Source organism: Arachis hypogaea, chromosome 5 (assembly GCF_003086295.3).
Source record: "Arachis hypogaea cultivar Tifrunner chromosome 5, arahy.Tifrunner.gnm2.J5K5, whole genome shotgun sequence".
NCBI classification, from domain to species: Eukaryota; Viridiplantae; Streptophyta; class Magnoliopsida; order Fabales; family Fabaceae; genus Arachis; species Arachis hypogaea.
In genome coordinates, this window is record NC_092040.1 from 36,166,687 (window position 1) to 36,310,865 (window position 144,179).

Genomic DNA, 144,179 nt, shown 5'->3' on the forward strand with positions numbered 1-144,179 from the left:
TCTAACTACAATTATTGCAAAGAATTAATCAACAATAATCAAGGAAAATCACAATTATCATGAATTACCTCAAATTGCATTATTGAAAGGAAATAAAGGCACAACAATCTATCCAAAACAAAATGAAGAATTACAATTATTAAAACACGTAACTAGAAAGAGGAAGAGAAGAAGATTGAGAATTGATAAAGGAAAATTAAATCAAAGCATGAATTAAACCTAGATCTAAGAAGAGAGATTAACCTAAACCTAATCCTAATTCTAACTCTAGAGAGAAGTGAGAGCTTCTCTCTCTAGAAACTAAAACTAACTAATTCTAGTGAGTGTGTGTCTATTAATGAATGAGTTGTTAATCCCCTTCAATCCTTGGCTCTTATATGCATTTTGGCGCCAAAGTTGGTTGCTGAAACCTTCCAAAATCGCCAGGCACGTGTTGCTTTAGTGAGGTCATGTGCCATCATCGGCGCGTGCGCGCATGGTATGCGTGCGCGTCCTTGGCCTGTTTTGCAATGTGCGCGCGAGCGCCTTGTGCGCATACGCGTGCTTGGCCTAGATCAACTCTTTGGCTTTTTGTTCTTCTCTCCGCTTGCATGCTTCCTCCTTTGCATCCTTTGATCCATGCCTAGCCTATTTCAATCCTGTAATTACTAGCAAACACATCAAGGCATCTTATGGAATCAAAGAGAAATTAGAATTCATCAAAATAAGGATTGAAAAGCATGTTTTTACACTTAAGCACAAATATGGGAGGGATAACAAAACCATGCTAATTCATAGGCTAAATGTGACAAAAGGTTATCAAAATACTCTAAATTCAATACACAACAAACCGCCAAATTGGAGTTTGTCAACCTACCCACACTTAAGCCTTAGCATGTCCTCATGCTAAATTAAGAAGGAACTAAGGGTTATGACATTTATTGAATGCATCTAAACTATATGAATCCTATCTAAATGCAACTACCTAAAATAGATGCCAATGCTTAATTCAAACATATCAAATTGCCAAGAGAGCATGTGTAAGCACAAGGGCTAGACAATAGGAATTAATTCCAAACCACAATTGTATTGAATTATCAAAAAGAATTTAAACTTGCAAGAATATAGATAATATGGGTGAACACATGTAATTGAACTTTTGAACCCTCACCGGATGTGTATCCGCTCTATTCACTCAAGTGTTTAAGGGTCAATTCACTCAATTCTCTTCTAATCAAGCCTTCCAAAATTTGATTTTCTTCTAACAATCAACCTTTATTCAATGCATGCATACATTCATCATGAGGTCTTTCATTTAGGTTGTAATGGGGTTAGGGTCAAGGTAGGCTCATTTATGGTTAAGTGGGCTAGAATTTGAATCTTTGATTAGCATAGACTTCCCCACCTAACTATACAATGACCTATACAAGTTCAAACTATTCTAACTACCCATTCTTCATTTTTTTCTTACATATTCATGCATTTCCTATTTGATTCATAACACCTATGCATTGATTCCTTTTTATTGACTTCACTTTGGGGCAATTTGTCCCCTTTTTATTATTTTCTTTCTTTTGTCTTTCTTTTTCTATTCTTTTTTTTCTTTTCTTTTCATCATTTTTTTTCTTTTCATTTCTTTTTCTTTTGTCAAACTATATACAAGAACATCAATGCATAAGGTCTATTCATTTAATCAATACATGAGTATGTACCCAATTCCTAAACATGAAAGTGCACTACCCCTTTTATCCCATCCAATGTTCCCAAGCCTCACCAACTTTGAATAATAAACACTCTCACTAGCCTAGGCTAATCAAAGATCCAAACAAGGACTTTTATTGGTTTTCCGCCTTAGGCTTGTAATGAGCTAAATTGAGAACAAGTTGGTTAAGCATAGGCTCAAAATTGGCTAACAATGGAGAATAAAAGGTTGGCTATTTGGGTAGTTGGCTAATGAAGTAATGGCCTCAATCATATAAATGCATAAATACAAGAAATAAATGGACATATAGAATCAAGCAAATCAAGGATCACAATCATAGAAAGAGAGCAATTTCACACAAGAATGGAAAATAAGTGGCTATAAAATGTAACCACATCAATAGGCTCAAGTCTCACAAGCTTGTGTTCTTAATTCAATACATGCTTCACAAAATATGAAATTCAAGAAAGTTTCACCAAAAATTTTCTTTCAATCAATTGATTCAATGCCCTACATTTAAACTTCTTGGAAACCTTCAATGTTTGACTAAGCATTGTTGTGATTGAAAAATTCAAAAATTCTTTTCTCTTAGTTCACCCTTTCCTTTTTCACTTAAAACCAATATATTATGCAAAAAGGGTGACTGAATATTTGCAATCCAAAGTATAATTTCTAATCACAACCATAACTAAAAGACAAAGATAAACAAAATGTATAAAGAAAAAAAAATCCAACTAAAAGTACGAAATCTATCATCCAAAACATCTAAAAATATCCAAAAGCATCAAAATATCTAAAATCCAAAATAAGCAATAAAAGTATCTAAAGCAAACTAAAAATGCATCAAAATATATACAAAATGTGCAAAATAAGGTAACTAGGCTGAAAAGTTCACCGGTTCCCAAATAATGCTACCGGTGCCCTCCCCACACTTAAAACCAAGCATCGTCCTCGATGCTAAACCGGAGGATCAGTGGGAGGTACAACGATAGGCTCTGGCTCGGGATGTGGGACCGGCTGAGGCTCCTGTGGCTGAGGTGGTACCGTAGTGTCATGGGAATCCTGCTGAACTGGTGCCTCCGCATCCTCCTCCTGATGATCCTGCTCATCGGAGGCCGGAGAATCGGGAAGCGGGGGCAGCTCAAGGCCCTGGGCCACAAACATCTGGTCAATCCGATCCAAACGGCGTCTGATATGGCGTTTCTCACGCTCCAAGAACCAGAAATGACGCTGGACAAGGAGATAAGTAGGCTCAGGGGCTGCTGGTGGATCAGTAGAGGATGAAGGAGCAGCGGCTGTAGAGGATGATGGGGCAGCTGTAGGGGCTGATGGTGAAGGTGTCCCCACGACAGCTCTGGCCCGAGAACGGCGTCTGGCAAGTGGCCTCTCGTGCACCCAACCACCCCAGGGAATAGTAACCTCCCTGTCATCATCATCAGGGGGCGGTGGTCGCACATCATCATCCAACCATGGAACCTCAGCTAGGGCCGCCATACTCGTGACCAATGTAGGAAATGGAAGTAGGCCACGAATATGCGCCCGCCACATACACTGTCGGATCAGTCTAGGGAAAGAGACCTCCTTCCCTTCCATAACACACCCAATCAGTAGAAGCATCTCCATAGGAATCTCAGAGAAGTGGGTGGTGGGAAGGACATAGCAAGCAAAGATCATCTGCCAAGTCTTGGCCTCCCTAGTCAAATGAGTAAACAACATCCCTTTCGGCTTGGTGTTGTTGGCATCCATAACCCAAGTAGCCTCTGGTAACCCAATAACAGTCCTGAGCGCCTCATAATTAAAGGTCATACTGTGAATGGCTAACTCAGCCTGCTGATGGGCACACAGCTCATCAGGGACATGCGGGCACTGTAGCGCCTCCTCAATGGCAGTCTCAGTGATCATAATCTCTCTACCCCTCACCTGAACCGAATCCAATGTCGGACGGAAGAAGTTGCAGTAAAATTCCTTCACCCAAGACACATTAATATCCCCCAAATCCCGGTCAACAAAGTTGATACCTAACTCAAGGATCCGACCGTCAATGGACCGTCTCACATCAGTAGGGAGAAGCAGCTTCTTCTCAATGTTCAACTTTGTAGTCCGATATTTAGAAAACCGGAGCTCACAGTAGAGATTAGGGAATTTGTCTGGATTGGTAGAAGGCAATAACTGGTTTTCCTTGTCCACATCATTCAGTGGATTCTTGGCATAATTCTTATATGTGGAAGGAAGAGAAGGGGTAGAGTGTTTTCTCTTTTTGGAGGTAGTGGCTATAGCTTTGCCTTTGTCCGACATCCTGAAAAATATGATAGAATATATAGAACATTTAGCATGTAGCAAAGAAAGCATGTTCAGGAGACAAATGCTCAAGAAACAATCATGATGTTGCAATGAATATGCAAAAGTGAACCAATAAACCAAGAAAGCAAGTTTCATTAAAATTAACAACTCATATTCAAAATGCACTAATATCATCATATTTTGAAAGAATTGTTAAAGGAGGTTAAAGGTAAGCAGAAGTTAGATGGTTAAAGAAATTAATGAGGGCAGAAAAGTGGATTAGTGATATGATGATATTTATGCATAGTGAAAAGAAAAGTTGTGGCTCATGGTCACAAATATAGTGCAAATCCGGAAAGTCAAAAAGGAAAATGGAAAGTTGCCCAAAGTTAAAATGAAGACCAAAAGAAACTAACTTCCTTGAAAATCGGGCAGCATTCCGGCTTAAAATTGGACATTCCCGGATAGTAGAGTGTCACAATTAGCACAGAAAACAGCATCAATTAGGCAAAGTGACAGTGGTATAGCATTCAGGCAACATGAAATGCGCAAAATCAGTCCAAAAATCAGCATACAACATCCAAATAAGCATACAACATATTATGCACGAACGGAGCACTTATCAGGCCTAGAATCCTCTATCCAGCCCTAGCTACCTAACCGCAATTATTTCTATCGAACCTAGCATACAAAATTTGAATTTAAACTAACTAACATACAATTATACTAACTAACAGAAATTAAACAGTAAAAGGAAAACAGAAAAAGAATTTGAGTGGAACCTGGGAGCAGAGGAACTGAGTGTGGAAGAGAAATGGGGAGTGGGGTATAGTGGTGAATAGAGGCAGCAGTTGCGCCGCCGTGGGCGGTGGCGGTGAAGACTGCCGGTGCGGTGGTTTGGCTAGAAAATGAGAAACCGAGGGGCGGCGGGACAGTGATGATGAACGCGGAGAAGGAGAGAGGAATGAGCGGGAAGGGAAGAGCGGTGGTGAGTCGCCGACAGAGGTAACGGCGGGGTTGGTCACGGCGATGTGGCCGAAGGTGGAGGAAGAGAGGTTAGCGGAGGAGAGGGGGAAGATGAGGCGAATGGATGAGGGTGGATAAGGTTGAGGTGGTGAATCAGGGCGGTCGCGGTGGTGGCCGGCGGAGCAGTGGTTGAGGGAGAAAGGAAACAGAAATGGAGGTTGGGGAGGTGGGGTGCGCGACTGTGCAGTATGCGTCGCGCATTAGGGTTATTCCAATTTTTGAATCGACGCGCGTGCGCCACTTGCGCGTCCGCGTCCCTTGACGAAACGTGGGACCTACGCGTGCGCGTACAACGCGCTTGAGAGTGGATGAGGAAAATAGGAAAGGACGCGTGCGCGTACAGCGCGCGCACGCGTGCATGGAGTTGGGCTAGGGGCTTAGAGTTGGCCCAACTCAGGCCTAACTCTCTGGAAAATGGCCTGGAAGTCGCGCAATCAGATCGGCGCGCACGCGGCATGTACGCGTTCGCGCGCAATGAGAAGAATTGGAGGTCCACGCGTGAGCGTGCAGTGCGCTCTGGCGTGGGTGGCAGAATAGGTATAGACGCGTGCGCGTAGAGTGCGCGCACGCGTACCTTAGATTGGGCCTGAGGCTTAGAGTAGGCTTGAGGCACGCCCAACTCTCGGGTCCGTGGCCTAGAGTGGTGGCAGCACGCATGGACGCGCGCGCGGCAGGTGCGCGTCCGCGTATATTGCTAAGTTATGAAACCGCGCGTTGGCGCGATGTGTGCACTCGCGTAGGGTGAGTTGGGCCTGGGGCCTAAAGCTAGCCCAGAGCCAGCTCAACTCTCTGGAGTTTGGCTCAAAAACCTGCAGCAGCGAATCGGCGCGGACGCGGCATGTTCGCGTCCGCGTGAACATCCATGTTCTTAAAAACGGCGCGCACGCACGTTGTGCGCGTCCGCGTGGATCGAGTTGGGCTCAAAGCATAATGTTTGCCCAAGGGAGGCCCAACTCTCGGGAGTGTGGCTCGTGGTGCATCCATACAGGGACGCGTGCGCGTACATGGTGCGCATGCGTCCATCCCCCCTGACTTCTTCTTCTTTTTTTCTTTTTTTCTTTTCTATTTATTTTTTTTCAGAAAGCAAATTGCTGGTTTCTCCCCTTAGTGTTCACAACTCTTATTCACTCAACCATCATACAATTCACAAAAATGCAATTTGATATTATTCCTCTACTACTAAACACAACATGCATATGACTAAGCTAACAATTAAATTGTACAAACAAATTTGTATGACACATCTACCTACAATGGTAACTCAAATCACTTATTAAGTAAATGTAAAAGATTGGAAAGAGTTTACCACGGTGGGGTGTCTCCCACCTAGCAGTTTTAGTTTAAGTCCTTAAGTTGGACATTTGAGAGCTTGTTGTCATGGTGGCTTATGTTTGTACTCATCCTTGAATCTCCAAGGATCTTTGCTCCTCAATTGGTTGACAGAATTTCCAACCATTTTTATTAAGCTTGGGCAGATTTCTACCCAAAATACGAGTCCCCATATCCGGTCTTCACATAGCGAACTGGGATCCCATATCTTATTTTCGCATCCATCCGTTAGTTGAGTTCCATGATTTCGTCGGATAGGCGGTTGACATGAACGTGGTGGACACACAGAATTCTCGTTACTCCACCAATAATTCCTTTTAGATCCATACAAGGTGATCCTTGTCCCAACATTATCCCTATACCGTGAGGCCTTGTCCTTAATGAGCGTAACACCTACTTTCCAACCACTACACAACTCATTCTTACTTTTAATTCCACAAAGAGTTCTAAGTTGACCATCATTTTCAATCAAACCATATTTAGGTGAGAAATTAAAGCTTAGAGATAGAGATTTTACCCACTTAATTGTTGTGTTAGATGGTAACTTGGGAAGGAAGGCTTCCCCACACTTAGACAATGCAAGATCTACCTCCTTGTGCTTCTCTTTGGTTATTTCCACCTCTTCACACGCTTCTTCAATTTCAACCTTTCCCCTTTTGTTACATGGCTTGGTGTTGACATTTTGTTTAATGGGAGGTGATTCAACTTTGGATAGGAATTCATTGATGAATGAATTCATCTCTTGATCAACCTCTTCGTATTCTTCAATCTCAATATACACCATGCCATTTTCGTTATCCTCGGAAGGTTGTACACACTCTTCTATAACTTCAACTTCATGTCCAATGGGAGAGGATTCGATTGTAGAGAGGAATTCATCCATGATTGAATCCATCTCTTGATAAGCTTCTTCCAAGTCTTCAATGATGATATGCTTTGGAGGTTGCGCACCCTCCTCAACATCAATATCAAGCTTCTTGGGAAAGTGCTCCATGATGCTACATTCCCATGGACTTTCAACATCTCCTAGATCTTCAACCACTTCTTCCCTTTCTTCAATGATCATAGGCTCCTCCAATTGTTCCAACACAAAATTTAACTCCTCCTTTTCCACCGGATTTTCCAATTTCTCCTTCATGCTTTGCTCTTCTTTTGACTTTTCACATGGGATCATGGAAGTACCTTGAGCATTCAAACATTGGTAGGCTAAGGTGGACACTACCTTGGTCAAGTTGGTCACAAACTCAAGTGTATCCCGTTTCATGGCTTCTTGTCCTTGAAGTAACAAAGTGAGAGAATCGTCTATTGGGGCTTGTGGTGGGTAGGAAGGTTCATCATTTTGGAGAGAGGGTTCATAATAGGAAGGTGATTCTTCTTGGTAAGGGTATGGAGATGGTGAGTATTGAGGTGGTTCATGGTAGTAATCATGATAGGGTTGTGGTGGTTCTATAGGTTCTTGCTCATAAAGGTCATAAGAATATGGTATGGGTGATTGGTCAAATGATGGATATGGATTATGGGAAGGTGCTTGGTATGGAGGGGCTTGTGAGTATGGTTGAGGTTCATGTTGAGGATAAGATTCATAGGCATATGGTGGTGGTTCTTGAAAGTCACAAGGTGATTCACCATAGCCATTGGGTTGATGTGCATTATAGGATGGCTCTTCTTCATAGTGCATTGGTGGGGGTTGTTGCCATGAAGATTGATCATATGCACATGGCTCCTCCCACCTTTGGTTGTTCCATCCTTGATACACATCCTCATTGGAGCTCCCAATACCTACAACATAATTAGAACCAAACTCATAGCCAAAGTGAGAATTCATGGTGGAAAGAGAAAATAAAATTCTACACTAGCAAATGAAGCAAAAAGCAAGATATTTACACTATTCACATATGTACAATAACCAATAACATAACACCATTGCAAATCCCCGGCAACGGCGCCATTTTGACGATTGGATTTTTGATGGTATAGAATTTCACAAATGAATTCTCGTTGAAAGTATAGTTTCTAAACCAACAATAATCCTTTCATACAAAAGATTGTTTGTCACAAGTAACAAACCCCTAATTTTATAAACCGAAGTATTTAAACCTCGGGTCGTTCTCCCTAGGATTTACAATAAAGTGTCTTGTTATTAGTTGTGAGTTATAATTGGGGTTTTTAAGATTTTAGACAAGAAATATAAATGGCAATGAAAGTAAACTAGCAACTATAAAAGGCTCTTGGCAAGGTATGAGAACTAGAAGTTCTATCCTAGCTATCCTTCTCAATTGTGATGAGAATTATCCATTACTCCCACTTAGTCAACCTCTAACCATGGAGGAAAGTCAAGTGGATGAATCAATTTGATTCCTCAAGTCCTAATCAACTCCTAAAGGAAAGACTAGCTTTAGAGATATTCAAATCAATTAGCAACTTCTAATTATCAGTCAACAAAGGAATTAGATAACTCAAGAGTCACTAATTACTCTACCTAGGCCAAGAGGAACAAAACCTACACTAAAATCCAACCAAGCATTTCATCAAACACTTGGAAGGCATAAAAGAAAAGCATGGTAAATTGGCAACAAGAATAGAATCTAACTACAATTATTGCAAAGAATTAATCAACAATAATCAAGGAAAATCACAATTATCATGAATTACCTCAAATTGCATTATTGAAAGGAAATAAAGGCACAACAATCTATCCAAAACAAAATGAAGAATTACAATTATTAAAACACGTAACTAGAAAGAGGAAGAGAAGAAGATTGAGAATTGATAAAGGAAAATTAAATCAAAGCATGAATTAAACCTAGATCTAAGAAGAGAGATTAACCTAAACCTAATCCTAATTCTAACTCTAGAGAGAAGTGAGAGCTTCTCTCTCTAGAAACTAAAACTAACTAATTCTAGTGAGTGTGTGTCTATTGATGAATGAGTTGTTAATCCCCTTCAATCCTTGGCTCTTATATGCATTTTGGCGCCAAAGTTGGTTGCTGAAACCTTCCAAAATCACCAGGCACGTGTTGCTTTAGTGAGGTCATGTGCCATCATCGGCGCGTGCGCGCATGGTACGCGTGCGCGTCCTTGGCCTGTTTCGCAATGTGCGTGCGAGCGCCTTGTGCGCGTACGCGTGCTTGGCCTAGATCAACTCTTTGGCTTTTTGTTCTTCTCTCCGCTTGCATGCTTCCTCCTTTGCATCCTTTGATCCATGCCTAGCCTATTTCAATCCTGTAATTACTCGCAAACACATCAAGGCATCTTATGGAATCAAAGAGAAATTAGAATTCATCAAAATAAGGATTGAAAAGCATGTTTTTACACTTAAGCACAAATATGGGAGGGATAACAAAACCATGCTAATTCATAGGTTAAATGTGACAAAAGGTTATCAAAATACTCTAAATTCAATACACAACAAACCGCCAAATTGGAGTTTGTCAGCTGCACATTAGTTTTCTAACCCAATTGGCTTTGCTCTTTCTTTTAAATAATTCAGCCACATTGCATGGAAGATTTTTTTTCACAAAGGTTGATCACATTTTCATCATTTTGGGCTTATATTGCCTTTTATCTCAACACAAAAATTCATTTTATTTTTTCTGCACACTAACAAACTCATTAACCAAACAATTGGAAGCAAATAATAAATTAACAATTTTTCTAATTAACATTTTTAATTATGTTTGATCATCATAATAATTCTAAGTTTTCCAAACTCATCAAAATTAAAACTAAATTTTTGAAAATTTCAATAATGAAACTAATTAAAATTAAAGCAAAGAACGTCTAATCTAAGCAATCAAATAATGCGCAGTTATCAATCCCCGGGAACGGCGCCAAAAACTTGGTGCGGAATTCAAAATCCACAAACTAACCGGCAAGTGCACCGGGTCATACCAAGTAATATCTCAGGTGAGTGAGAGTCGATCCCGCGAGGATTAATGGACTAAGCAACAATAGTCGAATGATTCTCTTAGTCAGACAAGCAGGAAATGGTGTTTTGGGGTTCAAAGTGCATTGAACAATAATTCAGAGATTTAGTAAGCAACCAGTGAAATTGATGTGAAAAGTATGTGAGAAAACATTTAAAGTTTTAGAGATGTTTATTTTTTCAGATTTATATTTCTTACCAACTATTTTAATCATGCAAGATTCATTTCATGGCAAACAATAATTTATTAAACCCTAATTTCTTAGTGATTTAGTCTCCTCTAACCTAATCAATCATTAATTCCTTGGTCACTTAATATAGATTAAAGGGTTAGGTTCAATTCTAGGTTATTAGCCACAAAAATCCTAATTATCCAAATATAAGAGGATTATATGTCACGTATCCCGTTAAGTCCAAGCAATTAGTGGTTTAGGAGGAGTTTACTTTCAAACTAGTATTCAAGTGGGATAACTTTTCTAAGAATCAACAAGAATTCATATAGAATAAGAGTTATTTTCTAATACACTCAAATTCATAAGATGAAGAACGAAAGTAATCCTTGAAATTAAATGAATACATTAATTAAAATAGAATGGCAATAGTATCAATCCATGAAATAAACAGAGCTCCTAATATTAACCAAGGAGGGTTAGTTGCTCATGACTCAGAGAAAAACTAGGGTTCAAAAGTGTGTAAAATGCCGAATGAGGTAGAAGAGAAGAGATCCCCGTGAAGAGCTAAATCATTTTCCTTCTATATCTAACCTAATGTGATTTCAAAATAAAATAAAATAAACTAGTAAGTACAAAACCTAGAAGATTGTGTTTGTAAATAAAAATAACCAAAACAAAATAAAACATAATAATTGAAAGCCAAATCAAACTAAAGATGTTCCTTTGGATGAGGTTGATCCATGTCATTGGCGCTAAACACCAGATTTGGCGTTTAGCGCCCCAAGTAGCAGAAAGCTCCCAATTCGTTTCTGACTTCCTGGTGCTAAACGCCAGGCTCAGCGTTTAGCGCCCTATGAGGCAGAGAGCTTGCACATGTTACAAGACACCTAACGCTAAACGCCCAGGTCCGCGTTTAGCGCCAGCTTGACAGAATGGCTGCACGCAATCCAAAGTACTTGGGCGCTAAATGCTAGATGCAGCATTTAGCGCCAACTCAACAGAATCAAAATTCTTCTCTTTTCTTTTGCATAGACACTGTCAAACTGATCCAAATTTCACCTGAAATAATCAAAACAATAAAACGACTCAAAATAGCATCCAAATAGACTTCAAACACTAAAATCTCAATAAAACTCAATAATTTCATATCTAAAATAATAAGAAAATAAGGAAAATATGCTCACGCATCAATCGTCTCCGAAGCAAGAAGAAAAAAAGAAATTTCTGGAGTTAGGGCACAATCAAGAACAAAAAGATTGTTTCTATTATCAAGCAAGAAAAGAATGAAAACGAGCTACAAAAAAGAAAAGATCTCAACCAAACAGAGAATCACAAAAGGGAGATTTCTCTATTTGTGCTTCATCAAGAAACATTAAAAAATTCAACTAGGGTACAAGCACTAAATCAGAAACTATGAAGAAATTGAAGTCAATGCTGCTCTGCTTTGAATCAACGGTCAAGAAACAAACTTGGGGCCAAAGTAAAGATTAACAGTCCGGATTCAAGATTCTTGAAGAAAAAGGTTGAGAGAGAAAGGTATGGTTGCATGTCACTACTTTTTCTCTCTCTTACCTCTGTAAACGCCGCTGCTGATTCTGATCTTGGGAGAAAAAAAAACCAACATGTCCTGAAATAAGGTTTCAAGCCTAGGAAGCTTCACTCTTCTATAATAAGGGTGAACGGCCAAGTATTACAGCAAGGAGTGAAAGCACACATTTGGGTTTCCACAGCTCTTTGAACTGTTTATTCTTGTCCTTCATGGTTTTTATGTTGTAATTCTTTTTCTCAGTTTAGTCTGTCTGAGTTTCATTGGTAAAAGTCAAACATGGTGAGGTTTATAAGAAAAAAGTCAATGAGTGGAAAAAGACAGAGAGCTAGACTTAGAGAAAAAGCCTAAGTTATTTCAGAAATTCTTTGTATATATTTTTGTTTTGTGGTCATGATCCTGAGGAGATTCCTTTGCAAGTTGGGTTAGCACTTTGCAGTTGAAAGCTAGGTTGAGTCCTAGTCAAGTTCAGGTTGGGTTAGAATTTAGACTTGTCCTAGATATGATTGGATAAATCCTAAGGAGAATTGGTGATTGTAATCTGTTAAAAAAAATAGTGAAATCCCATCATTATTGTGATAGAGACTGGATGTAGGCTATATTGCAGTGGATAGCCGAACCAAGATACATCTGTGTATCATTCTTTACTCTTTTCTCTATTTTTGGTTCTGCATTAAAGGAGACAAAAATAAAGTATCTCCTGATTTCTTTATAAAGCTTTGCTTCTTGACAACTCTCCTTATAAGTAATTCTATTCTAACTCATACTACGTTAGGAGACAAAACTAAAGTCTCTTCTGTATTCTCTCAACAGAATGTAAGGTTTTAAGGAAAGTTCAAAAAGGAAGTTAAAATTTAACCCTTTCTTTTCTTGATCATTGATTACTATCATATATTAGAATATAAATATATATTAAAAATAAATTAATTTACACATATATTTATATACAAATATATTAATAATTAATTTTGGTGTGCAAATAGTTTTTTAATGATTTTGGAAACTTTATGCACTATTATCAAGCACATATCCACGCTAAGCAAAAAATGACGGATCCGTTGTGAGTTGTCTACATCGTTGTAACTCGAGCCCGCACTTCTTTTCAGAAACTTAGTATTTCCAATTGGGCCACATTAATCTTTTTTCTTTACTTTTAGTCCTATCCTCCTTCTTTTACTCCCCTTGGGCCTTGAATTTTCTTTCTGACCCATCTTACTCCACATTATCTAACTTTATTTTAGGATTTAAATTTAAAGTTTATTTAGGAATTTATGATTTAGGATATAAAATTTAAAATTATAAAATAATTCTTACAAAATTGATTGTATCATAAAATTATCTTAAACAAATTTCACTTCCTACCATTACTATTACTTAAAAACTCTTAAGTGCATTTTATCCTCGTTGATTAATCGTTATGTATACATATTGTTTTAATTTATTTAATATATAAACTGAAAGGATGGTCAATCATCCATTCATAGGAGACATATATGAAATAATATGTGATTAACAATTGCTTCTCTTCTAGTGACATGTAAACAGAAAGAGACTGTCATATATATTCTGATTTATCTGCTCCCTCTCTATCTCTCTCTGATCTGTTTCCTTTTATAATAATATATAGTAGAAACTAGGCCTTGCAGCTTGTATTATGGTATAACAGCAGACAAAATGAGACAGCATAAAACATGCAGGGTGAAACCAGCAGCTATGTCTGAGTATATGAATTAACGACTGACATAACATATATTTCTATAGATCACAGCTAGATAAAACTTAGCTCGTTCATTCTTCCGTCCAGGCACAGGCAGGCAGAGAAATATATAATAAATGAATAAATGTATTAATTATGGTTGATGATAATGATGAGTGACAAGAAACCTTGGCAAGCCTATTTTGGAGCCAAGGGTGCGAACATCATCTCGAACTTGTTGTCTGTACTCACGAAAGTTGAATTTGCGGTAAAGAGAGGGCTTCCTGCAGCTATCTATAACAGTATCATTGGAAGGGCAAAAGAAATACGCAGTGGAGAATCTCTCCGATGTGGGATTCGCCACAACCCGATGCTGCACGCTCTTGTATAGCCCATTGCTGTATGCCTGGAATAAGTCTCCGATGTTGACAATAAGAGCTTCAGGGTTGGGTTTCACTGCTATCCACTTTCCATCTTTCACCAACTGCAACCCTCCCACCTCATGATCTTGGTATAGTATGGTCAGGAAGTCACTGTCAGTGTGCGTTATCAGTCCATTAATCTCGTGACCGCACCTCACTGGGCACGCTGGATATCGGTTCAGTCTCAGATAACAAGTGTCTGGCAAGCAATTCTCCTTCATGAAGCTTGACTTGTCACCCATTTTCTCCGCCAGTATTTCTGCTATTCTGTCTGCTAGCCTCGACACTCTGCTTGCAAACTGTTCCATTGTCGACCTGCATATATATCATGCATGTAATAATGTGCCGGAAATGGAATAAGCTAATAACTGATGGCCAAAAATAATAGATTCTAATATACCTGAGAGTGTTGGATGGAATATTATTGGAGCCAATGATATCGGTTAAGGGAATATGAAAAGCCTCAGACCAAGATAACTGTTTGATGCAAGTGGCAGTAGGGGATCCCCAGCGGTAGGCACCGGCGGAGAAGTTGTCCTCTTTGGCCTTCACATCGAAAGGTTCCTTGAAGGCCTTCTCCTGCTGCCACCTCAGCCTTTTCAGTATGTCGCCGGAGATGCCGTGCTTCACAACCTGGAAGAATCCCCACTCCTCAGAAGCCCTAGCTATCTGTGACTTGCACTCTTCCCTCGCCAACTCCTCACTCGCTTCTAAGAGGCTCAGATCTATCACCGGAAGCTCGCATTCCTCAACCACCACCACCTCATTATTATTCCTCATATCTTCTTTCTTCTCCAACAAGTTCTTGTATGCCTCCATGAACGGTGGGTCCCAAATGGATGCCATATAGTTTGCTGCACTTAGAGAAAGGTGATGAATGGGGGAGAGGGAATGTTATGTTTATATGTTCGAATTAAAGAAAGGGAAAAATAATTTCTTTGAAGAATTGAAATAACAGAGAGATATATATACGGACAAATCGACTTTTTGGTTTCTTTTTATTTCGTCTTTGATGAAAACGCTTTAGGCTTTGGAGACAAAGGTAGTTTGCATGTCTTTTTGTTCAGAAAAATTAAACGAGTGATCAGAGATGCTGCTCGCCTTTTTTAATTCTTTTTTTTTTCACACTATATATATATATATATATATATATATATATATATATATATATATATATATATGTTTAATTTTTAATTCCAACTACGACTTCTGGTGACAAAATAACATCCGATTCCTTTAACTTTGATAGATTATTCTCCAAAAATCATACGATCTTCATTACTTTTCCATGAGTTAAACTTCTCATCACTAGCTTGCTTAACTTGCTGCTATATTTAACTTTCAAGAAGTCACAGTACACCAGCAGAAAACAAATTCTACAAGTTACTAAGTACAGTAACAATGCCATAATTTTAATAATGTTATATAAACAAAAGATAGAGGGAAATAGGTACCATATAGTTGTTTAAATTTTGGGTTGAAGACTACAGTGGATGATTAGGGCCCTCAGTAACTTGGTGGTCTCCGAACCGTGTTTATTTGCTGGCTTTTTTTTTTTTTTTTTGGTATGAATTTCAATTCCACAACCTAACTAGAAAGATACAAATAATTACGGACGTTTATGTTTGTGTGCTGGCTAGCAATATGTAATATCTATGGTGCAAAATACGTATATATCTAGGAATAAATAGAGTAGATAGAGTTGCGTCTCCACCTAGGTAAAAGTTTACAAGGAAAAGAATTTCCACAAGGCACGGTAACAATAATAACAAAGTTGCATTTAATTTCTATATAGGGTCAAATAAATAGTGGCTGGACGGATTCGGATTTTTCTGTCTAGTGTGCCTAGATACTAGCCATCTTATCCGCTCATCTTGAAAACATTTATGCAAGTACACCATATAACACAGCAGGGAACCACTGTTACACTGTATTTATTTACACCGCCACTACTTTTGTTATTCTGACATGCATATATTAAAATATAGCAGAAAGCTTAATTAGTCAAATTGAAGAACATAATAAACTAGCTAAACTATATTCTTCATTTTACACTAGGAATAAAGTCATCATCACATGAATGTGTGTGCACACTGCACACATAATAATGATCAATTACCAGCAGCTATTGCTACTGATATTCCACATGTATGTTTATGTGGCTAACAGAATTTATATAAAACTATATGTATAATTAAAATTCCAGACCATAAGTTGACACATTCACATGGTCACATTTTTCTAGTTAGAATTAATGGTCAAATATTCAAACCTAGTGACTTGATCTGTTGACTTTTGAGTGAGTTTAAGAATCATATTATAAGTGCAAGTTGAAGAATTTACTTTCAAGACATTACCAGATCGATGCTAGAGTAATATTGGTTCAGCAAACAGTATTCAAGCTGTAGTCTTATTATATTATATTATTGTAGACAATTAGAGTTATTTTTAAATAAAATTGATAATTAAAAATTATAAAATAATTTAATATATTTAGTTAAATTATTATTTAACTATTTTTAGATATCAACTTGATATAAATACATGTGTACGTAAATTTCTATCTTATATTATATGCATGGATACTAACAACACTGCACACAAATCCATTGTTAGTTTAACAACAATCTTCAGCTTACCATGAATTCTTGCGGAGTGAGCACAAGCAGAAAGAGAAAGGATTTTACGTGCATGATGCTTAGAATAATAATTCAGCTATTGTTATAATAACTTAAAATAGACATTAACACTAGCAAATACGTTAGGGAAAGAATTAAATTGATTAAATAAGCACACAATATCCAGAGACTATATATTTTCATATATATGACTAACCTGCTAGAAAACGCACTTAGAGAAGAGAAAAGAAGAGAAGAGTATATAGTAGGTAGTTATACGTTTGAACACATTTCAAGTTGGGGTGCTATATGTACCATAACTAATGATTTATAGGCAGAAATACCGTAAATAATTTTGAATGCATGATACTGCAGAAAGGACATTTAGATTTTAGATGATTGAAATTTTATGCTAAGGAAAAGACCACGCGGCTCATGCTGTATCAGACAAAATATATCTAGTATAGTATTCCCCTTGGTTTTACTTCTTTAATTTTTTTCAATAATTTTTACTTGTTTTACTCTACAAATAAATCCAAAATACATACCAATCAATTTTTTTACCTCAGTCTCAAAAGTATCCAATGATTGCTCTATATATTATTCAAGGATTGATTCATTGATTAGACACAAATAAGAAATTTATTGTTTCGTCTCCAGTTTTACTTTTTGGAAAATCAGCAGCATTTGTCAATTCCTTATAATAATTAAACCAATCATGAATGTCTTTTTCATTGCATAGTGATCAGATAGAAAACTCAAGAATGATTTGCTTAAAAAAAGAGAATTATTCCATACAATGATAAGCACCTATATTTAGTTAAAAACTTATACAATAATTAAGGAAAACATTTTTTTTAGAAAAATCTCTTAATTATAATAGTATTCAGGAAGACACTAGGAGTTCATCATGACCTAATAATAGAAAAGTTCATGGTGATTAATATAAAATAATAATTTGACTGTGATGAAATTCTACTGTGATAGTATTTTTTTTTTTTGCATAAAAGATATATATATATATATATATATATATATATATATATATATATATATATATATATATATATATGGGTCAAATGAAAATAGAGGTAAGTAGAAATTTGATGTATGGTGTAGAGGAGAAAGTGATTGGTTTAATTAATTAGCAGAGGAAGAATAGATTGATAAAAATGGGGAGGCAATATTGAGGAAGTGAAAAATAGAGGGCATGTGAAAGGGTGTGGAAAACGCAGCGGGGCCATAGGGAAATGAGGGAGTCCATGTCGGCACCCAAACGTGGCTCCATCTTGGGTCACATGCACGTCAACATTTGGGGCAATGCCATGTGCGTTGCTTTTCAGTTTTCATTACCAATTCTAGAACCACGACTTCACTGCCAAGGATCCATCTCAATAACTTAATAATCAAACATATTGCATGCCCAATTCCATCACCACTCTGCAAATTATGCATACGTTGATGCGCTAACGTGGCTCGCTTCATCGCGAAGTAATTATATATTATGCCTGCGATCCACCCTGCTTACCACGTTTTCTTGGGAATAATAATTATAACAGTATTTGGCCCCAGCTCCCATCAACATAAATTAAAAACGATTTGTATGTATGTAACAACAAATAGCTAGCAAGCATAATGCCTAAGCCTAAAATATAATGAATGAACGATATTTAATTTGAGTGAGCTAGCTAGCTAGGTAGGCAGGGTACACTTAATTCCAGCGTCTTCCTAGCGTTTGCGATTGGCATGGCATGGCATCTGTTGTCATTCACACATAACTTCTCATTAGAAATGTGGACAAGATATATCACCATGCAATCAATAATTAGTAGTATTAGTGGAGTAGCAAATTAATAAAAGCTAAGCGAGAAGAATAATAGTGGTGCATATATAATTAAGCTGATATTTCCAATAAAGAGTAGGCACACTATACAGGGAATTCTATCTATATGGTACATCCATGATATGTATGCGATCATTAATCAGTGGTAAGGGGGGCAGGGTCGGTGGACGCACCAGATATGCATGCATGTAGCATGCAATATAAACACGAAATAAATAAATAAAGAAAAAGGAAAATATGTGGAAATTAGAAGATCACAATGGAAGCTATTTTAATTTTTTTGGGGGTGGTGTGGTTTCTGGCCCTCCCCTTATTAATTATTTATGGCTACACATTCGTTGGTTGTATCAAAGTCCTTTCGTGGAGACTATACGGGCATATATATGTACACGTTTTCTGTCTCAAATTTGGCCCTGGCCCCTGCCCCTGGCGAGTATGTGTTAAAGCATGTGCACGCCTCTACGTACCCCCACGCGCCCATGACCCATATTCTCTGATACTAGTACTACTCACTCGATCACTATTTTGCAATTTAACTTGTTTATTCACAAGTTACTTTCAATGAAATATGAAAAGGGACCATACATACATGCATGTTCAACAGTCACAGCAACTTGCCTATCAATGTTTGACATTATTCTGCAGTAGCTAGTGTGTGTTTCAAACACCAAAAATATCACAAGATACTATTTTCAAATTAAAATTCTCTTCATTTTTCTTTTCTGTTTGCGACGAATTATGCTACACAAACAACTATGGCAGTGAAATCTTTTTAGTTTGAACGTGTTACAAGAAGAAGGGATGGTGCAAAAATAGCCACCACATGCACTTAGCTTCTTCTTCAGCACTAGCTTAGTCTCTCGTGCCATTGGTGGGTTACGTTAATTACAAACTTGTTTCGAGATTAGTGGATTCGTGTTGAATCTTGTTGGAGTATTATCAATCAACAATAATATGAGACGACAAAATTAATAAGGAAAAGTATATGTAAATAATAAGAATACTAAACAATGTGAATAATAGATGTGTTAGATGTTCAGTTTAATAAGTATATAGATGATTATATTCATTATTTTTAATTGAATGGTTATTTCTTTTGATTTGATTTACTCATGCACCGTTAATAATAGTTGAATGTTCAATTCACTAAGTATGCAGATGGTTATCCTAATATTAAGATTTATGAGATAATTTAAAGTAGAGTGTTTTTTTATTTTATTGGATCAATTTTATAACCTATTGTTCACATTATTTACAAAAAGGAAAAGTATATAGAACCAACTCCTAATCAGTCAAGAATGGAACAACTTAATTAATTATAATTATATTAATAATTAATTTTAAATTTAAAATTTAAAAAATTTAAAACTGATTAAGTAAATCTAATTAAAACCTATAAAAACCTTCCTTTTCTCTCTCACATTAACCTACTCACCTCCAACAATCACACACACAGATCCCTCTCTCTCACCGTCAGACTCTCTCCGCCTCCCCACCGCGACCCACTCCTCTTCTGGCATCGCTCTGAATAAGAATTGAAATATCGGATTTCAACCCACAGTCAGATTTCAACTTTAGTTGACAACAACAGGACAACGTAGGAGACAGTGTAACAACTGAAATACCATTCTTCTCAACTCCATAAACATGATCACTCTCACCGCCACAGCCATGTGCGACATGGCAGCCGCAAGTGGCGCGGCGGCCGGTGCTCCAGTTTTGGCTCTGAAACTATCCTTTACGCTTCTGTTTTCTGCAGCCACGATAATGGTGGTCATCATGAACAAGATCCAGCCGTCACAGCTTGCAGAGGAGCAACACAATGCCACGAGGCTGTTCAAACAGCTTGAGGCCGAAATTGACAGCGAGGGCAAAATCGTCTTCCAAGAATGCCTCTTTGGTTTTGTTCTCAAGTTCCTTTACCATTCTTGAGACTGCAAACTACACACTTAGCCAAAAGGAGTGGTAGAGCACAAATTGTCCTTGAACAATTACAGAAATATAAAAAAATATTCATTTAATATGAAAAAATATCCTAATACTTAACAAAAGAAATATCTATTTATATTTTAACAAAAATAGTTAAATATCTATAAAATTTAAAAAAATTATGAAATTTTTAAAGAAATATAGACATTCACATTTGCAATACAAAAAAATTCGAAAAATATATAAAAGAACATCCATTTAGTATGAAAAAGAAACATTCTGATACTTAACAGAAGAAACATCTATATATAAACTTATTTTTATTAAGATGAATTTTGAAGTCCAGCCTATTAAAAAATTGGCAGCAGTTGGCTGAACCCCCTCTTGGTTCCTAACAAAATTGTTACAAAAATTATTGTGTAACTAGCAAAATTCAATTAATAATTTTCTGGTCATCTTTATATATGCCACTTTTGGATGTGGAGGGATGAACTAATAATTTTCAAATCAAAGTAAATGATGAACTATATATATATGGGTAGTTCTCTGGTGGCCAAAGTTACAATGACTAAGAATGGCCAAGATTTGACTGTCTTATAAATAGATGACATATGAAAAGGAGTATGCAGATTTTTAATGAGATTGATTATTATAAATACTAGTAATTATTGTAGGATAAAAAAAATGTCATGACCAAAATTCTGTGTACATTATATGGATTTCTTATGTAAAACAAAAAAATCCTATTAATCATTTTTGAGTGAATAATATCCAAAACTAAAAATTCATTATAATGATAGATCAACAAAATTTCTTGAATTGTTAATAAATAACGGTAATTTGAGAAAAAAACAAAATTATGGGACATTTATATAAATTCTTGCTATTAATGTATTTGTAGCATAGATTATATGAGAAAATAAATTTATAAAATGTTTAAATTTTATAACAAAATATTATTTTAATAAAAATAACTATTAAACATTATTATTATTATTATTATTATTATTATTATTATTATTATTAAAAGAGAAATTATTGGGATTAACAACTTTTAGTATTTTTGGTCATTTTTTGAGCAACATAAATATTAAATTATAGTGACTCTGACGATCAAATAAGTAATGATGTTGAGACTTCTATATTTTTAAAAGAGGCTGCATTAGCAGATACCGAATATAAAAAATAAAGTGCATAATATATATAAAATAAAGTATATATTATAATTTTTTGCTTTGAATATACCAAAATTTTCTAATCTTTAATTTAATTATATTTTATTTTTAACTTTAAAATAAATTTTAATTTGACTTTGCAATAATATCTATTTTTACAGTATATAATTATTCGATTATTTTTTTAATTGCATCTAAATAAATTACACTTAATTTTGTTACTCTAATTCTAAATATATATTTTTTAAAATTTTATTTTTAATCACATTACTTTCTTTTTAAGTACATTTAAATTCGAATAAGAATAAAATTACAAAAAAAATCAATAATTATCTATAGTAAAATAATTAACATTATTTAAGGATAAAAAAATAGTTAAATATTGAGGGGACAGAATTATGATGCTTCCATTTTTAATATAATCTAGTATTATTGATTTTTAACTAGTTTATTTAAATAAATTATCCTAGGTATGACATTATGAATTTAAGATTTACAGATACCAACTTTAGTGAATTCAAAAAGTAAAAAGATAAATATTATTAATAGAACTTATTATAAAATTTTTTATTAAAAGTAATGTTACATGGCTAATAAGTATTATCATTTTTGTCCTATATTTAATCAGTAATAATTTATACTCATATTACATAGCTTTTATACACAATAAGCATCTAATTTATACCTATGTTTATTATTTTTATTCAAATTTTTCAAAATTTATACACATGAATTAATAAAATTTATCTGTTAAATATAATTTAATATATATATATATATATATATATATATATATATATATATATATATATATATATATGTGAGTTTAGATACATAAATTGCGATTCCTTTACATGATCTACACGTGAAGTTAATGCGTGGAGGAGTAGGGGTGGCCTTGCCGACTAAGTGCCGCGAAGGGGCTGATGCTGATGGAAGTGGCCTGGCTGGGATAAGGTCATAAGAGACGTACGTTATTAGATACATATACATACATACAATTAATAAAGTACACACAGAAAGTGAGCGAAATGAATAGACATCTGAAGTGAAAGGTTTAATATTGGATTGATGCGATTAATATTGAATTGGCGGCAGCTCAATCATTATGAGGCCCTTAACAATAACTACTATATATCACTTTCCGATCCATATATTTAATATCCGACATCCCCCATTGGCCCGCCCCCTTTTATAATTCATCACTTCCTCTTCCTATTTTTCCATGTGCATTATTGTTGGCTCCTTCCTCCCCTTTCTACCCACTTGCATATCCATACTTTCAAATTTTTTATACCACTCTTACCTTTTTTGGTTTAATTTTTACTAGAAATTATTTCTATTTTTTCAATGCTTGAATGGGTGAAAATAAAGACACTGTTCAGTTTTAGTTATGCAAATTGATGTATAATGATTTAAAATAGAAACTATTCATTATTTATCCGTATATATATCTGTACTTTTAGAATCGGATTTTATCTGTAATTACGGATTCAATACATAAAGGGGATCATCGAGAGAAGCATGCATATTTTTAAACTCTCAATAGATATATGGGCAAAACACCAAAATAAACCAATGGGAGAATTTTATTACCCAAATCAGTCAAAATCAAAATTTTTTCAGCAATCCACCAACGAGCAAATATATATAATTCGAATCAACTCGATTCGAATTGCAAATGCAAGTAATTCGAAACAACTTGTTTTGAATTACCATTGAAATAAAAAGCATGTAATTTGAATCAAGTAGATTCGAATTATCCTTTATTAAATCGAATCAAGTCGATTCGAATTAGTAGCAAAATGGACCAATATGTAATTCGAATTAGGTCGACTTGAATTACTAAGGAAAACAAAGCATTAGTTAATTCGAATTCAGTTGATTCGAATTATGTGTATGTAGTTCGAATTAGGTTGTTTCGAATTAGTGTGTTCCAGGCCTGTATATATATGTGATGAACGTGAGTTGCTCTCAACATTGAGGGGTCATATGGCTGGTGAGGACAGTTTTATAGTGTTGGTTCACCACAGAGGATCGATTAAGAGGAAAACTCAGTCAGGTGTCAAGTTCACCGATAAGGATCCTTTCTGTATTATCGTGAGTTCTACGACGAGCTATGATGACCTTGCTAGGTCTGTACTGGAAAAACTTGGTCTGGAAGGTGTTAAAAGGGTAAAGAAGTTTTTCTATCGCATTCCAATCACGGTGCTCCAAGATAGCGTGAAGTATGATAGTTTCACGATCGGGAATGATGAGCACTTGCAGGTCATGTTTCTTTGTCGCCGGCAGTTTTCCGAAGTTCGGACACCGGTGCTGTTGGCAAAGCTGGTTGATGTGGTGTCCAGCTCGGGAGGTTCGAACCAGAATACCAACACTTTAGCGACGGTTGCCGGTTCTAGCTCAAGACCTGCCGTTGCATCTTCCTCAGTCCCTGCTTACGAGCCACCCACCCCGTCTGTTGTCTCCCCTTCGTTCGCTGTTGATCTCAACGGCAGTTTGGCGATGAGGTTGGAATAGCGAAACTTGTTCCTACCTCTGTACACTGTGCTGCACCGGCTGGGGCTGGAGATGGATTGTTTGATGATGTAGAGGATGATGATGTCAAGCCGGATATGATTGCTGATGATAGTGGCGATGAGATCGGAGCGAGTGAGCCTGCCGGTGCCGGTAGTGGCTCTAGCTCTTGCACGCAGCAGTACCCTCCACATTTTTCATCTTTGGACTTGGATGCCATGAGGCAGCCTGGGGTATCTGGGGAGGCTGCAGGATTTAGCGCTAGAGATGCTGAAGGGTCAGTTGGTATGACAGAGTTTCAGGTTGGTCAGCAATTTCAGGATAAGGATGATGCCCTCTTAAGTGTGAAGACTTACAGCATCCGCCGAGGTGTACAGTACAAAGTTGTGGAGTCTGATTATCGCCGTTACGTTGGCAAGTGTTCTGAGTTCGGGAATGGGTGCACATGGTTGATTCGGCTGAGTCTCTGGCAGCGCAAGGGCATATGGGAGGTCAAACGGTACAATGGACCGCACACTTGTCTCGCCAGCTCTATCTCTAGTGATCACAGGAGTTTGGATTATCATGTGATATCGGCATTCATTATGCCAATGGTTAGAGCTGATGCATCCGTTAGCATCAAGGTGCTCCTAAATGCGACTGCGTCGCACTACGGATTCAGCCCGACCTACAGGAGGGTCTGGATGGCGAAGCAGAAGGCTGTTGCGCTCATTTATGGTGATTGGGATGAGTCTTACAACGAGCTCCCACGGTGGGTGTTAGGAGTGCAGGTGACAATGCCTGGTTCTATTGCAGTTCTTCGGACTAGCCCTGTTCGAGTTGGGGGACAGCTGGACGAATCTCAGGCTTATTTTCACAGACTGTTCTGGACTTTTCCACCATGTATCGAGACATTTCGTCATTGCAAGCCGTTGGTTAGTATTGATGGGACCCATCTCTATGGCAAGTATGGGGGTACTCTGCTTGTGGCGATTGCACAGGACGGGAACTCCAACATACTCCCTGTTGCATTCGCGCTAGTTGAGGGTGAGAATGCTGAGTCTTGGTCATTCTTTTTCTCCCACCTCCGTCAGCACGTTACACCACAGCCAGGTCTGCTCGTTATCTCTGACAGGCATAACGGCATCAAGGCCACCCTTGAGGCTCCCGACGGTGGCTGGCTACCTCCGGCTGCATACCGAGCTTTCTGCATTCGGCACGTTGCAGCAAATTTTGCCCTCACCTTCAAGGGTAAAGACGCAAGGAGGCTTCTCGTGAACGCTGCCTATGCTAAGACGGAAGTCGAGTTCCATTACTGGTTTGATATTCTTCGCTTGGAAGATCTGGCGATGTGTGAATGGGCAAACCGGATTGAGTATTCATTATGGACACAGTATTGCGATGAGGGCCGAAGATTCGGTCACATGACGACAAATATATCTGAGTGTGTGAATTCAATCCTCAAGGGTGTGAGGAACCTTCCTGTATGCTCGTTGGTTAAAGCAACGTACGGTCGGTTGGCCGAACATTTTGTTCGCAAGGGGAGAGAGGCGGAGGCCCAGCTGGGTACGGGACAACAATTCAGTCAAAATCTTGTTGAATATATCGAGACCAACTTGAAGACGGTAAGGTGCTTCACAGTTACTTTGTATGACAGGGACAACTCGGAGTACACGATCGCAGAGACCACTCCTACTGGTTCTTTCTCCCTTGGTAGCTACAGGGTGTCACTCGGATCTCAGACATGTGATATGCGGATACTTCCAGGAACTGCATTTCCCTTGTCCGCACGCACTGGCATGCTGTGCTTACTCACGAGTCACTTGGCACTCCTATGTCCACCCAGTATATCGACTCAGTAACGTTTTTAGTGTTTATCAGATGGAATTCAGATCTCCAATCCCAGAGGGTTTCTGGCCCACCATATGATGGGCCGACGGTAATACCGGACCCGAACAAGAGGCGTGCAAGGGAGGGTCGTCCCAGGTCTACTCGGATTCGGACGAACATGGACGAGGCAGATCCAAACCGGCCTAAGAGATGCGGCTTATGTCGGCTCCTCGGACACACTCGTCGGAGCTGCCCACATGTCGGAGGTAGCCAGGGAGGACAGTGATAGATGGGTAGGGTTGGTTTTGCGTTGTTTGATTTACTACTATACTATGTTTTGAATTTTAGTTATGTAAGGTTAAAAAATTTCTTAGTTGCAAATGCTTTGTATGTCTGTTGTTTAAAGTAACGGAACTAATATAAATAAGTAAAGTAACAAGTAAAAGTAATTCAAATGAGCTTGGTTCCAACTCCTTATATAGGGAACTAACAAGTAATTCGAATCAACTTAATTCAAATTACCTTTCGAATCAACTTGTGAATAATTCGAATCAACATGATTCGAACTCTATTGAGTCACGTTTCCATACTAATTCGAAACGACTCAATTCGATTTAGCCACCATTAATTCGAATCTACTTGATTCAAATTACATGCTTTTTATTTCAATGGTAATTTGAAACAATTTGTTTCGAATTACTTGCATTTGCAATTCGAATCGAGTTGATTCGAATTATATATATTTGCTCGTTGGTGGATTGCTGGAAAAATTTTGGTTTTGGTTGATTTGGGTAATAAAATTCTTCCATTGGTTTATTTTGGTGTTTTGTCCTAGATATATTCATATCAAAAATGTTATTTATATATTAAATTTAATAATTAAAATTAATCATCATGTATTTATATATAAAATTAATCATCATGTATTTGCTGGACCATCGCATTTGTTTCTCGAGTGGTGGAGTCAGCATGGAAAGAGGTTCTTATCTCCGGATATGCAGTTGGGGATCCGAGAGCCGTTCCTATTCCAGTTGAGGCCTTACAGCGAGGTGCCGGGTGAGTTCCTGACATGGATCGTCCTGAGGACGTGCCTGACAGGCGCAGGGTTTAGAGGAGAGCTCGTGTGGGCACACGACAGAGCCAGCGTGAGTGGAGGTGGCTTGATGCAGCTATAGACGATGATGACCATGCTGGTGCGGCTAGAGGCGGACGAGGTGGCCAGGGAGGGAGACGGAGAGGGCGTGGTGCCGACGACGATGACGACGATTAGCATGATCCGGTGAGCGGGGATGGTGCAGGGGCTGTTGCAGTTGGTGGTGTTAGTACCCACGATGGCGGACATGGAGGAGAGTGGTATGGGTCAGGTATGGGTGATAGGGCTGAGCCTGGTGACACTGGACTTGGGCATGTGTCTCTTGGGGATTACTTCGTTGGTGTACCCGCCCATGACCAGCCTCAGCAGGAGGGTACCCCTTAGGTTATTCCGGGATCACAATGGTCAGATTTCCTTGGCTCAGATATGCTTGATGTGGGCTTCGGGGGTCCACAGTTTCTAGCGGATATTACCGCCATCATGCAGGAGGACGTGCCGGCCCGGAGGCGTGGTGAGACCTCAGGCACTCAGGCACCCTTAGACGTTGATCTGAACGAGCCTCCTACGGCATCTGTTGGTGATCATTTTGGTTTGGGAGGCACCCCACCATCCGCCTATGCTGCTGCATCAGAGTCTATTGCCGGGCCGTCTGTGGCAGCCTCCCATTTTACGCCACCTGCACAGCCTGGCCCTGATGAGGACGCGGATGATATCGAGGATGAGGAGCCGTTTATCCACAGAGGTCAGCGGGCACGGGTACCCCGTCGTTGCGGCACGGGCTCGCATCTGTTTAGATGAGTCATGTATCATGTATTTTGTTCCGTAGGGTTTATTCATGTATCACAGACATTGTACTTTTGTTGTTATTTTAGAGCGGTTTTCCTTTGTTATTTGTTCATGGAATTGTAGTTTGAAAACGGGTGTTTACCGGATTTATGAGTGACTATATATAATCATTGCATCATATAACAGTCTAATATGTTCATTTATTTATTAAATTTTGCATTTAGGGTACTTGTAGCAAGACTCAAAGTGATACACAACATATTCATTACTTAACGCAGCATGCTGAATACATTAAAGTAAAAAAAAATCATTGGCATAAAACTTAACTAAAATAAGTACTACTGCTAAGAACATGGCTACTAATGGCCCCCAGTGTGAGACGATCCACCCAACTGTGGGCAACTCCGACGTGTGTGTCCGGGTTGGCAACATAGGCCACATCTCTTTGGACGGTTTGGATCTGCCTCGTCCATATTTGTTCGTATCCTGGTGGACCTCGGACGACCCTCTCTCGCACGCCTCCTGTCAGGGTCCGGTATCACAGTGGGCCCGTCGTATGGTGGCCAGAAACCCTCTGGAATCAGAGGGGTGAATCCCATCCGATACACACTGAATACCGAACTAATCCGATACACGCTGTGAACATAAGTGGTCCAGTTTACCCGTGAGTAGGCACAACATGCAAGTGCGTGCGGACATGGGAAATAAAGCGCTTGGAAGTACCCGCAGTCACATGTCCGAGTGGCAAGCGATACTCTGTAGCTACCCAATGAGAAGGAACCAGTCGGAGTGGTTTCGGCAGCGGTAAACTCGAAATTATCCCTGTCATACAAAGTCACCGTGAAGCACTTCGCCGTCTTCAAGTTGGCCTCAATACACTTGGCCAAGTGCTGACTGAATTGTTGTCCGGTTCCCATCTGGGCCTTAGCCTCTCTCCCCTTGCGAACAAAAAGTTCCACAAGCCTTCCATATGTTGCCTTCACCAGCGAGGATACAGGTAGGTTTCTGACACCCTTCAGGATTGAGTTCACACACTTGGAGATATTCGTCGTCATGTGACCGAATCTCCGACCCTCGTCACGATGTTGAGTCCACAAGGAATAATCAATCCGGTTTGCCCACTCACACATCGCCAGGTCTTCAGACCGCAGAATATCAAATCAGTAATCAAACTCAACCTCGGTCTTGGCATACGCCACATTCACAAGAAGCCTCCGTGCGTCTTTGCCCTTGAAGGTAAGGGCAAAGTTGGCAGCTATGTGTCGAATGCAGAATGCACGATATGCAGATGGAGGTAACCAACCTCCGTCAGGAGCCTCAAGCGCAGCCTTGATGCCGTTATGCCTGTCCGATATAACTAGCAGACCCGGTTGCGGTGTCACGTGCTGACGAAGGTGGGAGAGAAAGAATGCCCAAGACTCAGCATTCTCACCCTCTACTAGTGCGAATGCAACAGGTAGCATGTTGGAGTTCCTGTCCTGTGCAATTGCGATGAGCAACGTTCCCCCGTACTTGCCATACAGATGGGTGCCGTCAATGCTGACTAGCGGCTTGCAATGACGGAATGCCTCGATGCACGGTGGAAACGTCTAGAAAAGTCTGTGAAAATAAGCTTGAGACTCGTCTACCTATCCTCCAACTCGAACGGGGCTAGTCCTTAGGACTGCAACAGTACCAGGCATCGTCAACTGGACTCCCAACACCCACCTGGGCAGCTCGTTGTATGACTCATCCCAGTCACCGTAGATGAGGGCAACAGCCTTCTGCTTCGCCATCCAGACCCTCCTGTAAGTCGGCCTAAACCCAAAGTGTGCTGCCGTGGCATTCAGGAGCACCTTGATGCTGACGGATGCATCCGCCCTAACCATTGGCATAATGAACGCAGATATCACATGGTAATCCAAACTCCTGTGGTCACTCGAGATGGAGGTGGCAAGACAAGTATGAGGTCCATTGTATCGTTTGACCTCCCAAATGTCCTTGCGCTGCTGGAGACTCAGTCGAATCAACCATGGGCACCCATTCCCAAACTCAGAACACTTGCCCACATACCGACGATAATCAGACTTGACTACCTTGTACTGTACCTCTCGCCGGATGCTGTAAGTCTTCACACTTAACAGGGCCTGATCTTTATCCTGAAATTGCTGACGGACCTGGAACTCTGTCAGACCAGCAGTCCCTTCCGCATCTCTAGCTCCGAATCCAACAGAGTGCCCAGAAACCCCCTCCTGTCTCATGGCATCCAAGTCCAAAGACGAAAAATGAGGTGGATATTGCTGTGTGCCAGAGCTAGAACCACCTACCGCCAATGCAGGCTCACTCGCTCCAATATCATCGCCGCTGTCATCGTCAATCATATCCGGCTCGACGTCATCCTCCTCTGCATCACCCAACAATCCGTCTCCAACGCCAACCGGTGCAACGCCCAGTAAAGCGTCAGGCAGATTCTCCCTTGAACCAACCTCGTCGCCTACGCTGCCGTTGAGATCAACAGCAAAAGACGGGGAGGCGACAGGTTGGACCACTGGCTGGTACACAGGGACGGAGGAAGAACCAAGGGCAGGCCGAGAACTAGAACCGGCTGCCGTGGCTAAAGTGGTGGTATTCCGATTCGAACCCCCTGAGCTGGATACCACATCAACCAGCTTTGCCAACAACTCTGGTGTCCTCACCTCCGGAAACTGCCGCCGACAAAGATACATTACTTGCAAGTCCTCGTCACAACTGATTGTGAAACAATCATACTTCATGGTATCCTGGAGGACTGTCACTGAAATGCGATAGTAAAACTTCTTAACCCGCTTCGCACCTTCCTGACCAAGTTTCATCAGCACAGATCTAACAAGGTCATCATAGCTCGTCGAAGGACTCACGACAATACAGAGAGGATCCTTATCTGTGAATTTCACACCGGAACGAGTTTTCCTCTTAATGGATCCTCTGTGGTGAACCAAAACAACAAAACTCTCATCACTAGCCATCTTACACCCTCTAATGAGAGCAACTCACGTTTACAACCATATATATACTGCTCTGTCTCCCACTAATTCGAACCAGCCTTCATCGAATTAGGGATTTTGTAATTCGAACCAGCCTGATTCGAATTACTTTGGCTGTCTTCTCTCTCTATAATTCGAACCAGCATGATTCGAATTACATGCATTCATAATTCGAACTAACCTAATTCGGTTTATTAGCAAAAGTCAACTGCTAATTCAAACTGCTCCAGTTCGAATTATTAGCAAATGCAGTTCGAACCACTATGGTTCGAATTATATAAAAATATGCTCTGACAGATTACTGAAAAACTTTTTGGTTTGACTTATATATGTAAATTCGAGATGGCATTGGCTTATTATGGTTTTTTGCCCTAAAATAAACATTACAGTATCTTTGAATTACAGGAAGGCTAATTAATTACCAAAAGGAGCATATTTTGTTTTGATGAACTTCCATGCTGTATTTGATTAGGGCTCTAATTGGACAAATTGTGCTTGGGAGTTGGGATTATCCATGTGCATGATTAATGTATTCCTCGGGCTTTTGTGAATTATTTCAATCTATTTTATATCAAAAAAGAAAAAGTACAATGAGAAAGTGAAATATACTAATAATCACGTTAGTTATGGAGAAAATGAATTGATTTGAGGACAAGGTATTACGCGTAAACCGGAGAGCGTCAATGATAAGGCACAATAATGCAACAGAAAGATGTCAAAGGAAAAATAATTATGTTCCACTGCCGTTGGGGAGCCGTGGAATGGCCCTCAACCGCCTTTATTCCTTCCCAGGAAAAGGTGCTTCCAGTAGCTCTCTGGATTCACACGAGATAATTGTTAACAATTAATAGAACAAAAAATATCACTATCTTTTTTTTTACAGTATTTTTAGTCTGTTAGACTTAGGCTATACATTAATTAACTACGGATATAAATTTAATTTTAAAATTTGTTCTTGACTAATAAATTAATAATATTTATTTAAATAGATTAATAATCTAACTACTAAACTAATTTAAATTAGTTAAATACATATCAAATTAACTACTCACATTGTAAATACAAAATATAAAAATACATGTCATCATATTATATAAAAATATTTTATATATCTCAAAAATACTTCTATATTCATTCTGTTGAAAATGAAGGCTTTTAAATAAAGCAGGGAGACTTTGCCTGATCAATTTTATTACAGCATTCATTTCTATCTATGATATGCAGGTTTTTTTTTTTTATCAAATTGGATTTGTGATAAATTGTCTTCTATGATGAGACAGTTTCTTTGGAAGGGTCAAGTTGATAACAGATATCTTTCTCTTGTTAATTAGAGGACTGTGGTCACTCCAAAAAAATTTGGTAGCTTGGGTGTTAGAAATCCTACATGTGTTAATATATCTTTACTTGATAAATTGGTTTGGCAACTTTTTCATTATCAGGACAAGCCTTGGATTGCTCTATTGAAGGCAAACAGGGGCGGAGCTAGAAATTTTTTTGGGAGGGGCGAACATAAAAAAATATAAGTTAAGAAGAGAGAAAAATTAATAACTAAAAGAGAGTTAAACTAAAAAATTGGAGGCTTGGGAGGGGCCATTGCCCTCTTTTCCATGAACGTGGCTCCGCCACTGAGGGCAAAGTATATGAGGAATGAGGGAGTTTTAGATGGTCCTGCCCTTGGAATGCTTCTCATGTTTGGAAGAGTATCTCAAAGGTTTTTGGTGCTCTTAAGGATGCTTTCTCTTGATGTGTTGAATCACTTGATTAATCTTTTTGGTTTGACAATTGGAGTATTGAGGGCTCAATTTCTCAAGATGTCCCTTTTGTACATATATCTGACTCTGATTTAACTATTAGAGACGTTTGAAAAGATGGTCAATGGAATCTCCATGATGTTTTCTCTAACATTTCAGAAGATGTCAAATAGCATTTGAATGCTTATAATCCGGATTTGAATGCTGGAGAGAGTTCGGGTTGGTCGTGGGGTGTGGCATCTTCTAGACTCTACTCAGGTAGGAGTGGGTAAAGTTGGCTAGCCAAAAGAAAGTGTGACTGGAATGAGCGTGATAATTGGTTGTGGGTATGGCAACTGCATATTCTTGAGAAGTACAAGTTCTTGATTTGGCTCAGTCTTCGTAACGCTATTCCTATGGCAGAGCTTCATTTGGGTCGTGGCTTAGCTTTATCTAGCACCTGTCATCGATGTCAGAATGATTCTGAATCCATTCTTCATTGTCTTCGGGAGTGCCCTAGTGCCAAGGAGGTCTAGAATCTTTTAGGTCTGTATTCAAATAACTCAGATTTACGTGATTGACTCTATAGAGGTGCAAGGAATGGAGATGTTTTTCTTTTCTTTTCAACCATCTGGTGGATTTGGAAAAGCAGGAATCATGACATATTTAATATAGATGACTCATGGAGTGTTAGTAAAGTGGTGAGTTTGATTCGTAGTTTAGCAAGGGAGTTCCACACTATTTTTGCTGCATCAATCTTTGTTTCCTCCTTCGCTTTGTTTGCATTGGGTTCCACCTCCAATTCATTATATTGAATTGAATTGTGATGCTAGTTATTTTGCTCCTTTTGGCTATGCTGATTTTGGTTGTATCTTTCGCAATTCTGATGGATGTTGGTTGAAAGGTTGCACTGGAAAAGTCGAAGTGTGCAGTGTTCTTTTTGCTGAATTGTATGCAATTTGGAAAGGTTTACTTCTAGTTTGGGATAGTGAATTTTGTGAAGTTATTTGTGAAACTGACTGTTTAGAAGCTCTTTTCTTGGTAAACCAAAGAATGCTTGGTAAGGATATTCCGGAATGGGATTTGGCAAAGCATATACAGGAAGTTATGAATTGGAATTGGAGAGTCTCTATTCTTTTAATTCAGAAGAATGCAAATAGTGTTACAAATTGTATGGCTAAAGGAGCTGCTTTTGGCGCGGATATTCACTCGAATTGGAGTCAACCATGGAGTGAGTTTCAACATCTAATAAATTTAGATATGAACCTAACTAATTAATTTAGTTTTGTCTCTGTTTTTTTTCTTTTCTGTTTAGTCACAAAAAAATACTTTTATATAATTTATTGAGTAAATAGTCATTTTCTGACTATAAAAAATTCGAACGCTAATAAAACTAACGATAAAAAAATAATATTATACCCATAAAAATTTAGTATTGTTTGACAAAAATACTTAATCACTAAATTTTGAGTTAACTCTATTAAAATTTTTAAAAATGTCAAAATTATCCATTTTATCTTCTCCACCTAACCCCTTCAACTCCCGTAACTCCTCACTCTCACCTCCCTCATTCTCTCTCAGGCCACTCTCGCCCAGCACAACCGCACTCACCCAATCATAATAGTAAGCTCATCTTTCAGTGACAATATTTTTTGTCACCTCCAGCTTTTCAGATCATCGTTGACAATCTCGTATCTACTCCTTCTCTCCAACATCATCATGTCATCGTGACCATTGGATTGTTTGCTACTTTGCATTGACGATAGCTCTTTGTCAAACACCTCATCACCACCAAATCTATTCCTTTTCACCCAAGTTGGTTGTCTAGTATCTACCACTAGGCTGTCTGATACTCTGATTGCTATGCTACTTTGCTGACAGCTCTTTTTCAACGTCAATCTCATCGTCACTAGAAGGAGGAGGAATGCCACCCAATTCCGAGCACGAGTATAATTTTCACTACTACGACACCACTGCTGCAACAACAAAAATCACTACGCCTCTATAACCATAACCATAACTATAACTACAATAATTTTTTAATTTTTTTTCAAATATGAATCTAAATTTAATAGAGGTGTCAACCTTGGGAAGATGTTGAAGGAAAAGCAGAGATACATGTATAAGGTTCACGACGAGGTAGAAATTGAGAGCGAGGGAGAATATTTCAGAGATAGAGCAAAACAAAAGGGTGTTTTTTTTGTTCAAGAAAGTGAAGGGTCACCATTTTTGTTTGATATTGTTACTAGTGATGTTGGTATTAAGAGTGGTGATGGAAAAGTGTTACAGAAATTTAGAGTTTTAAAAAAATATATATAAATAAATAATTTTTAATCAGTCAACTTTAGATAACTGTAATTACTAATTATAGAAAAGTGTATGGAACCAACTAATAATCAGCCAAGAATGAAACAACATAATTAATTATAATTAATTTAATTTTATTAATTTATAATTTAATTTGTTTTTTAAATTATTGTTGACAACATTCAAAACATGAGGGAAGATACGATAGTCATAGGAGAGAATCACGAAAACAGATGCGCTGAGCATTCAGTTTCACTACCCTGGGTTACCCTTTCCAACTAGCGCCGTCATTCTTTTTCTCTCCCCCAAGAAGCATAGCCACCTACCTCCTCCACCGTCTTCACCCAATCACTCAAGCTGTGTCGCCGTCGTCACTCCTCAACCGTGGGGGCCGCTTTTCATTCACTAAGAAGTCGCCATTGGTGCAAAACGTCCCCGGATGCCTTGCATGCATGTCACGTTGATCATCATCACTTGCTTGAGACCGTCCACATCAAATGATATAAACCGTGGCTCCTTCCTTGCTTTTCATCGGTGCGTGCCGCTTTTACTCTGAAAAGAAGAAGCGGCCGTGGCGGCGCAAATATTCGGGAAAAAAATTCTCCATAGAACGCTCAAATTCGGAAGGGGAACCGAATAGTACAGTGATCAATACTAGTGAAGGCAATGATGAATTAAATGACGATGGCGTTGTTAATCAAGAGGGTTCCTGATGAGCGGATAATTTATACGCTTTTTGGCATTGTTTTTAGGTAGTTTTTAGTAAGTTCAAGCTACTTTTAGGGATGTTTTCATTAGTTTTTATGTTAAATTCACATTTCTGGACTTTACTATGAGTTTGTATGTTTTTCTGCGATTTCAGGTAATTTCTGGCTGAAATTGAGGGACTTGAGCAAAACTCTAATAAGGAGGCTGACAAAGGACTGCTGATGCTGTTGGAATCTGACCTCCCTGCACTCGAAATGGATTTTCTGGAGCTACAGAACTCCAAATGGCGCGCTCTCAACAACGTTGGAAAGTAGACATCGAGAGCTTTCCAGAAATATATAATAGTCTATACTTTATTCGGGAATTGACGACGTAAACTGGTGCTTAACGCCAGTTCCATGTTGCTGTCGGAGTAAAACGCCAGAAACACATCACGACCCGGAGTTGAACGCCCAAAACACGTTACAATTTGGCGTTCAACTCCAAGAGAAGCCTCAGCTCGTGGATAGATCAAGCTCAGCCCAAACACACGCCAAGTGGGCCCCGGTAGTGGATTTATGCATCAATTACTCACTCATGTAAACCCTAGTAGCTAGTCTAGTATAAATAGGATAATTTACTATTGTATTGGACATCTTTTGATCACTTTAGATCTGAGGATCATCTTGGGACAATTAGTTCTCAGATCATGGGGCTGGCCATTCGGCTATGCCTGGACCTCTCACTTATGTATTTTCAACGGTGGAGTTTCTACACACCATAGATTAAGGGTGTGGAGCTCTGCTGTACCTCAAGTTTCAATACAATTACTATTACTTTCTATTCAATTCTCTTTATTCCTATTCTAAGATATTCGTTGCACTTCAACTTGATGAATGTGATGATCCGTGACACTCATCATCATTCTCACCTATGAACGCGCGTGACTGACAACCACTTCCGTTCTACCTTAGGCCGGGCGCATATCTCTTAGATTCCCTAACAGAATCTTCGTGGTATAAGCTAGATAGATGGCGGCATTCATGGAAATCCAGAAAGTCTAACCTTGTCTGTGGTATTCCGAGTAGGATTCCGGGAATCCGGAAATTCTAACCTTGTTTGTGGTATTCCGAGTAGGATTCTAGGATTGAATGACTGTGACGAGCTTCAAACTCCTGAAGGCTGGGCGTTAGTGACAGACGCAAAAGAATCAAGGGATTCTATTCCAACCTGATTGAGAACCGACAGATGATTAGCTGTGCTGTGACAGAGCATAGGACCATTTTCACTGAGAGGATGGGATGTAGCCATTGACAACAGTGATGCCCTACATACAGCTTGCCATGGAAAGGAGTATGAAGAATTGGATGAATGTAATATGAAAGTAGAGATTCAAGAGGAGCACAGCATCTCCATACGCCTATCTGAAATTCCCATTATTGATCTATATAAGTATTTCTATCCTATTTTATTTTCTGTTTATTATTAATTTTCGAACTTATCCATAATCAATTATTATCCGCCTGACTGAGATTTACAAGGTGACCATAGCTTGCTTCATACCAACAATCTCTGTGGGATCGACCCTTACTCACGTAAGGTATTACTTGGATGACCCAATACACTTGCTGGTTAAGTTGAACGGAGTTGTGACCACACATAGTTGTAGACCATGGTATTGGCATCATGTTTTTGGCGCCATTGCCAGGGAAAGAAAAAGCAATGAATTTTACAAAATGCAATAACATATGAATCACAATTTCGTGCACCAAATTTTTGGCGCTGTTGCCAGGGATTGTTCGAGTATGAACAACTGACGGTTCATCTTGTTGCTCAGATTAGGTAATTTTCTTTTCAAAAATCTTTTTCAAAATTTTTCTTTTCTTTTTTTCGTTTTTCCAAACTTTATTTTCGAAAAAAATTAATAAAAATCCAAAAAAAATTAATAAAATCATAAAAATCAAAAATATTTTGTGTTTATTGCTTGAGTCTTGAGTCAATTTTTAAGTTTAGTGTCAATTGCATGTTTTTAAAATTTATGCATTATTTTCAAAAATTCCATGCATTCATAGTGTTCTTCATGATCTTCAAGTTGTTCTTGACAAGTCTTCTTGTTTGATCTTGATGTTTTCTTGTTTTGTGTTGTTTGTTGTTTTTCATATGCATTTTTCGTTTGTTAGAGTCCCTGCATTAAAGATTTCTAAGTTTGGTGTCTTGCATGTCTTCTTTGCATAAAAAATTTTTCAAAAATATGTTCTTGATGTTCATCATGATCTTCAAAGTGTTCTTGGTGTTCATCTTGACATTCATAGTGTTCTTGCATGCATTCCTTGTTTTGATCCAAAAAGAAAAGAGAAAAACACAATTATGACGTTTTAATTTTAATTATTTTTCTCTCTCATAATTAAAATTTCAAAAATCAAAAAAATATCTTTTCCTTGTTTTTCTCATAATTTTCGAAAATTTGAGTTGACTTAGTCAAAAATTTTCAAAATTAGTTGTTTCTTACAAGTCAAGTCAAATTTTCAAAAATTTAAAAATCTTATCTTTTCAAAATCTTTTTCAAAAATCATATCTTTTCCAATTTTTCCTCTTTTTCGAAAAATTCAAAAAATTCTTTTTCAATTTGTTTTCAAAATCTTTTTCTTATCTTTATATCATATTTTCGAAATTATGCTAACAATTAATGTGATTGATTCAAAAATTTGAAGTTTGTTACTTTCTTGTTAAGAAAGGTTCAATCTTTAAATTCTAGAATCCTATCTTTTAGTTTCTTGTCAGCTAAGTAATTAATTTTAATTTAAAAAATTAAATCTTTTTCAAAATATCTTTTTCTTAAAAATCTTATCTAAATATCTTATCTAACTTATCTTCTTATCTTTTCAAATTTGATTTTAATATCTTTTTCAACTAACTCTTTGACTTTGTGTTTGTTTCTTATCTTTTTCAAAACCACCTAACTACGTTTCCCTCTCTAATTTTCGAAAATACCTCTCTCTTTTTCAAAAATTCTCTTTAATTGTTTAAATTTTAATTTTAATCATATCTTATCTTTAATTTTCGAAATTACTAACCCCTTTTTTAAAATTATTTTCGAAATTCTCCCTCTTTTTTCTTCTTCTATTTAATTATTTAATTACTGACACTTCTCTTCACCTCTCTTCATCTAAAAATCCGAACCCATTCTTCTTCACTCTTCCCCCTTTCTTCTTCTATTAACATAAAGGAATCTCTATACTGTGACATAGAGGATTCCTTTTCTTTTCTTGTTTTCTTCTCTTTCATATGAGCAGGAACAAGGAAAAAGGCACTCTTGTTGAAATTGATCCTGAACCTGAAAGGACTCTGAAGAGGAAACTAAGAGAAGCTAAATTACAACAATCTAAAGGTAACCTTTCAGAAACATTAGAACAAGAGAAGGAGATGGCAGCCGAACCCAACAACAATAATGCAAGAAGAATGCTTGGTGACTTCACAAAGCCAACATCCAAATTTGATGGAAGAAGCATCTCCATTCCTGCCATTGGAGCCAAAAATTTTGAGCTTAAGCCTCAACTAGTTGCTTTAATGCAACAGAACTGCAAGTTTTATGGACTTCCATCTGAAGATCCTTACCAGTTTTTAACTGAGTTCTTGCAGATTTGTGAGACTGTTAAGACGAATGGAGTTGATCCTGAAGTCTACAGACTCATGCTTTTCCCTTTTGCTGTAAGAGACAGAGCTAGAATATGGTTGGATTCACAACCTAAAGACAGCCTGGACTCCTGGGAGAAGCTGGTCACGGCCTTCTTGGATAAATTCTTTCCTCCTCAAAAGCTGAGCAAGCTTAGAGTGGATGTTCAGACCTTCAAACAAAAAGATGGTGAATCCCTCTATGAAGTTTGGGAAAGATACAAGCAGTTGACCAAAAGGTGTCCATCTGACATGTTTTCAGAATGGACCATATTAGATATATTCTATTATGGTCTATCTGAATTTTCGAAAATGTCACTGGACCATTTTGCAAGTGGATCCATTCACCTAAAGAAAACACCTGCAGAAGCTCAAGAACTTATTGACATGGTTGCAAATAACCAGTTCATGTACACTTCTGAGAGAAATTCTGTGAGTAATGGGACGCCTCAGAGGAAGGGAGTTCTTGAAATTGATGCTCTGAATGCCATATTGGCTCAGAACAAAGTGTTGACTCAGCAAGTTAACATGATTTCTCAAAGTCTGAATGGATGACAAAATGCATCCAACAGTATTAAAGAGGCAGCTTCTGAAGAAGCTTATGATCCTGAGAACCCTGCAATAGCAGAGGTAAATTATATGGGTGAACCTTATGAAAACACCTATAATTCATCATGAAGAAATCATCCAAATTTCTCATGGAAGGATCAACAAAAGCCTCAACAAGGCTTTAACAATGGTGGACGCAATAGGCTGAGCAATAGCAAGCCTTTTCCATCATCTTCTCAGCAACAGACAGAGAATTCTGAACAAAACACTTCTAATTTAGCCAATCTAGTTTCTGATCTGTCAAAGGCCACTTTCAGTTTCATGAGTGAAACAAGATCCTCCATCAGAAATCTGGAGGCACAAGTGGGCCAGCTGAGTAAGAAAGTCTTTGAAACTCCTCCCAGTATTCTCCCAAGTAATACAGAAGAGAATCCAAAAGGAGAGTGCAAGGCCATTGATATAATCAATATGGCCGAATGCACAAGGGAGGAGGAGGACGAAAATCCTAGTAAGGAAGACCTCCTGGGACGTCTCTCAAGAAAGAGGGAGTTTCCTATTAAGGATCCAAAAGAATCTGAGGCTCACATAGAGACCATAGAGATTCCATTAAATCTCCTTCTGTCATTCATGAGCTCTGAAGACTATTCTTCCTCTGAAGAGGATGAAGATGTGACTGGAGAGCAAGTTGCTCAATATTTAGGAGCTATCATGAAGCTGAATGCCAAGTTGTTTGGTAATGAGACTTGGGAAAGTGAACCTCCCTTGCTCATTGGTGAACTAGATACCTGGATTCAGAAAATTTTACCTCAAAAGAGACAAGATCCTGGCAGGTTCTTAATACCTTGTACCATAGGCACCATGACCTTTGAAAAAGCTCTATGTGATCTGGGGTCAGGGATAAATCTTATGCCACTCTCTGTAATGGAGAAGCTGAGGATCATTGAGGTACAACCTGCCTTGTTCTCATTACAATTGGCAGACAAGTCATTAAGACAAGCTTATGGAGTAGTAGAGGATGTGTTAGTAAAGGTTGAAGGCCTTTACATCCCTGCTGATTTCATAATATTAGACACTGGGAAGGAAGAGGATGAATACATCATCCTTGGAAGACCTTTCCTAGCTACAGCAGGAGCTGTGATAGATGTCAACAGAGGTGAATTAGTCCTTTAATTGAATGGGGACTACCTGGTGTTTAAGGCACATGGCCATCCCTCTGTGACAAAAGAGAGTGAGCACAAAGAGCTTCTCTCAGTTCAGAGTCAAGAAGAGCCCCCACAGTCAAACTCTAAGTTTGGTGTTGGGAGGCCACAACCAAACACTAAGTTTGGTGTTAAGACCCCATATCCAAACTCTAAGTTTGGTGTTGGGACTATACAACATTGACTTGATCACCTGTGAGGCTCCATGAGAGCCCACTGTCAAGCTAATGACATTAAAAGAGCGCTTGTTGGGAGGCAACCCAATTTTTATTTATCTAATTTTTATTTTATTGTTGTTTTGTGTTTTATTAGGTACATGATCATGTGGAGTCACGAAAAAATATAAAAATTAAAAATAGAATCAAAAACAACAAAAGAAAAATCACACCCTGGAGGAAGGACAGACTGGCATTCAACGCCAGTAAGGAGCATCTGGCTGGCGTTCAACGCCAGAACAGAGCATGAATCTGGTGCTGAATGCCAGAAACAAGCAACATTCTAGCGTTTGAACGCCAGGAATATGCCTTGAGAAAAGCTGGCGCTGAACGCCAGTAACAAGCATAGAACTGGCGTTCAACGCCAGAAACATGCTACACATGGGCGTTGAATGCCCAGAACGTGCATCACCTTGGCATTTAAATGCCAGAATGGTATGCACAGGCATTTTGCATGCCTATTTGGTGCAGGGATGTAATTCCTTGACACCTCAGGATCTGTGGACCCCACAGGATCATCTCAAGATCTGTGGATCCCACAGGATCCCCACCTAACATATTCCCACCTTACCTCCTAATCCTATAACACTCTTCCCCATGTCACACTTCCCAACAACTTCAATCTCTCTTCCCAATTACCCCCTTCACCACTCACATCCATCCACTCTTCCCCATACACCCCACCTACCTTCAAAATTCAAAAACACTTTTCCACCCAAACCCAACCTACATGGCCGAACCTACCCTCTCCCCTTTCCCTATATATACCCTTCTATTCTACTTCATTTTCACACAACACAAATCCCCTCTTCTACACCTTGGCCGAAACACCATCCCTCACTCTCATCCATATTTTCTTCTTCTTCTTCTTCTCTTCTTTCTTCTCTTGCTCGAGGGCGAGCAATATTTTAAGTTTGGTGTGGTAAAAGCATAAGCTTTTTGTTTTTCCATTACCATCAATGGCACCTAAGGCCGGAGAATCCTCTAGAAAAGGAAAGGGAAGACAAAAGCTTCCACCTCCGAGTCATGGGAGATGGAAAGATTCATCTCCAAAAGCCATCAAGACCACTTCTATGATGTTGTGGCAAAGAAGAAGGTGATCCCTGATGTCCCTTTCAAGCTCAAGAAAAATGAGTATCCGGAGATCCGACATGAGATCCGAAGGAGTGGTTGGGAAGTCCTAACCAACCCCATGCAACAAGTCGGAATCTTAATGGTTCAAGAGTTCTATGCCAATGCATGGATCACTAGGAACCATGATCAAAGTATGAACCCGAGTCCAAAGAATTATCTCACAATGGTTCGGGGGAAATACTTAGATTTTAGTCCAGAGAATGTGAGGTTGGCGTTCCACTTGCCCATGATGCAAGGAGATGTACGCCCCTACACTAGAAGGGTCAACTTTAATCAAAGGTTGGACCAAGTACTAATGGACATATATGTGGAAGGAGCTCAATGGAAAAGAGACTCCAAAGGCAAGCCAGTTCAACTAAGAAGACTGGACCTCAAGCCTGTGGCTAGAGGATGGTTGGAGTTCATTCAACGCTCCATCATTCCCACTAGCAAACGATTTGAAGTTACTGTGGATCGGGCCATCATGATTCATAACATCATGATTGGAGAGGAAGTAGAAGTTCATGAAGTCATCTCCAATGAAATCTACAAAATAGCCGAAAAGCCCTCCACCATGGCAAGGCTAGCTTTTCCTCACCTTATTTGCCATCTATGTTACTCAGCTGAAGTTATCATAGAAGGAGACATCTCCATTGAGGAGGATAAGCCCATCACCAAGAAGAGGATGGAGCAAGCAAGAGAGACCCTCCACGGATCTCAAGAGATGCATAAGGAAGCTCATCATCAAAAATCCCTGAGATGCCTCAAGGGATGCACTTTCCTCCCAACAATTATTGGGAACAACTCAACACTTCCTTAGAAGATTTGAGCTACAATGTGGAACAATTAAGGGTGGAACATCATGAGCACTCCATCATTCTCCATGAAATAAGAGAAGATCAAAGAGCAATGAGGGAGGAGCAACAAAGGCAAGGAAGGGACATAGAAGAGCTTAAGGACATTGTTGGTCCTTCAAGAAGAAGACGCCACTAAGGTGGATTCATTCCTTGTTCTTATTTCTTTCTGCTTTTCATTTTTTATGTTGTCTTCATTTATGTTTTGTGTCTCTACTTCATGATCATTAGTGTTTAGTAACTATGTCTTAAAGTTATGAATAATTCCATTAATCCTTCACCTCTCTTAAATGAAAAATATTTTTAATCAAAAGAACAAGAAGTACATGAATTTCAAATTTATCCTTGAATTTAGTTCAATTATATTGATGTGGTGACAATACTTTTTGTTTTCTGAATGAATGCTTGAACAGTGCATATTTTTGATCTTGTTGTTTATGAATGTTAAAGCTGTTGGCTCTTGAAAGAATGATGAACAAAGAGAAATGTTATTGACAATCTGAAAAATCATGAAAATTGATTCTTGAAGCAAGAAAAAGCAGTGAAAAGTAAAAAGCTTGCGAAAAAAAATGAAAAAAAATAGAAAGAAAAAGAAAAAGCAAGCAGAAAAAGCCAATAGCCCTTAAAACCAAAAGGCAAGGGTAAAAAGGATCCAAGGCTTTGAGCATCAATGGATAGAAGGGCCCAAGGAAATAAAATCCAGGCCTAAGCGGCTAAATCAAGCTGTCCCTAACCATGTGCTTGTGTCATGCAGGTCCAAGTGAAAAGTTTGAGACTGAGTGGTTAAAGTCGTGATCCAAAGCAAAAGAGTGTGCTTAAGAGCTCTGGACACCTCTAACTGGGGACTCTAGCAAAGCTGAGTCACAATCTGAAAAGGTTCACCCAGTCATGTGTCTGTGGCATTTATGTATCTGATGGTAATACTGGAAAACAAAGTGCTTAGGGCCACGGCCAAGACTCATAAAAGTAGCTGTGTTCAAGAATCAACATACTTAACTAGGAGAATCAATAACACTATCTGAAATTCTAAGTTCCTAGAGATGCCAATCATTCTAAACTTCAAAGGAAAAAGTGAGATGCCAAAACTGTTCAGAAGCAAAAAGCTACAAGTCCCGCTCATCTAATTAGAATTAATATTCATTGATATTTTGGAATTTATAGTATATTCTCTTCTTTTTATCCTATTTTATTTTCAGTTGCTTGGGGACAAGCAACAATTTAAGTTTGGTGTTGTGATGAGCGGATAATTTATACGCTTTTTGGCATTGTTTTTAGGTAGTTTTTAGTAAATTCAAGCTACTTTTAGGGATGTTTTCATTAGTTTTTATGTTAAATTCACATTTCTGGACTTTACTATGAGTTTTTGTGTTTTTCTATGATTTTAGGTAATTTCTGGCTGAAATTGAGGGACTTGAGCAAAACTCTAATAAGGAGGCTGACAAAGGACTGCTGATGCTGTTGGAATCTGACCTCCCTGCACTCGAAATGGATTTTCTGGAGCTACAGAACTCCAAATGGCGCGCTCTCAACGGCGTTGGAAAGTAGACATCCAGAGCTTTCAGCAATATATAATAGTCCATACTTTATTCGGGAATTGATGATGTAAACTGGCGCTCAACGCCAGTTCCATGTTACTGTCTGGAGTAAAACGCCAGAAACACGTCACGATCCGGAGTTGAACGCCCAAAACACGTTACAATTTGGCGTTCAACTCCAAGAGAAGCCTCAGCTCGTGGATAGATCAAGCTCAACCCAAACACATGTCAAGTGGACCCCGGTAGTGGATTTATGCATCAATTACTCACTCATGTAAACCCTAGTAGCTAGTCTAGTATAAATAGGATAATTTACTATTGTATTGGACATCTTTTGATCACTTTAGATCTGAGGATCATCTTGGGACGATTAGTTCTCAGATCATGGGGGCTGGCCATTCGGCCATGCCTGGACCTCTCACTTATGTATTTTCAACGGTGGAGTTTCTACACACCATAGATTAAGGGTGTGGAGCTCTGCTGTACCTCAAGTTTCAATACAATTACTATTACTTTCTATTCAATTCTCTTTATTCCTATTCTAAGATATTCGTTGCACTTCAACTTGATGAATGTGATGATCCGTGACACTCATCATCATTCTCACCTATGAACGCGCGTGACTGACAACCACTTCCGTTCTACCTTAGGCCGGGCGCATATCTCTTAGATTCCCCAACAGAATCTTCATGGTATAAGCTAGATAGATGGTGGCATTCATGGGAATCCGGAAAGTCTAACCTTGTCTGTGGTATTCCGAGTAGGCTTCCGGGAATCCGGAAAGTCTAACCTTGTTTGTGGTATTCCGAGTAGGATTCTAAGATTGAATGACTGTGACGAGCTTCAAACTCCTGAAGGCTGGGCGTTAGTGACAGACGCAAAAGAATCAAGGGATTCTATTCCAACCTGATTGAGAACCGACAGATGATTAGCCGTGCTGTGACAGAGCATAGGACCATTTTTACTGAGAGGATGGGATGTAGCCATTGACAACGGTGATACCCTACATACAGCTTGCCATGGAAAGGAGTAAGAAGAATTGGATAAATGTAATATGAAAGTAAAGATTCAAGAGGAGCACAGCATCTCCATACGCCTATCTGAAATTCCCACTATTGATCTACATAAGTATTTCTATCCTATTTTATTTTCTGTTTATTATTAATTTTCGAACTTATCCATAATCAATTATTATCCGCCTGACTGAGATTTACAAGGTGACCATAGCTTGCTTCATACCAATAATCTCTGTGGGATCGACCCTTACTCACGTAAGGTATTACTTGGATGACCCAGTATACTTGCTGGTTAAGTTGAATGGAGTTGTGACCACACATAGTTGTAAACCATGGTATTGGCATCATGTTTTTGGCGCCATTGCCAGGGAAAGAAAAAGAAATGAATTTTACAAAATGCAATAACATATGAATCACAATTTCGTCCACCAGTTCCTTGGTATGTTGTATGTTGTATATGTTAGTCTTAAATTGCATGATGTTATATGAGAACCTGAAGTGTGAATGTTTCTTTTCCATGTTTTTTAGATATTTCTTAAATTTATTTCTTTGAAAACATGTGGCACACCGACGTTGCTATTGGACATGTTAATAAGGTATTATTGCAATTGAATACATTGGGTTGTAAAGAAGGCTATGCTTAGCTAATGTCATTGATACTAAAAATTCCAATAGAGATAGACATAGATAGTGGATATGAAAATTAATTGGGTTGTGTGGAAGACATGTAAGATCTATGTTGGAAAAGACAAAATTATTGGTAGTTTATATTGCTCCTAAATGTGCGAATAGTCCAAGATCCATTTCAATCTCACTGTGTTGTCCGTCTATGTCATAATGCATGCAATCAATTACATGTTGTTAATGATTCATTGATTCCTAATAGAATTTTTTATTAAAATGTGTGTTGTGAAGGCTTCTTATTTATGGTAATTAGATGACTAGTTTTTGGAAAAATCTGGAGAAATAATTTGTTTAGTTGAGATAGTAATAAAGTCTGATTGAGTGCTATATGTGTTTCCATTTATTTGTTGATATGTTTTATTGGATTGCTTCATTATATAGTAATGGTCATAAGTGGATTAAAGTTTTGTCTCGATTGTCTTTAATTGAAGGTCGACGAAATCACCGACGTCATGGTGACTAGAAATGATGAGTTGGATTTAAGACACGAGGTTTGAAGTATTTCTTATTGTGTGTTAGCACGTTATAGTTACCACTTTGATACTATCTTTAATTTGTATTTGGTTCTGTGAATTGGTTTTACAGTTTCCGGATCATAGTGGGCTCAGTGAAGAGGAAATCCCAGTCATAGGAATGAGATTTGATTTGCTACATTTGGCACAGGAGTTTTATGCAAGTTATGCAAAGAAATTGGGGTTTGTAACTAAAGTCAGGAACACGAACTTTGACAAGATGCGGAAGGATGCAAAGATACCCATTAATCAATCTCTTCACTGCACTCGAGAGGGTTATTGAGAATCTCGTGTTAAGGTAGCAACTAGGTCAAACAGAATAACAGCCACGAGATGCAAAGCAAGAATGTATGTCATGCTGGACAGGGAGAAGGAATGTTGGGTTGTGTCCAGGGTGGAATTGAGGCATTCTCACCCCTGTTCGGCTGAGAAAGCTGTCCACTATCATGAGTACTGGGAGCTGACCATACATGCCAAATGCGTCATTATGGATAACGACGAGGCTGGCATAAGACCCAACAAGACGTATCTAGCACTGGCAAACAAAGTTGGTGGGTCTTCAAACCTGAGTTTCTCAGAAAAGGATGTCAGAAATTACATTACAAGCAATCTCCGATGCTCCGATGACAATGCGAACTTCAATGGGATGATGAATTATTTCGTTCGAATGAAGGAAATCAATCCCAACTTCTTTTATGCCATAGATGTTGACGATGCTAATAAATTTAGGAGCGCACTCTGGGTAGATGCAAGGTGCATGGCTTCGTATGAATATTACGAAGATGTGGTGTCATTTGACACGACGTACATGAGAAACAAGTCTGTATAATTATTGGTGAATTGCAGGAGCAGTTATCTGTTAAATTTTTCATGTTACCTTACATTTGCTTTTGATGTATTCTCAGGCATGGTCTACCGTTTGTATACTTTGTCGGTGTAAACCACCATGGGAAGTCTACTCTTCTTGGCTGTGCTTTACTTGGCAGTGAGGAGATCCCTAGTTTCGAGTGGGTGTTCACGCAATGGGTGAGATGCATTGGGACTGCGCCAAAGGAGATCATCACTGACCAGTGCAAGGCGATGGCTGGTGCTATAAGGAAGGTCCTACCTTATACTGTCCACAGATGGTGCATTTGGCACATAATGAAGAAAACACAATTCAAGCTTGGTAGCTGCACTAGGTACGGAGAGTTGAGTGCAATGATGAATCACATTGTGTATAACTCTCCTTCGAGTGAATCGTTTGAAGTTGATTGGGCTACTTTTATCAAAGAATTTGCGTTAGGTTAGAACAGATGGTTAGCAGGTTTGTGATCGTTAAATTAAATCCCGTCTGTTGGTTTCATGTTGCCTATTTATTCATTTAATTTTATTACTGCCGGGTGTTTCTGTTCTTGTGTTTTTTTCTTAAGAAATGTAACTGAATTTTCCACCTTGGTTTATGTCAGTGGATGTTCTTTTTAATACACATACTGATGTTTCTTTTCATAGTGTGTCTCGATGTTTTTTTATCTGTTTTATCGATGCTTTGTAAGCTGTCATCCTGTTGGATATAAGCGACACTCTTATGCTATTTTTTTTCCTTGTGCAGATCTTAATGCAAATCGACGTAAGTGGGTGCCAATATTCTTCAAGAGTGAATTTTGGAACGACATGAGGAGTACACAGCGGAGCGAAAGTATGCACGCATTCTACGGTAGATACCTTCATTGCAAGAGTGGGTTGGTTTAGTTCATCTATGAATACGATAACGTACTTGGAAACAAGAAGCAAAAGGAGCTTGAAGATGATGCTGCGGACTCGAAAGGAGTCATCCCATGTATAGGGAGCACAGACATTGAGCGACAGTTTCAGCAGGAATACACCAGTAATATGTTCCGGACCCTTCAGCTGGAGATAAGGAAAAAACCGATTGTGTGGTTCGATCAACTGAACAAAAGGGAGATACAATTTCTATTAAAGTGGACGAGCAGAAGGTATTTTGGGGGAAGCCTGTCTACCATACTTTCATAGTACAGTTTGACCCTTTGAGTCGAAAGAATCGGTGTGAGTGCAACAAATTTGAATTCGTTGGTATATTGTGTTGCCATATCCTTGCGGTCTGGTCATACTATAGAGTTGACACAGTACCGAGCTGCTATGTTCTTCTTCGATGGAATAAGAATGTCATCCGCAAGCACACTTACATTAAGAGTAGCCATGACGTGGCTCGGAGTAATGAAAGCCACAATTTGTTCAGGCATCTGTGTTCCGAGTTCTATAACGTTGCTCAGGAGTTTGTTGCTTGTGAAGAGGAAGCAGCCATCTTGCGAGCTGCCCTTTCGGATGCAAAGTCCAAGCTGACTGATCACTGTGCTAGCATGCGTTCCACTACTCTTGATGGGACTCAGAATACGATGCCCACACGGAGCACATGCGATGTTATTTTACATGACATACAGGGACCCTCAAGGGTGAAAACCAAAGGACGGCCGAAGGATAAGAGACTTGGAGTAGAGTTGGACAAGTCAATTAAGAAGTCAATGGAAAAAAGAAAGAGGAAATCACAACCGGTATGTGTTAGAAGTGACATTTATGTTAAATTTTTTATATGGAATAGTGTTCCTGATTCATATATGTTGTTCTCTTTATGTTGTGGATCTTGTAGGATGTTATTCATCTTCAGACAGATAATGATCGTCAAGGTTTTATAGACAACAAATTTGAGGATTCTACTATATGGAATTCATCAGATGGTGGTGGATTCATGGACCTGTTGAACTCTTTTAGGCATTTATAGTCAGGTTTCTTGGCATGAGTAATTTGTCATTCTTAGCTAGATTTTTTGGTCCTTTAGACACAACTGAATAAACTCTTCATTTTTCTGTATTGTCACTTTCATTTATCCTGTTATGAAGCATTCAGTAAAAGAATCAAAAGTACAAATGTTGTTATTGTTCCCCAATATTTGGTTGGTATGGTTTTAAAGAAATGAGGTATCACTTATTTGTTCGCAAAAAAATAAATGTATTAAATCCGGCCCGAAAACTGCCTTTAGAAAAAAATAAAAGCCATTCATATGTTAATGAAATGCACGCTGTCGTTAATGCGTAACACATGAAACATAGAAATCATATTCAAAATCATCCATTTTACAAGAAAAAGAAATATCCGTATGCCTATCGGTAGCAACATCCAATTAAAATCCTGGTTAAAGTCATCGGTGCCACCATAAACGAACCGGCCGTCTAGACGGATTACGACCGAAGGCCGTGCAAAGCTTATACTTCCAGCAACGTCACAATTTTAGCAACAGAAAATAATGATAAAAAAATAATTAACGCCTCCACTTAGTTAACACCACGCTAGTAAATCGAAAGAACTGTCACTTAAGCATATTCATGAACAAAAGGGTTATATACACCGACCAGAGTTGACGAAATAGTATAATTATGCAATGCATTCATTAATGAACTCGTGACATCCACAAATTTAAAACTAACTATTGAGGATCCTGAAATACCTAACATATGAAACCTGTTGAGGAGTATATAACAAAACACGAGCCACACACTTCTGAATGAAGTACTCACAAGTTCAAGTGACTAACATATTATAGTTGAGAAAACATATTCAGAATCATCTAACTTACAAGGAAAAGTAACATTCGTGTGCCTATAAGTAGCAACATCCAATTAAAATCCTGGTTAAAGTCACTGGTGCCACCATAAAAGAACCGGCCGTGTAGATTGATTACGAGGCCGTGCAAAGCTTAAACTGCCATCAACGTCACAATTTCAGCAATAGAAAACAGTGATAAAAAAATAAATAATGCCTCCTTTTAGTTAATACCACGCTTAGTGAATGGAAAGAACTACAACTTAAGCATAGGCATGAACAAATGTGTACTGTACACTGATCAGGGTTGACGAAATAGTATAAATATTCAGTGCATTTCTTATTGAATTATTGATATCCATAGATTGAAACTAATTTCTTGAGAATCCTGAAATACCTAACATACGAAACCTGCTGAGGAGTATCTAACAAAACACGAGCAATTCACTTCTCAATTAAGTATATACAAGTTCAAATGCCTAAAATATGATAGATCAAAAAATAAATTCAAAACCATCCAATTTACAAAGAAAAGAAACATCCTAATGCCTAGCATGAGCACCATCCATGCAGAGGATTTGTCTTGATTGTCACCATCAACTTGACAAAATCCGCAACATGAAATCATGAATCTGCAGTGAAACAGGATTTATTAGGCTCACATGAAACGAATCTAAGTCGACAAATGGGTATATGAACGCCTATAACTGTATCAGGAGGCCATGGATAGACTAAGACATGTATATTGATTTTTTCTTACCTGTGCATCTGTCTTCTTCCGTTGTCTCCCCCCTGGCTGTCTTTCTAGTGGGTAACCCCGTACGCTGCAGCATGCTCCTCGTGCTTGGTGCTGTGAAGGGTGATTTTACATCCTTAGTCTTTTTCCTTGGCTGGTTACGGCGCACAGGAGCGTTGTTCAATGCCTGCAGCGCCATCCCAATTTGTGAATTATGAGGACCCAAGACTATGTCTAGTATGATCTCATTCCTAAACTCCTGTACAACGTCCTGCATGACAATTTTGTGTGGAAGGGTAATTTTAAATCCGAGAAAGAAACTGACTAGAAAGAGCTTCAAATTAATTGTTATAATATATCTAACTTCATCTTGTCCCAATGCTGCAAGGGTTTATCTAAACTCCAAAACTGCATGAACTTGATGTCGAATACACCACAATCCCAGCTATATGTACAAAGAAAGAATATTATTCCCAATCATATTATCAATATCAAGTGAAGTACTGTTAAGAGTATTGTTAGGTGGCTTTTTAACTGACCCGTTATCTTGTCTTGGTACACTAGGATAGAAACGAGGTAGACCGTACTCCGTGTGCTCATATGCGGAAATCGTAACTTTTCTCATGTCTTCAATGAGTCTCCCCTGGAAAGCAGCAACACGTTAGCAATGATACATTTTGAGTTACCCAGGCTAAAGGTGAACTAATTGACTAAGGTATACTTACCGCATAAGCATGTATTTTTAATCTTTCATTATTAGGTTCTCCTGTATACATACTATCCAGTACCCACAGCCTTTTCTGATATATCTCAAAGGCATACAACCACCAATGACGATCAATACAGACTGGGGCAAACCACTGTGATGGAAACAGAGATATCAAAGCAATTACATGAGCAATGGACTCACCAAATTCAGATATAAGAAAAATTTCTAACACATTTAGCGTGTTGAGGAACATATAATGAAACGAAAGCCAATCATATCTTAATTAAGTACATGCAGATTCAATTGACTAAGACGTGAGAAATAAAAACCAATAACAGAACCATCCATTTGGCAATTAAGGGGAACATCCTGTTGCCTATCACAAGCAACATCCAAGTAATAAACATGATATTGTAAGCACTTAAACCAAAAAATCACCCTTCAACTAGAGCATTAACTTACCCATTTCTGCATGGAAGCTACTATCTTGTCAAAAAATATAGAATCATCACCGAAGTGAGGACCCAGCCTACATAACTAACAGTAGGAACCTCCCTGAAGGAATCCAAGTTCCTCTTGTGCAACACAGTTTCCTGTACAAAAAGTACAATTTAGGATCAGACCTCAAAGATTGATCGATAAGAAGACACAAATTCGTGCATACCAAAATTCTCAAAGGAATATAGTAAAAGTCATTCTTAAACCGCAATGATTCTGAGTCATTAAAGGTTGAACACATCCAATGAACGATCTGTATAAAAAATTTACATTGCGTTAGGGTCATCTGTTTGTGCCACGATATATATTAAGAAAAATATTCATTCTATTAATGTGTTAGAGTGATCTACTTACGTTGCTGGTGACCCAATGCCAGGGTAGCAATGAGCAGATGTCCTCTCGGATCAATGATAGATGTTGCTTTCCTTCATATACTACCACAACCTGATTCTGCTCCAACGAACGATTGGCAGCCCATCGCCGCAATCGCTCCTTATCATCCTCGTCCAGCTTTCGCCCCTTTTAGCAGTGGATGCACCTTTATAGGAGTACATTGGGTAAACATCTGTTCCGTCTGAGTCATGTCTGGTGAAATCTTCTTGCTTGGTGGGCTAGGAGTCTTGCAAGACGGAAAGGCTGGCATCACGGTCTGCAGTGGCCTCGTGTTCTGCAGTTGCTCAAAGTATTGCCATATTTGTTCACTCTCAGGGTCTAGGTTCGAAAGGAAATTGGGATTACTGCAAATAACTCAACCTATGTTAGAGAAGAGGTAGTTGTATACGGATGCAATCCCTAATTCATTAAAAAGCAAAATAGACCACAAAATAAAATAGTTTTGTCTAAGAGACTTACCCATCGAACTCCCATTCTTCATGTTGCACCAACACAACGGAGAGTGTTCCTGCATCGGGCAAGCTAGAGACAGGTGTTGCTTGGAGAGCATTATCCTTATTGAGGTTCCCTTCGGGTGGATCAGCACTTGGTTTTTGTTGGTCAACCCTTTGGTTATACAGTTGGCACATCCTCTTGGCAAGAGGCTCATTCTCCTCGTCATCATCTGTGCTAATTGGGAGATCCTTTTTCTCATATTGCTTTGGACTGGACCTACGTGATCGGTCCTTCTTAGCCCCTCCATTTTTTGCGCACCTCTCCTGCTAGGCTGTTTTCTGCATAACGATTATGTTGGGTAAAGAAACATCCAATTACATTGAAAAGAACCTAATAAACTTATGCAATGCTATTCAATATACTCACTCTCGGGCTAGTTTTTGATCCGTCGGTGTGGCGTGAAGTTCTTCTAGTTGGAGCTGGAGCTGTTGTGCGTCCACTTGGTCGTCTTTCCTATGATACCTGCCTACTCTCTCCACAAACTGAGCTCCCCTGTTTGAAGTGATAGCATGAACCAAATTAACCATCGCGAAGTAAATTTGTTAACATGATAAAGCATCGTGTTTACCCTTGGCGGCACCGATTCCTTTCGCCCATGCTTCTATGGTGCCTTTTTTCCTGTTTTCCTCCTTACAGCTTGCGGTAAACGACCTTTTATGTCCTCAACTTCACCCTGTCTAGTCAAAAGACATCCCTAATTTAAGAAACGAAGAGAATCAATGATCTTAATCGAATCCCAAGGCACCACCAAAAGAGAAACCAGAAACAAAATGATAAAACATCAAGAAACGTACTTAGAGTCAATGGAAAAAGGAAAAAATAAAAAAACATATTGACTCATCTGATAGGCATTTTTGACCTTCATTGTGGCATAACTTAACCTTTTACGAGAGTGAAATGAGTACCTCGGATATAATATACTGTGCCTTCTTTTCTAACCTCTCCGAGCTCCATGCATCGAGCCATGGCTCAGGCTCAAGACAGTTGTCGAGCAGACCGTATTGCAACCGCTGAAAATAGAGGATCTACACAGAGGACGGGCACATGTCATTTTATACATGAAGGAAAACCAAGTTGAATATACTATTAACTTGAACAGTTAGCATGAGATATGGTACAAGATTCTATAAGGCTGGCAGTCAATTGGAATATAGCAAGCGACACAGAACTAGTGACAGAAAACATTCAGATGAAATCATACACCGAAGCATCCAAAATTAGTAGACAAAGATTCAAGTAAATCATCAACATATCAGTAAACATCATACAAATAACAGTACTAGAGACTGAACTCTCCAAACTAATGTAAAGCAAATTACTATTATACAATTTATTTTGTTCACAAAACAACGGCATACTGAATTTTGGTAATGGTCATTGCGTCATACCAGCATGACGAACATGCAACCTTCACAAGTTTTGTTTCCTTTCAGCTTATACTTTTCGACTGCTTTGTCAAACCACTTCATAGTTTCCAACGGCCAATTGAATCCCCGCGGATTAGAAACATCTAACACAGCGTAGATGTGCCATGGAGAGAGAACCTGTTGAGTGGTGGGGCACAGGAATATTTTCATCACCACCAGTAGAAAGTATCTTCTGAACTCCATCCTATCTGATTCCGTGACCATTGGACAACTGATGAGCGGATAATTTATACGCTTTTTGGCATTGTTTTTAGTATGTTTTTAGTATGATCTAGTTAGTTTTTAGTATATTTTTATTAGTTTTTAGTTAAAATTCACTTTTCTAGACTTTACTATGAGTTTGTGTGTTTTTCTGTGATTTCAGGTATTTTCTCACTGAAATTGAGGGTTCTGAGCAAAAATCTGATTCAGAGACTGAAAAAGACTGCAGATGCTGTTGGATTCTGACCTTCCTTCACTCGAAGTGGATTTTCTGGAGCTACAGAAGCCCAATTGGCGCGCTCTCAACGGCGTTGGAAAGTAGACATCCTGGGCTTTCCAGCAATGTATAATAGTCCATACTTTGCCCGAGATTTGATGGCCCAAACCGGCGTGGCAAAACAGCCTCAGAAATTCCAGCGTTTAACGCTGGAACTGGCATAAAACTTGGAGTTAAACGCCCAAACTGGCATAAAAGCTGGCGTTTAACTCCAGAAAAGGTCTCTACACGAAAATGCTTCAATGCTCAGCCCAAGCACACACCAAGTGGACCCAGAAGTGGATTTTTACGTCATTTACTCATTTCTGTATACCCTAGGTTACTAGTTTACTATTAATAGGATATTTTGACATTGTATCAGTACCTCATGACACTTTACACGTTTCTTTGTGTACTTTCCACGGCATGAGTCTCTAAACCCCATGGTTGGGGGTGAGGAGCTCTGCTGTGTCTTGATGGATTAATGCAATTACTACTGTTTCTCATTCAATCATGCTTGCTTCCATTCTAAGATAATACTTGTTCTTAACCCGGATGAATGTGATGACCCGTGACAATCATCATCATTCTCAACTATGAACGCGTGCCTGACAACCACCTCCGTTTTACCTTAGATTAAGTAGTTATCTCTTGGATTCTCTAATCGGAATCTTCGTGGTATAAGCTAGAACTGATGGCGGCATTCAAGAGAATCCGGAAGGTCTAAACCTTGTCTGTGGTATTCTGAGTAGGATTCAATGATTGGATGACTGTGACGAGCTTCAAACTCCTGAAGGCGGGGCGTTAGTGACAGACGCAAAAGAATCACTGGATTCTATTCCGGTCTGATCGAGAACCGACAGATGATTAGCCATGCTGTGACAGAGCATAGGAACATTTTCACTGAGAGGATGGGAGGTAGCCATTGACAACAGTGAAACCCTACATACAGCTTGCCATGGAAGGAGCCTTGCGTGCTTGAAGAAGAAGACAGTAGGAAAGCAGAGATTCAGAAGATGGAGCATCTCCAAAACCTCAACCTATTCTCCATTACTGCAAAACAAGTAATCAGTTCATGTTCTTTTGCTTTTCATAATCAATCCTGATAATTTCTGATATCCTGACTAAGATTTACAAGATAACCATAGCTTGCTCCAAGCCGACAATCTTCGTGGGATCGACCCTTGCTCACGCAAGGTATTACTTGGACGACCCAGTGCACTTGCTGGTTAGTTGTGCGGAGTTGCAAAAGTGTGATTGCAATTTCGTGCACCAAGTTTTTGGCGCCGTTGCCGGGGATTATTTGAGTTGTGAAAAGTACTGATCACAATTTCGTGCACCAAGTTTTTGGCGCCGTTGCCGGGGATTGTTGACTTTGGACAACTGACGGCTTATCTTGTTGCTTAGATTAGGACTGTTTTATTTTTGTTGGTTTAGAGTCTTTTATTTGAGTCTAGTTTCATATTTTAAGTTTGGTGTCAATTGCATGCTTTTGTTTTCTTTTAGTTTTTCGAATTTGCATGTCCTTAGTCTCTTTTTGATCTTTAAAAATTCTAAGTTTGGTGTCCTCTTGTGTTTTTCCCTTAAAAATTTTCGAAAATTAGTGTTTGATTTTCTAAAAGTTTTAAGTTTGGTGTCATTTTGTTGTTTTTCTCTTTCCTCTTTTCAAAAATCAAATCTTTTTCATAAAAATTTTTCAATCATATCTTTTTAATTGCTCTTTTCAAAATCTTTTTAATTAACTAATTGATTCAGTTCTCAATTTGCTTTGATCTTATTTTCTTTTTGATTTTCGAATTTTTGTCTTAATTTCCTTTTATTTTATTTTATTTTTTTCGTTTAATTCAAAAAAAAAAAACAAAAAACAAAATATTTTATCTATTTGCAATCCATATCATTTCCCTTTATCCATTATGGACCTAAGTGGAATTGATCAGTCCAGAAGGACTCTGGGGTCATATGCTAACCCCATTACAGCTGCATATGGGAGTAGCATCTGTACACCTCCCATCAAAGCAAGCAGCTTTGAGTTAAATCCTCAACTCATTATCATAGTGCAGCAAAATTGCCAGTATTCCGGTCTTCCACAGGAAGAACCTACTGAGTTTCTGGCACAGTTCTTACAGATTGCTGACACAGTATATGATAAAGAGGTGGATCAGGATGTCTACAGACTATTACTGTTTCCATTTGCTGTAAAAGATCAAGCTAAAAGGTGGTTGAATAACCAACCTACAGCAAGCATAAAGACATGGAAACAGTTATCAGACAAATTCCTGAATCACTTTTACCCTCCAAAGAGGATGACACAGCTAAGGCTGGACATCCAAGGCTTTAAACAAGAGGATAATGAATCCCTTTATAATGCCTGGGAGAGGTATAGAGGTATGCTAAGAAAATGCCCCTCTGAAATGTTTTCAGAGTGGGTACAGTTAGACATCTTCTACTATGGGCTCACAGAAAAAGCTCAGATGTCTTTAGACCACTCAGCTGGTGGATCTATCCACATGAGGAAGACAATTGAAGAAGCTCAAGAACTTATAGACACTGTTGCTAGAAACCAATATTTGTACTCTAGCAATGAGTTCTCTCCAAAAGAGGAAGTCATGACAGTAGTCACTGACCCTAATCCTCAAGAACAGATGACTGAGCTTAATCAACAATTGCTCCGGATGACAGAACAGTTAGCAGAATTTAAAGAGATGCTCCATGAAACTAAAGTTGCTAACAAGAACATAGAACTGCAGTTGAATCAAGCAAAACAGCAAATATCTAAACAGATAACAGAGGAATGTCAAGCAGTTCAACTGAGGAGTGGGAAGACACTGAATAACACTGCTCAAAGTAGCAAAAAGCCAAACAATGAACAATTGACAGGGGATAACCAAACCACTGTTCAAAATCCCTCTGAGGACAGTAAGAGCCCAGAGAGGAATGCTATTGGCATTCAAACGCCAGAGAGGGAAGGAAAACTGGCGTTAAACGCCCATTCCTTGCCCAGTTCTGGCGTTCAAACGCCAGAAAAGGGGGAAAAGTTGGCGTTAAACGCCCATTTTTCACCCAATCCTGGCGTTCAGACGTCAAGGGAGGATCAGACACCTGAGAGTGCTGACAGTAATCCCTCTAAAAAGGCTTCTTCAACCACTTCTGTAAGGAATAAACCTGCAGCATCTAAGGTTGAAGAATATAAAGCCAAGATGCCTTATTCTCAAAAACTCCGCCAAGCGGAACAGGATAAGCAATTTGCCCGCTTTGCAGACTATCTAAGGACTTTTGAAATAAAGATTCCGTTTGCAGAGGCACTTGAGCAAATACCTTCTTATGCTAAGTTCATGAAAGAAATCTTAAGTCATAAGAAGGATTGGAGAGAAACTGAAAAAGTGTTTCTCACTGAAGAATGCAGTGCAGTCATTCTAAAAAGCTTACCAGAAAAGCTTCAAGATCCAGGAAGCTTTATGATACCATGCACATTAGAAGGTGCTTGCACCAAGACAGCCCTATGTGATCTTGGGGCAAGCATCAATCTAATACCTGCATCCACTATCAGGAAGCTTGGGTTGACTGGAGAAGTCAAACCAACCCGGATATGCCTCCAACTTGCTGATGGCTCCATTAAATATCCATCAGGCATAATAGAGGATATGATTGTCAAGGTTGGGCCATTCGCCTTTCCAACTGACTTTGTGGTGCTGGAAATGGAGGAGCACAAGAGTGCAACTCTCATTCTAGGAAGACCTTTCCTAGCAACTGGACGAACTCTCATTGATGTACAAAAAAGGGAATTGACCCTGAGAGTCAATGAGGATGAGTTCAAGTTGAATGCTGTAAAAGCTATGCAGCATCCAGACACACCAAATGACTGCATGGGCGCTGACATTATTGACTCTCTGGTAGAAGAGATCAATATGACTGAAAGCCTAGAATCAGAGCTTGAGGACATCTTCAAAGATGCTCAACCTGATCAAGAAGAATCAGTGAAAACAAAGGAATTTTCGAAAATTCCTCAGGAGGAGGATAAGCCTCCCAAATCTGAACTCAAACCACTACCACCATCCCTGAAGTATGCATTTCTGGGAGAGGGTGACACTTTTCCAGTGATTATAAGCTCTACTTTAAATGCACAGGAAGAGGAAGCACTGATTCAAGTGCTAAGGACACACAAGACAGCTCTTGGGTGGTTCATAAGTGATCTCAAGGGCATTAGCCCAGCTAGATGCATGCACAAGATCCTATTGGAGGATAATGCCAAGCCAGTGGTCCAACCACAGAGGAGGCTAAATCCAGCCATGAAGGAAGTGGTGCAGAAAGAGGTCACTAAATTACTAGAGGCTGGGATTATTTATCCTATTTCTGATAGCCCCTGGGTGAGCCCTGTCCAAGTTGTCCCCAAAAAGGGAGGCATGACAGTGGTTCATAATGAAAAAAATGAACTGGTTCCTACAAGAACAGTCACAGGGTGGCGCATGTGTATTGACTACAGAAGGCTCAATACAGCCACCAGAAAGGATCATTTTCCTTTACCATTCATAGACCAAATGCTAGAAAGACTAGCTGGTCATGATTACTACTGCTTTTTGGATGGCTATTTAGGATACAACCAAATTGCAGTAGATCCTCAGGACCAAGAGAAAACAGCATTTACTTGCCCTTCTGGCGTGTTTGCTTACAGAAGGATGCCTTTTGGTCTGTGTAATGCTCCTGCAACCTTTCAGAGATGCATGTTATCCATCTTCTCTGATATGGTGGAGAAATTCCTGGAAGTCTTCATGGATGACTTCTCAGTATATGGAGACTCATTCAGCTCCTGTCTTAACCACCTAGCACTTGTCCTGAAAAGGTGCCAAGAGACTAACCTGGTTTTGAACTGGGAGAAATGTCACTTCATGGTGACTGAAGGAATTGTCCTTGGGCACAAAATTTCAAGCAAGGGAATAGAGGTGGATAAGGCAAAGGTAGAGGTAATTGAAAAATTACCACCACCTGCCAATGTTAAGGCAATCAGAAGCTTTCTGGGGCATACAGGATTCTACAGAAGGTTCATAAAGGATTTTTCAAAAATTGCAAAACCTTTGAGTAACCTGCTAGCTGCTGACACACCATTTGTGTTTGACACACAGTGTCTGCAGGCGTTTGAGACCCTGAAAGCTAAGCTGGTCATAGCACCAGTTATCTCTGCACCAGATTGGGCATTGCCATTTGAATTAATGTGTGATGCCAGTGACCATGCCATTGGTGCAGTGTTGGGACAGAGGCATAACAAGCTTCTGCACGTCATTTATTATGCCAACCGTGTTCTAAATGACGCACAGAAGAATTACACAACCACAGAAAAAGAGTTACTTGCAGTGGTCTATGCCATTGACAAGTTTAGATCCTATCTAGTGGGATCCAAAGTAGTTGTGTACACTGACCATGCTGCTCTTAAATACTTACTCACAAAGCAGGATTCAAAACCCAGGCTTATCAGATGGGTGTTGCTTCTGCAAGAGTTTGATATAGAAATAAGAGCCAGAAAAGGGACAGAGAACCAAGTAGCTGATCATCTGTCCCGGATAGAACCAGTAGCTGGGGCGTCCCTCCCTTCTACTGAGATTTCTGAGACTTTCCCAGATGAGCAACTATTTGCCATTCAAGAAGCTCCATGGTTTGCAGATATTGCAAATTATAAAGCTGTGAGGTTCATACCCAAGGAGTACAGCAGCGTGCAAAGAAAGAAATTAATTTCAGATGCCAAGTACTACCTCTGGGATGAACCGTATCTCTTTAAGAGATGTGCAGACGGAGTGATCCGCAGATGTGTACCCAGAGAAGAAGCACAAAGGATCCTATGGCATTGCCATGGATCACAGTATGGAGGACATTTTGGAAGTGAGCGAACAGCCACTAAAGTCCTCCAATGTGGCTTCTACTGGCCTACTCTCTATAAAGATTCCCGAGAGTTTGTGCGTAACTGTGACAGTTGCCAAAGAGCTGGTAACTTGCCTCACGGATATGCCATGCCTCAACAAGGGATATTAGAGATAGAGTTGTTTGATGTATGGGGCATTGACTTCATGGGGCCGTTCCCACCATCATACTCAAACACTTATATTCTGATGGCAGTGGACTATGTATCTAAGTGGGTAGAAGCAATTGCCACACCCACTAATGATACCAAGACCGTGCTAAAATTCCTCCAGAAACACATCTTCAGCAGGTTTGGTGTTCCCAGAGTACTAATAAGTGACGGGGGCACCCATTTCTGCAATAGACAGCTATACTCTGCTATGGTTAAATATGGAATTAGCCACAAAGTGGCAACTCCGTATCATCCACAGACAAATGGGCAAGCTGAGGTCTCTAACAGAGAGCTAAAAAGAATCCTGGAACGGACTGTGATGGCCCGAAGAAAGGATTGGGCAAAGAGCTTGGATGATGCTCTGTGGGCATACAGAACAGCATTCAAGACTCCTATAGGAACCTCTCCATACCAACTGGTGTATGGGAAGGCCTGTCATCTGCCCGTGGAACTGGAACATAAAGCCTACTGGGCAACCAGATTCTTAAACATGGATGCTCAGTTAGCTGGTGAAAAAAGATTACTCCAGCTAAATGAGCTAGAGGAGTTCAGACTCAATGCCTTTGAAAATGCAAAAAATTATAAGGAAAAGGCAAAGAAATGGCATGACAAGAAGTTGTCAACCAGAGTCTTTGAGCCAGGACAAAAAGTTCTGCTCTTCAACTCTAGGCTCAGACTGTTTCCAGGAAAACTCAAATCCCGGTGGAGGGGTCCGTATGTGATTACAGGAGTATCACCATATGGATATGTTGAGCTTCAAGATATGGATTCTGACAAAAAGTTCATTGTTAATGGACAGAGGATCAAGCATTATCTTGAAGGCAATTTTGAGTAGGAATGCTCAAAACTGAGACTTGAGTGATTCTCAGTAAAGGTCCAGCTAAGGACAGTAAAGAAGCGCTTGCTGGGAGGCAACCCAGTCATTAGGAGGTTATATGATTTGTTCTTACAGAGGCAAGTATCAAAAATGAAGGAATTCACAGAGTTACAGAAGGATTCAGCTAAAAAAGCAGAGAAAAAGAGCTTACTGGCGAAAAAATGCCAGTAAGGGGCATTTTGGGCGTTAAACGCCAGAATGGGTACCATTCTGGGCGTTTAACGCCAGGAATGGTGCCATTTTGGGCGTTAAACGCCAGGTGTGCAGCATCCTGGGCGTTTAACGCCAGGTGTGCAGCATCCTGGGCGTTTAACGCCAGGTGTGAAGCATCCTGGGCGTTCAGAAAAACGCCCAGTGATAAAGGAATTCTGGCGTTTAACGCCAGCCAGGACACCTGGCTGGGCGTTAAACGCCCAAAGGGGGCATCAAATGGGCGTTAAACGCCAGAATGGGTGCCATTCTGGGCGTTTAACGCCAGAAAGGTGGGGGGACCACAATTTTATTTTCAAATCAAATTTTTTCAAACTTTCCTTTTCTTACCCATACTTTTCTACAAAAACACATTTCAATCTCTCATCATTCACTTTCAAATTTTCAAAAATCTAAAATCATTCTTCAAATCTCTCAAATCATTCCCAAATTTTGTTGAAAATCTCACCCTTCTCTCAATTTCTTTCCATATCTTCTCAAATCTCCTTTCAATTTTTTCTTTTTTTTCGAAATCTCCTCTCCCCCACCTTATAAATACACGTTTGGCTCCCTCTTTCCACCACACCATTCGAATTTCCTCTTCCTCTCTCTCTCTTCTTTCCTTTCTTTAGCTTGAGGACAAGCAAACCTCTAAGTTTGGTGTGCTTTTCCGTGATCACTAAGCCAAGATTCATCAAAATCATGGCTCCTAAGAGAAAACAAACCAATTTAAGAGGAAAGAAAGAGAATAATCCAAAGAATGGGTCTGAGGTCAGTGATCCCGGAAGTTAAATTTGATTTGAAAGAAGATGAATATCCAGGGATCCAAGAGCAAATTCGAAACAGAGGATGGGAAGTTCTAACCAATCCTGAAATAAAGGTTGGAAGGAACATGGTTCAGGAATTCTACTCTAATCTGTGGCTAACAGATAAGCAGAGAATGACTGGAACTGCTTACCATACCTACAGAACCATGGTCAGAGGGAAAGTTATGTACTTCCATCGGGACAAAATAAGAGAAATCTTCAAACTACCTCAACTGCAAGATGATCCTGAATCCTTTAATAGGAGGATAGTGAGAGCAGATAAAGGGTTGGATCAAGTTCTAGAGGACATATGCCTCCATGGAACTAAGTGGATAACCAATTCAAAGGGTGTCCCAAACCAACTCAAGAGGGGAGACCTCAAACCAATTGCAAGAGGTTGGCTAGACTTTATTGGGCGTTCCATATTGCCCACTAGCAACCGTTCTGAGGTCACCATCAAGAGAGCAGTGATGATTCATTGCATTATACTTGGAAAAGAAGTGGAGGTTCATCATGTGATTGCTTGTGAGATCTACACAATTGCAAATAAGAATTCCACTGAAGCCAAATTGGCTTACCCAAGCTTGATCTCCTTGCTCTGTAAAGAGGCTGGGGTGAAGATGGGAGTAGATGAGTTCATACCCATTGAACACCCAATCACCAAGAAGTCAATGGAAGGACAAATGCAAGACAACTCTATCAAGAGGAGGGCGCAGGAATTCCTCCCTGAATTCCCAAGAATTGACTACTGGACCAGCCTAGAAGCATCTATCACCAAGTTGCAAGAGACTATGGAGCAACTGAAGGAAGAACAGCAGAATCAGAACTGCATGCTCTGCAAATTGCTGAAGGAACAAGAGAAGCAGGGGCGTGAACTCCAAGAGTTGAAACGCCAAAAGCTCTCCTCTCAAGTTGAGGGAGCATCCACTTCTCAAAATCAAGGTTGTTGAGTCCTAACTCTGTGAAAACCTCTATCATTAGGAGCCTACTTTTTGCGTTTTTTTTCTTTTATTTTGTTTTCTATTTTTATTTTTATTTTTTAGTCTCATCTTATATCTATCTTTAAGTCTTGTTCTTAATTCATAATTAATAAAATTGAAATTTTATGCCTTAAAGCTATGAATGTCCTATGAATCAATCACCCCTCTTAAATGAAAAATGCTTTAATCACAAAAGAACAAGAAGTACAGGATTTCGAAATTTATCCTTGAAACTAGTTGAATTAGTTTGATGTGGTGACAATACTTTTTGTTTTCTGAATGAATGCTTGAACAGTGCATATGTCTGTTGAATTTGTTGTTTTGAGAATGTTAGAAATTGTTGGCTCTTGAAAGAATGAGGAAAAAGAGAACTGTTATTGAGGATCTGAAAAATCATCTAATTGATTCTTGAAGCAAGAAAAAGCAGTGGATACAAAAAAAAATATTTCGAAAAAAAAAGAGAGAAGAAAAAGAAAGAAATAAAGTTGTGATCCAAGGCAAAAAGAGTGTGCTTAAGAACCATGGACACCTCTAATTGGGGACTCTAGCAAAGCTGGGTCACAATCTGAAAAGGTTCACCCAATTATGTGTCTGTGGCATGTATGTATCCGGTGGTAATACTGGAAAACAGAGTGCTTTGGGCCACAGCCAAGACTCATACACTAGCTATGTTCAAGAATCATTATACTTAACTAGGAGAATCAATAACACTATCTGAGTTCTGAGTTCCTATAGATGCTAATCATTCTGAACTTCAAAGGATAGAGTGAGATGCCAAAACTGTTCGGAGGCAAAAAGCTACTAGTCCCGCTCATCTAATTGGAGCTATGTTTCCTTGATATTTTGGAGTCTATAGTATATTCTCTTCTTTTTATCCTATTTTGATTTTCAGTTGCTTGGGGACAAGCAACAATTTAAGTTTGGTGTTGTGATGAGCGGATAATTTATACGCTTTTTGGCATTGTTTTTAGTATGTTTTTAGTATGATCTAGTTAGTTTTTAGTATATTTTTATTAGTTTTTAGTTAAAATTCACTTTTCTGGACTTTACTATGAGTTTGTGTGTTTTTCTGTGATTTCAGGTATTTTCTGGCTGAAATTGAGGGTTCTGAGCAAAAATCTGATTCAGAGACTGAAAAAGACTGCAGATGCTGTTGGATTCTGACCTCCCTGCACTCGAAGTGGATTTTCTGGAGCTACAGAAGCCCAATTGGCGCGCTCTCAACGGCGTTGGAAAGTAGACATCCTGGGCTTTCCAGCAATATATAATAGTTCATACTTTGCCTAAGATTTGATGGCCCAAACCGGCGTGGCAAAACAGCCTCAGAAATTCCAGCGTTTAACGCTGGAACTGGCATAAAACTTGGAGTTAAACGCCCAAACTGGCATAAAAGCTGGCGTTTAACTCCAGAAAAGGTCTCTACACGAAAATGCTTCAATGCTCAGCCCAAGCACACACCAAGTGGACCCAGAAGTGGATTTTTACGTCATTTACTCATTTCTGTATACCCTAGGTTACTAGTTTACTATTAATAGGATATTTTGACATTGTATCAGTACCTCATGACACTTTACACGTTTCTTTGTGTACTTTCCACGGCATGAGTCTCTAAACCCCATGGTTGGGGGTGAGGAGCTCTGCTGTGTCTTGATGGATTAATGCAATTACTACTGTTTCTCATTCAATCATGCTTGCTTCCATTCTAAGATAATACTTGTTCTTAACCCGGATGAATGTGATGACCCGTGACAATCATCATCATTCTCAACTATGAACGCGTGCCTGACAACCACCTCCGTTTTACCTTAGATTAAGTAGTTATCTCTTGGATTCTCTAATCGGAATCTTCGTGGTATAAGCTAGAACTGATGGCGGCATTCAAGAGAATCCGGAAGGTCTAAACCTTGTCTGTGGTATTCTGAGTAGGATTCAATGATTGGATGACTATGACGAGCTTCAAACTCCTGAAGGCGGGGCGTTAGTGACAGACGCAAAAGAATCACTGGATTCTATTCCGGCCTGATCGAGAACCGACAGATGATTAGCCATGCTGTGACAGAGCATAGGAACATTTTCACTGAGAGGATGGGAGGTAGCCATTGACAACGGTGAAACCCTACATACAGCTTGCCATGGAAGGAGCCTTGCGTGCTTGAAGAAGAAGACAGTAGGAAAGCAGAGATTCAGAAGATGGAGCATCTCCAAAACCTCAACATATTCTCCATTACTGCAAAACAAGTAATCAGTTCATGTTCTTTTGATTTTCATAATCAATCCTGATAATTTCTGATATCCTGACTAAGATTTACAAGATAACCATAGCTTGCTCCAAGCCGACAATCTCCGTGGGATCGACCCTTGCTCACGCAAGGTATTACTTGGACGACCCAGTGCACTTGCTGGTTAGTTGTGCGGAGTTGCAAAAGTGTGATTGAAATTTCGTGCACCAACAACTGTAAACTAAATTCCGAAGCTCGGCTGTTGTCCATCTATGGAACCTTTTTTGAATGGCCACGTGGGACGGATTACTCTCATCGAGAGCTGGAAATGGATCCCCTACAACATGTTCATGTGTTATTGCATGGTAATATTTCCATGCCCAAAGATATTTATGCCAGCACACCTATGCAAGACTAGGTAATTAAGATATCGGAACTTACCTTGAGACGGAAGGCCGAAGACCTTCCCGATTAACTCAGCATTGAGGCAGATGTTGTCTATGTCGAGTATAAAAGTTCTCTGCTTTACTTGATACGACTCAGCTAGGTGAACCATGATGGCTTGCTTTACAGACCAATTTGGAACACGCCTCAAGAATCCGAATCCGATCTCATCAATGTCCACAAGCTTCTCAACGGAGTTATTTTTAGATATCGTTCTCATCATGTTATGAATGTAGCTGGGTGAGCATCGGGACTCTAACAATTTCTGTTAATTGTTACACAAACGGTAAGTCACACATACGATAATATGAATGGTAATCTGCGAATGGTAAACATCATGTTACCTTTTTTCCCATGTTGGTTGGTTTTGCTGCAAATCAATCCTGCTACGGTATCACAAAAAACAGCCCCTAAACCTTTAATAGAAACTATTGTACAAACATCATATGCAACATCAGAAGAGTTCTCAATTAAACATGATTGATGATGCAACATGCAACCCACATCAATTAATACCATATCAAACCAACATTCGAAGTAGTAATTCTAACTACAGAAACATCCATTCGCTAGTTATAGCAATTCAGCAACATCCAACAAAGTGGTTCCTGAAACTAATCATAAATTACAAAACAAAAATAAACCATTTCAAATTCTACGTTCTAGGTATCTAATAAACACCAAGAGATGTAGTAACACCACCAACAAATATTGGCGAAAAAATAAAATTTACTTGCTGGTTGTTTATAAAATCAGTTCAGACCCAATCTCAGTTGGAAAATAAATCACAATTATTGTTCTTTTAATTAGCTTGAGTGACTGATATTTCAATATACATATTCTTAATTTATTAATTGCACGTATATCTATGGAAATTGAATCCTTGCAAAGAATCGCTTACAATTCAATTTGAAAAATGCATACCATAAGAAATTTGCAGTTGTGGCTATTTCAGGTACAAATGATCAGTGCATATAAATTTAATTTCTACGATAATAATATTTGCAAATGAAAATTAAACTGTACTGAACAAATAAAATCATATTTAATATCAGTCATCACAGAACTCAGCTCGCTATATTCCACCAACATCATTCACTCACTGTATGTATAGTAAATAAAGCTCATCATCTATAATACAAGTACAAATTATTTAATCTTTATATAGGCTTAACTCTGACAATTGATGAATTGCCTAAATTATATTGGTGAAAAAATCAAATTTTTTTGCTGGTGGTTTATAAAATCAGCTCAAACCTAATTCCAGTTAAAAAATATATCACAATTATCATTGAAATACCTATCTTACCCCCGATGAATTAAAAAAAAACACTTCTTAACCAAAGATTACAAATAAACCCAAAACTCTAAAGAAGAAACACCCTTCAATAATAAAACATGTATAAATAAAGACATGATCTTCAAATATATGTTCCACTTGGTAAAGAACTACATACATCCAAAAAGAGTCAAACAGTAATAATTTTAAAAACAGCAATAGCACCATTCACGTGTTCCTCATCAGTTTCTTTGGATATCATCAAAGTTCTAATTTTATGTTTCTTGAAAACTTACAAATTCTAACAGATTTCATCTAAAATCTCGTATAAATGTTAATAAAAAAATCAAATTTTTTTTATTGGATTTTATCTATTAAGAACAGATCCAAATTCAATTAGATGAATTTTTAATTATTAATGAGAAAGAATGAAGATAGCAATAGAGACAATTTATAAATTTAACATGTTTTTTGATCTTAATGAAGTCAACTCAAAATTTAATGATTAGTATTTTTGTCAAGCAGTACTAAATTTTTGTAGAGTTAATGTTAATTTAATTTTTTGCGGCTAATTTTATTAGCGTCTGAATTTTTTATAATTAAAAATAGTTATTTATTCTAATTTATTAAAAGAGGGCATAATTCTTAGTCACTTACACTATCATTTCATATTTGTTTTTGATATAATTGTATCATAGTATATTATTTAATGAATTTATTTAAAAATACATATTTTAAAAGTATTCTTAATATAATTTTTTATAAAAATATTTATTGGATTTTCCTTTTACAATGTTTATATTTCTTTGACATCTCATAAGATATGGTAGGTTGACATTTCGCTAACACATAATTAGTTTAGGAAAACCACGTGTCATTATCATGTATCAATTTCAGACTATTTATTGTTAGCATCTCCGTTAATAACTAATGTATATCTCCGTGCATAAATATTAATTTTTTATTTATATCTAATGTTTATTTAACAAAAAAATATTATTTGATATATTTAAGTTCATATATATTTTTTTATTTATGTAAATATTAAATAAAAATATAAAAAATTCATAAAATAATTAAATTAATTAAAAAAACGTGGTATGCAATAAATTAATAATACATTCTTGCAAATAACAATATAATAAAAATAATAATAATTATAGAGAGTATTATAATGATTACGTAAAGTATTGTCAATTATAATTATAAATTTATTTAATAGTATTAATGATAGATTTGATTTGTTTTAAAATAAAAAAAAATAAAATAAATTTTTAAATTTAATGACAAATTAACAATTAAAATAATTGACAATTAATATAATTATATATTTATTATAATCATTAATTATAGCTATTAACTTAATATATTTTATGTCTATGATTGTTTTTTTATATATAAATATATATTTGTGGACAATTAAATTTTAACTTGATAAGCATTTCTTTATAGATTAATAAAATTTTTAATGCAACTATTAATATTTTATAGAATTACTTTTGTGTATTAATAATGCCATTATTTATTATTTGTTCGCAATAACTTTACATAATTGATTAAAATGTTTGTTATATTTTAAATTATTCTGTATAGATATTTATTATAACGTTAATAGATTTTTTTAGTACAACTAATAGTATTTTTTAGAATTTAGTTTTTGTTAGATTAATAATTTAAAAATACAATTTACTATTAGCAATACTTTTAACTTAATTATTGGATTTTTTCGTAGTTATATTGAGAGCTAAAATAAATTTATAAATAAAAAAACTATATTAAAAAATTTAAAAATAACATATCAAACAATAATAATCATATATATAAATTTAAGATTTTCTAAAACTAATCTAATCAAATGTTAATATCAAAACTAAACTATCTAAATAATATATTAGCTATTTTAGATTTTAGACACAAATAGATGATAGTCATTCTTGAAATCACAACTAACTAAAATAATATCATACCTTAAACATTTAGAATTGAGCAATGTTAGGAAATTAAAAGGGTATTATTCAAAAACCAGCCAAAATACCTTTGGTGAATTTAAAATCTCTACGAGTTAATATATATGAATGTTTCTTCTGCTAAGTATTATAATGTTTTTTTTCATACTAAATGGATATTTTTTATATATTTTTTGAATTTTTTTTTGTATTACAAATATGAATGTTTCTATTTCTTTATGAATTTTATATTTTTTTTAAATTTTATAAATATTTAATTATTTTTGTTAAAATATAACTGGATATTTCTTTTATTAAGTATTAAGATATTTTTTTATATTAAATGAATATTTTTTTATATTTCTATAATTATGTAGTTTGCAGTCTCTTTAATCATCAAAATGGCACCTAATATATCTAAATCGTGATTTTATAAGACTTCTTACCATAAGGTGCCATAGTGAGTTAAAGCTAGATAAATTCACCTCCAGTTTTCCCTATGATTCATGGAAAAAAGCTTGGCATCTTTACTGTGAATTTGGGACCAAGGGGGTTATTATTGAGTATCGTCGACAAGGTGGTAGTTGTCTTAAAGGAAGTACCCTGCAAGACACTGTTTCATTTAGCTGGAATGATTTATTGAGAGCTGATTCTCTAACTTCGGAAAAGAAAAATAGTCAGCATGTGAATATTGTTGCGTCAATAACCTCGCCAGTTCAAGCACCGTATTTGTTGAAATGTGTTCCTGATCGAGTAACAGATTATTCCGGAGCAATGATATCTGATGTGATTCTGAAGATGAATAGTTATCACCCGCAAGAAGGACGATGGCTGTCTTGAATAGTTCTTGATCATGCAGGAAGAGTGTCGTCTTAGGAATCGAGCTCAAGTTCAACTCCAGCAGCAACGGCGGCTCTGATAACATCTGGTTCATGAAAGGAAAGCGGTTTTTGTCGACAGTGGCGAATCCGACGAGCCAGGTGTCGGTGATAGAAGAGGAGTGGGTTGCAATGGGGAGGCGGAGAGGGCCTAATGGTTAGAGAGAGGTCTGTGTGTGTGATTGTTGGAGGTGGATAGGTTAATATAAGAGAGAAGAGGAATGTTTTTATAAGTTTTAAATTAGGTTTATTTAATCAATTTTAAATTTTTTAAATTTTGAATTTAAAAAATTTAAAATTAATTATTAATATAAATTAATGTGGTTTTGTTTAGTTTTTGGCTGGTAAGCTCTTGGTTTCATATACTTTTTCTTTAAAATTTGTATAAATTCAGACAATCCTCTTATTAAATAAGTTTTATCATTTACTATTTATGTAATACAACAAGATATAAAATAGCCACACCAAGAAACTAAATTGATCTTTATTCCTATAAATAGTATTGCATTGACGCACCAAGCAATCACAAAATATTATAAAAATATTTTGATTATGAAAAATTTAAAAGAAGAACTTTTAAACACAGTACTAATATTTGAAATTGTATTCCAAGGCTGACATAATTTTTTAAAAACTGAACCTAAATTGAGAAAATTCAACCTCATTATATACTTCACTTTAAAGATTTTCTAACAGACGTAGAAAATATGGAGGGGATAAAATTTGAACTTAACCTATAAATTAAAGTTTCTTGTAAGCATTTACTCAATAAAAAATTGAAATTTTTCTAAGAAAACTAATTTTATTCATGTTCTATTGGATTGATCATAATATATGAGTAGATCCAACAATCTTTTAATAAAATAGAATTTATTGTTCCTTCGTTAAACTTTTACATCTATGTAATTAGAACTCGGATCAGTGAATATAACCCGAAATAGTATTTGATGGATGTGGTGCATTGTAAATGATTACGGTAAAAAAAATTGTGCTGTAAGATTAGATGAAAAAGATAAGCTCGAGTAAGAAGAATAATCAAATTAGCAAAAGAATAATAGAATGGGTACATTAATAAAATATCATAAAATATTATAACTTGTACCTTAAAAGGTAATTTAATCTATCTATTCTATTATATAAAAATCAGATTTCTGACACTTAATGATGGAGCTGACGTGGCATGCTTCTGAGAGCATTTTTCGATTTATTTTTTTTAACTCATTAAATACAAGTTATTACGATAAACTAATTATATCAACTAATTGATTTGATTAGATATTTAAATATCATATAATTTATTATAATTTATATCAATTTAATTTGGTAGTATTTTCTAATTTATTTATTTTAATATTTTGTTAGTATTTTTTAATTTATTTTTTAATTTATTAAACCAAATTTATTGTGTGTACTAATTAATTAATTTAATTAATTTATTAGTCATTAAAATAATAAACCTATGAATAAAATAGGCAATTGAGATATTTTTAACTAATAATTAAATCAAATTAAATCAAATATATTGAGCTAAATTTAAATCATGTAAAATAAGGAGTAAATTAAAATAAGATAATTTCTTATTTATTCAAGTTGAGTGTAATAAATACAAATTAATTTTGTTAGATAATCATAGTTGTCTGGTTTACTATATATAGATGACCACACAAAATTATAAGAATCGTGATTTTTATCGTTCTTACTATTTCAACTCTTCTTTTCTTCTTTTTTTTTCTATATGTATGAATGTATCCAAAATGAGAAAGTACGGATGAGTATTTTATTGATTGTTTGTTTGATGAATATATCTCAATTTAGGCATTCTACTGCTGTGGATGAAAGTTGACCTGTAGCAATTCAAAGTAACCAATGTATTTTTTTATAGTATTAGATAGAAAAATATTTGTTAAAATGAATATACCCATTGTAATAATTTTTTTTTAATTGTTATATTTTTATATTAGTCATGTAAATTCTTTGAAGGCACAAGATAATAAAATATGTTGACTTTAATATCATTAGAAGCTAAATTTAATGGTTCAAATAAGCACCACTAATTATGTTAAAAAAATAATTTTGTAATAATAATGTGATTTATATATTAATTTTTTGAGTAAATTTATTTCAAAATATAGAAATTAGACTCAATTACCTTAAAAATTTAAAGGTAATATGAAATTTGACAACAAAATTAACATTCATTAAAAAAAATTATTTATGGCTATTTCCTAACTATAAATAATAACAAGATTTATGAAAAATATTAATGTCATCATTCTTATTAATTAAACCATAATATTAGGTAGTTGATGATAGTTTTATAGGCAGAAATTATTAAGTAATTATATAAAAATTAGCAACAAACAAGCAATAAGGATTTAGAACAAATCTATTATATAATATCAATTTTATAATTAAAATATATCACAATTCACATATCATATTCTCATATATTCTATTTATTATCTATTCTATTTATATAAAAATTAGGTTTTCACACTTAATGATGGAGTTGACGTGACATGATTATGAGAGTGTTTACCGATTTGTTTCTTTTAACTCATTAAATATAATTTATTATGATAAATTAACTATATCAACTAATTGATTTGATTAGATTTTTAAATATCACATAATTTATATCAATTTGATTTGGTAGTATTTTTTAATTTATTTCTTTTATTGCTTTGTTAGTATTTTTTAATTTATTTGTTTAATCATTGAAATAATAAATTTATGAATAAAATAGGTTTTCGAGATATTTTTTACTAATAATTAAATCAAATCAAATCATATATATTGAGCTAAATTTAAATTATGTGAATTAAGGACTAAATTAAAATAAGATGATTTTTTACTTACTCAAATTGAATGTAATAAATAAAATTAATTTTGTTAGATAATCATGATCTTCTGATCTTCTATATATAGATAGTCACGCAAAATTATAAGAATTACATAAAAAAATATTTTTTAAAATAAATATACCCATTGTAATTAATTTTTTTGTCAATCTGTTATCTCTTACCTAACAAATAATATCCATGTTGAATATATTATTTTCATCAGAAGCCATACATAATTGATTGATAATTCTTTATATAAAAATACTCATGTGGTAACTAAATATCATATTGTTATCTCACTAAAGTTAATTCTCCTATAATTATGCGAATGTATAGAACTATCAGATGAAAATTGATTGGATTACATTTATTTCCAACAAGGTAGGTGATCTTTTAGGCCTAATCACAGTCAGAGTTGAGGAAGGTTTGAAAAATGCTAACAATACATATACTTTTTATTTTTAATACCTAATAATAAATATATAAATTAAAACTAACATTGTTTGGTACAAAATCATAAAATGTCACTACAAAATTCTTGCTTGTTTGTGGAAGATTTTTAGTGGGGGTTATTATAAACCTCCATAATATCTTTTAATAGTGACTATTTTTAAAACCTCCCTAAATCATTACAATAACTCCCACAACCCAATCAATACTAAAAAAAAACTTCTAGCCCAAATAAATATCAGCCCAAAACAAGAAATAAAAAAAAAAGAACATTCAGAACTGGGCTTCAAGCGAGAAATAAAGAGAGAGAGAGAGAGAGGAGAGGAACCTCTGTGAAACCCTAAAATCTCCATGTCACTGCCGCCGTTCATCTCCTTGCCACCGCCATTCATCTCCTTGCCGCCGTCGTCTCCGATCCTCCGTCAAAACGTTGCCGCTGGAGTTATGAATGGAGATCGTGGAGCCTCTGAATTTTTGTTGACCTTTCAGTGACGATTTGATTCAAATTGTTGAGGTAATGGTTTAAATCTTCCGCTTCTACGTCGTCTTCCACCACGGGTTGTGCCGCTGGTTCTGCTTTTCCTCCGGCGGCTTAAAGCACTCAGAGTGCGGTTTTGGCACGGATTCGATGGTGTGGTTTGGGCGCGAATTCGGTAGTGCTAGCTGAGGAGATCAAGAAGGCGAGCTAGTGAGTCTCTGTAAGCTTCGATTGAAGATATGTTCAAAGCTATCAGATCTCGTGGACTGATTTTCATGTCGTGTCGAGTCATTACAATGAGGATTTGTTCCTAATTTTTTCTCGTTCTTTGCTTTCTTCAATTCTTCAAATTTTTTCAAAGATACTAGTTTTTGTGATAATTTGATGATATAGTTTTAGCAAAGTTATACACAAATCCTACTTCTTATGTTCTAATGTACTCTTCTCTTCTGTAAATTTTTTAGGCCAAGGCAGATGATTTGATATATATTTAGTTAAGTTGATTTGATATATTAAGTTAAGTTGATTTGATATATTATAAAGGTGAAGAGACATAAATGGAAAATCGTTATTCTCTATTAAAAATTTTGATTTTTCTTGAAGTAAAAAGGGTGTTAGGGTTCATAGTTTAGGTGATCATTAGGTTCAATTGTTTTCATTAGAGGTTATTCTCTTTTATCGATGCAGATTTGTTTTCACTAGGAATTGCTTAAAAGAATATAAATTCTTCACTTTATTACAACTGTAGTGATGAACTGATGATTGGCCTCGTTCCTAGTGAAATAAATAGCTATTGCTATTGCTTAAGATAGTTTATCCTTCTTGATTTTTTTTCCCTGTGAAAGAACTTGCAAATACCAATAAAAGTGCAAGAGCTAAATGACTAGTTGCTTTCCAGTTTCCATTATTCATATTTTTTCCTTTATAAGGTTTGAAGCTGCCTTTTGATGTGTTTTTTTCTTTCATTTCTTGTAGTAATTAGCCTCGTGCCATAAAAGAATATGCTTTATGGTTTGGTGATCTTAATGACTTGAAGATTCTACCAGATGCAGGCCAAGATCTTTATATTAGAATTTCTGCTTCAGAGTTAGGTATGTAATACATTTACTTGGCCTTAAACTGCTCTTAATCTTTCTCTAATTCTGAATTATATCATATGGTTTATCTTTGTGTTTTGTACTGTGACATTAAACAATTCAAGAGACAAAAAATGGATGCAAAGGCAAGATACGAATTGCAGTTTGGGTCACAATTGGCGTATTATGTGGCATGCTCTTCGTTTCATGTTTGATATGGAATGGACGAAAAAGGCCACTCTGAAAGGTAAATAATTCTCCTTTCTTTTTTTATTGTGCAGTAACTTATTGAATTATTATCATTATAATGGAGAGTAATTATTAATTTGTCTTAAGATAATTTAGAGACCAATATAGAATTAATGGATCATATCAAGAAAGAACAAGAGGAGGATCCAGAGCTTCTATTGTATGACCTATCAGTTATAGCTTTTTGCATTGATAACTTTTTAGACAAAAATAAGCTTGGAGAAGGTGGTTTTGGATCTGTGTTTAAGGTAAGAAACATATTACTTTTTTCAAGGATATTAGAATAGCAAAATGAAAAACTTTAAGCTAATTTGCAATTGATAAATGGCAGGGTACATTGGAAAATGGACAAAGAATAGTAGTTAAGAGGCTCTCAATCGGTTCTGGACAAGGGATTAAAGAATTTAAGAATGAAATTACATTAATTAATGAAGAGAAATTACTTATATATGAATATATGCCTAATAAAAGCCTGGATGTTGTTATATTTGGTACAAAATCTAGAATTTAGATGCATGCTAAAATTAATATTAGCTGTAAAACTTCTTGTCTTAATATTAGCTGTAAAACTTCTTGCTTTGATATGTGTAAAACATGCTAAAATTAATAATAGCACAAGAGAATTTTCTTATTTTTCTTGTTAATCTTTTTTTAGCATTGTTGGAAATTTTCTTGTTTGTGCAACTGGAAAAGAACCAAACTGTTGTGGCATGAGTCAATGTCCATGAACTTAAATGGCACTGAAGGTAAGAATAAGATCTCTCAAGAGTTTCATCTTTTTTCAAATTAATTGTGAAATTGTGTCATTGTTTTTATGCCGACATCAATAATGGATGTCTCTGCCTTATAGTTCTCGGTTTCGGCCTTGTTCTTTGGTGGAAGTACAAGCACAATCAACAAGCATTTTTTGATGTTAAAGGTACTTTCCAATTAGCATCATAGTTAGCATTTTCTTCTTCTTTAATACTATGATAGTTCCTTCAATTCTTGTACAGCTAGGAGTCTGTTACTTATCCACTGACTTCCCTCACGCCCACTTCTTAAGGGTTCGCTTTTTTACTTTTCTTCTTCTCCACTTCCTCCATTTTCATTTCAATTACTTTACTGTGTGCTTGATTTTGCTTGATTATTGGTGTGAAGGTTGAAGTGGAAGAACAACCAGAGATATCCGAGGCTTATTCCGTCTCTGCTGTCCCGTTCTTTGTCTTCTTCAAGGTAATTTGCACCTTTTTTTCTCTTGAATAAAAAACTCTGCTAATAGTTAATTGCTCGATAAATAGTTAAACGGCACCATAGCTGAATCAATCAAGTGTAAGGATCAATGACAACTTATAATTCTCTGTATTTCAATCTATTGGGGCTTTTCTGCCTATCTTAGGTTCGGTTTGATTTGACAAGACTTGTATTGATCCCATCAATGATAATGTTTCTACTTTCATGATCAATTTGGTAGTATAGTTTCTTGCAGTGTGCTTGTAGTTGATTGGTTTGGACACATTCACATTACTTTTAACCACTGATAGTGACTTACATATATCTTGATTTATATAGTTGCAAAAAGCTGCATTTATATATCTTGATTTGAACAGAGCATGCTAATTAGTTTGCACTAGTCACATGTTAATGTGTCACTTACACAATGTTTATTATCATGCATTTTTCAACATATAAATAATTTCATCTATTTGCCTTTTAATGATAAGTCAAATGCTAATGCATAATCCTTCTACATCTATTTCAGCACTAGTCACATGTAAATGCAACTGATTTGTGATCTGAAGCCCTTGAAAATGAGTTCGAACAACATGCATCTCTAAGGTTTGTACTTGTACTCTTTTCAATTTTAATGTTAATTATTTTTAGCCTTTTGTATTTGTTTTTTTATTGCTTTTCAGTAGCTGAAATAGAAAATATGTAATCTGCAGATTCAAAAAAGAATAGAAGAAATGGTTAGTGCTGGTTTGGACACTAGTTCACTTGAGATATATATTATATGTACATAGTGTTCTCTAATTATTATATGTTTAACACATATTGTTTAAATAGTAAATGATTAGTATAATAATGTAATTCTAACATCCAGATTAATATTTTAAGAATAATATTGATAGGTTTGTAGAGGTTTAAAACCCCTACAGAATAGCTATTTTTTTAAATGGAAAATTTCTTTTGTGGGGATTTTGAACTGCCACAAAAATTAACCAAGAACTGTCACAAAATGCTAGCACAGAACCCCCACAAAAAGGATAGAAAACCGCCACTAAATGATATTGTGGGGGTTGTGAAAAACCGCCACAAAAAAGCTCGTGGCACCTCAAATTTTGGGGGTTTTGGAAACTGCCACAATCCTTTTTGAGGGGGTTTGAAACCTCCACAAATAGAAAAAAAACTGCCACAAATAAACAAAAACCTTGTAGTGTGTATAGCATATTCAAAACATATCAAATTCGTATTAACTGTCATTGTTGATCAGTAACGTTATGATAAATCTGGTTATTAAAAAATATTAAAATTAACTTAAATATACACAATATTATTTCATGCTTTTCATTTTTATTTTGTTATCATAAAAAGTCATACATATTATAAGAGAACCTCATCTTTTTACCAAGGATTTTTTCATTCAATCTTTTTTATAAAAAAAAGGCATAATAATATTGTGTTTGGCAAGAATATATGGGATTTTGAAAGGTTGAAACATAGGTTTAGTCCTTAACATATTCATAAATGAAATGCATAGTAGATAAAAAGATAGCTAATAAAAGAATAAATAGTTAAAGCTTTTCATTACTAACAGTCGTAGTGTATGATAGGTATTCTATAATTTTTTTGGATTTGATTGTTTCTTTATTATTATATGTTGTTCTGTTTAATTTATGCTAAAAAAACTTATGATAATCATCTTATCATATGATAGTGTAAAAGTTGTAGATACTATATTTACTTTATATGATCTTAAATCTCATATCCTTGATGGATATTTGTGACTGAGTAATTATTAAAATAAATTGGTTTAATATCTATTTATATTCTATTTAAATTATAATAGTGAGTAAATATTATTTTTTCAAAATAAATAATGCGATTTTTTCATAAAAAGAACGTTTAAGTAATTGTGAAATTAGATTACACTACAGATAATGATAAATATCTTGGCATTAGATCTTTTATGAAACAATTTTTTAGGAATATTATGTTGTATTATATAATTTAGTTATATTTTTTTATCTTCAATTTATATTATTTAGATTGGCATATTTCTAAAAAAGGTTATTCAAATTTTTTTTAAATTATTAAATCAAATCAGTTACAAACTAATTAATTAGGTTGATTAAATATCTAAATATCTTATTATTTAATATAATTTAATTTATATAGATACATGACTTTTACAGTTTTATTATTTATTATAATAAATTTTAGAGATAATTTTTACAAATTATAATTTATTTTTTTATTTGCATATTCAACTTTTAAGAATAATTTTTTTAATTTTGTATTTATAAAAAATTATTTTCTACTTTAATATATGAATTTTTTATTGGGCAACTCACTTTAACAAAAATAAATTAATTTATGAAAATTTAAACTTGAGAGCTTGCTATGGTTAAACTCAAACTTTAATTTATTTTGTCATATTATTATATAAATATTAAATTCTTTGATTAAACACTTATTTAATTGAATGGAAAACATAAAAATGTATGTAGAGCTCATGTAAATTTTTTCTCTTCAAAATTGAGAAGAAAACTGACAAAGAAGTGTAAACATGGGTAAAAATATAGAGTTACTATTTGAATTATAATTTATATATAATATATAAAAACATTAATATAATTTTATTCTATTATAATTTTTTCTCTTCTTACTTTTTCTTTCTATCCAAGCAAAAGAAAATTTTTCTTCTATTTTCTTTCTATTCATTTTTTCTTCATCTAAACAAAACACACAAAAATATACTTTTCTTTTCTCTCATTTTTTTCTTTCCATTTTCTTTCCTCTTATTTTCCATCTTATATCCAAACAATAGCTTAGTGTTTATCCATTTATCTTCTAATAATATTGTTATAACAAGGATACATGTGACTTTATAAAAATGATATAACCTAAACTATGATTATCTGAAAATTTATTAAGTGGCTAGAATAGCTCCACGTCACGAACCAATGAATACTAGCAATAGGGATGATCACAAAAACAGTTGAAACGGATATTTGCAAGGATTACTTCCGTTTTGGGGCTAGATGGAGATTCGTGAAATCCTCACGACCTGTCACGTGAAAATGGATGGAGACTAGGGGTAGCAAATGGGTTGAAACCCGTCGGGCTGGCCTGCATAACCCGCCAAAAAGGCGAGTTGGGCTGGAAATTTGAGACCGCCAAACTTAAAAAGCCTGGCTACCTCACACTACCTAATTCATGGACTTTGGCGGATTTCGGCGAGGCGGGGGTGCGGGCGGACTTTCCCACAGGGCTAAGCTTTTATTTTGTCAGAGCCATTTTTTTACAAACTTTTATGATATTATTGATCTACAAGAGGATGAAGATGATAATTGAAGATGTTCTAAGTTATATTTTGGATTATATTTTATATTTGATTGATTATAAACTTGAAGATGTTTAATTATATATTTTGGACAATATTTGTTTTGCTTTGGACAATGTTTGTTTTATTATTTTGTTTCAAAAAATTTGGTTTATAATTATGTTTATTACATATTTATAATTATAAAGACTTTAATGTGTGTGAATTTAAAAATTATATATATTGTTTAATATTTAATGGTTTATAAAAAAAAATGAGAGCCCGCCAGCCTACCATTAGGCGGGGTGGGGTGGGCCAACCCGTCAGATGGTAAGCTTTTGGCGAGACAGGGTGGACTTTTCTGTTTGCCACCCCTAATGGGGACACGAATATAAGTACCCGCCCCATGGAAACTATTAAATATACGCGAATATAAAATTATTAATTTATCATATATATATATATATATATATATCAGTCTATTTCTTGAATTTAGTAACCTTAATTTCTGCCTCCAATTCGAATTCTTCCTTTTTCTTTGGGACTCATTTTCAGTCTCGATCCTCTCTCTCTCTCTAAGTCACTTTCTCTGCCTCTCAAGTTCGTCACTACGTCGCTCAGTATCATTCCAAAAATTATGTTATGTTATTATGTTGTAATATATTTTTATGTTTTTTCCTTTTGAAATGTTATTTTTCATATCGAATATGTTATAAATTATAGTGAATTATATTGAATTGATTATTTTATGATTATTATATTATATCTTTTTGTGTTAATTTTTTTCAAAAGTTTTCAAAGAATATTCGTAGATAACTAATGAGATCTGCATTCTCTAAGGGATAATTAAACAAGAACTTATAATGACGGAGAAGGAACGGGATCATTTTTTTTAAATAGGAGTGAGGGATGGGAAGGGGACTTCTCACGCTCCCCTGAGTACTCATTACCATATCTAACTAACAATGGAGATCCAATCTTAGCCAATTTAAGAGGGGACGCGTGGACTTCATCTGCATTGGGCCTTTAAGGTAATGAACCTAAGTCGGATTTAGAACCCTAACAATAGATTTTAGTTTATTTTACTTGCATTGAGGTCTTACTAGGTCCAAATATATATTGGATTAATATTTTGAGTCATTATTATAGCAAATACTATACTATTTAATATTATAACACTTAGTATATGTAAAAGTTAGATATATTTACAAGACATTTTTTAATTCAAATTAAAAAAATTAACCATCTCTTTTTTAGTTTTAAATATTATTTTTTACTGTAACAAAAAAGTGAAAATAACAATAATCACTCACACAATTAAATTAGATAATCTTAATATATACATGACACTAATATATCAAGGATTATTATATATGATATTTTTTTTCTATAACGACTATTTATATAATTTATTGAACAATATTTTCATCTTAATATTTAATAAATTTAACATACAAAATAAGTATTTAGGACAATAAGTATAATAGTGTAAATACTTATTTATTTATTAGTAGTGAAAAAATATGTAAATAATATAAATTGATATTTTTTAGTATAAAAGCAGTAATAAAAATTATTAATTAGGTTAATTGCATAATTAAAAAAATTGTGAATAATTTCTTAAATAATAATAAAAAATAAGATCACTAGTTTCACATATTATAATTTTTATGAAAAAATTTTTGGATAATAAATCAATTCTCAATAGATTATACATTAATTTTGTTAAAAAAATAACGAATACGTTGGATATTATTATTTACGTACTAATATAATATATATTATCGATTATTAAGTTTATAATTAATTTTTAAGACAATTTTTGGTAATTAAAATTTAAATAATTGAAATTATTAAATGCTAAATATTTTACATCTATCTAATTTATTTTTTTATTAAAATTAAAAAAGAATGAATTGTTAATCAATTCTAAATTTAAATTTAAATTTGAGTAAGAAAATAAAAAAATATTTTAAATTTTGTCTCACTAACTAGAATTAATTTTAAAATAAGAAATTACTTTGTATGTCATATATATTATAGGATAGTATGGTCATTTACTATTTTTAATAATAAATATTTTCAAATAAAATGGTGTAAAAAATTAGAAAAAAATCTATTTATAAGTTTAAAAAATATTAATTTATTTTTCAATAAGATAAATTATATATTGAATAACAAAAGTTGTTATTGATTTTTTTCACACTAACTAATACTCAACGATGGTATTTCAGTACATCATGTTACTAAAAAATATTAATCGATCTAATAACTTTTGTAATGACATAAGTTTATGAATTTGATAATTTAAAAATTATTTCATAAAATGTGAAGTTTTAACAAGTAACAATGTTGATCATAATATTTTGACTTCCAGAATGAATACGATATTGACAAATAAAATTGTCCCAAGTAAATTTTAACAAAGACAAAAATCCATAAATATTGCTATTAATAAAAAATTAATATATTTTAAAGACAAATACAATTTTTTTTGACGGATTTCCTAATTTGGCAAGTCGATGACTAATCCACCACATATTGATGCTCTATTTATTAAGGGTCTCTCGCTAACTAATGGATTATTATACACATAAGACGAGTTTCAAACTCTAAATACTTGTTTAAGCGGACAAATGAGATGACTATTTAATCAATTCAAATTGATTAAAATAAATATTAATTATTTTAAATATTTTTAAGTTGCAAAATATTTATAATAATAATTACTATATATATTTTTATTTAAATATTAATAAAAAAATTTATATAATTTTATATATTATCCCGTACAGGTACGAGAAGATACACTAGTTTTAATAAAAAAATGCACAATATATTCTTATTTTATAAAGTAGTTAAGGAAGAATAACAAATTAAAAAATTAAATAAAATATTTTATCTCTAAAACTTAGACTCATAAATCATGTTTCAAAGAAAATCCTCATCATCATTCTTTCCATTCCGTTCATTAACAATCCCAATTCAAAACATAATTCTTTCTTTGATTAATAAAGTAATCTTAAACCATATAATGCTTAAAATTAAACCTTTTTAAAATAATTACTTCAAATGAAACTTCTAATTTTATAAAATTTCGACAACATCTCCTCTAAAACTTAGACTCTGCCACCCTTTTCGGGTCCCAACAAAACTATTTCTCAAACTCCTTTCAATTCAATTTAAAAAATCAGACCAATTTCAATATCTCATACCATTTTCAATTTAAACTCATTTTTCAACAAATCAAGCTTATTTTCAATATTATAATCCTTTCCAGATCTCAATCATTTCCAACAAAGCCAACCAACATTTACTCAAACCCTTTCCAACAGTTTCAAATCCGAGTCATTCACAAATATCAAGCCATTTTCCAAAACCAAGTTAACTCTAACATCAAATCGTTTTTCAATTCTCAAATTATACTTGATAAACATTCAAATCATATTTTCAAATTAATCTTCCACTAACTATCTCAATACCAACTCAATATTTAGAAATAGCCAAAGTCAAGTAAGCAATCACATTCATTCAAGGCAATTCAATTCAATTCGTAAGACTCCATAATCACTAAAAATATTTATTTGCTTAAATATCAATTTATAACAACTCTTAAGAATAAAAATGAGTTTAATGAAAATGCCCCTACCTCGGAAAGTCAAATCCATAAATTAAATCCGTCACCAGAAACCCTTTCCCTCAGCCCCAAAATCAACTGCAGCTTTAACTCCAGCAAATCTAATCACAGCATATAATAACCAAAACTCAAACTTATAGCAATTATCATGACAAAACCTCAGTGTAAGATAACGGGATAGAAACTAAAGGGGTTTTGAGGCGAGAATAACTTACTGAAGTTAAGAATAAAAGAAGGAACGGCATAACAGCAGCTCCGGTGAGCTCCAGCAACGGCAGCTGTGGTTGGTGACTACCCAGATGGCAACGCAGCTCGAAACAGAACCAAAACTAGAACCAAATGGGGTTTGGAACTGCAACTGAAGCAACATCAACACTGAACAACAACAGTTTATTCTGACATAAATTAAAAGTAACATGAAATGGCTTTTAGGTAAAACTAAAACAAATTATCATGGTGAAAGAAGTAAAACAAATTCAGTCTCACCATGAAGAACAGCAAACCCCACCGGAACAGAGGCGGGCAAAATGGTGAATGGATCCAGGCAGTACAGGGCAGAAATCGAAGCATGATTTTAGCAATGGAAAGACAACTCCATTCAACTTCTACGCGTTATCCTTGAGCTTCACGATAACATCCTTAATCAACGGCAATAAGGCTTCGATGACGGTGGCTAGGCAGGACGTGACGGCAGCAAGTTCGCTTCAACGGCTCCTCCTTCCACGTCTCCTTCTCTCTCGTTCGCTTCAACGATGGTAACAGAGGCGCGGATGGTAGCGAGGATGGCGGTGCTGTGACGGTCGCGGTGCTGCGACGGTCGCGGTGATAAGTTTCTCCACGGCAGTAGCTCCCTCGCGAACGCGTCTCTATCCCTCTCCTCTACTCGCAATTCGCAGCGGTGATGACGTGCGGCTCGGCGACAGTGATGGCTCCAAGGCGGCGACGGTGACTACCCCTGGCTACTGGCTGCATTCCTCTTCTCCCTCTCTTCTCTTCTCGGCGACTACGACGGCACCGTGGCAGCGGCGCGACAAGCTGGATGGTGGTGGCGCGGCTCCCTCCCCTCTTCTTCTCCGCTGGCGCCCTCTCTTTCTCTCTTCTCCATCCCTGTGCATGTGTGTATGTTGGTGTTTCAGAAAGGAGAAGGGGGTAATGGCAGCTGGGAAAGGAAAATTAGGTTTAGAATTAGGGATTTGGAATTAGGTTCCCAATTTGGGAATTAGGATTAGCGGTAGATCAATCATTTCACTAAAATTAGGAGTAATTAAAAATCAAAAATCAATTTTTAATCTACTAATAATATTTATGAAAATATTATTTAATTATCAATTTATAAATTATTTTTAAATAAATACTCTAATTCAATAATTAGAGATAATGTATTTAATTTTTTTTATTCATAAAAATTAAAATATTAAATTTTAAAATCTCAATTCTTTAAATCAATTTATATAAAATTTTTATTATTTTGCAATTACTAAATTTTATAGTTCAAATATAGAAAATTATCCAATAATTATAAAATTATAAAAATATTCTAATTTAATTATCAAAACTTGATTTAATTAGCTTGAATTAAATAATTTTTAAAATTAAATTAAAGTCTTTAATGAATAAATAAATTAAAATCAATTTAGAATAAGATTTTTCAAAAGTTTTGGTCTTACATACATTCCTAAAATAAATTGAGAGTAGAGAGAGGTGCTAGTAACATAAATATATCATATAAATACTAATTATATTAATTATTGACAATTAGAATGATTGATAGTAAAAATGATTGACATTTAGTATAATTATTTATTAAATGCTAACTTTTATATAATTATAAAAAAATACTTTTCTAAAATAAGTTAAGAAGAGAGATGCTATTAATATAAATATCATATAAATACTAATTATGTATGATTGAAATTAAAAATGATTAACAATTAGTATAATTATTTATTAAATATTAATTTTTATATAATTATAAAAAAATATTTTTTTTAAAATAAGTTGAGGAGAAAGCGATATGCATAACGCGTCACATAAACATTCTTGGCGTCATAATGCTACCCGTTCTAGAATAATATAATAATGATAATGATTGTCAAATTTTTTAACTCAACTATTTTTTTTAGTTATACTGAAAGCAAATAAGGATAAAAAAAATAAATCTATAAACTAAAAACGAAAGAAATTTTATATTAAAAATTTAAAAATAACATATCTAAAAATAATTGTCGTAATATATAAATTGAGGCAATAATTTAAATTTTTATATAACTAATCTAATTAAATGCTAATATTAGAACCAAATTATTTAAATAATATTTAAGCTATTCTAGACCTTAGACATATATAGATTAGAATTAGTCTCGTAACAATAACCAACTGAAATAATGTCACTAGCTTGAATATTTAGAATCCGTGAAAATTCATACCATCATCTTATTAAATAAACTTTATCATTCTCTATCCATGTAATACAGCAAGATATAGAATAGTCACACCAAAAAATTAAATTGACCTTTATTCCCATTAATAGCATTGCATTAACGCACTAGAAAGCTGATAATTACTGAAAAAAATATGTTATAAAATTATTTTTATTACGAAAGGTTTAAAAGAATAAAATTTAAATACAAACTAATCTTTGAAATTCTATCTCCAAGTCTGACACAATTTTAGCAAAACTGAACCTAAATTAAAGAAACTCAATCTCATTATATGCTCCACTTCAAAGATTTTCTGGCAGAAATAGAAAGCATGGAAGGAATGAAATTTAAACTTGGCCTGTAAAACTTCTTAGATGCAATTACTTAATAAAAAATCAAGTTTCTTCTAAGAAAACTAACTTTACTCGCATTCCATTAGGTTTGTCATAATATATGAGTAAATCTAACTATCTTTCAGTAACATAGAGTTTACTTCCCCTTTGTTGAACTCTTATAGATATGTAATTAGAACCCTGATAGTAAATACAACTCAAGGTGCTATTTGATGGATGTGATGCATTGTTGTAAACGATTGCAGTGAAAGACAATTGCGCTATAATGTAAAACGAAAAGAATAAGTCTGGGTGAGAACAATTATCAAATTATCAAAAGAATAATAATAGAATGGCCACATAAAAAAATATTATAAAAAATTGTAACTTGTACTTTAAAAGGATCTGTAACACCCTACCACATAGAGCTTTACACATAGGTTGTAAAACAGAGGTGGCGAGGCGCTACGACTTCTAAAATGAAATATAGATAATAATAATAAAAAGGAAATATATACTAGGAGCCTTAAAAAAATGGGTAAAGCAAATTCGCAAAATAAAGAGCGCAACACTCAGAAGATGGAATTACTTGCATGAGAAGAAAACTAAAGGTCATAGAGATGAATATACGAAAGAGTGAGTAGAGAGCCAAGAATACAGTGTAACTACCTCCTGACTCAGCCTACGAAGCCAAGGCTGTCCGGAGAATATTTACATATATATACATAAGTATCCCAAGTACACAAAATACAAAAACAAGTCCCTAACTCTCTTGTAACCTCTATAAGGAACAAAATAAACTAATTTCTTGGAGAAAAAGCTAAGTACGTAGACATATATACAAACTGAAAACCCAAAATACAATCCAAGAATTACTCCGCTTCAGAAAATCCAGATGCCTAGCAAGGAGCCTCTCGACCTGCATCTGAAAACAACAATATAGTATGGGGTGAGAACCGGAGGTTCTCAGCATGGTAAAGATGCCATGCATATAATATATAAGGTCCTGGGAATGTCAGAGGCAATCCTAGAACTCCAACATGCAGTTATAAAACTTAAACTCTAAGCAGAAGCCATAAAAGGGGTAGGTAACCTAAGAATCCAAAACTTACTTACCTTAAACCTAACATTAACACCTAACCAATCCACCCTTTCTCCACTCCTTCATCACCATTGATTCAGCAGAGACAAACAAACAAATAATTTCACACACAAGTAGGAAACATGTAGTGCAAATAGCAAGTATAACAGTTAGCAGGATAAATGTTCAGTTAGGCAATCCCAAGTAATGCACAATCGCAAACAAACAAATGTACATGATGTATGCCTGTCCTATGGCTGATGATATCATCTGTCGGTTATATAGCCAACCCGACATATCTTGGTAGCTAACCATGGACTGAAAAACCCATGCAGAGCAAGTGGATTTGAGCTACAACCCCCTTGCTACTACCCGCTTAACCCAGAGCTAGTGGAATAACCACTACTGCGGCTACTACCCAGGCGGGTTTTTAAAAGCTCAACCTAGAGCAAGTGAAAGATCAACTACTGCTGCTACTATCCAGGCGTCACAAACATACTTTTATTCAATCAAAATCAAGCATGATCGTTATCAATTCTCAAACATTAACCTGGAGCAAGCGGGACGAACTACCATCCTTGCTACTACCCAGGTATTCAAGCATACATTCATTTATTCCAAATGAGTTCAATCATCCATCAACATCTCACTATCATAATGTTCATCATTTTTATAACATTTTCACCCTTCTCATTCCTAATCCCTCATTTTAACCTTTACTTCACCCTTAAGTTACCTTAGTTTCCTAACTCCAATTAATTACTAAGCTTACTAATAAATTCTAAGGTTAAATGGATAAAAATGGGAGCTTAGAGGTTCGAAATCATGTTTGAATTATAAAAAAATACAGGTGCTGAAAAACAGAGTGTGTGCGCACGCACACAGCTCAGAAAGAAAGCAGAACGTGTGCGTGCGCACGGATGCGTGCGTGCACACACCAATCAGAAGCTACTTGGTGTGCGTGCGCCTCACTTGTGCGAGCGCCACCAGCAGAAAGCATGTCTTGGTGTGTGCGTGCGCACAGGGGCGTGCATACACACATTTTGTGAAAAACACCAGGTGTGCGTGCGCACAAAGGTGTGCGTACGGGCTTCTGCTACTACTGGGTGCGTGCGCACAGCTATGTGTGTAGGCACACACCAGAATTCTTGGTTCTGCTACAACTTTCAGAATTTCAGTTTTTAGCATCGGATTTTCGGCGTCCATAACTTTCTCTACAGAATTCAGTTTTTTGCAAACCTTATATCATTTTCAAGCTTTTAAAACCTTCTTTAATTTTTGTTTGGATAGAATTGAATAGGACTCCAAGATGAACGCGTGGTAGCAAACGGCTCGTCAATCAGAACTCCGAATCAAAAGTTATCTTTGTTTGAAGATCAACCTAGGTTTATGTTTATGAGAGAGTTCCTTCCCCCTTCATGCTGAGTTTCAGCGTGAAAATGAATGCCAACAAGGAAGGAGGGTGTTGTTTTGCTTAATTGGGCTAAGTTGAGCTGGGCCTTGGGTCCAATATGGGCCCGGTCCACTTGGTTCAGTCCGTTCAGTCTAATTTTGGGCCAAATTCTTTAAAATTAGTGCCAAAATTCTCATTTTGGTGAGCTCTATCCTAATTTAATATAAAATTCATATTTTAAATTTCTTTTATTAAAATTTAATTTATTGACTAATTATTCGCTAATTTTACGGGGTTTACAGGATCAACTTCGATGAAAAACGAAAAAATACATTTTTATTCTACGAAGTAGTAAAAAAAATAATAAATTAATAAATTAAAAATATTTTGACTGTTAAACCTAAATTCATAAACTTTAAAAGAAACATTATATATAATTTTTAGTAATATAAAATTACTTATAAAAATTAATTATCAAATTATTAAAAGAATAATAATAGAATGAAAAAATTTTCACAGGTGTGATCCTTCAATCATATGCTGATGGGTACTCAATATTAATTATAAATTAGCTTACTGTTAATATATCAGTTGCTTACATTTGGATTTTTCTTTTTTGAGAATTATTTACTTTAATTTTTATATTTTTCTGTAGTTGTAAAAAGATCAAGTCATTATTAAACATCCTGATGTAGCTGTCTTCTCTAATACTCTGAAAGAAAGAAATATCTATAAATTTTTTAATTTTATGATTATCTCTAACTCATAAGTATTAAGAGTTATTAAACATAAATTTCATATTATTTTCAAAGAGAATACTTCTGTTATTGACAGTCCAAATCCTATTATATCATCTTTTGATTTACAACTTTTTTCTATTGATGAAGTACTACAGAAAAAGACTGATTATGATTATTTATTAAGTAATATTTTGTATAATTTTATTTGTACATTCATTCACATTTAGATTTCTAAAAAAAACTATGACACCTTTATTATTAATATTTTATAGTTCTAGGTAGTAGATATTTTTATGTTAGTATCTAATATGTTTTTGTGTATCATATCTAGATTTTATTAGAATTATTTGTGATATAAGAAGAGGAGATGATATAGATTTTAATGAAAAAATTTTTATAGCTGTGATCCTTCAACTATATGGTGATGGGTACTAAATATTAATTATAAATTAGTTTATATGTTAATATACTAGTTGCTTACTTCTGAACTTTTTTTTTATTGAGGATTATTAACTACTTTAATTTTCATATTTTTTTTATAGTTGGAGAAAGCTCAAGTAACTATTAAACATCCTAATGTAGTTATCTTTTTTTTTTGTTCTATAAGAACAAAAATATCTATGAATTTTCTAATTTCATAGTTATCCCCAACTGAAGAATATTAAAAGTTACTAAACATAAATTTCAGATTATTTTTAAAGAGGATACTTCTGTTATTTTCTCTATTGATAAAATACTATAGAAAAAGACTGATTATGATTATTTAGTAGGTAATATTCAGTATCATTTTATTTAAATTTGCATTTATATTTAGATTTCTAAAAATAACTACGACACTTCTATTATTAATATTTTATAGTTTTTGGTTGTGGATATTTTTATATTAGTATCTAATAGGGTTAACTACTTTTTTCGTCCCTAAAATTTGAGGTAAAAATCAAAATCGCCCCCAACTTTTTTTTCTTATTAAAATCATCCCCAACATTACAAAACGTTATAAAATCGTTCTTTTCTACTTCAACTATATTTTTTGACCATATTACCCTTAACTATTAATAAAAATAATATTTAAAAAAAAATAAAACCCTACCCCCACCCCACTCTCTAACATCTCTTCCCCCTCCCCTACCACCCCCAATCCCCTTCCTTCTACTCTATGAGTCTTTTCGAATACTCCCATCTCCCATCCCAAACCCCATTTTCACCACCATCATCAGTTTCAAATTCCCACCATCGTTGTCCTTCACCTCTATTTTATCTCCATTCCTTCATCATCTTAATCATTCACTACCATTCAACTTCATTCATTCACCAGTGAACCAATGAACCTCACCCATCCACCACCATATGTACCCAGTCACCGACACCTCTACTTTCATTCTACTGTCACTCTCTTACCACCAGATGCAACCGAAGACTCCTTCTCATAATCCGCCAATATTACCATCAGCAACAATAGGAGAAAAGACAGAAAAAAATAATTAATTATTCAACAACAATTTTCTTCTGTTAATAACAACAATCATAATAATTAATTTATTCATTATTCATTCCAATTAATAGTTAAAAAAAGAACACAATGAACAAGCCCCTCATAACCCATCGGAACACCAAACCTCTGAGCCAAGCCAACAACAAAATCTACCCCCAACTCACCAGGAGGCTTCAACATAGTCAGTGCCAAGAGATTAGTGGGCATAACAACCTTAACCCCATGAGCATGTGCCTTCTTGATAAACTCCCCATACTCCAGAGTCTCGCCGTCTTTAACCTAACAAAATCAAAGTCACCTCTTCATGATCTACCATCATGTGGAGACAGGCTTACCTTTGCGTAGTTGTTGACGTCGTCTTCTGTAGTGAGGAGATGCTGACAGTTGGTTCGTCGGGGGAGCGGACGGCAAAGGGTAGGTTGGGCGGGGTAATGATGGGGCTTCCTTCGTGGTGGATGTAGTCGTCGTTGCCAGTGGGTTGATAGGTGGCGGCTTGCTGCGGATGGAAGCTCTTCGGCACCGGTTGGGAGGCGAAGGCACAGCTACGTGGGTGAGAGAGATGAGAGAATGTTAATGAGAGAGGGGTATTGGGGATTGATGATGATGGTGGGATGGGATTTAATTTTTTTTTTTTGGAAACTGATAATGATGGTGGAATGGGATTTGGGGTGGGTGGGGGATAGGATAGTTCGAAGAGACTCAGAGAGTAGGAGAAAGGGAATTGGGGGTGGGGAGAAGGGGGGAAGAGACGAAGAGATGCTGGGGAGTGGGGTGGGTGGGATTTTTTTTATATTATTTTTATTAATAATTAAGAGTAATTTGGTCAAAAAATATAATTAAAATAGAAAAGGACGATTTTATAACGTTTTGTAATGTTGGGAATGAATTTAATAAGAAAAAAGATCGAGGACGATTTTGATTTTCACCTCAAACCTTAAGGACGAAAAAGTACTTAACCTTATCTAATATGTTTTTGTGTATCATATCCATATTTCATTGGAATTCTTTGTGATCTAAAAAGAGATGATATAGATTTTAATGAAAAAAATTTTACGGTTGTGATCCTTCAACTATATGCTGATGGATATTCAATATTAATTATAAATTAGCACTCTATTTAAGAAGATTATATGTTCTGATGTTTCATTTTACTATAAAGATTTCTAACTACTATTTTGTGTACTTTAATATTTTTTTTGTTCTTATAATACAGGCAAAGAATCCAGTGCAATGTTTTTGGAGATTTCTTTCCAATGTTGGATATAACTCTGTTAATAAAATATCAAAAAATCTCTGTAATTGTTTTGGAATCTTTTAAGCTCATAGTTAAAACAAGTCAATATTTGGATCATTTGAGTTTATATGTTACTTTTTTTAGTGTATCATATTACTAATTTTTTAATTTTTTTAGATAAAGTTGTGTTACAAAATATTTTAAATGTATCCACAATTTCTGTGAATTCTGATTTATAACAGTTTGTTGACTTCCTTAGTCAGTATGTACATTTCTTTAGATCTATTCTTTTTTTATTTGTGTGTTATGTTGTATTACAAAATTTTAGCCAAATTAATAATTATTGTTATTTAATGATTTTTAGCTTATTTTTTCCTCTGGCATTAATTCAAATACAGTATTACAAAATGCCATTTCTCAAGATTGATTCATATCGATCTAAGAGGTTTGTTCTGCAAGATTGATGATGAAACTTTTGACTGGAGACTCATGAGAACCATTGCTAATTTGAAATCTAAAAATGAGGTTTATCTTTTTTGGATGTTTTTAACTGTTTGTATGGTAATTCAGTTATTCTAATATTTTTTATTTTTCTGTAAAATTATGTTTGTTTACTTTTTTTTCTTTGCATTGTTCATTTTGTGCAAATAAAAAAATGCAGGATGGACAATTCTTTGTATTAGAAAAGATTATCATTTATTACCAGTGTTGTTGATGATCCTGAATGGTGGTATTTTTGTTGTATTTATGGTCATCCAATTGTAGGAGATAATGGTGTCAATATGTTTAGCCTTATAGGGCTTTAGCCCTACTTTATAGGGCTAGAAGAATAAAAAACCCTATAACTAATAGGGTCAAATTTTTAAAAAGTCCTCGGCCAAAAGCTCAAGGGTCAACCCATGGGTCACATAATCCTTTTTATTTTACATTTTCTATCTCAACAACACACATAAAACTTATTAAAAGTCATTAGTTTGTTCTATCCCTTTGTCATTTTTATGCGTAGAAAATAAAAAAATTGAAAAATAAATGTTAATAATGTGCATTGATCATATTAAATCCAACTTTTAACTATATACATCAAGAAATCAAACATGGCATGCACTATCTCATCACCCTTTTTCTTACTCTTTAGTATCTACCATCAATAATGTCTCTAGAAAATCAAAATAAAGTTGACACAAAAATTTATCATCTAAAATCATGAATGTTGAGGGGGATGCATCGTTTCTGTTGACACTTTTTCTTCATGAATTTCACCAATTTCATCATCAAAAATCAACCAATTAAAAAACAATTAGAAACTCAATTTAAAATATTATTTGGAAAAAATAGCATAAATATTTACCATCATGATTTGGATCAAATCCACGTAACCAACTCTTTGTGCAAATAAGCATTTGGACATGCTCATGAAGAGTGGAAATTCTGTATTTTGTTAAAACACGACCACCAATATTGAATACAGACTCAGATGCTACCGTAGTGATGGAAATACTTAAAACATCTCTGGCCATAACTGACAGAGTGGGAAACCTATTCTCGTTAATCTTTCAAAAATTCAGCACATCATACTTCAAAACATCTTCATTGGTGTGAATCAAACCTTCTTTTTTTAGATAAATCTCTAATTCATCTTTATCCTTGGAAGTTTGGATTTCATAGTCAAATTCTCTGAACTCCTAAGAGATGTAATATAAAGATTATTTAAGTAACGAATAAACATAATAGGAGAAAAATAATACTATATTAAAATTAAATACCTTCATCACCATTTTGCTCTTCTTTGTAATCCTTCCTTCTTCAGGTGACTTAGGAGATTGATCACTACTTTGAGAAATTGTTGAACCACCAAAAGTATTTGTATACTCTCCATACAACCTTTAAAATTTCTACTATACTTCATTTGCCTTCAATTCAAAGGTTGAAGGATCTAGTTTTTTGTAACAAAAATTCAAGAACTTTAACTTTAATCGAGGATCAAGAATTGCCCCAAAAGTCAAGACAGTGCAATAATCCTTCCAATATTTATCAAACTTCATCTTCATTCTGAAAGCCATGTTCATAATAACAACATCATCACAGGTTTGATTGTCTTCCAAAAGACATTCAATTTTCCAAACTTGCATAAAATACAAATTTGATGTTGGATATGATGAATCCAAAATGAGGTTTGTAGTTTCATAAAATGGCTCTAAAATTTCACACATTTTTTTTGCTAAGCTCCATTCTTCATTTGTCGGACAATATTTATAAGCTCCATCTACAAAACTAAGGATGTCAAATGCTTTTTCAAATTTAATTGCACTTTCCAACATCATATATGTAGAATTTCATCGAGTTTGAACATCTGATTTTAGACCAATACCTTCTTCAATTTCTGCTTGTTGCACACAATCTTTAAATTTCACCATTCTCCCATCAGAAGCTTTCACATATTTCACACTCTCTCTGATTTTAAATAAAGCTCCAGTAGCCACCTTTAACCCTTCTTGCACAATCAAATTTAACATGTGAGCGGAGCAACGTACATGAAAATATTCTTCATCGCAAAGAAAACTATTCTGCTTACGTAGATGAGTTTTTAAGATATTTTGCATGTTGTCATTTGCAGAAGCATTATCTAAAGTAATAGAGAATACTTTCTTATCAATACTCCATTGCTTCAAAGAGTTAAATAAGACTTCTTCCAGATTAGTTCTAGTATGGGGAGTAATCATTCGATAAAAATTCAAAACCTTACTCACTAGCCACCAATTTTTATCAACAAAATGAGCTGTCAGACAAATATATCCTTCAGTGGTAGATGCTATCCACACATCAGATGTCAAACAAATTTTATTAGGTATCCTAGACATCTTCTGCTTCAATTTCTCTTTCTCTATTGAATAAATCATTTTAAGATCTGAAACTAAAGTGTTTCTAGAAGGCATTATAATTGTTGGACTAATGTAATTAATCCAATCTCTAATACCTTTATACTCAACAAAGCTAAACGTAAGATCATGTTTTGCTATAGCCTGAGCGAGTTTTTTTCGATGAACATTCTGATCAATTTTGGTTGGAAGACCCTCTATATCATCATCAAATCTAATACTAAGTGGTATAGATTTACAAGAAACTATATGACGACTCAGATGAAAAGTCTCGTAACCATTCTTATTTTTTGGATTTTTTCCAATTTTGTATTCATTATGACAAAAATTGCATTCAGCCTTTTCAATACCATCTCTGTATTTTCTAATCTTCTTAAAAAACCTCCAAACATGAGATTTTTTAACAGAATCAACACTACTAGAAGCATGAACAGTAGTCTTAGAAATAATCTCATCATCCATGTTTATAAATTTCCTAATCATATCCAAATAATGTGTATTGAAATTCTATAGCAACAACAACAACATTAATTGATTCATATTAATTATTCATCTTATCTAAATAGGCATATGCAACTGCAAAATTCAACAAATTAAACTAATATAACAACTATATACACATTAGAAATGACTAAAAAAGCTACCTTCTATGAGATTATGTGCTTATATAAAAACATTTAATCACAAAAGTCTTTCACCAATCTTGAAGGGGGGGATATTACCAACTCTTTAAGTCTTTCATCAATTCGAAATTAACACAGTAGACACTAGACAGTACAAAATGTTCAGAAATTCCAACAATGAAACAAATCAAAATCTGCACACTTAGTAGCCACAAGCAAATAACAATGAGAAAAAAAAGGAGCTCTTGATAAAGAGTTACATACTTACTTAATCCAAAACAACAATTCCAACATTAAAGCACCTAGGTTTTATTATCTCCCTTATTTTTTCCAGTTTATATACTCCCTCATCTGTCTCAAACCCAACTATTTATCATCAAAAGTTGCTCAATGGTACCATCAATCAGCAATCAAACACAAAATAAACAAAGTCTTAATGCAAATAAGTGAATAATTCACATACATGCAAGGTGAATTGCATACACATGTTACAGATTAATAATCTCCACACCCAAACAACTATCTCCAATCCAAATAAGTTTGAAAAATAATTTACTACAAATTTTCAAAGTTTTTTCATTGTGACAAGTTTGAACTAAAAAACCTACAAGGTATTCACACTCTAATATTTGCTTTAAATTCTAAAATGATCGCAATACTCTCAAATCTAGTATCATGAAACTATGTTAAACCACCTTTTACAGTTGTTTCCACGTGAGTATCATTCGTGTAGAATGTGTTATAATATTTGAAAGTCATTGTCCTATATTAAAAATATTGCAGCAACCCTTCTTGCAAAAAATTATTGCTAACCTTACTAAGCTTTAATCACCATAAAATTTGATATTCACAAGCTTTAAAATAAATTAGATTCACAAACTTATCAAAATTTGGATTATGTAATAAAATTCTGCATAATTCTAACTTTTGCCAACTATCAACTTCAACCATAAAATCTTGTTTTAATTAATTTTAAGAGCACAAACCCAATTTTAATACTCCATTTACCTACGATAAATATTTCAAAAAGGTTAAATTGAAATCTTTGACAAAGAAAAAATGTCGATAAAGATTTTCACAAAAAATGTCACGTTGCAAGTATAGTTCTTGGTCATAGTATGTTGGCGGAGGTTGTTGTCATGAAGGTTGTCCATAAGCTTGAGGCTCCTCCTACCTTTGATTGTCATCCTTGATGCATGTTCTCAGTATAGCTTCCATTCCCTACAACATAATTTGAACCAAATTCATAGCCAAAGGGGTGAGAATTCATAGTAACAAGAGAAAATAAAAACAAAAACTAACAAGAAATAATGAAAATAAATTCCTAAAACTAGAAACAACTAACAAAGAAACAAAATGCAAACATATTCACAATATTCACAATAACCAATAATAATGCACACATTTGCAATTCTCCGGCAACGGCGCCAAAAATTTGACGAAGAAAAAATGTCGGTAAAGATTTTCACAAAAAATGTCGCGTAAGTATAGTTCTAAACCAACAATTAAACCTCAATCAGTTTTTAAATTGTTTGTCATAAATACTAACCCAATAAAATTAACCAAAGTATTTAAACCTCGAGTCGTCTCTCAAGGAATTGTAGGAAAGTGTAGTTATTATTGGTTATGGGAAAGTATATTTTTGGGTTTTTGAAATAAGGAACAAGAAAACATAAATTGCGAGAAAAATAAACTAATAAATAAAAGAGAGCTCTTAACAATGATTGAGAATTAGAAGTCCTATCCTTATTATCATAATCAATTGTGATGGTAAATGTAAATTGCTTTCACTTAGTTAACATCTAACCAATGGAGGAAGGTCAAGTGCATACAATCAACTTGAGTTCATAAGTCCTAGTCAACTCATAGTGAGAGACTAGCTTTGGTGAAGTTCAAGCTTATTGGCAATCTTCAATTACCAATCAACAAAAGAGTTTTGATAACTCAAGAGTCTCTAAATAATCAATCCAAGTCAAGAGCATAAAAATCTAAATTAAAATCCAACCAAGCATTTTATCAAACACTTGGTAGGCACAAAATAAAAGCATATAAAAGTAATAAGAGAATGTAAAATCTAAGACCAACAATTACAATGAATCAATAATAACAAATGAAGAGAGAAGCAATAAACATGAAATATCTCAAATTGCATTAAAAAGGAAATTGAATCTAACATGGAGAGTTCATAAACTAAATTGGGAAAAATAGAGAAATCAACAAGAGAAGATAAACTAAGATGCTAGAATAATAAAATGTAGAAGAGAAACTAAATTAAAGCAACCTGGAAATCTGAATTTGAGAAGAACTAAACCTAAAAGAAACCCTAAAACCCAGAGAGAGGAGAGAGTCTCTCTCTCTCTCTAGAAAACTACATCTAAAATCCTAAAATAATGTGAATGAAAGTTGAATGAATGAATCCCCCCTTCCAGCTTCACTCTACAGCCTCTAATCAGTGTTTTTGGGCCTAAAACTGGGTCAAAAGAAGCCTAGAAATTGCCCCCAGCATTTTTTATAATTGTTGCACGTGATGCTTTGTCACGCATACGCACCGGCCATGCGTACGCCTCGCTGAACAATTCCTGGTCACGCGTATGCATCATCCACGCGTACGTGTCGCTTGTCTATTGCACCGGTCACACTGATTCTGCTATGCGCACGCGTGGACTACACGTACGCATCACTTTACTGCAAGACAACTATGGCAAATTGCATATCATTTTAAAGTCCCAGATGTTAGCTTTCCAATGCAACTAAAACCGCCTCATTCGGACCTCTATAGCTCAAGTTATGATCGATTTAGTAAGAAGAGGTCAAGATTGACAACTTAGCAATTCCTTCAATTTTTTGTGTTTCTTCCACTTTTGCATGCTTTCTTTTCATCCTCTAAGCCATTTCTGTCCTATAAACCCTGAAAATACTTAACAAACATATTACGGCATCGAATGGTAATAAGAGAGGATTAAAATTAGCAAATTTAAGGCCAAAGAAGCATGTTTTCAATCATAGCACAAAATTAGGAAGAAAAATGTAAAACATGCGAATTCTATGAATAAGTGTGAGAATAATAGATAAAATCCACTCAATTCAGTACAAAATAAACCGTAAAATAACGGTTTATTAATCTTTTCCCAAAATTATCATATTTTGGATTCACCAACTATTAAGTAAACAGGTTTTTTACTATATAAGCAAACTTACTAACACTCATTAGAAATCTAATTTTGAAACTCAAACACATCTAATCTCACACTAGTGAAGTAATGAATAGTAATCATGTAGTCAATTCTCATCCTAACTCAAATTTGATTCTCAATTCCATAATATCCTTTTGGGAAGAAATTGAAAACAAGTTCATAGTTCACAGTTCAGGTTCACAGTTCACAATTCATAGTTCAACCATTTTGAAATCACCCACCTCAGTTTATTAACAAGAGAATTAAAATGGGTGATGTAAACAAAGAAAGAAGAAACTCAGAGAGGGACAAAAAATGAAGAAACCCACCTTTGATTCCGCGTGAGGGAGGAGAAGCAGCCACTGATTTCATCCACTGCATCAAGAAGGATGAGCACCGCGTTAGGGAGGAGGAGCAGCCACCGCGTCGTCCACTGGGTACAACCACCGTCTTAGGAAGACCAAAGCGCTGAAGTCAGCCACTATCGTAGGTGGAGCAAAACGCAGAAGTAGAATGCAGAGAAGGAGGGGAAAGAGTACCGTAGGTAGAACGCATATCCTTTCACCGTTTCAACGCAGAAGTAGTTCTCGGGTCAGGGTCTCAGGGAGGAGATTACATTTGGGGCTTGTAGGGCTTATAGGGTCAGCTCTATTTTTATTTTTGTTGGGAGGGCTTAATTAGGGCTGGACTTACAAAATATGATTTTGTAATTTTTGGAGATGTAGTCTAGAATTATTTTGGAGGGTTGAGGGCTAGCCCTAAGGTTTGGGTTAAATTGACACTTCTAGTAGGAGATGACAATGTTTTCCGTTATGACTTGTGCAATTGGAAAGCTGAACATGTTATTATCAAGTAAATCCATGCACATTATTCTGTTTTTTTATTCTATACATTAACTTTATTAATTCTACTATTTTATTACCTGTTCATCTCACTGTGTTCGCGAATTAAACTAAACAATAAGTCCTTTATTCATGTATTTCATTTGTTTTTTAGGTATAAAGTTAAAGTTTTAGTTGAAGATGGTACTTGTACTAGCATGTTTGTTCTGTTGGATACTCCAATGACTAAATTACTTGGAAAGACTTGTTTTGAGGCATTCCTGGTCAAAGAGAACAATGATGAGGTAAAAATCATAGATGTTATCATCTTCGATCAAATTCTAATTCTATTATGTGTATAATAAATTTGAAATCATAACCATGGATATAGTATATACTGGTTGTTGACGTGAATTTTTTTCTTAAATTATATTGGGGAATGCAATTTTTGTATTATCCTACCTTGTTCCAAAATCTTGTTGGGATGAAAACAATTTTCAAAATTCAAACAAAGAGTTACGAATCAAAGTTATTATGGTACATTTAAGATTATCAATGTTCTTGGTGATCTGCCTTTCTTTGAAAAAGCTGATGTAGAAAAGTCTAATAATGTACTTAGATGCTCTATTCACTGTTAATAATTATAACATTTCTTTATTTACATTTTACTATATTTCTCTTGTATAAGAGATTACTAATTATAGATTTACATAACATGATATTTATATCAAGTATAATAATTGCAATGACTAATTACGTATGTTAATGTTTCGTATTCAAATATATTAGGTTACATATCTTATCTTGTTTGTGTGATCTTTATGTTAATTAGGATGTTATTGGTGGTCTTGTATTTACTCCAATCTTTAGTGACTACATTCAATATACACAAGTTGAGAAACATGAACATCAAGTAGCTACTCAAATTCCATTACAACTGGAGACTATTAAAGACATTCTTGATGATGTTATATCTATTAAGAAGTCTGCGTCATCAAAGAGTGTTAGAACCCATTTAGATTTAAAGTTCAATCATTTTCATTTAATTTTTCTTGTATTTTTGTCCTAGTATTCACATATTCCATACCTAATCTATATGTGTATATATATCATATTTATTTCAGGATGAAATCTGTTTCATATTTGGTAATATAGTCTTTGTGTTGAAAAATCAAAAGTGGTTCTTTTTGGCGTGTTTATGCAGTACACCAGTATCTCGTATAATAGATGTACATTATTGTAGTATGTGTTGAGTGGAATGTGTTGATGTTATCTTAAAGGTATTGTTTTTAGTTATTCCAAATTTTTTTTATTTCTTTGATTTGTTCTCTTTTTTTATTCTTTGTATTGTCAATTACATTAAGCTATCGGATCAAGATATACTTGTTACACATGCAAATGGGTGCAATATTTTTATCCTAAATGATGCTGAAGTTTTTCAAATTCTTAATAAATGTTGTTTTGACTTTTTAAGAGAGAATCTAATTTTTTCATAGATAATAAAATAATTATTTATTATGGATATCAAAATTTGTCTATTTATAAGGTTATAATTTTAAAAATAACATATCAATGTTTATTTCCCTTCTCTTTTTGTGTTGCAATCATTTTATGATTATAGTGTTCCACATACTATTATTTCACATATCAAGAATAAGCAAGTGGTATTCATAATGGATCCAAGGCCCATTGGTTATAAGTTAAAAATATCTATTCATATTGTTCGTACAATTTGTGATGATTCGTCCATTATCAAAGTTTTTGAAGATGCAATTAATATGAATCAAGAAAAGGTTGGAATACCAATTCTAATATATAATTTTTTATGGTATATATATTTATCTCATGTGCTGTGTACATCTCTAAATGCAACTAATATTCTAACATTTTTATTCATTCATTTTTAATTCAGTTATTTCTTTTGGAGTTGTGTGTTCTTCATTTTCCGTTGGAATCTAATCATTCTATTCAACTTCATTCTTATGTGAATACTAATGGTGCTTCAACCTCAAGTGTTCAATTTCATGATGTTTCACCAAAATCCGTTCTTCACTGGAATTCTTCGGGCCTCGGTATATTATTTATTAAAGTAAATCAAATTTCATGCTCTCTTATTAAGCATTTTTATTTGTATACCTTACTACCTTTAATGCAATTGACTTCTTTGACTTAAGATATTATAGCAATTATTTTTTTTTAATTCTTTTTATAGTTTTATCTTATGTTATTATTAATTTTAGTTGTATGATTGAAATAAAAAAATTGAAACATTTAGGACTCATTTTTTATTAATATACATTCTTAAATCGATTTCTCATACTTAAATGTAAGTAACATGTATCTTTTAATTGTATATAATGCTCTTTCGTTTTTTTATGTAGCATGCTCGGAAAGTGAGAATATTGTAATCTCTGCAATAAATTCTAATGATAATCATCAAGATATTCACCTGACAATTGGACAACAAGTCCTTCTTCGTCTAAGCCAGTCTCGTGTTCATGAAGATGGTATTGAAAAAATGTATGAGTGTAGTGGCTAGATTATATAATTTTCATTTAGTTCATTAAAGCTATTTATACGTATGTGTAATATATTATAAATATTATTATGGACATGTGTAAGGAAATGAAGACTATCATGTTATATATAATACATATAATTTGGTTTATGAAATGCTTGCAAATTTATCATATATATTTCTATGTATGTCAATTTGTGTCCGGTAAAATTGGTTGTATTATTGTCTATCATAATACTATGTAAAATAATGATTATAGCATTAAAATGCTATGAATATAAAGTTATTATGGGTATAGTATCTTTATTAGAAAGTAGAAAATTACGTTTTTGATGAACCATTTTGATGAGCGGATAATTTATACGCTTTTTGGCATTATTTTTAGGTAGTTTTTAGTCAGATCTAGCTATTTTTTAGTATATTTTTATTAGTTTTTAAGTAAAATTCACATTTCTGGACTTTACTATGAGTTTGTGTGTTTTTCTGTAATTTCAGGTATTTTCTGGCTGAAATTGAGGGACCTGAGCAAAAATCTGATTCAGAGGCTGAAAAAGGACTACAGATGCTGTTGGATTCTGATCTCCCTGCACTCGAAATGGATTTTTTGAAGCTACAGAAGCCCAAATGGCGCGCTCTCAATTGCGCTGGAAAGTAGTCATCCTGGGCTTTCCAGCAATATATAATAGTCCATACTTTACTCGAGTTTGACGACGCAAACTGGCATTTAAACACCAACTTCCTGCCCTATTCTAGCGTTAAACGCCAGAACTGAGTTACAAGCTGGAGTTAAACGTCCAAACTGGCACGAAAGCTGGTGTTTAACTCCAAGGAAAGTCTCTACACATGAAAGCTTCAATGCTCATCCCAAGCACACACCAAGTGGGCCCAGAAGTGAATTTCTGCATCATTTACTTATTTCTGTAAACCCTAGTAACTAGTCTAGTATAAATAGGACTTTTTACTATTAGACATCTTTGGATTATCCTTAGCTCGATATTTGATCAGTTTTATGGGGGCTGGCCATTCGGCCATGCCTGGACCTTCATCACTTATGTATTTTCAACAGTGGAGTTTCTACACCTCATAGATTAAGGTGTGGAGCTCTACTGTTCCTCGAGTATTAATGCAAAGTACTATTATTCTTCTATTCAATTTAAACTTATTCTTATTCTAAGATATTCATTCGCACACAAGAACATGATGAATATGATGATCAAGTGACACTCATCACCATTCTCACCTATGAACGCGTGTCTGACAACCACTTCCGTTCTAACTGAAAACAAGATTGAATGTATATCTCTTGGATTCCTGGTTCACAACGCATGGTTGTCTCTCCTAACAACAGAGCATTCCATTCCGTGAGATCAGAGTCTTCATGGTATAAGTTAGAATCAATTGGCAGCATTCTTGAGATCCGAAAAGTCTAAACCTTGTCTGTGGTATTCCGAGTAGGATATGGGATGGGATGACTGTGACGAGCTTCAAACTCATGACTATTGGGTGTAGTGACAAACACAAAAGGATCACAGGATCCTATTCCAACACAAGTAAGAACCGACAAATAATTAGCCTTATGTAACCCGTAGTTGGACCATTTTCACTGGGAGGACGGGAGGTAGCCATTGACAATGGTGAAGCCCGAACATACAACTTGCCATGGAAAAGAGTATGAATGATTGAATGAAGACAGTAGGAAAGCAAAGATTCAGAAGGAATAACGCATCTCCATACGCTTATCTGAAATTCCCACCAATGAATTACATAAGTATCTCTATCTTTATTTTATGATTATCTATCTTTTAATTATCAAAACTCCATAACCATTTGAATCCGCCTGACTGAGATTTACAAGATGACCATAGCTTGCTTTAAGCCGACAATCTCCGTGGGATCGACCCTTACTCGCGTAAGGTATTACTTGGATGACCCAGTGCACTTGCTGGTTAGTTATGCGAAGTTGTGAAGAGACGTGTGAATCATGGTATTATGCACCAAGTTTTTGGAGCCATGCCTAGTGATAACAATTTCGTGCAGCACATTTTAAATTCAATTTAAAATGATGTAATATACCACAATGTAATGTAAAAATAAAGTATATTCAATTTAATATAGATAATGTATGACATTGTTATTATTACGATATTTAATTTTGTTATTAACTTTGCATTCACAATATATAATTTCATGGTTTTGGGAGAAATAAAAGAAAGGGGAATATATAATTAACATTTAGTATAAGATAAAAAATTAATAAAATTTTTAGTTATTATTTTTTATATTTGAAACAAGTTTAAATAAATAATAGCAGAAATTTAAACGTAACTAAATTGCAGTCCATGAGTCAGGTTGAAGCCAAAATCTATAAGTCACCATTAAATCAAACATAATCCTAATATTAGACATCACTCTCTCCCTCAACCATCAGTCAGCCTCAGCCCCTCTCCACTTTCTTCCTCGCTGCCGGTCAGCCTTTCCACATTTGTAGTCCTTGCATCACCCTTTCCCTCCCTCACAGTAGCAGCGGTTGTTGTTCATCGCCTGTCGTCCTGCAGTCGCGCTTCGAAGCCATAGCCCGAGTCTTCCAACGCTTTGCAACTGTTGTCGTTCTTCGATGTTTTCGTTTTTTAAAATTTCTCATTATTTCATCATATTTTTTGTTTGAAGCTAATTATTTATTCTTGGTTCAGTTAAGATCTATTACGATTTACTTTATTATTCTAATACACTCTATTTTCATTAAGAGAGAAAATCTTGGGTTTCTTCTCCAATGTTAATAAGAAGATTAGCAAATTTTTTCAAATTGGACAAACTTACTTAAGTTTCATACCTGACTGCTTTATCTCTTTTTAACCAAAGTCTTGAAATTAATTATCATATCAATCCTTTTTTCCCTCTTTGAACTAATCATTACACAATCACAATTTGAAAAATAGGTTTTTACTCTAAATCTTATGGTCATTGATAGTTCTTTTATTTTATTATCTAAAAATTGACCTTATACTTTGTAAGTCATCAAATTTAAAATATGTTACTTTATTTTTTTCTCTTATACAACATAAATAATTGAGTACAAAATAAATATTGACTCTAAACAGAAATTTAGGTGTCCGTTTTTATTAATGTAATTGTCTGAAATGACTCTAGCCTATGATGGTGACGCTAACCTATAATAGTATTGTTCTGTTCTATTAGGAGGTTTGTAGCAATACAACAACACTAGATCAAAGGAAAAGAAAGGATTTTTAGGCTTTGGCTTTTCAACAGGCAAGTAACCAAATATATGTAAGATTATATGATGCATTTTGAACAGACTATGTTATACATGAATTAATTTTAGATGTAACATCGAATATAAGGTGAGAGAGCTCTTCCACCAAGTTTTATAGCAACTTATGAAAATAAATTAGAGTTAATATTCTACGTTATTGATGAGTTGGATAAGAAAAAGTATAGGTAGACAATGAGAATACTAAACAATGTGAACAATAAATATATCGGATGTTCAAGTTACTAGGTGTGTGGATGGTTATACTAATACTAAGATTTAGGTGGATAATTTAGGAGTATGGTGTGTTTTTACTTTATTGAGCCTATTGTTCACATTGTTCACAAAAACTATTGGCTACCTAGCAAAATCCTTTGGATAATTGCTTGGTGTTGGACCTAAAACAAAAACATAAATAGTTGCTTATAATTGACGGCTCATTTGAGCTACTTAGAGATTTCTATTTTATGTGGCTAACCGAATAGACTAAAAAACACTTGACAACATATGTAGAGTATTTGATATAAAGTATAACAGGAATGGTGATCCTTCATCACCTGATGTGGTGGTACTGTATGGGTCTGAACCATCTGATCTTGAGTTTTCGTCAAACGATAATGAAGATATAATAATGAAAGGTCTTGATCCTAATAATCCAATAGAACTGTTTCATGCAAGCCATTCATCAGTTGAGTTGAGCAAAGAAAGTTATAAAACAAAAGAACTGTCTAACAACGGGTAATGTTACATAGAATTTTTTTCTCTTTTGCCCTGGATTTTAATATCGTAGTACATAGATGTATATTTTACTATAGTGACTAACATCTTTAAGTATGATAAACCATATACACTCCATATGCTTACTATAAGAAGGCCTTGACACGTTCAGACTTGATTGCAACTAGATTGACAAGTTAATCCTAAAGAACTCATTCCATTTTTTTAACAACCTTGTGAAATATTGGTTGTGTATTTCTTATTGATTATATAGAAAAAATCTCCCTAAATCCTAACTATGATTCATTCATTGTAGTACCTATCCTCTAATTTTTCTGCGTATCTTAAACCATTCAGACAAGATTTAGTCTGGTAGATCACTGGTCCACCTTCCAGCATAGGCAAGAATGTATTTTTTGTTCCACCTACTGAGGAGTGAAGAAAGAAATTCAGATTGGAAGTTTGGGGTTGAATAGAAAGAATGCTGTCAACTGTATGGGTTAAAGACAAAGGACAACATTATTCTGAAGCTGGCCTCCCTGCGGAACTGACACATAGAGTTGGTGTTCATACCCAGGGTCGAGCTGTTCAACCCGGGATGTCTACAGACAAAGTGACCGACCTCTTCAGGTCAGGACAAACTGACCTCTTTTCAAAGAGCTTGGCCAAGTCACCAGGAAAGCCCAAAGAAGGGCCCAAATGGAGGACCGCGCACCAAAGCCCAAGGCAGTCCAAGCCTATAGGGAGAAAGGTGGTTCCCTTGAAAGATAAGGTGACCCTACTCAAAAGATAAAAATAAAATAAGATAACTAACTTATATTATCTTTGAAGGTCGCTCTACACTATTATAAATACACTAGAGCACCTAGGTATAACTCATACTCTGATTCTACATAAAAAACCTGCTTAATACCCATGCTAACTTAAGCATCGGAGTCTCTTGCAGGTATCACCACCCTCCGGTGACAAAGGATCAGCAACATTGTCAGTCCAGCAAACTGGACACGTCATCTCCAATCAGCACAGAAGATCTCGTCCGAGATCGACCTACAGTTTCAGGTAATCCTCGGAACATTGGCGCCGTTGCCGGGGACCTAGAAGTCATCCCATCACCATGGCGGACAACCATGACAACGATCATAATTCAGACCTGGAGGATAGAACACCGCATATAAACGCGGACACTACCCCAGAGAATACTCCTCAGCTTAACAATAAAAAGAATTCAAACTTGGGAGCCACGGAGATACTTCAAGACCGTCTAAAATAACTTGAGGAAGACGCTCTATGTCAACGAGAGTCTGAGAAAGACTTACAGAATGAAATAAGGCGACGCCGGGAATTAGAGGACAAATTCCTAAAACTCGAAGCCGATCTCAAGACCAAAGCCAACCGATCCCCTCATGAGGACAGCTCCCACAAGGAACAAGATCCATTCACCAGGGAGATTATGAAGACCAAAATCCCTAAAGACTTTAAAGCTCCAGATATGACACTATACGACGGCACTACGGATCCCGGCCATCACCTCAGCAACTTCAGAAGTAGAATGTACTTCACTGACGCCTCAGATGCAGTTCGTTGCAAAGCCTTTCTAACTACTTTCACAAAGACGGTAATCCGATGGTTCGACAATCTACCTCCTAGGTCCATCTCAAGTTTCGACGACTTAGCTAAGAAGTTTTCGGCTAGATTTTCCATCCAAAAAGATAAGGCTAAGCACGCTCCAAGTCTATTGGGAATCAGGCAAGGAGAACAGGAAACTCTCCGCAACTATATGGAAAGATTCAACAAAACATGCATAGACATACAGAACCTGCCAACAGAGGCTGCCATTATGGGCCTCATCAACGGGTTGCAAGAGGAACCTTTTAGCCAATCTATATAAAAAAAGCACCCCACATCTCTAAATGAAGTACAAGAACGAGCATAAAAATATATCAACATGGAGAAAAACTCTCGACTAGGAGAGACCTCGAAATCTGGACTCACCTCTCGGGATAAAGACAAAGAATCCAAAAAGAAGGAAGATTGACATGGAGAAAAAATAAAAAATATCACAATTACACCCCCTTCGGGTGTCTCTCGTGGACGTCTATAGAGAAGTATGCAACACTGAAAGAATACCCCCAGCTCGACCACTCAAAGGCAAAAAAGGAGGAGGAAATCGGGCCGAATATTGTGAATACCATCGAATCTGCGGACATTCCACCAATGAATGTTTTGACTTAAAAAACGTCATCGAAAAACTAGTAAGAGAGGGGAAGCTAGATCGGTTTTTGGCTACCCGGGAAGATGAACAAAGAAAAAGAAGAAGGGAAGAAGATATCGGACGAACCGAGAAGTCACCTCGTACACCAGAAAGACACGTCCACATGATACATGGAGGATTTGCGGGAGGAGGAGTCTCCAAATCATCTCGCAAAAGATATCTTAAAGAGGTATATCATGTCGAAGGAAAGGAGGAAGCACCCGACATTCCCCCAATTACCTTCACCGAAGAAGATGCATCGGGTATAGTCTTAGGACACAACGATCCCATGGTCATCACTGTTATACTGGCGAATGCAAACCTCCATCGCACATTGATAGACCAAGGGAGTCCAGTCGACATCTTGTTTAAAACTACCTTCAACAAACTCGGCTAAGAAGAAAAAGAACTCATAGCATATCCGAACAGCCTGTTCGGACTAGGAGACGCCCCGGTTCAACCGCTGGGATACATCTCATTGCACACAATCTTTGGAAAGGGAAACCAGTCAAGAACACTCAAGATAGATTACATCATGGTCGACGTAGGCTCAACCTATAATGCCTTAATAGACCGGAGAACATTAAATCAGCTCAGTACAATAGTCTCAACTCCACATTTATGCATGAAATTCCTAACCCCAGAAGGGATAGCTTCAATAAAAGCATATCAGAAGATGGGACACTGCTGTTACAATGAAAGTCTAGACCTTAGAAGCGGAGAAAAAAAAGTCCACACAATCGAGCTCGGTGGAGTTCAGAGGCGGGAAGAACTCCGCCCACAACCTGAAGGTGAAATAGAGAAAATTCAGATTGGGGATACCCCGGACCAAACGACCAATATCGGCACACTCCTAAAAGGAGCCATAAAAGAAACACTCATACAGTTTTTACGAGATAGCGTCGACCTCTTTGCGTGGAAGGCCGTAGACATGCCAGGCATAGATTCCAAGCTAATGTGCCACAAGCTAGCAGTCTATCCAGGATCTCGGCCGGTACAACAGAGGCGTAGAAGGCTGGGACCAGAATGCTCTCAAGCTGTGGAAGAGAAGGTACAAGCTCTACTGGAGGCATGTTTCATAAGAGAAGTCAAATACCCACTATGACTTGCTAACATCGTCTTGGTGAAAAAATCAAACGGGAAGTGGCGAATGTGCACTGACTACACTATCTCAACAAAGCCTGCCCAAAAGATCCTTATCTACTCCCCAGTATTGACGCACTGGTCGATGCCTTCTCCGGATATAAATATCTCTCCTTTATGGATGCATACTCAGGATATAACCAAATCCCAATGTACCCACCCGACCAAGAGAAAACCTCATTCTTAACCCCAAAGGCAAACTACTGCTACATTGTCATGACCTTTGGTCTTAAAAAGGCAGGAGCCACTTATCAAAGATTAATGAATAAAGTTTTTTCGGACCACATCGGAAAAATCATGGAAGCCTACGTGGACGACATGCTAGTAAAGACACGAAGCGAAGAGATGTTATTATCTGATCGATCTGACCCAAGTATTCGACACTATAAGATGGCACGGTATGCGACTTAATCCCGCAAAATGCACCTTCGCAAATAAATGCCGGGTTTATGATCACACAGAGAGGAATCGAGGCAAACCCAGATAAATGCCGGGCCATACTCGACATGAAAAGTCTGACTTGTGTCAAAGAGGTACAGCAACTCAACAGGAGGTTGGCAGCATTGTCCAGATTCCTGGCCGGATCGGCAATAAGATCTCTCCCCTTCTACGCCACTCTAAGGAAAGGAAAGGAGTTCGAATGGACAGCAGAGTGCGAGCAAACCTTCCAAGATTTTAAAAGATTCCTGGGACAACCACCTATACTAACTCGACCCTGGGAAGGAGAGCCACTCATAGTGTACCTCACGGTCGAAAGTCGAGCGATAGCCTCAGCACTAGTCCGAAAGACGAAAGTGGGTAACAGCCCGTATACTTCATCAGCAAAGCATTACAAGGATTCGAGCTGAACTATCAGAAAATAGAAAAATTTGCTTATGCTCTCATACTAACATCACGATGACTTTGCCCATACTTTTAAGCCCACACCATTAAAGTTCGGACCAACCAGCCCATAAAAGGAATCTTACAGAAAACAGACCTGGCAGGCAAAATCTTGCAATGGGCAGTCGAGTTGTCCGAATTTGATCTTCAATACGAAGCTCGGACGGCCATCAAATCACAATATCTGGCCGACTTTATTACGGAATTCACAGACACACTGGAGATCCCCACAGAATGGAATCTCTACGTGGATGGTTCCTCAAATAAAATGGGAAGCGGCGTGGGTGTGATAATTGAAAGTGACCAGGGAACCCAAATCAAACTCTCCCTCAAATTCGGGTTCCCTGCCTCAAACAATCAAGTGGAATATGAGGCACTACTAACTGGTTTGAAGCTAGCTAGGGAGGTTGGAGCTTAAAAACATATCATCTTCAGCGACTCACAGGTAGTTACTTCACAAATAGCAGGAAGCTACCAAGCCAAATACCCCACTATGAAAAAGTACTTGGACAAAACCAAGGAATAGCTCGGACAACTCGGAGAATATGAGATCCGTCACATACCCCAAGAACAGAATACCCGAGCTAACGCACTCTCAAAACTAGCCAGCACCAAACCAGGAGGCAACAATAGAAGCCTCATCCAAGAAATTCTACAAAATCCATCAATCTCAGAAGAAGAAAAAGTCATGACTATAATAGGACAGGATTAAGGATGGATGACTCCCATAATAAACTACATGTTCCGAGGTTTACCTGAAACTGTAGGTCGATCTCGGATGAGATCTTCTGTGCTGGTCGGAATGGTTGTATCCGATTTGTTGGACTTGATGGTGGTGCTGATTCCTTCGTCCTCGGAGGGTGGGGGGTACCTGCAAGGGACTCCGATGCTTAAGTTAGCAAGGGTATTAAGTAGGTATTGAGTAGAATCAGAGTATGAGTTATACCTGGGTGCTCCAGTGTATTTATAATGGTGTAGGGTGACCTTTGCGGGTAAGATAAGTTAGTTATCTTATCTTATCTTTATCTTATCTTCAAGTGCGGTCATCTTATTTTCAGGGGAACCGCCCTTCCCTTGGTAGGCTTGGGTTGCCTTAGGATTTGGGTCGTGTTCCTCTATTTGAGCCCTTTACTGGGCTTTCCTAGTAGCTTGGCCGAGCTCCTTGAGAAGAGGTCGAGTCGTCCTGACCTGAAGAGGTCGGTTGCTTCGTCTGTAGAACATCTCGAGTCGGACTGCTTGACCCTGGGGTATGAACAGTACCCCTGCTCGAGCTCGGTCTTTATTTGGAGGTCGAGTCTTGGTTTTAGGACTTCAGGTCTTCTCGGGTGAAGTCGAACTCGAGCATTTTGTTGCTTTTATTTTTGTAGAGCTCCTTTTTGAATGCGGAACGTTTCTGTTTCTTTAGAAGCGCGCGCTTTTAGTGCTCTAGCTTTGGAAACGTGCGAGGGTTTAACACCCTCATTAATTGGCTTTTAATGCTCCATTTCTCTTGGTTCTTTCATTCAAATTTTGTATCCAAGAGACAGTTTTCTTTTTCCTGTAACTTCCCCTCTTTTTCGTTGCTTTCATCCTGCATTCTCATTTTTTCTCTGTAACGCTTTGGCATTTGCTGTTGCTTTTGCTTCGCAGTCGATCTTCGCTGCTCCACTCTGCTTTTCAGCTTTTTTCTTCAAAGCTTTCCTCCTTCTTCCAGGTTGGTTTTGCTTTCTCTTCACCATTTTATTTCTGCTGCCTTGTTTTTTGATTCTTTGATGATGCTCTGATTTTGTACGTTGGAAGGCTTGAACCTTTTCCTTGTTTCTGTGCTTGGTTTATTGCTGTGACACCTATTTCCTGGTCTTCTTTCATCCTTATGTATGCTTTGGGTGATTTTCCTGGTTTTAGCTTCTTTTTAGGGCTTCGTGCATTGTCGTTGATTTCCGTACTACTGTTTTGAAAAAGGTTGCTCCTTTGATAACTTGTTTGCTCCATTGATGATTTTGTTTTTGTTGATGGCTTTTCTTTAATAGAGACGATGGTTTTTGATTACTTTCCTTTGACTTTTGCCTTTTTCTCCTCGGGACGTTGTTTGTTTGGAAGAGTGTTTTATCTTTGTAGCTTTTTCTGAGACTTTACTCTATCATTGCCTCCAAAGGATGTCCTTGGACCTCGGTGTGCATCTTGGGGTTTTCCTTTTACTATTTGTGTGCTTGAGGTCGCGTTGTCTGAGTTGCTTCCATATTGCCCAAACCCATTTCCTTTTGTTTGTAGGATTAGTTGGCCATGTCATCTCACAAAAATATTGTCGAGGCGTCCTCTAAGGTTTCTGAGGGGATGTCTGACTGGTTGGACTCCCTTATGTTGCTATGTGTATCTCTAGCTAATGCGGAGTTCTGTGCGGAGCTTAGAACACACCATCGGATATGTAGTAGTGAGAATCAAGAACACAACTATGAGTTGGTGGCACCCGATTCTAATGACAGGGTCAGCTTTCCTGTTCTGATCCAGGGAGAGCATCCTTTCTTTTATGCATATGATTTCTTCTTTAGCCAGATGGATATTACCCTTCCTTTTACTTCATTTGAGACCGACCTGTTGTGGTCTTGTAACGTGGCCCCATCTCAGCTTCATCCAAATTCTTGGGGTTTTATTAAGATTTTTCAGTTGGTTTGCCATGAATTTGGTGTTAAGCCCTCTTTAACCCCTTTTCTGTATCTGTTTGTGTTGACCAAGCCTGGAACTACCAAAAAGAAAGCTTCTTGGATTTCTTTTAGGTCGGCCCAGGGACATAAGGTCTTTTCCATGTATGATGAGTCTTTCCGAGATTTTAAGAATTACTTTTTCAAGATCCGAGCTGTTGAAGGAGCTCGTCCTTTCTTCTTGGATGAGAATGGCGAGCCTCGTTTTCCTTTAAAATGGCAGAGGAATGTAGTTGTATCTAAGTATACCTGGGAGATGTTAGACGAGGTTGAGCAGGCCTTTGTTGCTGTTTTGGAGGATATTTGGGGGGAACCTCCCCATCTTGAGACCAAGAAATTTCTTAGGGATCCATCTTTGATCCGTACCGTGCTGGGTATTTTATAAACTGTGTCCCCATTTGTTTTTTTTCTACTTTCTTTTCTGGTTTTGTAAGTTGTTGCATTTTCCTTATTTTTCAGAGATGTCGAAGAATAATGACTCGCTGAAGGCCTTTAAGAAGGCGAGGAAGGCTACCGCGGCTCAGAACGTCCCGGCTAAGGTGGTCGGGGAAGGGTCCTCCCAGGTTTTGTCGAAGCCGTCTGTCCCGAGCTCTCCTAGGCCGAGGAGGATGATCCCGATTCCCCGGGTTCATTTGGTCAATCCGCCTCAGACTTCCGTTGGTACCTCTGCTCCTTCAATCGCTCCTCTTCTAAAAAGACCTCGGACTGTCGAGCCGTTTAATCTTGGTGCTCCCAACTTTGATGCAGTTGGGTTTGTAAACCAACAAATTGCTCCCTATGGTGTCATGCCTACCGACGATGTATCCATTCTTCGTCATTTAGACTTTATTACTCGGAGTGGTGTTACACTAGCACACATGGGAGCGGCTTTATACCGAACTGCTCAGGATCTTCCTATCCATGCTACCAAGGCTTTTATGGAGGAGGCGAAATCAGAGTTTGACTGAATTAAGGGTTTGAAGAAGGAGCTCGAGGTGGAAGTGGCCGAGCTGAAAAAGGAGCTGAAGGGGAAAAAGGCTCGGGCTGTTGGTCTAGTGGCTGCCGCACAACTGGCCAAGGATACGGCTCTAAAACATAAGGATAGCTATGTTACTACTTATAGAGAGATGATGGAGCTCAGGAGTAGGTTGGAATCTGCTCAGGCCGATTACTCCGAACTTCAAAGTCATCTTGTAAGTAGTGTTACTATGGCTTATGAGAATATGAAAGAGCAATTTCGAGTTCTTGTGCCAGATCTCGACCTTTCCCTTATTAGCCTGGATAATATTGTTAGGGATGGTAAGATTGTTCCTGACGATCCCGATGATGATGATGATGATTGTCCTTCACTGCCTGCTACCAAGACTTCTGCTGTGCCGACTTCTCCAACTTCTAATGTTAGGATCAGTCGTCCAGAAGGGGAATCGGATTGCCAAATCTTGAACCGAGATGATGGGATGGTAGATGCGGTGCCTCTTCAGACTCGTCCTCCTTCACCCCGAGTTGATGCTGCTGAGAAGTCTTCTAATGTTGACTGAGTTTTCTTCCTGTTTAATGTAGATAGCCCAGCTTGTGGGCTTTTGAACTCTTTATCTTGTAAATGGTGTTTTGCTGACTGTTGATAATTTTTTTTGTTGCTTGTTTAGCAACTTTTATTTTGAAAAACAAAGTAGTTTCCGAGCTTCCGGGGCTGATTTTGGTGGCCTCTGAAACTTGCTATTATCATAACTTAGTAGTTTTTATATCACATCTGCTTGCACTCGTCTTGGTACCTTTGTAGGCTCGGATTTTGTCCTGACATGATCAGCTTGACTCTTTGGCTTGGTTTTGTTTGTAATCCCCCTTTTTGGACCTCATTTAGGTCTCTTTTGGGGACTATTTTTGTAATTTGTGTCCTGGGCCTAACTTTATCATGTCGGGTCCTATCGAGTTACTTGGTAATACTCTTTCTTGGACTTTGTTCAGGTCTCTTGCGGGGATTACCTTTTGTAGCTTTACATCTTTCTGGGCCGCCTTTGTCATGTCGGGCCCTGTCGAGTTACTTGATGATCCTCTTTCTTGGACCTTGTTCAGGTCTCTTTCAGGGATTATCTTTGTAACTTATCTTTCTGGGCCGACTTCGTCATGTCGGGCCTTGTCGAGTTACTTGATAATCCTCTTTCTTGGACCTTGTTCAGGTCTCTTTCAGGGATTATCTTTGTAACTTATCTTTCTGGGCCGACTTGATCATGTCGGGCGCTGTCGAGTTACTTGATAATCCTCTTTCTTGGACCTTGTTCAGGTCTCTTTCAGGAATTAACTTTGTAACTTTTTGTAGGAGTCCGACTTCACCATATCGGGGTCTTCGAAGTTATAGTAATCCTCTTTTATAGGGTTGGCCAGACCTCTTTCCAGGGCTTTACTTATAACTTAGGTTGTTATGGCTAGTCCGACTTTTTGTGCCGGCCAATCTTTAAGCTATTTTATAGCAATCCATTTTATTAGGACCTCGTCAGGTCCTTTCTATGGATCACTTTCTATAACTTCTTGCATTATTCTGTTTTCATCTTTGCCGATTTTGTAGAATTTGGGTTTTAACCATCGTTTTTATCGTGATCCCGCAATGAGTTTGGTTTTCACTTTCTGTCGATCTGTAGCCTTATAATCGGGCGATGAATGTTTCAGAATAACATGACTTGAGTGTTTGTAGAGAATCTGAACAAATTTTATTAAAAGAGAATGCAAATATACATGGGGGATTAATTTCCTAAGTCGGGTGATTTGTAGGTCTTGGCTGGGCGCCTCGTTAAAAAACCTTTTTCAGGAAAAAGAGTGCGCCTTGTCCAAGATTTTTTATCCTCTCTAGCTATAGTACCTTCTTAGGTATGCAGGCGTGCCATGCCCTAGGAAGCTCTCGCCCGTCGAGTTCGGAAAGCCTATAGTAGCCCTTTTCCAGTACTTCTATGACTCGGAAGGGTCCTTTCCAGTTTGGTGCCAGCTTTCCTTCTCCAGGTCAAGTTGTTCCTATGTCGTTTCGGATTAGGATAAGATCGTCTTCAGCAAAGGCCCGCTGTATTACTTTTCGGTTGTATCTGGAGGCCATCCGTCATTTCAACGCCTCTTCCCTTATACGAGCTCTTTCTCGGATTTTCGGAAGTAAGTCGAGCTCTTCCCTTTGAAGTTGGGGATTGGCTTTTTCGCTAAAATGGATTACTCTGGGTGATCCTTCTTCGACCTCCACTGGGATCATCGCCTCCATTCCGTAAGCTAATCGGAAAGGTGACTAGTGGACGAAATTGTGATCACATCAATATAGTATTCTTTGTTATTGTATGGAATCATTATTGTGGCTCTTGGCTATGTGTGGACACAACTCCGTTCAACTTAACCAGCAAGTGTACTGGGTCATCCAAGTAATACCTTACGTGAGTAAGGGTCGATCCCACAGAGATTGTTGGTATGAAGCAAGCTATGGTCATCTTGTAAATCTCAGTTAGGCAGATTAAATTGGTTTATGATGAGTTCGACAATTAATAATAAATAGAAAATAAAAGGGATAGAAATACTTATGTAAATCAATAGTGGAAATTTCAGATAGGCGTATGGAGATGCTGTGCTCCTTTTGAATCTCTACTTTCTTATTACATTCATCCAGTCCTTCTTACTCCTTTCCATGGCAAGCTGTATGTAGGGCATCACCGTTGTCAATGGCTACATCCCATCCTCTCAGTGAAAACGTTCCTATGCTCTGTCACAGCACGGCTAATCATCTGTCGGTTCTCAATCAGGTTGGAATAGAATCCCTTGATTCTTTTGCGTTTGTCATCACGCCCAGCCTTCAGGAGTTTGAAGCTCGTCATAGTCATTCAATCCCAGAATCCTACTCGAAATACCATAGACAAGGTTTAGACTTTCCGGATCCTCATGAATGCCGCCATCTATCTAGCTTATACCACGAAGATTCTGTTGGGGAATCTAAGAGATATGCACCCGGTCTAAAGTAGAACGAAAGTGGTTGTCAGTCACGCGCGTTCATAGGTGAGAATGATGATGAGTGTCACGAATAATCACATTCATCAATTTGAAGTGCAACGTATATCTTGGAATAAGAATAAAAGAGAATTGAATAGAAAGTAATAGTAATTGTATTGAAACTTGAGGTACAGCAGAGCTCCACACCCTTAATCTATGGTGTGCAGAAACTCCACCGTTGAAAATACATAAGTGAAAGGTTCAGGCATGGCCGAATGGCCAGCCCCCTGAATGATCAAGAGACCGAATTATCAAAGACTACAAAGTCAAAAGATTAAACTGTCAAAAGATGTCTAATACAATAGTAACTTATCCTATTTATACTAGACTAGCTACTAGGGTTTACATGAGTAAGTAATTGATGCATAAATCCACTTCCGGGCCCCACTTGGTGTATGTTTGGGCTGAGCTTGATCTATCCACGAGCTGAGGCTTTTCTTGGAGTTGAACTCCAAGTTATAACGTGTTTTGGGCGTTCAACTCCGGATCATGACGTTTTTCTGGCGTTTAACTCCAGACAGCAGCATGTACTTGGCGTTCAACGCCAAGTTACATCGTCAATTTCCGAATAAAGTATGGACTATTATATATTTCTGGAAAGCTCTGGATGTCTACTTTCCAACGCGGTTGAGAGCGCGCCATTTGGAGTTCTGTAGCTCCAGAAAATCCATTTTGAGTGAAGGGAGGTCAGATTCCAACAGCATCAGTAGTCCTTTTGTCAGCCTTTTTCAGAGTTTTGCTCAAATCCCTCAATTTCAGCCAGAAATTACCTGAAATCACAGAAAAACACACAAACTCATAGTAAAGTCCAGAAATGTGAATTTAACATAAAAACTAATGAAAACATCCCTAAAAGTAGCTTGAACTTACTAAAAACTACCTAAAAACAATGCCAAAAAGCGTATAAATTATCCGCTCATCACAACACCAAACTTAAATTGTTGCTTGTCCCCAAGCAACTGAAAATAAATTAGGATAAAAAGAAGAGAATATACTATAAATTCTAGAATATCAATGAATATTAATTATAATTAGATGAGCGGGACTTGTAGCTTTTTGCTTCTGAACAGTTTTGGCATCTCATTTTTTTCCTTTGAAGTTTAGAATGATTGGCTTCTCTAGGAACTTAGAATTTCAGATAGTGTTATTGATTTTCCTAGTTAAGCATGTTGATTCTTGAACACAGCTACTTTTGAGTCTTGGCCGTGGCCCTAAGCATTTTGTTTTCCAGTATTACCACCGGATACATAAATGCCACAGACACATGACTGGGTGAACCTTTTCAGATTGTGACTCAGCTTTGCTAGAGTCCCCAGTTAGAGGTGTCCAGAGCTCTTAAGCACACTCTTTTTGCTTTGGATCACGACTTTAACCACTCAGTCTCAAGCTTTTCACTTGGACCTTCATGACACAAGCACATGGTTAGGGACAACTTGATTTAGCCGCTTAGGCCTGGATTTTATTTCCTTGGGCCCTCCTATCCATTGATGCTCAAAGCCTTGGATCCTTTTTTTTTACCATTGCCTTTTGGTTTTAAGGGCTATTGGATTTTTCTGCTTGCTTTTTCTTTTTCTTTCTATTTTTTTCGCCATTTTTTTTCGCAAGCCTTTGCTTTTCACTGCTTTTTCTTGCTTCAAGGATCAATTTCATGATTTTTCAGATTATCAATAACATTTCTCTTTGTTCATCATTCTTTCAAGAGCCAACAGTTTTAACATTCATAAACAACAATATCAAAAGACATATGCACTGTTCAATCATTCATTCAGAAAACAAAAAGTATTGTCACCACATCAATATAATTAAATTAAATTCAAGGATAAATTCGAAATTTATGTACTTCTTGTTCTTTTGAATTAAAACATTTTTCATTTAGGAGAGGTGAAGGATTAATGGATTTTATTCATAGCTTTAAGACATGGTTACTACATACTAATGATCATGAAATAAAGACACAAAACATAGATAAACACAACATAAAAACCGAAAAGCAGAAAGAAATAAGAACAAGGAATGAATCCACCTTAGTGGCGTCTTCTTCTTAAAGGACCAATAATGTCCTTAAGCTCTTCTATGTCCCTTCCTTGCCTTTGTTGCTCCTCCCTCATTGCTCCTTGATCTTCTCTTATTTCATGTAGAATGATGGAGTGCTCATGATGTTCCACGCTTAATTGTTCCACATTGTGGCTCAAATCTTCTAAGGAGGTGTTGAGTTGCTCCCAATAGTTGTTAGGAGGAAAGTGCATCCCTTAAGGCATCTCAGGGATTTCTTGATGATGAGCTTCCTCATGCATCTCTTGAGAGATGTAGGTTCGGCCAAGGGGAAGAAGAGGGGGGTTGTGTTGTGTGAAAATAAAGTAGAATGGAAGGGTATATATAGGGAGAGGGGGTAGTGTGTATTCGGCCATTTAGGGTGGGAATGGGTGGGAAAATGGTTTTGAATTTTTGAAAGTAGGTGGGGTTTATGGGGAAGAGTGGATGGATGTGAGTGGTGAAGGGGGTGATTGGGAAGAGGAATTGAGGTGATTGGTGAAGAGTGTTGGGAAGTGTGACATGGGAAATAGTCATCACAAAAATAGGATTAGGAGGTAAGGTAGGAATATAGTAGGTGGGGATCCTGTGGGGTCCACAGATCCTGAGGTGTCAAGGAATTCCATCCCTGCACCAAATAGGCATGTAAAATGCCTTTGCACACCCTTCTGGCGTTTAAACGCCGTGTGGTGCACATTCTGGGCGTTCAACGCCCATGTAAAGCATGTTTCTGGCGTTGAACGCCAGTTTCATGCTTGTTACTGGCGTTCAGCGCCAGCTTTTCTTCTCTAGGCACATTCCTGGCATTCAGCGCCAGAATGTTGCTTGTTTCTGGCGTTCAGCGCCAGGTTGATGCTCTGTTCTGGCGTTGAACGCCAACCAGATGCTCCTTACTGGCGTTGAACGCCAACCTGTGCTTCCTCCAGGGTGTGATTTTTCTTCTGCTGTTTTTGATTCTGTTTTTAATTTTTATGATTTTTTCGTGACTCCTCATGATCATGTACCTAATAAAACACAAAATAAAAATAAAATAATATAAAATAAAAATTAGATAAAATTGGGTTGCCTCCCAACAAGCGCTTCTTTAATGTCAATAGCTTGACAGTGGCTCTCATGGAGCCACAAGGTGATCAGGTCAATGTTGTATAGTCCCAACACCAAACTTACAGTTTGGATATGGGATCTTAACACCAAACTTAGAGTTTGGTTGTGGCCTCACAACACCAAACTTAGAGTTTGATTGTGGGGGCTCTTCTTGACTCTGAACTGAGAGAGGCTCTTCATGCGTACTCTCTTTTGTCACAGAGGGATGGCCTTGTGCCTTAAACACAAGGTAGTCCCCATTCAATTGAAGGACTAATTCACCTCTGTTGACATCTATCACAGCTTCTGCTGTGGCTAGGAAAGGTCTTCCAAGGATGATGCATTCATCCTCTTCCTTCCTAGTGTCTAAGAATATGAAATCAGCAGGGATGTAAAGGCCTTCAACCTTTACTAACACGTCCTCCACTATTCCATAAGCTTGTCTCAATGATTTGTCTGCCAATTGTAATGAGAACAAGGCAGGTTGTACCTCTATGATCCCCAGCTTCTCCATTACAGAGAGTGGCATAAGATTTATCCCTGACCCTGGATCACATAGAGCCTTATCAAAGGTCATGGTGCCTATGGTACAAGGTATTATAAACTTGCCAGGATATTGTTTCTTTTGAGGTAGAGTTTGCTGAATCCAGGTATCTAGTTCATTAATGAGCAAGGGAGGTTCACTTTCTCAAGTCTCATTACCAAACAACTTGGCATTCAGCTTCATGATAGCTCCTAAGTATTGAGCAACTTGCTCTCCAGTCACATGTTCATCCTCTTCAGAGGAAGAATAGTCTTCAGAGCTCATGAATGGCAGAAGGAGATTTAATGGAATCTCTATGGTCTCTATATGAGCCTCAGATTCCTTTGGATCCTTAATAGGAAACTCCTTCTGGCTTGAGGGACGTCCCAGGAGGTCTTCCTCAATAGGATTTTCGTCCTCCTCCTCCCTTCTGCATTCGGCTACATTGATCACATCAATGGCCTTGCACTCTCCTTTTGGATTCTCTTCTGTATTGCTTGGAAGAATACTGGGAGGAGTTTCAATGACTTTCTTACTCAGCTGGCCCACTTGTGCCTCCAGATTTCTGATGGAGGATCTTATTTCATTCATGAAACTGAAAGTGGCCTTTGACAGATCAGAGACTAAATTGGCTAAATTAGAAGTGTTTTGTTCAGAATCCTCTGTCTGTTGCTGAGAAGATGATGGATATGGCTTGCTATTGCTCAGCCTATTGCGTCCACCATTGTTAAAGCCTTGTTGAGGCTTTTGTTGATCCTTCCATGAGAAATTTGGATGATTTCTCCATGATGAGTTATAGGTGTTTCCATAAGGTTCACTCATGTAATTAACCTCTGCCATGGCAGGGTTCTCAGGATCATAAGCTTCTTCAGAAGCTGCCTCTTTAGTACTGTTGGATGCATGTTGCCATCCATTCAGACTTTGAGAGATCATGTTGACCTGTTGAGTCAACACTTTGTTCTGAGCCAATATGGCATTCAGAGCATCAATTTCAAGAACTCCTTTTTTCTGAGGTATCCCATTATTCACGGAATTCCTCTCAGAAGTGTACATGAATTGGTTGTTTGCAACCATGTCAATGAGTTCTTAAGCCTCTTCAGGCGTTTTCTTTAGGTGAATAGATCCACCTGCAGAATGGTCCAATGACATTTTCAAAAATTCAGATAGACCATAATAGAATATATCTAATATGGTCCATTCTAAAAATATGTCAGATGGACATCTTTTGGTCAGCTGCTTGTATCTTTCCCAAGCTTCATAGAGGGATTCACCATCTTTTTGTTTGAAGGTTTGAACATCCACTCTCAGCTTGCTCAGCTTTTGAGGAGGAAAGAATTTATCCAAGAAGGTAGTGACCAGCTTATCCCAGGAGTCCAGGCTATCCTTGGGTTGTGAATCCAACCATATTCTAGCTCTGTCTCTTACAGCAAAAGGGAAAAGCATGAGTCTGTAGACTTCAGGATCAACTCCATTCGTCTTTACAGTCTCACAGATCTGCAAGAAATCAGTTAAAAACTGGTAGGGATCTTCAGATGGAAGTCCATAAAACTTGCAGTTTTGTTGCATTAAGGCAACTAGCTGAGGTTTCAGCTCAAAGTTGTTGGCTCCAATGGCAGGAATGGAGATGCTTCTTCCATCAAACTTGGACGTTGGCTTTGTGAAGTCACCAAGCATTCTCCTTGCATTATTATTATTTTTGGCTGCCATCTCCTTCTCTTGTTCGAAATTTTCTGAAAGGTTGCTTCTGGATTGTTGTAATTTAGCTTCTCTTAATTTTCTCTTCAGAGTCCTTTCAGGTTCTGGATCAATTTCAACAAGAGTGCCTTTATCCTTGTTCCTGCTCATATGAAAGGGAAGAAAACAAGAAAAGAAAGAGGAATCCTCTATGTCACAGTATAGAGATTCCTTTATGTTAGTAGAAAAAGAAAAGGATAGAAGAAAGAAAGTGAAGAATCCAAACACAAGGGATAGATTGGGTTCGGATATTTAGATGAAGAGAGGTGAAGAGATGTGTTAGTAAATAAATAATTAAATAGAATAAGAAAAGAGATGAAGAATTTTGAAAATAATTTTAAAAAGGTGTTAGTAATTTTTGAAAATTAGAGACAAGATAAGATTAAAATTAAAATTTAAAACAAAAAGAATTTTTGAAAAAGAGAGAAGTATTTTCGAAAATTAAAAAGGGAAGAGTAGTTAGTTGGTTTTGAAAAAGATATTAAAATCAAATTTTGAAAAGATAGGAAGATAAGAACTTAGATAAGATATTTTGAAATCAAATTTTGAAAAAGATAAAATTTTTGAAAAAGATAAGATAAAAGATAAAAAGATTTAATTTTTAAATTTAAAATTACTTACTTCACTAACAAGAAACTACAAGATAAGATTCTAGAACTTAAAGATTGAACCTTTCTTAACAAGAAAGTAACAAACTTCAAATTTTTGAATCAATCACATTAATTGTTAATGAGTTTTCGAAAATTAGATATAAAGATAAGAAAAAGATTTTGAAAAATATTTTGAAAAAGATTTTTGAAATTTTCGAAAAATAGAAGAAAAATGAAAAAGATATAATTTTTAAAAAAGATTTTGAAAAGATAGGATTTTTAAAATTGAAAATTTGACTTGACTTGTAAGAAACAACTAATTTTAAAAATTTTTGACTAAGTCAACTCAAATTTTCGAAAATTTGGAGAAAAATAAGGAAAAGATATATTTTTTTGATTTTTGAAATTTTTTTTATGATGATAGAGAAAAACACAAAAATGACCCAAAACATGAAAATTTTGGATCAAAACACTTAATGCATGCAAGAACATTATGAATGTCAAGATGAACACCAAGAACACCTTGAAGGTCATGATGAACATCAAGAACATAATTTTGAAAAATTTTTGATGCAAAGAAAACATGCAAGACACCAAACTTAGAAATCTTTAATGCATGGACTCTAACAAACAAAAAATGCATATGAAAAACAACAAACAACACAAAACAAGAAATCATCAAGATCAAACAAGAAGACTTGTCAAGAACAACTTGAAGATCATGAAGAACACTATGAATGCATGAGATTTTCGAAAAAAATGCAAGAAAAATTTTTAAGCATGCAATTGACACCAAACTTAAAAATTGACTCAAGACTCAAACAAGAAACACAAAATATTTTTGATTTTTTTGATTTTATGATTTTTTTGGATTTTTATTATTTTTTTTCGAAAATATTTTTGAAAAAAACGAAAAAGAAAAAATTTAAAAAAGTTTTTGAAAAGAAAATTACCTAATCTGAGCAACAAGATGAACCGTCAGTTGACCATACTCGAACAATCCCCGGCAACGGCGCCAAAAACTTGGTGGACGAAATTGTGATCACATCAATATAGTATTCTTTGTTATTGTATGGAATCATTATTGTGGCTCTTGGCTATGTGTGGACACAACTCCGTTCAACTTAACCAGCAAGTGTACTGGGTCATCCAAGTAATACCTTACGTGAGTAAGGGTCGATCCCACAGAGATTGTTAGTATGAAGCAAGCTATGGTCACCTTGTAAATCTCAGTTAGGCAGATTAAATTGGTTTATGATGAGTTTGACAATTAATAATAAATAGAAAATAAAGGGGATAGAAATACTTATGTAAATCAATAGTGGAAATTTCAGATAGGCGTATGGAGATGCTGTGCTCCTCTTGAATCTCTACTTTCTTATTACATTCATCCAGTCCTTCTTACTCCTTTTCATGGCAAGCTGTATGTAGGGCATCACTGTTGTCAATGGCTACATCCCATCCTCTCAGTGAAAATGTTCCTATGCTTTGTCACAGCACGACTAATCATCTGTCGGTTCTCAATCAGGTTGGAATAGAATCCCTTGATTCTTTTGCGTTTGTCATCACGCCCAGCCTTCAGGAGTTTGAAGCTCGTCACAGTCATTCAATCCCAGAATCCTACTCGGAATACCATAGACAAGGTTTAGACTTTCCGGATCCTCATGAATGCCGCCATCTATCTAGCTTATACCACAAAGATTCTATTGGGGAATCTAAGAGATATGCGCCCGGTCTAAAGCAGAACGAAAGTGGTTGTCAGTCACGCGCGTTCATAGGTGAGAATGATGATGAGTGTCACGGATCATCACATTCATCAAGTTGAAGTGCAACGTATATCTTGGAATAAGAATAAAAGAGAATTGAATAGAAAGTAATAGTAATTGTATTGAAACTTGAGGTACAGCAGAGCTCCACACCCTTAATCTATGGTGTGCAGAAACTCCACCGTTGAAAATACATAAGTGAAAGGTTCAGGCATGGCCGAATGGCCAGCCCCCTGAATGATCAAGAGACTGAATTATCAAAGACTACAAAGTCAAAAGATTAAACTGTCAAAAGATGTCTAATACAATAGTAACTTATCCTATTTATACTAGACTAGCTACTAGGGTTTACATGAGTAAGTAATTGATGCATAAATCCACTTCCGGGGCCCACTTGGTGTATGTTTGGGCTGAGCTTGATCTATCCACGAGCTGAGGCTTTTCTTGGAGTTGAACTCCAAGTTATAACGTGTTTTGGGCGTTCAACTCCGGATCATGACGTTTTTCTGGCGTTTAACTCCAGACAGCAGCATGTACTTGGCGTTCAACGCCAAGTTACGTCATCAATTTCCGAATAAAGTATGGACTATTATATATTGCTGGAAAGCTCTGGATGTCTACTTTCCAACGCGGTTGAGAGCGCGCCATTTGGAGTTCTGTAGCTCTAGAAAATCTATTTTGAGTGCAGGGAGGTCAGATTCCAACAGCATCAGCAGTCCTTTTGTCAGCCTTTTTCAGAGTTTTGCTCAAATCCCTCAATTTCAGCCAGAAATTACCTGAAATCACAGAAAAACACACAAACTCATAGTAAAGTCTAGAAATGTGAATTTAACATAAAAACTAATGAAAACATCCCTAAAAGTAGCTTGAACTTACTAAAAACTACCTAAAAATAATGCCGAAAAGCGTATAAATTATCCGCTCATCAGTGACTCCTTTGTCGTGGAATGTGGAGTCGTTCGATATGCCCATAGGACTTGTGGGAGCTCCTCAGCCCAGGCTCCCTTTGCATCCTGTAATCTCCATTTTAACCCTGCTAATATAACTTTGTTAGCAGCTTCAGCTTGCCCATTGGCTTGGGGGTGCTCAACAGAGGTGAACTGTTGTTTTATATTCAAGTCGGCCGCTAGTTTTCTGAAGCCTGCGTCTGTGAACTGGGTACCATTGTCTGTAGTGATGGAGTATGGAACTCCGAACCTTATGACGATATTTCTATATAGAAATTTCTGACTTCTTTGAGCTGTGGCATTGGCTAGGGGTTCTGCCTCGATCCATTTTGTGAAGTAGTCTATTCCTACTATGAGGAATTTGACTTGTCCCGATCCTTGAGGAAAAGGTCTGAGGAGATCGAGTCTCCATTTGGTGAATGGCCAAGGTGAGGTCACGCTGATGAGTTCCTCTGGTGGAGCGGTGTGAAAGTTGGCATGTTTCTGACATGGTGAACATGTCCTTACAATTCTGTGGCTTCTTTTTGTAGAGTTGGCCAATAAAATCTTGCCCGAAGTACTTTTTTGGCGAGTGCCTGCGCTCCGAGGTGATTGCCACAAATGCCACTGTGTATTTCTTCTAGGACATCCTTTGTGTTGGAAGTCGACACGCATTTTAGCAATGGTATTGAAATCCCTCTTTTGTATAGAGTATTATTTATGATGGTATAGTATTGTGCTTCCTGTTTTAACCTCTTTGCCTCTTTCTCATCGGTGGGGAGGGCTTCTGTTTTGAGGTAGTTAATTATGGGAGTCATCCATCCCTGATCGCGACCTGTTATGGCTAGGACTTTTTCTTCTTCTGAGATTGATGGATTTTGTAGAATTTCTCGGATGAGGCTTCTATTGTTGCCTCTTGGTTTGGTGCTGGCTAGTTTTGAGAGTGCATCGGCCCGGGCATTCTGTTCTCGGGGTATGTGACAAATCTCATACCCTCCAAGCTGTCCAAGTTGTTCCCTGGTTTTGTCCAAGTACTTTTTCATAGTGGGATCTTTGGCTTGGTAGCTTCCTGTTATTTGTGAAGTAATTACTTGTGAGTCGCTGAAGATGATAAGTTTTTGAGCTCCAACCTCCCTAGCCAGCTTCAAACCAGCTAGTAGTGCCTCATATTCTGCTTAATTATTTGAGGCAGAGAACCCGAATGTGAGGGAGAGTTTGATTTGGATTCCCTGGTCACTTTCAATTATTACGCCCGCGCCACTTCCCATTTTATTTGAGGAACCATCCACATATAGATTCCATTCTGTGGGGATTTCCGGTGTGTCTGCAATGAAGTCGGCCACATATAGAGATTTGATGGTCGTCCGAGCTTCGTATTGAAGGTCGAATTCGGACAACTCGACTGTCCATTGCAAGATTCTGCCTGCTAAGTCTGTTTTCTGTAGGATCCCTTTTATGGGCTGGTTGGTCCGAACTTTAATGGTGTGAGACTGGAAGTATGGGCAAAGTCATCGTGATGTTAGTATGAGAGCGTAAGCAAACTTTTCTATTTTTTGGTAGTTCAGCTCGGATCTTTGTAATGCTTTGCTGATAAAGTATATGGGTTGTTGCCCGCTGTTGTCTTCTCGGACCAGTGCTGAGGCTATTGCCCGATTTCCCACTGTGAGGTACAATATGAGTGGTTCTCCTTCCCGTGGCCAACTTTGTATAGGTGGCCGTCCCAAGAATCTTTTGAAGTCTTGGAAGGCTTGCTTGCTTTCCGCTGTCCATTCAAACTCCTTTCCCTTCCTTAGAGTGGCGTAGAAGGGGAGAGATCTTATTGCTGATCCGACCAGGAATCTGAACAAGGCTGCCAACCTCCCGTTGAGTTGTTGTACCTCTTTGACACAAGTCAGACTTTTCATGTCGAGTATGGCCCTGCACTTATTCGGGTTTGCCTCGATTCCTCTCTGTGTGATCATAAAACCCAAGAATTTACCAGCTTCTACTGCGAAGGTGCATTTTGCTGGATTGAGTCACATGCCATGTCGTCTTATGGTGTTGAATACTTGTGTTAGATTGGATAACAACATCTCTTCATTTTGCGTCTTTACTAGCATGTCGTCCACGTAGACTTCCATGAACTTTCCGATGTGATCTAAAAAAATCTTGTTCATTAATCTTTGATATGTGGCTCCCGCATTTTTAAGACTGAAAGGCATGACAATGTAGCAGTAATATGCCTTTGGGGTTAAGAATGAAGTTTTTTCTTGGTCGGGTGGGTACATTAGGGATTTGGTTATATCCTGAGTATGCATCCACGAAGGAGAGGTATTTATACCCGGAGGAGGCATCTACCAGAGCGTCGATGTTTGGGAGCGGGTAAGGATCTTTTGGGCAGGCTTTGTTGAGATCGATATAGTCAGTACACATTCTCCACTTCCCGTTTGACTTTTTTACCAATACGACATTAGCAAGCCATAGCGGGTATTTGACTTCTCTTATGAAACCTGCCTCCAGTAGAGCTCGTACCTATTCTTCCACAGCTTGAGAGCGTTCTGGTCCTAGCTTTCTATGCCTATGTTGTACCGGTCGGGATCCCGGGTAGACTACTAGCTTGTGGCACATTAGCGTGGGATCTATGCCTGGCATATCTGCGGCCTTCCATGCGAAGAGGTCGGCGTTGTCTCGTAGAAACTGTATGAGTGATTTTTTGATGTCTCCTTTTAGGAGTGTGCCGATATTGGTTGTTTGGTCTGGGGTATCCCCGATCTGAATTTTCTCTATTTCTCCTTCAGGTTGGCGGCGAAGCTCTTCCCGCCTTTGAACTCCACCGAGCTCAATTATGTGGAATTCTTCTCCTCTTCCTCTGAGGTTTAGACTTTTGTTGTCACAGCGGGGCGCCATCCTCTGATCTGCTTTTATTGTAGCTATTCCTCCTGTAGTTGGGAACTTCATGCATAGATGTGGAGTCGATACTATTGCGCTAAGCTGATTTAATGTTGTCCGACCTATTAGTGCATTGTAGGCTGAACTTACGTCGACTACGATGTAATCTATTTTGAGTGTTCTTGACTGACTTCCTTTTCCGAAAGTTGTGTGGAGTGAAATGTATCCCATCGGTTGAACTAGGGTATCGCCTAGCCCGAACAAGCTGTCTGGATACGCTCTGAGTTCTTTTTCTTCTAGGCCGAGTTTGTCGAAAGCCGTTCTGAATAATATGTCGGTAGAACTCCCCTGGTCTATTAGCGTGCGGTGAAGATTTGCGTTTGCTAGTATAATAGTGATGACCATGGGATTGTCATGCCCTGATGCAACGTCGGATGCGTCTTCCTTTGTAAAAGTGATCGCTGGGATGTCAGGTGCTTCCTCCTTTCCTACGACGTGATATACGTCTTTGAGATGTCTTTTGTGAGATGATTTGGAGATTCCTCCCCCGCCAAATCTGCCGTGTATCATGTGGACATGTCTTTCTGGCGTGCAAGATGATCGCGCGGTTGGTCTGACATCTTCTGCTCTTCTTCTTTTTCTTTGTTCATCATCATAGGTGGCCAGATATCGATCTAGCTTTCCTTCTCATACGAGCTTTTCTATGACATTTTTTAAATCGAAACACTCATTGGTGAAGTGCCCGCAGATCCGATGGTATTTACATTATTCCGCCCGGTTTCCTCTTCCTTTTTTGCCTTTGAGTGGCCGAGCTGGTGGTATTTTTTTCGTGTTGCAAACCTCTCTGTATACGTCCACAAGAGACACCCGTAGAGGGGTGTAATTGTGGTATTTTTTAATTTTCTCTCCATGTCGGTCTTCCTTCTTTCTGGAATCTTTATCCTTATCCCGAGGGGTGAACCTGGCCTTTGAGGTCTCTCCTAGTCGGGAGTTTTCCTCCATGTTGATGTACTTTTCCGCTCGTTCTTACTCCTCGTTCAGAGATGTGGGGTACTTCTTTGATATGGATTGACTAAAGGGCCCTTCTCGCAAGCCATTGATGAGGCCCATAATAGTGGCTTCTGTTGGCAGGTTCTGTATATCCATGCATATCTTATTGAATCTTTCCATGTAGTTACGCAGGGTTTCCCGTTCTCCTTGCCTGATTCCCAGTAAGCTCGGAGCATGTTTAGCTTTGTCCTTTTGGATGGAGAATTTGGCCAGGAATTTCTTAGCCATGTCGTCGAAACTTGAGATGGACCTAGGGGGGAAGTTGTCAAACCATCTAATTGCTATTTTTGTTAAAGTAGTTGGAAAGGCTTTGCAACGAACTGCATCTGAGGGGTCAGTGAGATACATTCTGCTTCTGAAGTTGCTGAGATGATGGTCGGGATCTGTAGTGCCGTCGTATAAGGTCATGTCTGGGAGTTTAAAGTCCTTTGGGATTTTTGTCTTCATGATCTCCTTGGTGAATGGGTCTTGCTCCTTGCGGGTGCTATCTTCAGGAGTGGATCGGCTGGCTTTTGTCTTGACATCGGCTTCAAGTTTTAGGAGTTTGTTTTCCAATTCTCGGCGTCGCCTTATTTCCCTTTGTAGGTCTTTCTCGGCCTCTCGTTGGCGTAGGGCTTCTTCCTCAAGTTATTTTAACCGGTCTTGAAATGCATCCATGGCTCCCTCGTTTGGGGAGTTCTTCTTGTTATTGATTTGGAAAGTATCTTTTGGGGTGGTGTCCGCGTTTTTATGCGGCGTTCTTTTCTCTAGATCTGAGGCGTGGTCATTGTCATGGTCGTCCGCCATGGTGATGGGATGACTTCCAGGTTCCCCGGTAACGGCGCCAATGTTTCGAGGTTTACCTGAAACTGTAGGTCGATCTCGGATGAGATCTTCTGTGCTGGTCGAAATGGTTGTATCCAATTTGTTGGACTTGATGGTGGTGCTGATTCCTTCATCCTTGGAGGGTGGGGGGTACCTGCAAGGGACTTCGATGCTTAAGTTAGCAAGGGTATTAAGCAGGTATTGAGTAAAATCAGAGTATGAGTTATACATGGGTCTCCAGTGTGTTTATAATGGTGTAGGGTGACCTTTGCAGGTAAGATAAGTTAGTTATCTTATCTTATCTTTATCTTATCTTCAAGTGCGGTCATCTTATCTTCAGGGGAACCGCCTTTCCCTTGGTAGGCTTGGGTTGCCTTAGGATTTGGGTCGTGTTCCTCTATTTGGGCCCTTTATTGGGCTTTCCTAGTAGCTTGGCTGAGCTCCTTGAGAAGAGGTCGGGTCGTCCTGACCTGAAGAGGTCGGTTGCTTCGGTTATAGAACATCTGGAGTCAGACTGCTTGACCCCGGGGTATGAACACTACCTCAAAACAGAAGCACTCCCCATAGAAGAAAACGAGGCAAAGAGGTTGAAACGGGAGGCACAATACTACACTATCATAAATAATACTCTATACAAAAGAGGGATTTCAATACCACTACTAAAATGCGTGCCGACTTCCAACACAAAGGAAGTCCTAGAAGAAGTACACAGTGGCATTTGTGGCAATCACCCCGGAGCGCAAGCACTTACCAAAAAAGTACTTCGAGCAGGATTTTATTGGCCAACTCTACAAAAAGAAGCCATAGAATTTGTAAAGACATGTTCATCATGTCAGAAACATGCCAACTTTCACATCGTCCTGCCAGAAGAACTCATCAGCATGACCTCACCTTGGCCATTCGCAAAATGGGGACTTGATCTTCTCGAACCCTTTCCTCAAGGATCGGGACAAGTGAAATTCCTCATAGTGGGAATAGACTACTTCACAAAATGGATTGAAGTAGAACCCCTAGCTAACGCCACTGCTCAAAGAAATCAAAAATTCCTATATAGAAACATCGTCACAAGGTTTGGGGTTCCATACTCCATCACTACAGACAATGGTACTCAGTTTATAGATGCAAGCTTCAGAAAGCTAGCGGCCAACTTGAATATCAAACAACAATTCACCTCTGTTGAACACCCCCAAGCCAATGGACAAGCTGAAGCTGCCAACAACGTCATATTAGCCGGGTTAAAACGGAGATTATAAGATGCAAAGGGAGCCTAGGATGAAGAGCTCCCGCAAGTCCTATGGGCATATCGGACAACTCCACATTCCACCACAAAGGAGTCACCTTTTCGATTAGTTTACGGAATGGAGGCAATGATCCCAGTGGAAGTTAAAGAAGGATCACCCAGAGTGATCCACTATAGCAAAGAAGCCAACTCCCAACTTCAAAGGGAGGAGCTCGACCTACTTCTGGAAATCCGAGAAAGAGCTCGGATAAAGGAAGAGGCATTGAAACGACGAATGGCTTCTAGATACAATCAAAAGGTAATACAGCGGGCCGTTGCGGAGGACAACCTCATCCTAATCTGAAATGACATCAGAACTACTCGACCTGGAGAAGGAAAGCTAGCAGCAAACTGGAAAGGACCCTACCGAGTCATAGAAGTGCTGGGAAAGGGCTACTACAGGCTTTTTGAACTCAACAGGCGAGAGCTTCCTAGGTCATGGCACGCTAGCAACCTAAGAAGGTACTATAGCTAGGGATGATAAAGGACCTTGGACAAGGCGCACTCTTTTTCCTGAAAAGGTTTTCTAACGAGGCGCCAAGGCAAGACCTACAAATCACCCGACTTAGGAAAATAACCCCCGCATGTATATATTTGCATTTTCTTTTAATAAAATATGTTCAGATTTTCTATAAATGCTCAAGCTGCATTATTCCAAAACATTCATCGTTTAATTATAAAGCTACAGATCGACGGAAAGTGAAAATCAAATTCACTGCGCAATCGCGATAAAGACCAAAGATGAAAACCAAATTTATTAAAAGGTCGACCAAACGAGGGTTAAAACCCAAACTCTACAAAATTGACAAAGATGAAAGCAGAATAATGCAAGAAGTTATAGAAAGTGATCCATAGAAAGGACCTGACGAGGTCCTAATAAAATGGATCACTATAAAATAACTTGAAGACGGGCCGGCATAAAAAAGTCAGACCAGCCACAACAACCAAAGTTATAAGTAAAGCCCTGGAAAGAGGTCTGGCTAGCCCTATAAAAGAAGATTACTATAACTTAGAAGAGTCTGGCATTTTAAAGTCGGACTCCCACGATAAAGTTACCAAGGTAATCCCTGAAAGAGACCTGACAAGGTCCAAAAAAGAGGATTACCAAGTAACTCGACAGGGCCCGACGTGACAAAGTCGGCCCAAAATATAAAGCTACAAAGGTAATCCCTGAAAGAGACCTGAACAAGGTCCAAGAAAGAGGATTACCAAGTAAACTCGACAGGGCCCGACGTGACAAAGTCGACCCAAAACATAAAGTTACGAAGGTAATCCCTGAAAGAGACTTAAACAAGGTCTAAGAAAGAGGACTACCAAGTAACTCGACAGGGCCCGACGTGACAAAGTCGGCCCAAAAATAAAGTTACGAAGCTAATCCTTGAAAGAGGCCTAAACAAAGTCCAAGAAACAGGATTACCAAGTAACTCTACAGAGCCCGACGAGACGAAGCCATTCCGAAACATAACTCTACAAAAGTAACCCCTAAAAGAGGGTCACTAACAACTCTTCGGACAAAAACCGACATGAAGAAATCGGCGACCTCAGCATTATAATTCCTAATAAAGTCCTGAACAAAGTTCAAACAAGACGAATTGCTGAAAACAGCATCAGGTAAAGGAATCAAGCCGATCATGTCAGACAGAGTTCCAACACTCCAAAGCCTACGAAGATACCAAGATAAGCGCAAACATACCTGATATAAAAAAAGTTATAATAATAGCCAACTTCAGAGGCCACCAAATTCAGAACACAAAGCCTGGAAACTACTTTGTTTATCAAAATAAAATTGCTAAACCGGCAACTAAAAAAGTATCAAAAGTCAGCAAAATAAAGAGTTCAAAAGCCCACAAGCCGGGCTATCTACACAAGTAATTACAGAAATCAGTTAAACACCCGAAGGCTTCTCGGCAGCATCAGTAAGGGGTGAAGGAGCGCGAGTCTGCATAGGCACTGCGTCCACTGTCCCGTCATCCCGATTCAATATCTGGCAATCAGGATCTAATTTGGGACAAGCAGGAACTGAAGAAGCTGACACAACAGAAGCTTTGGCAATAGGCTCAGAGGGAGGCTCAACGTCGTCATCATCAGGATCATCGAGGACGATCTTACCATCCTTCACAATATTATCCAAACTAAATAAAGCAAGGTCAGCCTCCGGGGCAATAACCCGAACTTGCTTCTTCAACTTCTCATAAGCAGCAGTTACGCTGCCCACAAGGTGACCCTGGAGCTTAGAATAATCAACCCGGACCGATTCTAACTCCCCTCTGAGATGCATCACTTCTCGGTAAGTTGTGACATAGCTGTCTTTGTGCTTCAATGCCATATCCTCAGCCAACTGCACAGAGGTCGCCAAGGCAAGAGAGCTGGCCTTCTCCCCTTCCAGCTCCTTCTTCAATTTAGTCACCTCCGCTTCGAGCTCCTCCTTCAGACCCTTCATCTGATCGAACTCTCGCTTAGCTTCCTCCATAAAGGCTTTGGTAGCATGCAGAGGAAGATTTTGAGCAGTTCGATACAGAGCAGCTCCCATATGAGCCATCTTAACACTGCTTCGAGTTATAAAATCTAAGTGATGAAGGAGAGAAACATCATCCATAAAGAGGGCACCATAAGGAGCGATCTGCTGGTCGACAAAGCCAATGGGGTCAAAATCCGGGGCATCCAGATTGAAAGGTTCAACGGTTCGAGGTCTTTTAGGAGGACGGACGACCAAAGAAGAAACCACAGTAACAGTAGAAGATTGTGGGGGATCCACTAAACGAACCCGAGGAGTAGGGATCATTCTCCTCGGGCCAGGAGAGCTCGGCACAGATGGCTCAATGGGACATGAGAGGACCCTTCCCCATCTACCCGGGCCGAGGTGTTTTGAGCTGCAGTGGCTTTCCTCGCCTTTTTGAAGGCCTTCATTGCATCATTATTCTTGGCCATCTCTGAAAAATGAAAAACAACAGTTTTACATACTGGGAAGAAAGGAGAAAAGCAAAAAAAAGAAATAGTATACATCAAGTAATACCCAATATATCTCGGACGAGGGAGGGGTCTCCCAAACATTTTTTGGTATCTAAATGAGGAGGTTCCCCCCCCCCCAAAGATCCTCCAAAACCGTCACAAAGGCCTGTTCGACCTCATCAAGCATCTCCCACGTATAACGGGATACTACTACATTCTGCTGCCAATGTAAAGGGAAGGATGGCTCCCCATTCGCTTCCAGAAAAAAGGGACGAGCTCCCTCAACAGCTTGAACTTTGAAAAAATAATTCTTGAAGTCCCTAAAGGACTCGTCATACATGGTAAAAACCTTATGTCCTTGTGCAGATCTAAAAGAAACCCACGAGGCTTTCTTTTTTGAAGAAATTCCGGGCTTAGTTAAAACAAACAAATAAAGGAAAAAAGTTTGAGAAGGGATAACATTCAGTTCTTGAAAAAGAAGTTGAAAAATCTTAATAAAGCCCCAGGAGTTCGGATGAAGGTGGGACGGAGCTACATTACACGACCACAACAAATCGGTCTCAAACGAGGTAAAGGGAAATGTGATGTCCAACTAGCTGAAGAAATAGTCATAAGCATAAAAGAAAAGGCGTTCCCCCTGAGTCAGGACAGGGAAACAAACCCTCTCCTCGGAGTCAGGTGCCACCAACTCATAATTCTTCTCTTGATCTCTACTCTTACAGAGACGGTGATGTTTCCTAAGCTCCACACAGAACTCAGCATTGACCACAGAAACACACATCAAACCAAGGGAGTCCAACAAATCGGACATACCCTCAGGAACCTTAGAGGACGTCTCTACAATATTTTTACGAGAAGACATAGCCAACTAGTCCTACAAATAAGAAAAGGAGAGTGGATTACTAAAAACATCTCGGACGAAATCAAAACAACTCAGCCAAGATAGTCTAGTACAAACACGATACAAACAGCAAAAAGAAACCCCATGACCCACACCAAGAAGGTCCAGGGGCATCCTTTGGAGGCAATCAGGGAACAAAGATTCAGAAAATCTACAAGGCTAACAACCCAACAAAAAAAACTCGCAGCAAGAACAAAGAGAAACCCTTTCCCAGAAAGCAACATCCCAAAAAGAAAAAACGCGAAGAAGATCAAACAAGCAACCAAAAGAAAAAGTTCTTTACGGAGCAATCTCCATCAAAGAAAAGCAATCAACAGGACAAAAGCCATTAAAAGGAGCAACCTTTCTCAAAAATAACAGTTCAGAAATCAGTTGTTGCATATGAAGCCCTAAAAGAGCCAAACCAGGAAAATACACCTAGAAGCATACATAAGGTCAAAAGGAAAACCAGAAAGCATGCATCACAGTGATAAACCGAGCGTGATAATATACAAAGATTCAAACTTTCCAACATGCACTCAGTCAAAATCAAAACTTCAAAAATCAAATACAGAGCAGCAAAATAGACGACGAAAGAAAAAAGCAAAACCAACCTGAAAAAGGAGAAGAATGCAGAAGGAGGTTGAAGACAAAGAAGCCAGAAATTTCCGTCAAAAGCAAAAGAAAGCACTTACGATCGCCAAACAAACGTTGCAAGAAGAAACGCTAAAAAACGTTTCTTGAGAGTGAAATTCAAAAAGCCAAAAAGAAATAGAGCATTAAAAACCAATTAATAAGGACATTGAAAACCCTCGCGCATTCCCAAGGCCAGGACACTAATAGCGCGTGCTTTCAGAGGAAACGGAACAGAAATGTTTTGCATTCAAAGGAGAACTCTACAATGAAAAAGTCGACAAAATGCTCGAGTTTAGCTTCACCAGAGAAGGATCGAAGTCCTAAAACTAAGACTCGACCTCAAAAAAAACCGAGCTCGAGCAGTGGCACTGTTCATACCCAGGGTCGAGCTGTCCGACCCGGGATGTCTACAGACAAAGCGACTGACCTCTTCAGGTCAGGACAAACTGACCTCTTCTCAAAGAGCTCGGCCAAGTGACCAGGAAAGCCCAAAGAAGGGCCCAAATGGAGGACCGCGCACCAAAGCCCAAGGCAGTCCAAGCCTACAAGGAGAAAGGCGGTTCCCTTGAAAGATAAGGTGACCCTACTCAAAAGATAAAGATAAGATAATATAACTAACTTATCTTATCTTTGAAGGTCGCTCTACACCATTATAGCACCCAGGTATAACTCATACTCTGATTCTACATAAAAAACCTGCTTAATACCCTTGCTAACTTAAGCATCAGAGTCTCTTGTAGGTACCACCACCCTCTGGTGACAAAGGATCAGCAGCATTGTCAGTCCAGCAAACCGGACACGTCATCTCTGATCAACACAGAAGATCTCGTCCGAGATCGACCTACAGTTTCAGGTAATCCTCGGAACAGTTGGTGATTGAAAAATTTTAAACCCTACAACAACTGGCATCTTATCTATTACTTTATGGAAATACATGTTTTGGACTATATCTTGAATTGTATTGGACATATTTTGTTTTATTATCTATACGTATGTGACAATCAATATTTTGAATATGATAAATAATAGCAACCTAGAGCTGTATTTTACATAAGGTATATATTATAATTATTAAACCACCTAAACGTCTAAGCATATCCATTATATTTTCACTCACTGTGATATAATGCATTTCCTACTTTAAATTGAATAAACATAAAAATTGAAGAGTGGTGTTTGGGTGTTTTGGAAAATTGCATTTTGTGCAAATAAGGGAGTTTGCTACTAACTTTTTGTTAATGCAAGGCGCTCAATTTGTGTAGCTATTTAGAGTTCACTTACTCAACATAAAGTTAAAAAGGGAATCAGTGGTACTTGGCACTAATATAGTGCATACACCTTTTATTAAAGGGTAAAGTATATTTTTTGTCCCTGAAGTTTGACAAAAGTTTCAAAAATAGCCCTAAGTTTTATTTTGTTTCAATTTTGTCTCAAAGGTTTTCGATTTACATCAAATATACCCCTGACAGCTTATTTTTCAAAAAACTTAAGACCAATTCAAAAACAATTTCATAAGAACAACCCTCAACACAAGCAAATCAAGCATAATTTTCATACATTATTGTTAGATTGGTCTTAATTTTTTTGAAAATTTAGCTGTCGAGGGTATATTTGATGCAAATCGAAAACTTCTTGGACAAAATTGAAACAAAATAAAACTTAGTGGTATTTTTGAAACTTTTGCCAAACTTCAAAGACAAAAAGTATACTTTACCCTTTATTAATTTTAGAACAGTTTACTCAGTTAGTCTATTGACTAAAGTTTGATAGAGTTAAAAATAACAACAGAAAGTACTTCTTTTGGTTCAAAGGCAAATCACAAAGGAGCCACAATAAGGTATTGCATTATTTGTGTCCCTTTTGCTTCTAATGTTTGGACAATTCAGCTGACAAATTATTAAGACATGTTAATTAATTCTTTAAATTGTATATTATTAGTAAGAATCCCGCTAGGGAGACAATGGGGTATCTTTACAATGTTTACAATAGACTGTTTATTTAGCCCAATATGAGTTAAAAATGAAAATTACCCACATTTACCTTAATTCCAAAAGGTGTTGTTCAGTTTTGTGCTAACTACTCGAACATAATCCTTAATTCAAAATTTGCCCCATTCCCTATTTTTGCACCGACGATAACCCTACCCTCAAACCCTGCACGGTCGCTGCTGAACATCTACTGTTGTGGTGCCGCGTTACCTGAAACCTTCATAAGCGCCGATCAGAACTGCAGCGCCGATCAGAACTGTAGCGCCCAACCTTCGTCGCACACGTCTTTCCCCGCTGGCAGCAGCTGCTTCAGTCGACCCTGGTCCTGCACTGCTCACCCACTGCACACGCCGTCTTTCATCGTCGGCTTGTTTTCGCGCCAGCAACCTGCACGGTGCGCGCGCCCTGCGTCTGACTGGGTCCTGCCTCCTTCGTCAGCCAGTTGAAGCCGTGACCATTAGAGGGGTCACAGTCTCATTGGTATTACGGCCTCTTATCCCCTACCGTCATTGACAATCTACGGTTAGTGGGTTAATTTCTTATTTTCACGATTGTTATTTCTGTTGCCTATAATTGTAGATATAATTTATCTTGCTGAGATATTTGGTTGTTCATAGTGAAAAACTCTATGTAAACCCCAGTTAAATTAGTAGATGATTAGTCAATAAATTAGTTTTTAATAATCAGGATTAGAAATGTGAATATCATATTAAATTAGGATAGAGCTTATCGAAACAAGAATTTTGACATCAATTTCGAAGAAAACGGTCCAAGATTAGACCGAACGGGCCGAATCGATTGAACCGGACCTGAACCGGGCTATTGGTCCAACCGGACCAGCCCTTTTAACTGAACCCAACAGTGCCTTCTCCTTCATTTTCTGCAGCACGAAGATGAAAGCTTCTCCAGGGAGGAGAGAAACGAAACACCCCGTAACTTTACGGTAAATTTCTAACTTCCGTAACTTCACCGTCCGAGCTCCAATCGCCATAACGTTTATGGCCATGCGTTCACTGTGTCGAGCTCTATGTTTATACCGGAACAATTTCATAGGTAACTTGTTATTTCACACTCAACCTTCATTTCCCCTAATTTTTGAGTTTTGAGAAGGAATGTTGAATTTCTTTGATTTTTGATGTTTTAGGATTCAATTAACTTGAGAAAAATGTTCACTCTTGCTTATGTGAAGTTTGGGTAAGGTTAGGATATGATAATTCTATTTTAATTTCATTGGATTTGAGCTTTGAGTATTAAATTGGGTATATATGTGTTATAAATGTGTATTAGGTTGTGAATAAATAATTGGAGCTTGAAATTGTGAATACTGGAACTTAGAGGAAGCTGATTAGTTGAGTTTTGAGAGGCTACCTTGGTTTTGAATAAATAGCTTTGGTCGTTACGTGGAAATCGGCCAAGGTATGGTTTAGGTTTCTTGCATTTAATATATAATGTTCTGTGAAAACTTATGCTAGATGACCATAGGATAAGTTAGAATGCAGGTATATGTTTAATGTTTAGTAATTTGTCGATGAATATATTTGGTTGAAGTTTATTGGATAATTAGTTATTAATTTTGGATGGTGAATGTTGTTCTGTTAATTTGGAGAGAATTATGGTTGAATGTTATTGTTGATGAATATGGTTGGTTTGGTGCTTGTTGATTAACTAATGATTTGGTAAATTATTGATTTGAGGTATAACTATTGTGGAGGTTGTTGTGATAATGAGGTATTTTGTGTTAGAAGCCTAAGATTAGTGAACTATGATCCTTAGTTGAATTTCGGTTGTTGGATTTGAATATTGTATGAGTATAATTGTTGATCTAAGGTAGATTTATTGTGGTGACTATTATGATGATGAGGAAGGGTACATTGAATTGAAAAGAAAGTAGGTTTGGACCCGAAAAGAGTCGCAAAGTCCGAGTTTTAGAGGAGATGCTGCCGAAATTTTATAAAAATTAGAGATTTTATTTATATGATTATTTAAAAAGATTTAGATTCAAAGGTTATATGGTTTGATTTAGAGTTATTAAGAAAATGATCATGTTTTTAAGTTTGATTCATTTAGAAAAGAATGAATTATGTTTTGAATTGGAACTATTGATGGACGGAATGGGAGGTGTGATAATAAAGGATAAAGATTGAATATAATTGACGTATAATGATGAATGAGATGCGATTGAGAATGATGTGGATGTTGATGAATTATAGTTGAATTATTTATATGGCATATGAATTTGAATAATCTGAGATACGAGATTCCCTAGATCAAGTGCCGTGGCTTGCCACCACGTGTACCAGGTTGAAAACTCGATACTCTGTTGACCCTACGACGTAAGTGTGACCGGACACTATATAAATTCCTAGAAATATTACCCCCATTGAGCAATATTGATTATTTGAGAAAATGATATGCATAGACTCTTGGAGATGCACGTCGAGGGACAGTCTAAGGACAATTCAGACTTGTCAGGTTGGCTGGATAACCGACAGATGAACCTCATCAGCCATAGGACATGCATGCATCATATGCATATTACTTGAATTACTTGCTTGTGCTTTAATTGGGTGTGCCTATATGTACTTGCCATGCTAAATGTGTATTTGTTACCTGTAATAACTATAACCTTCTTGTGTTTACCTTATCTGTCTATTTGTCTGTGAAAATGCATAAAGGAGTTGGAGGTGGAGGCATGGCAGTATGGGACTTAGATTTAAGGTTAAGTTAAGTTAGGATTAAATATTTTTAGATAACCACCTTTTATGGCTCCTGTTTAATACTTTAAGCTCTATAATCTGAGTGTCGGCGTTCTAGGATTGCCTCTGGCATTCCCAAGACCTTATATATTATGTGTGTGGCACCTTTACCATATTGAGAACCTCTGGTTCTCATTCCATACTATGTTGTTGTTTTTCATATGCAGGTCGAGAGGCATCTCGTTAGGCGTCTGGACTCTTGAAGCGGAGTGGTTGCAGGGTTATTTTGTTATGCTATGATGTATATATATATATATATATATATATGTACTTAGCTTTCTCTCCGCATAACTTGTTCTTTTTTACCCTCTTAGAGGTTTATGGAGAGGCAGGATTGTGCATATGTACTTTTGGGTTTTTGATATGTATGAATCTATGTGTAAATATTCTTCGGCCAGTCTTGACTTCGCGGGCTGAGTTAGGAGCTTGTTATTTTATATCTTTGGCACTCTATTCCTACTTCTGTTATCTTATGTTCAATAGTTATGGTTTTCTTAGCACGCAAGTTAACTCGTTCCTTAAGCGTTGCACTTTTATTTTGCGAATTTTATTTTCTCTATTCTTCAAGGCTCCTAGCATATTATAATTCTTCTGCTATTATATGTACTCATTTTATTTTAGAGGTCGTAATACCACACTACCTCTATTTTACGACTTAAGCGTAAAACTTAGTGTGGTAGGGTGTTACACTCCATGGTTGCAATTTTAGTATATTGAAATGTGTTCAATAAGCTGCTTATGTAGATGGTTGCAATTGATCTAATCTTAGTGCAGGAAGAGTCGCAAAAGCTTGGTTTAAATAGCTCTCTAGTTTTCCCCTCGCTATGTGGACCTGTGCATGCAATGTGACGTAAATTAGTTGACCACTGACGTTCGTTAGTTGAAAGTAATTGGATGGTTACTTTAGCATGATTTTGGATGGTTGGTTTTCATTGTCGATCTTTAGCTTGCTTGACTAAATTTTTTTTGGATGGGTTTCTTTTTTTTATTAAGCAACTAAGCACGGTATCTAAGTCCTATTAAAGATCCTCTGAGGTACAGTAAATGTATATATGCTCATCAAGTCATGCTACGTAGTACATAAGTCGATCAATTATAAACAAGTTTTTTCTTTTTATTTGATCATAATTCAATATAACCTTGTTGCCTTGATTTTAGATGTATGATTTCCATTGTATTTGCTGATAATTTGATGTACACAGGATTAGATCAAGTACGAATCAGATGGTTACTTTGACAAACATTTGGATGGTTGATTTTCATCATGGTGACTTTTATTTTGATATTAGTATGTTGACATATTATTTGAATCAGGTGATGTTTGATGGGTCTCTCTTTTTTCTTAGTAAGCAAATGTATATTTAATGCTGAAATCAAGTTCTAGTCTTAGATATTCAGTCTTGATTTTAAATGAAATGGATGGTTACTTTAGTAACTATTGTGATGGTTGTTTTATGTTAAAAACATTGCTTTTTGGGGCTGCCATGTTGTTGCGTTGTGTGAATCTAATTTATCTTGCTGATTGTTGTGTTTATAATTGGTTGAGTCAGTCTTTGAGACCCCATAAATTATTGCTGAAGGGATCTTTCCTCTTCTTGGGTCTTATCTTGGGATGCAAAACTTTTTTTTCATTGCAAACAAGAAGGTTGGATTATTGTTGGGTTGTTTTTTTGTTGTAGTTGTTGGGTGTTGTATTTGACTACGAGATTGTTGGTATATAGTAGTCTATTAATTATTTTTAAGCCATTTGGTGTGATTGTTGTGTGAGTCGACATTGTTCTCCTTTTATGACTTGATTTAGTTTAGTTTTTTATGCCTTGAACGTATTCAAACTTGCATTTCAGAACTGGTGATCAGTGTTTAGTGTGCGCCTACGGTGTCTGTTGATTGTGTCTATTTTTTTCCTAGGGAATTTGGATTGGGTCAAAGTAGCAGTTGGAATGTTTTAAAAATTTATTTGTAATGTTATTATAATTTTTTTAACTTGGTTATAAACTGAACAAAATCTTGCATTGGATTGCCGAGGACCTATAGTGTAATTAGATATTAATGACGTTCCAACCGTCCAGAATTCTGTAGTTGATACAAAAACTCAAATGGGTAAAAAGGTATCACACTGTTTACGGCATAAAACAAACATCCTTGTTAACTGTTCTAATGTTTATTTTTTTCATTTTTGTTTGACAAAACTTAGTCGAGACGCGATGCTCACCTTGTTACATTAGCAACTTGTTTTCTCATTTGGAACAACATAACGAGAACGCAAAGTTGGGTGAGATTGAGGCTATTGGATTTGATTTCTTGAGGCAGGTGCCATACTGGCAAGTGAAGCAGAGCATCATGCTTCAACTTGTAAGGGCCTATGATGTGGATTCAATCACTCTGAAGGTGGACGCAGGGGACATTCGCATTACTACCGAGTTGATCGGCAAGGTACTAGGCATACCTTCAAGAGGTCAGTAGTAGCCATGTATGATGCGAGAGTTTTTGTGCATGTTTTATCGGTTTTCCTATG

General features: G+C 36.9%; 4 protein-coding genes across 14 annotated transcripts; 2 read left to right on the forward strand and 2 right to left on the reverse strand.

Annotated features, from left to right (window-relative positions):
- Positions 1 to 13,569: 13,569 nt before the first annotated feature.
- Positions 13,570 to 16,996, reverse strand: LOC114927691 (gibberellin 2-beta-dioxygenase 8). 2 transcript variants are annotated; one of them, XM_029298322.2, is made up of 3 exons: positions 16,914 to 16,996; positions 14,479 to 14,932; positions 13,570 to 14,393 (listed from the first exon to the last, which is right to left on the reverse strand). In XM_029298322.2, the coding sequence occupies exons 2-3, from the start codon at positions 14,922 to 14,924 to the stop codon at positions 13,811 to 13,813; spliced, it is 1,029 nt and encodes a 342-aa protein (XP_029154155.1). In that variant the 5' UTR covers positions 14,925 to 14,932; positions 16,914 to 16,996; the 3' UTR covers positions 13,570 to 13,810. The 2 variants fall into 2 exon arrangements, with proteins under 2 accessions (XP_029154155.1, XP_029154154.1); XM_029298321.2 differs by having other exon boundaries at positions 15,533 to 16,995.
- A 30,273-nt stretch (positions 16,997 to 47,269) lies between these two features.
- On the forward strand, positions 47,270 to 49,702 carry LOC112803448 (protein FAR1-RELATED SEQUENCE 5-like). Its single transcript, XM_025846944.1, has 5 exons — positions 47,270 to 47,742; positions 47,829 to 48,208; positions 48,515 to 48,601; positions 48,814 to 49,475; positions 49,571 to 49,702. Exons 1-5 carry the CDS (start codon positions 47,270 to 47,272, stop codon positions 49,700 to 49,702), a joined length of 1,734 nt encoding a protein of 577 aa, XP_025702729.1.
- A 1,134-nt stretch (positions 49,703 to 50,836) lies between these two features.
- Positions 50,837 to 85,407, reverse strand: LOC112801221 (putative ubiquitin-like-specific protease 1B). Of its 10 annotated transcripts, XM_072237112.1 has the most exons (17): positions 84,656 to 85,326; positions 84,385 to 84,544; positions 84,182 to 84,270; positions 67,153 to 67,194; positions 66,806 to 67,073; positions 54,257 to 54,376; positions 53,920 to 54,045; positions 53,718 to 53,843; positions 53,316 to 53,629; positions 52,818 to 53,200; positions 52,630 to 52,716; positions 52,428 to 52,558; positions 51,982 to 52,116; positions 51,796 to 51,899; positions 51,621 to 51,701; positions 51,281 to 51,527; positions 50,837 to 51,152 (listed from the first exon to the last, which is right to left on the reverse strand). In XM_072237112.1, the coding sequence occupies exons 12-16, from the start codon at positions 52,437 to 52,439 to the stop codon at positions 51,491 to 51,493; spliced, it is 369 nt and encodes a 122-aa protein (XP_072093213.1). In that variant the 5' UTR covers positions 52,440 to 52,558; positions 52,630 to 52,716; positions 52,818 to 53,200; positions 53,316 to 53,629; positions 53,718 to 53,843; positions 53,920 to 54,045; positions 54,257 to 54,376; positions 66,806 to 67,073; positions 67,153 to 67,194; positions 84,182 to 84,270; positions 84,385 to 84,544; positions 84,656 to 85,326; the 3' UTR covers positions 50,837 to 51,152; positions 51,281 to 51,490. The 10 variants fall into 10 exon arrangements, with proteins under 10 accessions (XP_072093213.1, XP_072093214.1, XP_072093212.1 ...); XM_072237113.1 differs by having other exon boundaries at positions 52,428 to 52,716; positions 84,385 to 84,521; positions 84,656 to 85,378; XM_072237111.1 differs by lacking the exons at positions 66,806 to 67,073; positions 67,153 to 67,194; positions 84,182 to 84,270; positions 84,385 to 84,544; positions 84,656 to 85,326 and adding an exon at positions 54,740 to 55,118.
- Positions 76,121 to 76,518, forward strand: LOC140184889 (G-type lectin S-receptor-like serine/threonine-protein kinase At1g11410). Its single transcript, XM_072238084.1, has 2 exons — positions 76,121 to 76,255; positions 76,339 to 76,518. The coding sequence occupies exons 1-2, from the start codon at positions 76,121 to 76,123 to the stop codon at positions 76,516 to 76,518; spliced, it is 315 nt and encodes a 104-aa protein (XP_072094185.1).
- Positions 85,408 to 144,179: the final 58,772 nt, after the last annotated feature.

Excerpts from the sequence above, each read along its gene's own strand:
- LOC112801221 (XM_072237109.1), bottom strand. Across the intron at positions 66,702-66,805 it reads CTTCGGCCTTCCGTCTCAAG|GGGATCCATTTCCAGCTCTC; the intron begins GTAAGTTCCGAT and ends AACATGTTGTAG.
- LOC112803448 (XM_025846944.1), top strand. The coding sequence starts at position 47,270 with ATGTATGTCATGCTGGACAGGGAGAAGGAATGTTGGGTTGTGTCCAGG. Across the intron at positions 48,209-48,514 it reads TATCAAAGAATTTGCGTTAG|ATCTTAATGCAAATCGACGT; the intron begins GTTAGAACAGAT and ends TTCCTTGTGCAG. Across the intron at positions 49,476-49,570 it reads GAAAGAGGAAATCACAACCG|GATGTTATTCATCTTCAGAC; the intron begins GTATGTGTTAGA and ends TGGATCTTGTAG.
- LOC114927691 (XM_029298322.2), bottom strand. The coding sequence starts at position 14,924 with ATGGCATCCATTTGGGACCCACCGTTCATGGAGGCATACAAGAACTTG. Across the intron at positions 14,394-14,478 it reads ATTCCATCCAACACTCTCAG|GTCGACAATGGAACAGTTTG; the intron begins GTATATTAGAAT and ends ATATATATGCAG.
- LOC140184889 (XM_072238084.1), top strand. The coding sequence starts at position 76,121 with ATGGATCATATCAAGAAAGAACAAGAGGAGGATCCAGAGCTTCTATTG. Across the intron at positions 76,256-76,338 it reads GTTTTGGATCTGTGTTTAAG|GGTACATTGGAAAATGGACA; the intron begins GTAAGAAACATA and ends GATAAATGGCAG.